The sequence below is a fragment of the Canis lupus genome, chromosome 10 (genome assembly GCF_003254725.2).
Source record: "Canis lupus dingo isolate Sandy chromosome 10, ASM325472v2, whole genome shotgun sequence".
Lineage (NCBI taxonomy): Eukaryota > Metazoa > Chordata > Mammalia > Carnivora > Canidae > Canis > Canis lupus.
Window position 1 is genome coordinate 7,501,326 of NC_064252.1, and position 121,896 is coordinate 7,623,221.

Genomic DNA, 121,896 nt, shown 5'->3' on the forward strand with positions numbered 1-121,896 from the left:
TTTTAAAGATGTTATTTATTTATTCATAGAGACACAGAGAGAGAATGAGAGGCAGAGACACAGGCAGAGGGAGAAGAAGGCTCCATGCAGAGAGCCCGACGTGGGACTTGATCCAGGGTCTCCAGGATCACGCCCCAGGCTGCAGGCGGCGCTAAACCGCTGCGCCACCAGGGCTGCCCTCATCAGCCCTTCCTAACCAGGCTTATCCCACTATAAATTCACCTATAGTCTCCTGCATAATGTATTCCATTAAAAAAAAATTTTTTTTTTGGCAGCGCGTGGGTGGCTCAATCAGTTAAGCACCTGACTCTTGATTTCGGCTCAGGTCAAGATCTCAGGGTCCTGGGATGGAGCCCTGTGATCAAGCCCCACCTCAGGCTCCCTGCTCAGTATGGGGAGTAGGCTTCTTCAACTCCCCCTGCCTCCCCTCAACCCCACACTCATGTTCTCTCTCAAATAAATAAATGAAATATAAAAATTTTTTATTTTTTAGAAAATTTTAAAAGATTTTATTTATTTATTCATGAGAGACACACAGGGAGAGGCAGAGACACAAGCAGAGGGGGAAGCAGGCTCCCTGCGGGGAGCCCAATGTGGGACTTGATCCCAAGACCCTGGGACCATGACCTGAGCCAAAGGCAAATGCTCAACCACTAAGCCACCCAGGTGGCCCTAAAACTTTTTAAATTTTTTAAAAGATTTTTATGTATTTATTCATGAGAGACAGACAGAGAGAGAGAGAGAGAGAGAGGCAGAGACACAGGCAGAGGGAGAAGCAGGCTCCATGCCGGGGACTCGATCCCAGGTCTCCAGGATCAGGCCCTGGGCTGAAGGCAGGCGCTAAACCACCAAGCCATCCAGGGATCCCCCCACAAAGTCATTCTTAAGTTGTCGTGTGTTTGTTTCCTTGGTTTAGCACTTGACATACCCAGATTTTTAATTTCTCCCCATAGAGCAGCAATTAATAGCTTTGACCCTATGAAATTGCCACCTTCATGGGTCACAGATGGCTGACCAGCAGCTAATTTCTCGGGGCTCAAACTCAAATGTGTGGAACTCCTCTTCATCACTATCGTTAATGGTAACGTTCGGTGCTGGGAACCCGGGTAGTGTGGCTTCGGCCCCACTCCTCTTGCGGGGTGCACACTGGTGGTCGGTGGGGGCCCCCGCCTGCTCTGCGGGCCACGGAGAGGGAGAGGGAGGGCAGCTATGCCAGCAGAGGGTGCTCTAGCATTGAGTGCTGTGTGTTTGCACGGTTGCCAGATTCCAATGGAAAACACTAAATATAGGATCACTGCTAGCATTTAATGTGCATTTATGGACAGAGCTAAGGTGTAGGGGGGCGTCTGGGGGGGCTCAGTGCTTGAGCGTCCCGCTTTGGCTCAGGTCATGACCCCAGGGTCCCGGGATCAAGTCCCACATGGGGCTCCCTACATGGAGCCTGCTTCTCCCTCTGCCTGTGTCTCTGCCTCTCTCTGTGTTCTCTCATGAATATATAAATAAAATCTTAAAAAAAGAGAACTAAGGTATAAACATATTGTTTTTATTGTTGACATTGATTAAACTTCCATGTGCTTACCACGCATTATTTCATTCCACACTTACCATAATTCTGTCAGCAAGATACTATTATTTTTATTTCACAGATGGGAAGGCCAAAGCTTGCAGAGGCTAAATGGTTTTACAAATGAGAAAAATAAAACAGATTTTATCTACAGGCTCAACCCTCTACTAAAGCTTTCTCTCCTTCCCTCCCTCTTTTTTCTCTTCTCCCACTGGCAAGTCAAGGAGATCTAGCCTTGCTTAAAAAGAAGGGGATCCCCGGGTGGCTCAGCAGTTTAGCACCTGCCTTAGGCCCAGGGCCTGATCCTGGAGTCCCAGGATCGAGTCCCTCATCGGGCTCCCTGCATGGAGCCTGCTTCTCCCTCTGCCTGTGTCTCTGCCTCTCTCTCTCTCTCTGTGTGTCTCATGAATAAATAAATAAAATTAAAAAAAAATAGAGCAAAAATGCTGAAGCTTATTCCATTGAGCCTGCAAACTTTCCAGCCCTGCCTGCCCGCTGCTAAAGCAGTATGGCAACCACCCCCCGCCGTGCCTGGTCCCACACATTTCTCAGGCTCCTGCTTCTATGACTCCTTTCCTCCAAGCTTGCCTGAGATGGCTTATTTGATCTTGGTTTCACCCTTATTCACATCCCAAGGGGTGGAGGGCAGACAGGAGGAAAATGTTAGGATTCTCCATAACCCCTCAAAGATGGCGGCTCTACGTATTCCCCAGCGCTTCACAGGAGGTGCCCAGACCACCTGCCCACTGTGACCCAGCAGGATCCAAGGCATACCTCCCCACTGGCTGGCCGGCCCTGGTTAAGTCATTTAACCTCATCCATCACGTTTATGCAACATGGAACTATCTCATTCTTGAGATTTTTGTGGAGATTCAATCAGCACGTGGGAGTGGTAGCGAACCCTAATTGAATAGCTCTCTGGCAGGCCCTGGATTGTACTTTTCTCTATGAATAAATAAATAAATTTTTAAAAATTTTATTTATTTATTCATGAGATACACAGAGAGAGGCAGAGACACAGGCAGAGGGAGAAGCAGGCTCCATGCAGGGAGCCCGATGTGGGACTCGATCCCAGGTCTCCAGGATCAGGCCCTGAGCTGAAGGCAGCGCTAAGCCGCTGAGCCACCCAGGCTGCCCTGGTTATACTAGGTTCAGTCACTAACTGAAGAGAAGAGGTGAAGTCATTTTGTGGAGTAAAGCTGAGCAGTAAATAGAAAGCAAACTACCATATGTCTAAGGGCTTCTGGGGTGCAGGGCTACTGCACAGTGGGGTGGGCCAGAGTGGCTGTGTGGCCCTGGCCCTCGACAGTATTTGTGAAAATTGTGCTGCTGATAAAGTGCTGCTAAGACATTTGCAATTTTTGCTAAGAATTATAATAAAGTACGTGCTTCGGGGTAATCTGCTATTTGGGGTCAAGAAACGTTTGATGCTTGAGGTGCCTGGCTGACCCGGTCAGTAGAGCATGCAACGCTTGGTCTCAGGGTCATTAGCCCTGAGACCTCAGCCCCACATTGGGTGTAGAGCTTACTTGAGAGAGAGAGAGAGAGAAAGAGAGAAAGAGACAGACAGACTGACACCTGATGGTCAGTCAAGGCCACAGAGGCACCACATCTCAGAGACAGGACCTTGGGCGTCAGTCACCTGACCTCCTTCCCAGTCAGGCTTACAACCTGAAACAGATGACCATCCGGTCTCCACGTAAACCTTTCCCCTGAAGGGGAGCTTACTAATTCAGGAAGCAGTGCCCAGCGTGGTTAGGGCTACAGATTCCTTGATACTGCGTAGAATATATGTCTCCCTGCAATTTCAGCCCAGTGGCCCAATCCCTGATCCAAGGAACAAAACTCAACCTCTTCTTCATCTCTGTTCACACACTTGACCACCTCCCTCTTCTCAGAGTCACTGTTCCTCTTAAAATATAAGGAAAACAGGGGCGCCTGGCTCGCTGGGTCAATGGAGCATGAGACTCTTGATCTCGGGGATGTAAGTTTGAGCCCTATGTTGGGTGTAGAAGTTACTTAAAAATAACATCTTAAAAAAAATAGATGGATGGAAACAGAATTTAGAGTCAGTGTTGTCAGAATTTCCACCAGAGGAATATGCTGGAAACTCTTCATAAGTGCAGAACTCCAGCAAACATGCAACAAGAAACAAGCAGGTTCCAGGAGAGATGGTGACCAAGTGAGCTTTAAGAGGAGTCAGTGAGCTGGCAATTCCTGTGGGACCACCCTTAGGAGATGCCTGGCCCGGCTTCTGGCTCAGTTCAGCCGATGGGATTCGACAAATACGTATTCCATCTGCGTCTATGGAGGGCCAGGGTGATTTCGACACAGCCCTGTCCTCAAGGAGTCATGACCCGGGGAGCGATCTTATCTAAGGTAGCCGGCTCGGTCCCTCTCTATCACGGCACCCTGCTTTACTGTCTTCAGGTGCCTCATTCTAGAAATATTCATTGAATGCCAAACCTGTGATCAGAATAGACAAAAATCCCCGCCTTTGTGGAGCTTACTTTCTGGTGGGAGAACACAGGCCGTAAACGATAAATAAAATATATCATTAAGTTACACAGCGTAGTAGCTGCTGATACGTGCTTTGGAAAAGGAAAAGAAGTAGAAAAAGAATAAGGGAATCTGGGTGGTGGTTCTCAAATGCTTTAGTGTGGTCTAGCTAGATGTCACTGAACAGGTGACATCTGGGAAAGACCTGAAGGTGAGGCCTGAGCCCTGCAGGTAGCCGGGCAGGAGTGTTCTGGAAGATGGACCGGCGGGTGCGCAGGCCCAGGCCTGGTGTGCCTGGCCTGTTGGAGGCCAGTGTGGCCGGAGCAGAGCGAGTGGGAAGGAGGAAAATAAGGGGAGAGGAATGGGGGATGGCGGGGGGATCTGTGGCCCACTAAACAGATCTTGGCTTTTATTTTGAGTGACATGGAGAACGATCACATGGTTTTGGATAGAAAATGGCATGTTCTAAGTTTTCTTTCCTTTTTTTTTAAAGATTTAAATATTTATTTGAGGTGGGGAGGGGCAGAGGGAAAGAATCTTAATCAGAATCTCTGCTGAGGGGTCCCTGGGTGGCTCAGTTGGTTAAGTGTCTGCCTTCAGCTCAGGTCATGATCCCAAGGGTCCTGGGATCGAGCCCCGAGTCGGGCACGCTGATCAGAGGGGAATCTGTTTCTTCCTCTCCGTCTCCTTCTGCCACCCCACCCCTCACTCGTGCTTTCTCTCTCTCTCTCACATGAATAAACTTTTTTTTTTTTTTAATCTTAAAGAAGTCTCCATTGTAAAGTAGCAGGGAGCCCAACTTAGGGCTCCATCCTTGAGCGGAAGGCAGACACTTAACCAGCTGAGCCACCCAGGCGCCCCTGTGCACAGCTTTTTTATATGCGAATCATGTCTCAATACAGTAGTTTAAAAAAAAAATTAAAAGGATAGAAACAAACAACAAAGTTGTTCATTACAGGAGCCAAGGTCCGGCAAGAATGGCCTGTAATGATCCCCTCCTTGCTCTCTGGTGGGCTGGGAGCAGCCTGTAGGAAGAGCGGCTTCCCTTCCAGAGTTGGGTGGACAGGGGATGTCAGCAGCGTGGCCTGACCCTGACCCTGACGCTAACCCTGACCCTGACCCTGACCCCAACCCTGACCCCAGCCCTAACCCTGACCATGACCATGACCCTGACCCTGACCCTAGCCCTTAAACCTAACCCTGACCCTAATCCTCACCCTAACCCTAACCTGGTCACGCGGGCTCCCACAGCAGGAGATGTGAAGGGCGCGTTTTCCTGGCCATCACAACCTCCTGCCAGGGCCCCGGAGGCTGCTTACATCGCTACCGTGTATATGCCTCGTGAGTCACATAAGGATCTAACCTCAGAGATGATTTCATTTAATGTCTTCATTTTAAAGATGAAGAGAGACAGACGCAGAATTTTTTTTTTAAGATTTTACTTTTTGGGCACTCCGGTGGCTCAGCGGTTTAGCGTGGCCTTTGGCCAAGGGTGTGATCCTGGAGACCCGGGATCGAATCCTACGTCGGGCTCCCTGTGTGTGTGTCTCTGTCTCTGTCTCTCTGTCTCTCATGAATAAATAAATAAAATCTTTATTTATTTATTCATGAGAGAGAGAGAGAGAGAGAAGCAGAGACACAGGCAGAGGGAGAAGCAGGCTTTATGCAGGGAGCCCGACTCAGGACTTGATCCCGGGTCTCCAGGATCACACCCTGGGCTGAAGGTGGCACTAAACCGCTGAGCCACCCGGGGTTGCCCAAATAAAATCTTTAAAAAAAAAAACAACAGATCAGAGATTTTATTTTTTTTATCTTTATTTTTTTTAGATCAGAGATTTTATTTTTTTTAATATTTTATTTATTTATTCATGAAAGACACAGAGTGAGAGAGAGAGAGAGAGGCAGAGACACAGGCAGAGGGAGAAGCAGGCTCCATGCAGGGAGTCTGATGTGGGATTCGATCCCAGGTTCTCCAGGATCATGCCCTGGACCGAAGGCAGGCCCTAAACTGCTGAGCCACTCAGGGATCCCCTAGATCAGAGATTTTTTTTAAATTTTTATTTATTTATGATAGTCACACAGAGAGAGAGAGAGAGAGAGGCAGAGACACAGGCAGAGGGAGAAGCAGGCTCCATGCAGGGAGCCCGATGTGGGATTCGATCCCGGGTCTCCAAGATCGCGCCCCGGGCCAAAGGCAGGCGCCAAACCGCTGTGCCACCCAGAGATCCCCTAGATCAGAGATTTTAAATAACTTTCCCAAGGTAGCACATTTCGCCTTCCTGGCCCTGGGATTAGAGGGGGGTCCTGGCACCCTGCATAGTGACGAGCAAAACTGCTCCTCGGAGGCAGTGAAGTCCAGGCAGGACCACTCAACAGCCCGCTGACACCGCAGCCAGAATCATATGCACGTGTGACCCTGCGGAACGCACTCGCATAACCTTGGGAGCACCTCTAACACCAGATGCCCCTCGGAGCCTCCCCCATTCCTGCTCCAGGGAGTGCTCTGCATCTTGGTAGCATTTATCTTGCTTATAGAACCTCCTTAGACATCTTGGGGAGGAGGACCATTCTAGACAATTCTATGATAGTTCAACTTCCCTTTTTTAAAAAAAAAAAATCTTTATGCCCAACATGTGGCTTAAACTCACCACCCCCAGATCAAGAGTCCCACGCTCTACGACTGAGCCAGCCAGGCGCCCCTTGCCTTCCTGGTATCGCCACGTGAGGGGACGGAAAGCACCTCAGAGGCAAACTCATCCTTTTTCATCCTTTCCCCATACTGCCCCTCCCCACCTCCGCCCCCATCCTTCCCTTCTAAAGGAATGACGGATCTCTCTCCTTAGTTCAACAACTAAGTAAAATATTTTTTAAAAATAAAATAAAAATAAATAAACAAAAATAAAATAAAATCTGGGGGTCCCTGGGTGGCTCAGCGGTTTGGCGCTTGCCTTCGGCCCAGGGCGTGATCCTGGAGACTCGGGATCGAGTCCCACGTTGGGCTCCCTGCATGGGGCCTGCTTCTCCCTCTGCCTGTGTCTTTACTTCTCTCTCTCTCTCTGTGTCTCTCATGAATAAATAAATAAAATATTTAAAAATAAAATAAAATAAAATAAAATAAAATAAAATAAAATAAAATAAAATCTACATTCTTTACCATGCCTACAAGACCCTTTATGACCTAGCCCCTGCTTACCTTGCTGACCTTGGCTCCTACCGAGGCCCTACTCAATCACCGTGCAACAGCTCTGCTGACTCCTATTCTGCCCCTTAACTCTACCAACCCCAGGGCTGAGCTCCTTTGTTGTTCACTCTGCCTGGAATATTCTCCCAGGGCTTCTCTCAACTGACTCCCGGATTCAGGTTTCAGTTCAAATGTCACCTTCTCAATGAGGCCCTCCCTGGCCATCCAAACCAAAGTAGCCCCTATCCCACCATTATCTTCTAACATATTAACCCTGTGTTATCTTTTTTTTTTTTTTCCATTTATTCTATGCAGAATGGTAAGTTTTTGTTTCTTCAGTTTCTTCTTGGATATCTTTTTCTTCTGTGCAACCTCCTCTTCTGGTTTAGGAACAATCTGCTCTTTTTCAGTAAGGATCATCTCGATGTGGCAGGGAGAGCTCATGTGTGGCTTAACCCGGCCATGAGCCCTGTAGGTTCTGCGTCGCATCTTGGGGGTTTGTTCACCTGGATGTGCTCAGTGGCCAGAGAATCCTCATCTAAACCCTTAAGTTCAGCATTACTCTCCGCATTTTTAAGCATATGCAGTAAAAATGAGCACTCTTCATGGGCCACCGACCCTGTGTCCAGCCCCACTGTTTGGCCTGCGCACACCTACCAACTCCACCACTGTAGCGACGGAATGGCACACGCTGCCTCTGCAAAGTGACATCTTTCAGATACTTGGTGGCTTTTCGGATATGCACACCCTTGATGGCCTGGGCAGTTTCACGTGTGTTCTTAAAGTGAACACGGAGATTTGAACCTCTCAACTTGCATGATTTTGTAGGGTTTTCTGGGTCCAGCGAGTAGCAAACCATCTCCGGAGGTCACCTCAGGCCGCTCGGGGGAAGAGAGCCTGTGTTACCTTTCTCATGTCGCTTGCCGTCCTCTAACTTTATTTCTTATCTCCCCCACCTAGAATGTCAGTTTCTCTCTCTCTCTACCCCCCCTTTTTTTCTCCCCCTTTTTTTTTAAGATTTTATTTTTAAGTATTCCCTACACCCAATCTGGGGCTCCAACTAACAACCCCAAGATCAAGAGTCCCATGCTCTACCCACTGAGCCAGCCAGGTGCCCCTAGAATGTCCGTTTCCTCAGAGAAGTGGCGGCATCTGGTGAGTTCAGGGCTGCGTCCCTAACACCCGTCTACCCCAGCCTGGCACAGGTTGGGTTCTCAAAAATATGTGTTGAATGAATGAACAGTACCTTCGATGTACACAGTCTGTGCACAACCAATGTTGTTGCAGATTTTGATCATTGACTTAGATGATCTTGACTTTCAATATACAGTGTCCCAAATGCTAGGGTTGTTGTCTCAAACACTGTCAATTGTCACTATAGGGGCAGCCCTGGGTGGCTCAGCGGTTTAGTGCCGCCTTCAGCCCAGGGCCTGATCCTGGAGCCCCGGGATCGAGTCCCACGTCGGGCTCCCTGCTTGGGGCCTGCTTCTCCCACTGCCTGGGTCTCTGCCTCTGTGTGTGTGTGTGTGTGTCTCTATGAATAAATAAATAAAATCTTTAAAAAAAAATTGTCACTATTGTGACATACTCTCAACTGATAGACAATATTTGCTATTTTCTGTTTGACAATGGAATATGTATAATTTCAAAAGAGAATCTTACAAGTGAACATCTGAGGGGCCTCTGCTCTCCAATGACTACTATCCTAATTTTATTGGATCAGGGGCTGATAGCTCTTTGTTAGCCTCTAAATTCAGTCAATACCTCCTCTCCCCCATCACATTTACACAAGCTGCATCTCTAACAGGGAAGCAATCATGTTCTTGGAGAAAACAATTAGTTAAGTCTCAACACTTTTACATACATTTTGAAGAACCTCAAAACTAAATTCGACATTTATAAATAATAGAATAAAATAATAATAATAATAAAATAATAGAATAAAGGGAACCTCAACTATCATGTGAGCCAGAAACAAAAGGCTGGTCTATGAGCAGCCAAAAATGTACTTCACTTTGAGGTGTGGGTTCGGAGGGTGCTGGGACATCTTTTGTACCGATCGCCAGTCCCCGAGGGACTGAAGAGTCTTGCCAATGGAACTCTATCCAGAATAAGAGTGGAGAGAAACTTTTCTAAGAATGCTCACCATCGGGGGTCCCTGGGTGGCACAGCAGTTTGGTGCCTGCCTCTGGCCCAGGGCGCGATCCTGGAGTCCCGGGATCGAATCCCACATCGGGCTCCTGGTGCATGGAGCCTGCTTCTCCCTCTGCCTGTGTCTCTGCCTCTCTCTCTCTCTGTGACTATCATAAATAAATAAAAATTAAAAAAAAATGCTCACCATCCTAGACATTTCTGCTTTTTTCTCCCAAGGAATGTGAACCATCTTGTTTTACATTTTTTATTCTATCGTTTAATCCATTTGCATGGTACTGTTGCAAAGCACATTTGCAAAACACATTCCAAAGCAGAACTCACTGGAAGGAAAACCACTGGCTTCAAACTCCCGTGCCCAGCTGGGCCCTGCACTTGTAGGTATGCTAACCAGACCCAGAAGTCCTGAAAGGGTCCGGAAAGGAGATAGAGCCCTAGGTCTCAATGGCTCCGGCATTGTTTTGAGAACTCTGAAACAAATCTGAAGTCTCCACACGTTCACAATCAAGAATTTTCCTAGGCAGAGGCCAAGAGGCCGCACGCTGTTGTCAGGAGCCCACAGCCGGGCTCAGATGCAAAGATGGAGCAGGTTTTGCTGCAGACAAACAGAGGGTTGACTTTCTTTTCCTTTCTTTTTTTAAAAGATTTTATTTGTTTATTCATGATAGACACAGAGAGAGAGAGAGAGAGAGAGGCAGAGACACAGGCAGAGGGAGAAGCAGGCTCCACGCAGGGAGCCGGACGTGGGACTCGATCCCGGGTCTCCAGGATCACGCCCTGGGTGGAGGCAGGCGCTTAAACTGCTGAGCCACCCGGGCTGCCCGAAGGTTGACTTTCTAACCGGCCCGCACACACCGCATCTGGAAAATGGAGGTTAGGGCGCGCGTCTGTCCCTGTAGGTCCCCGGGGGTAGGGATTCCAGACTCTGGAAAGGGGAGGCAGGTGGGGACCAAAGGCAAAAAGTTGTTGGAGTGATTAGGGCCAGATTCAGTCCAGCCTCCCGGGCCAGGGCTGACGGGCGGTCCTGTCCCTGGCGCCCCCAGATGCTGCGGCTTGTGGGGCCGACGACTGCCTGGCTCGCTCCTGGCTCCAGCCCGGCCGCAGGGCCCGTGGGTCCGCACCTGTCGCGCAGATCGATTTCAAAGGAGCCGGAGCCGGAGCCGGAGCCAGAGGCCTGGTGACCGCGGTGATCCCGGGGGACCTGGGTGACACGCTACCCGCACCCAAGGAGCAGGTCACACCCTGCTTCGTTCGTTCATTCTCTCTCTTCTTTCTTTTTCTTCTTTCTTTTCTTTCTTTCCCTTTCTTCTCTTTCATTTTTCTTTCTTTCTTTCTTTTCTTTTCTTTCTTTTTTTAATTTTTATTTGTTTATGATAGTCACAGAGAGAGAGAGAGAGAGAGAGGCAGAGACACAGGCAGAGGGAGAAGCAGGCTCCATGCACCGGGAGCCCGACGTGGGATTCGATCCCGGGTCTCCAGGATCACGCCCTGGGCCAAAGGCAGGCGCCAAACCGCTGCGCCACCCAGGGATCCCTCTTTCTTTCTTCTTTCTTTCCTTTTCTTTCTTTCTTTTCTTTCTTTCTTTCTCTTCTTTTCTTTCCTTCTTTTCTTTCTTTCTTTCTTTCTTTCTTTCTTTCTTTCTTTCTTTCTTTCTTTCTTTTCTTTCTTTCTTTCTTTTCTTATTTTCTTTCTCTCTCTCTCTCTCTTTCTGATTTGTTTATTTTAGAGAGATCATGAGCAGGGGGTGAGGGAGAGAGAGAGCATACAGAGAGAGCAGCAGACTCCCCGCAGAGCAGAGAGCCCAAGTGGGGCTCGATCCCAGGGAAGGCCGACCGTAACCCACTCAGCCCCCCGGGCGCCCCACACCCTGGTTCTCCAGCCTGAACGTGTCCGTCACAGGTGCAGCAGCCGCCCTCTGGCTGGAGCAAGTACAAGCACAAAGAAATGGCAGGAACCCCTCAGTGCTGGCCCCGACCCAGAACTGCCGTACACACGTGTGGGACCGCAGCTTCTAGAAACCGTGGTCTGAAAGCCCCACAAAGTCGCGCCGACGGAGGCTGGCCTGCAGGCTGGGGCTGGGAAGCCCAGTCCCCAGCTGCACCTGCTGCCAGGCCCGCTGCTCCCAGGCGGGGTGAGGCTGGCGTCTCTAACCCTGTGGGGCCCCAGGAGGCCTTGAAGAGGGCCACGCCTTTCCCTTCCCATCCTGGGGGTGGCTCTCTCTCTCTCTCTCTCTCTCTCTCTCTGTGTGTCTGTTATCTTTTAAACTCATGTGTGTCTTAAAATACATATAAAACTTGACATTTTTACCATTTCCTTGTTTTTCTTCCTTGTAGTACAGTGTAGGGCCCTAGGCCTTGGTAAGGATCACTCATCCCTGTTCAAGTTGGGTTGGAGACAATTTTTTTTTTAATTTTTTTCTTTTTATTTTTTTTTAAGATTTTATTTATTTTTTCATGAGAGACACAGACAGAGAAGCAGAGACACAGGCAGAGGGAGAAGCAGACTCCACGCAGGGAGCCTGATGTGGGACTCGATCCCGGGACTCCAGGATCACGCCCTGGGCCAAAGGTGGCACTCAACCGCTGAGCCACTCGGGCTTCCCAATTTTTTTCTTTTTAAAAAGATTTTAGGGCAGCCCGGGTGGCTCAACGGTTGAGCGCCGCCTTCGACCCAGGGCATGATCCTGGAGTCTCGGGATCGAGTCCCACGTCGGGCTCCCTGCGTGGAGCCTGCTTCTCCCTCTGCCTGGGTCTCTGCCTCCCTCTCTTTGTGTCTCTCATGAATAAATAAATAAAATATTAAAAAAAATTTTATTATTATTTGAGAGAGAAAAAGTGTTGTGACTTGGGGGAAGAGCAGAAGGAGAGGGACAAGCAGACTCGGGGCTCGCTTGATCTGAGGACCCAGAGATCATGACCTGAGCCAACATCAAGAGTCAGATGCTCCACCAATTGAGCCACCCAGGTGCCCCTTTTTCTTTGTTTTCCTTGCTTTTCTTCTCTTTTCTCTCTTTTCTTCTTGTCTCTTCCTTTCTTTTCCTCTCTTTTCTTTTCTTGTTAAACAGAAGCTCTGTACCTAACATGGGCTTGAACCCATGACCTGAGATCAAGGGTCTGGTGCTCCACCGGCTGAACCAACTGGGTGCGCCCAGAGACATTTTGCACAGCTACTTTTCCTCACCATCACCCTCCCCCCCCCAACATAGCACATGGGCGGCCATCCTTTCTTCCCCTTCTGTTTCCAGAACAGTCTCTGAACTCCACCAGTGAGGAGCTATAGATGGACACTTCTCATCTGTTTGGGGATCTCACTGTACAGAAAATTCCAAAAGGTCTCTCATTTTCATTCACCCCCTACCGCGAGCCTTAAGGTGTGATGAGCATTTTCAGAGGTAACTGGCAGGAAGTAGCTAGTCAGTTAGGAGGTCCCAAAGGGGAGCGTGAGGACAGTTGGTGAGGATTAAGTCTTGCTTCCAGAGGAGGTTTTGGTTCGGACATGTTCATACCCACTCCAGAGTTCAGTGACCCAGAAACAGCAATGTGGGTGTGGGTGGCAGCTTCCCTCTTGCTTCTCCCCACTGACAACTTCTTCTACCAAAATTACTCCCCACTTTTTTTTTTAAGATTTTTATTTTTTAAAGTAAGCCCTACACCCAACGTGGGGCTTGAACTCACAGCCCCGAGAGCAAGAGTTGCGTGCTCCACGACTGAGCCAGCCCGGCGCCCTACTCCCCACTCTTGGTACGCCCTTCTACAAAAGCCATCCTTCACTGTTGCTAGTGAAGCCTCCAGAGTTCCACCGGGGCATAGCCTTTTGGCACAAATTAGAAAAAGGCTCCTTCTCTGGCATCCACAGCCTCATCCCAGATCCCCAGCTCGCCTGGTGGAGGACAGGCTGGATTTCAGCCTCCACCTGGACCCCAACCAGGTGCTTTGTGCAGTGCACAACTTGCACACCTGAGGGGCTGGCTGAAGTCCCCACCCACCCACCCAATGTTGCCATGAGTTATCACCAGTACCTCCTTCCTCCAGATCATCCGTGTCCTCCTAGGGGCCCAGAGGCATAGGCTTGGGACTCTCAAGGGGTCTGGGGGTGGGGGTGACTTGAGTTACACTGCGCCAAATAGAATTCTATGGACTGACCTGAGAACACAAGCATCCCAACGTCAGTGTTCCTGTCTTTCGGGACAGTCTGCCCACTAAACACACGGGAGGACCTGACTACAAGGCATCCGACTTCCTTCTCGTCCTCAGCTTGTGGGTGTCTGTGGCTCACTCTGACTTTGGCCGTGGCTGGCTCAGATTTGATCTTGGCTCTCTCAGACTTGGCCCTGCAAGTTGCACAGACTTTGGAGACTAGATTTCTGGATGTGATATTTTCTTTGAAACTTGAACTCCACACAGAGGATGTATCTTTGTAAATGACTGGCTTAATTAAAAAGTGGCCGGGCACTGATTATACGCCTTCCTCCTCTTGCAGTGCTTATTTTGGTGTCTTCCTACAACTGCTGTTTTGTGGCTGGTGGGTAAGGGGAACAGATGTTTTAGCTTGGCCTTTTCTCCTTGATGTTTCTCATCTGGGCATCATAGTAATATCAAGGGACAAACGAAGCTGAACGCAACGCCATCACTTGACCTCATTTCTGATTTATGAATTCTCCTGTGACCATGCAGTTGGAGAGAAGGTCGGCTCTGAAGTGTGCTTTGAATTTTAACATCTCTTCATATTGGCCTCTTTTTTTTTTTTTTTTTAGTCAACCACCATGTGTGCATCTGCCTTAACTTGCTGACTAGAAAACTGAAACATACTTCTAGCCAGCAGCCAGGAACAAAGGGAAAAATTGTCCAAAGAGCCATTTAGCTGCCTGTGTTGCAGCCCCCACAGCCCACACCGCCTCATCTATATGAACAACCCTCCCAAGAATCTAAGCTGTTTTTGTATTAATGTGACTCGTGGCATATCTCCCAGGCCTCTGTGAGCACTGGAACAGTTGGGAGCCTGCCCTCTCAGGGTGCTGCACGGCCACCCAAGGACGTGGCCTGTTCTCCAAAGGAGGAGCTTGAGGGGGGGTCTCACCCCCATCTGGCCACATTCCACGTTAAGAAGTGTCTAGAAGGCAGCCCCAGTGGCTCAGCAGTTTAGCACTGCCTGCCTTCAGCCCAGGGTGGGGTCCTGGAGACCCAGGATCAAGTCCCGCATCAGGCTCCCTGCATGGAGCCTGCTTCTCCCTCTGCCTATGTCTCTGCCTCTCTCTCTCTCTATGTCTCTCATAAATAAATAAATAAAATCTTTAAAAAAAGAAAAAAAGAAAAAAAAAAAAAAGAAGTGTCTAGAAACCTTGCTCAGGTTAGGTCCTTCTAACTCTGTCTGCTTCCTGGCTCCTTGGAAGCCAGTCGGGATGGTTTCAAGGAATTGGCAGTGACTTCATCTGAAGGCATTTTCCTGAAACATGTAAATGTTTACACCTCAAGGGACGCTCTGACTCCAGAAAGGCCTACACCAGCGGGTGTGCTGTGGAGGAAAAGCAGAAGCCCTAGGACTCTCTCGGGAGACAAAGTCTTACCTACCTGTCAAGAGAATTTTGAATTCCAGTGACAGGAATGATCCATCAGAGCAAAGTTCTGTAGGCCTAGAGAAGCAGGCCGGTGGGAAACAGGCTTCCAGATGTTATCTGGCCGGTGCAGGAGGCACCCGGGAAATGGCCTAGGAGTGGCAGTTGTGTCTGAGTTTGTCGTGCTCTGTGCTCTATGGTGACAGGCTGCAGATGCGGGGACTTCCAGACAGAGAAGAGAGGTTGTCAGGTTGTCAGGTTTGCAGCACAAGGGCTTCAGAGGACGGCGGGGCCACTGGGCAACAGGAGAGGAGCACACCCCCCACACCCCCAGAAGCAACTGGGAAGCCTCCCTGTTACCTGGTGGGGGAGCAGAAGCCCAGGCGATGAGCCCTTTCTGGAGGCTTCCGCATTAATAAGCTTCCTGACGAGTCAGCGCTTTCTTAAGGCACCTGTGCTTTTTGGCTGCCACGAGTGGGGAAAGAAGCCAAGGTCTTGGCAGCCTGCTCTGGTCTGGCGTGAACAGCCTCACACCAGTCACTTCCAGAGATTTATGACCCTTTCTTTGTGTGGTTCCCATGCAGACTTTTTTTTCTTTTAAGATTTTATTTATTCATGAGAGACACAGAGACAGAGGGAGAAGCAGGCTCCATGCAGGGAGCCCGACGTGGGACTCGATCCCGGGTCTCCAGGATCACGTCCTGGGCTGAAGGCAGCGCTAAACCGCTGAGCCATCCAGGCTGCCCCCATGCAGACTTTATTATTTTTTTATAGGATTTTTTAAAAAGATTTATTTATTTATGACAGACATAGAGAGAGAGACAGAGACACAGGAGGAGGGAGAAGCAGGCTCCATGCCGGGAGCCTGACGCGGGACTTGATCCCGGGTCTCCAAGATCGCACCCTGAGCCAAAGGCAGGCGCCAAACCGCTGAGCCACCCAGGGATTCCCCCATACAGACTTTAAAATGTAAGGTTTTTGTTCAAATGGTCCATCTTCAGTCAATGAATGTAATTTTCCTTATAAATAGCACAAAGAAGAAAAATTGGATCACTTCAACAGATGCATAAAGTATTTGATAAAATGTTGATGATTAAAAAAAAAAAACTGGGGGGCAGCCCCGGTGGCGCAGCGGTTTAGTGCCGCCTGCGGCCTAGGGCGTGATCCTGAAGACCCTGGATCAAGTCCCAGGTCAGGCTCTCTGCATGGTGCCTGCTTCTCCCTCTGCCTGTGTCTCTGCCTCTCTCTGTCTCTGTCTCTATGAATAAATAAATAAATAATCTTAAAAATATAGATATAAATAAAATAAATTTAAAAACTGGGGATCCCTGGGTGGCTCAGTGGTTTAGTGTCTGCCTTTGGCCCAGGGTATGATCCTGGGGTCCCAGAATTGAGTCCTGTGTCGGGCTCCCTGCATGGAGCCTGCTGCTCCCTCTGCCTGTGTCTCTGCCTCTCTCTCTCTCTCTCTCTCTCTCTCTCTCTCTGTCTCATAAATAAATAAATAAATAAATAAATAAATAAATAAACAAATCTTAACAACCTAGAAATGGAAGGGGTTGTTCTTTTTTTTTTTTTTTTAAGTAGGCTCCATGCCCAGCATGGAGCCCAATGCAGATGGAACTCAGGACTCTGAGATTAAGACCCAAGCCGAGACCAAGAGTAGGATGCTCGCCTGACTGAGCACCGCCCTGGTTCCCCTGGGATTCCTCTTACTCTGATAAAGACACGTGATAGGTTGCATTAATAGCCTCGCTGTCTCACTCTCCCTGTACCACACCCTTTGCCACGTAACTTACAGGGTCCTCTCATCCTGGGCAAAGTTACTGTTGTTGACTCTGGGCTGAGTCATATTTGGCCATAATATTTGGGATATTAGCAGATGTGCTGCCAGCAAAGTAGGATTGCCTGCTGCAGTTTCCTCTTTTGTTCTTCTACCCCTTACTATGAGAAGGATCAACCCAAGCCAGCCATTGGCTCCAGAGCTCATAAAAAAAAAAGGGGGGGGGGAACAAGGAAACAAAGGTAACATTTGTAATATTATAAAAAGGAATCAAATACCTAGGAAAAAACAAACAAAAGATTTTTAACATTCTGTACAGAAAACTATTGAGAGAAACTAGAGAAGCTATATGTTCAAACAAACAAAAAAGGAGGGTTGTAGCATGTTGGTGGATTGGAAGACTCTATATTGTAAATATATCAGTTATCCCCAAATTGATCTCCCTAGTGCAATCCCAATTAAAGTCCCAAAAGGACTTTTCTGAAAATTTGCATAATTGATTCTGATATATGTTTGGAAGTGCAAAGGGCCAAGAATAGCTAAGCCAATATTGAAAAAACAATATGGAAAGATTAAATTTTCTCAAAAAAGTTAAACCAATATAATTATTATTTAATAATGTCAAATCAATATAAATAATCATAAACTAGGGTGCCTGGGTGGCTTAGCCAATGAATCATGTGACTCTTGATCTTGGGGTTATAAGTTCGAGCCTCATGTTGGGTATAGAGACTTTTTTTGTTCTTAATTGTATTTATCTATTCATGAGAGACAGAGAGAGACACAGGCAGAGGGAGAAGCAGGCTCCATGCAGGGAGCCCCACATGGGACTCGATCCTGGGTCTCCAGGATCACACCCTGGGCTGAAGGCGGCACTAAACCGCTGAGCCACCCGGGCTGCCCAAGACTAGCTAAAATTGAAATTATAAAAGGGGTGACTGGGTGCCTTAGTTGGTTAAGTATCTGACTTTTTTTTTTTTAATTTTTTAAATTTATTTATGATAGTCACACAGAGAGAGAGAGGCAGAGACACAGGCCGAGGGAGAAGCAGGCTCCATGCACCGGGAGCTCGACGTGGGACTCGATCCCGGGTCTCCAGGACCGCGCCCTGGGCCAAAGGCAGGCGCTAAACCGCTGCGCCACCCAGGGATCCCGTATCTGACTTTTTTTTTAAAGATTTTATTTATTTATTTGAGAGAGAGAATAAGCAGGAGAGAGAATCTGAAGCAGACTCCACGCTGAGCATGACACCTAATGTAAGGACTGATCTCACCATCAGGAGGTCACGACCCAGAGATCATGACCTGAATCAAAACCAAGAGTGGGGGACACCTGGGTGGCCCAGTGGCTGAGCGTCTGCCCCTGACTCAGGGTGTAATCCTGGAGACCCGGGATCAGGTCCCACGTCGGGCTCCCTGCATGGAGCCTGCTTCTCCCTCTGCCTGTGTCTCCGCCTCTCTCTCTCTGTGTCTCTCATGAATAAATAAATAAAGTATTAAAAAAAAAAACATCTGACTCTTGACTTGGGGGTCATGAGTTCAAGCCCCATGTCGGGCAAAGATTTTACTTAAAATACATAAAATCAATAGAGAGATGTAGTACACATTCCCAAGAATATTTGAAATTACAAAGGCTGAAAATATCAAGTGAAGACAAGACTATGGAACAACTGAAACTCCAAAAGCTGCTGGTGGGAGTATAAATTACCACAACTATTTTGAAAAACTATTTGGTATTATCTGCTAAAGATGGACGTATGTATGAGCTATAACCCATTATCTCCATTTCTACGTATATCCTGAATGAGTCACACATATGTTCACAAAAAGTCATGATAACTATTTTTAATAGCCAAAATTTGCACCAATCCAAATGTCTATCAGTAGTCAAATAAATTGTGGTAGTCATACAACAGAATATTACACAAAAACATATATATTATATAATTCCATTTATATTAAATTGAAAATCAGGTCAAATGAATCTGTTTTGTCAAAAGTCCATAAAGTAGTTCCCTTTGAGGAAGGGGAAGGGGATCATGATTAGGAAGAGCCTGAGAGGGATCCCTGGGTGGCGCAGCGGTTTGGCGCCTGCCTTTGGCCCAGGGTGCAATCCTGGAGACCCGGGATCGAATCCCACGTCGGGCTCCCGGTGCATGGAGCCTGCTTCTCCCTCCTCCTGTGTCTCTGCCTCTCTCTCTCTCTGTGACTATCATAAAAAAAAAAAAAAAAAAAAAAAAAAAAAAAAAAAAAAAAAAAAAGCCTAACATGTTAAAAAAAAAAAAAAAAAAAGGAAGAGCCTGAGAAGCTTAACGCTGCCCGAGTTGTAGTTTTTAATCCAAATGGTGTTTATGTGGGTGTATTTATTTTGTGATGATTCATTGAGCTGTACTCCTAAGAGTTACGCACTTTTACGCATGTAAATTATACTTTAATCATACATCTTCAACAGTTGTGAGTTGCTGGGCTGAGTGCCCGGGGAAGGCCAAGGTCTGATTGGCTAAAGACTGGACACGTCAGGGATACTTGGGGGGCTCAGTGGTTGAGCGTCTGCCTTCAGTTCAGGTCCTGGGATCGAGTCCCGCATCGGACTCCCTGCATGGAGCCTGCTTCTCCCTCTGCTGTGTCTATGCCTCTCTCTCTGCGTGTCTCTCCTAAACAAATAAATTAAAAAAAAAAAAAAAAAAAAGACTGGACATGTCAACCGATCACTGTGGCAAGGGTGATGAGACATCTTGACTGATTGTACACAAGTATTTTTCAACAGAGGTGTGTGGTTGGCATCTTGAGAAGATAGTTCTTTATGGTGCAAGACTGCTCCACAGCATGCCTGGCTCCCCAAACACCAAATGCCACTAGACACCTCACCCCCCACACACCATTTCCCAATTTGGGGAGGTTAAGGGGGCACATTCTACTTTGTTTGAAAACAATCCTTTTACACTAAATCAGGACTGACTTTTGGAACTAAAGGAAAATCCCACCAAAGCCACAAGGCTGATACATAATAAAGGAGCGTGCCATGGCTTTAGGGAGAAAAACCACAAAGGCCACCAGATACTGATGAAAAATGGGACTAAAGATACATTCATCACCCCCTTTCTATCTGCTCCATCGTCTTTCATTTCTTTAAGGGGGAAATTCAGTCTTTCCTGGGAAGCATTGTGTTCAGTTAGTGAAAATATTTAATTGCTTTGTTTTTTGTTTTTTTTGTTTATTTTTTATTTTATTTTATTTTATTTATTTTAATTGCTTTGATTGTGAGAAACAGGGAAATGAAAATAGGTGATGAGCTAAATGGCTTTTCTTTATTTGCAAGTTAGTCTAGTATCTTAAATGTCTGTAAACTTGCTTCTGCTCAGAGAGGAGTTGATTTGACACATGCTGCCGTGCAGGTACACTTAGCCTCTGAGAACTAATTTAAGTGACAAAAAAAATAGTGGCATTTGGCTGACTAAACCAGTAAGGCATGTAGCTCTTGATCTTGGGGGTCGTGAATTCAAACCCTCCATTGGGCATGGAACCTATGTGAAAGAAAAAAATTTTTGAATATTTTATTTATTTGAGAGGGAGAAAGCACCAGCAGGGTAGGAGAGGCAGAGGGAGAAGCAGAACCCTGCTGAGCAGGAAACTGCATGTGGGGCTGGATCCCCGGACCCTGAGATCATGACCTGAGCCTTGTGTAGCCACTTAACTGACTGAGCCACCCAGGTGCCCTGAAAAAAATTTTTATTTAAATAAAATGATCTTTTTGGGGTGCCTGGGTGTCTCAGTCGGTTGGGCACCTGACTCTTGATTTCCGCTGAGGTTGTGATCTCAGGGTGCTGGGATGGAGCCCCACATCAGGTTTGGTGCTCAGTGGGGAGATGGCTTTGAGAGTCTCTCTCTCCCTCTCCCTCTGCTCCTCCCCCTCTCGCACTCTTTCTCTCTAAAATAAACACATAAATCTTTTTAAAAATTATCTTTTTGGAGCATTTGGGTGGCTCAGTCCTTAAGCATCTGCCTTCGGCTCAGGTCATGATCCTGGGGTCCTGGGATGGAGCCCTGCACTGGGCTCCCTCCTCACAAGGAGCCTGCTTCTCCCTCCCCTCCCCACCCAAGCTCTCTCTCACTATCTGTCTCTCAAATACATACATACATACATAAAATCTTTTAAAAAATGATCTTTTTGATGAAATGTGGGAACATGGAAAAAGATCGATGCTGTTGTGCAAAGTAAAAGGACGCAGGATGCAGAGAGGCACGTACCCTATGATGGCAGATATGTCAAACATGGGTGCCTCTGGCCAAGGATGGAAAGATATTTTGTAAGAACAAAGAGTGGGTAGTGACCATGATATTCTTTTCTCAAAATGATCCCTAAAACTGTCACATGGCCTTCTAGGAATGACAACCTAAAGAAAGAAAGGAAAGCCTTTCTTTCTTGCAAGAATCCCATTTCCCCCAGAAAGTTCCCTAGTTTAAGCTCTACTCTGAGGAGGTCCTAGAAAAGGCACCAGCTCACCTCATGGAGGCCGTGCTGCTGGGAAGTCTGGCTTCTGGGCCCAGCCCTGCCCTGACTGATGCTAGACCTCACGCGCGTCCTTGAAGCTTTTCCCACGTCTGAAGCTGAGAACGGTTCCACCTGCTGCTGCCATTTAAGTCAGCGGGGTCCATTTCATGCCCATGAAGTTCACTGTGGCATTTCAGATTATAGTCTTCGAGAAATTGGTGTTTATGAAGGAGAAAGAAGCGGGAGGGCTGCTGGCATGTTGTTAGAAGGGAATTCCTACAGCCGACTTGACCGTGCAGCCTCCAGATACAGGGCACGGGTTTTGGACTTCAAGGTATATAAAGATGCCTAAATTATGGTTTCTGCCTTCAGGGAGCTTATCATCTTATAATGATAAAAACATCTAGGGGATCCCTGGGTGGCTCAGCGGTTTAGCGCTGCCTTCGGCCCAGGGCCTGATCCTGGAGACCGCGGATCCAGTCCCACGTCGGATTCCCTGCCTGGGGCCTGCTCCTCCCTCTGCCTGTGTCTCTGCCTCTCTCTGTGTCTCTCATGAATAAATAAATAAAATCTTAAAAAAAAAAATCTAATATTTACCAGTGGTTTACAATGTGAAAGGCACTATGCTTTATGTACATTCATTCTGTACAAATTATGTATTATTTATCATTAATATGTATTAATTAATATGTAATGAATTTATTTAATCCCAACAACATCCTAGGGAGGTGAGGACTATTCGCATCATTTTATTTTAAGTAAACTCTAAACCCAGTGTGGGGTGTGGGGCCTGAACTCACAACCCACACATGCCCTACCAACTGAGCCGGCCAGATACCCCTATTAGCATCATTCTAATAAATAAGCAAATTAGGAGGCACCAAATGTCATTAATCAACAGCCTTTTCTTACTGTTATAACTTTGTGTGGTCAGTTTTTTTTAAGATTACTATCTTTGAGAGACTAAGAGGGAGAGAGTGCACCAAGAGGCAGAGGGGCAGAGGGAGAGAGAATCCTCGAGCAGACTCCCCCCCCCACCTGGTCTCACCACCTGAGCCAAAACCAAGAGCTGGCTGCTTAGCCCACTGAGCCGCCCAGGCGCCCCTGTGTTGTCAGTTATTAAAATATTTCTCTCTTTCCAGAATCTAGAAGGGATTCTAGGCGAAAGATCCGCTAAAAGGGGAATAGGATATAAAACTAGGTCTTTTTTGTGTTCTGGTTCTTCTGATTTATACCCCATGTATTTGTCTCTCTCTCTCTCTCTCTTTTTTTTCTTTTTAAGATTTTATGTATTTAGGGATCCCTGGGTGGCGCAGCGGTTTGGCGCCTGCCTTTGGCCCAGGGCGCGATCCTGGAGACCCGGGATCGAATCCCACATCGGGCTCCCGGTGCATGGAGCCTGCTTCTCCCTCTGCCTATGTCTCTGCCTCTCTCTCTCTCTGTGACTATCATAAATAAAAAAAAATTAAAAAAAAAAGATTTTATGTATTTATTCATGAGAGACAGAGAGAGAGAGGCAGAGACACAGGCAGAGAGAGAAGCAGGCCCCATGCAAGGAGCCCGACGTGGGACTCGATCCTGGGACCCCAGGGTCACAACCTGAGCCACAGGCAGCCCCTCAACCCCTGAGCCATCCAGGTGCCCCTCCATTTATTTTTTTCAACTCTCACATGAGGGGGCTGAAAGTGTAGAAGGAGCTTTGCAGGAAGCTTTGCAGAAGCCCTGGGCCTCTGAGGACCCATTTTCAAAATTTCGAGCCTTCTTCTACCTTTTGCTGGCTTGAGCCACCACAGCGCAGACCGCCCCCCGCGGAGATCTCTCCTTCACCCCAGCTGCACCCTCCTCTCGCCGCCAGGCAACGGAGCTGCTTGGGGAAGGACACGGGGCACCCGGTGGGTAGTGAGGCTTTGTCCCCAGGTTGGATCACAGCGGTCTCTGCGCCCTGGCGCAGTCGATGCAGCTGATGTGTTTGAGCATTTTCTGAAATTAGAAAGGACGATTCCTGTTTTTTTTTTTTTTTGAACTCCCTGTGAATGGGGTGCAAAGCTCAGGTGTCCCATGGCAGGTAGGGGGAGTCAGAGCTGTGTTTCGGGGGTGCACACGGTTTCTGCAGACACCCAGGGCGCCTCTCCATGCGCCTCCCTCCGGGCCGGCCTTCCCCTCGCCCACTGACCTCGCCCAGAGGCCCGGGCTCCTGCTGGGGACTTGCCCTGACTCCCTTCCTCCATCCTGTCCTCTTCCTGCTTCCAGCCCCAGCTCCCAGCGAGGGGTTGTTTTGCATGGAAAATCCAGTGGGCTTGCGGGTGCTCAGTTTCTTTTCTTTTTTAAAAGATTTTATTGATTCATTCATGAGAGACCCAGAGAGAGAGGCAGAGACCCAGGCAGAGGGAGCAGCAGGCTCCATGCAGGGACCCCGACTCGGAACTCGATCCCGGGACCCCGGGGTCACTCCCTGGGCCCACGGCAGGTGCCCAACCGCTGAGCCACCCGGGCGTCCCCAGGGCGCTCGGTTCTGGATGAATTTCTGCGGCTGCCTCTGCCCAGGCCCGACCTTGGCCCAGTGCGGCCCGGGCAGCCCGAGCCCAAGCGGACACCCGCTGACCTTGAGCTGTCGCCGCGTCCCAGGCCACGCCCCCAGCCACTGGCTCGGCCGCAGTCACAGCCTTCAGATGGCCCAGGCCTTTCCTTCCTCTGATTATGACTGAGAGGCCGCAGCCAGCTTCGCTCCTGCAGGGCCGGTCCAAACACAGAAATCTCCACTTTCTGTCTCCTCTTTTCTCAGCTAAAATGCAGGTGCTAAAAAAATTAAAATAAATATAAAATAAAATAAAATAAAATAAAATAATAAAAAATATAAAATAAAAAAAATGCAGGTACTTTGCACCTACCCAATGTCGCACAGTTACTTGGGGTGCTTGCCTGCCCTTTCCGACCAGAGGGGAAAAGGGGGGGCCTTTATTCATGGAGCCTGTGTCAGGCAAAATTATGAGGTAGTTTGTCCTGCAGAGCTCCTATTCTCCCTGTTCCCACATCCCCCTTTTGGCTTCTCTGTCACCTGCTCTTCACCCCTCAGAGGTCTTGTTGCCAGCCACCAGAAGCATCCAAATAGGGGAGCCTGGGTGGCTCAGTCGGCCTCCGTGCAGGGTGTGATCCTGGGGTCCTGGGATCAAGTCCTGCATGGGGCTCCCTGCGTGGGGCCTGCTTCTCCCTCTACTCGTGTCTCTGCCTCTCTCTCTCTCTCTCTCTCTCTCTCTGTGTGTGTGTGTGTGTGTGTGTTCTCATGAATAAATAAATAAAATCTAAACAAAAAAAAAAAAATTAGAGGAGTGCCTGAGTGGCTCAGTCGGTGGAGCATGTGACTTAATCTCAGAGCTGTGAGTTTGAGCCCCACATTGGGTTAGAGATTACTTAAATATGAAATCTTTAAGGGGCATCTGGATGGCTCCGGTGGGTAAGCATCTATCCCTTAATTTCCGCTCAGGTGCCAGGGCTCCACGCTCAGCAGGGAGTCTGCTTGGGAGTCTCCCTCTACCCGTCTCCCCACTCTCACTCATGTATGTGCCCTCTCTCTCCCTCTATCCCTCCAAAAATAAATACATAAATCTTTTTAATAGATTTTTATTTATTTATTCATGAGAGACACAGAGGGAGAGAGAAGCAAAGGGAGAAGCAGGCTCCATGCAGGGAGTCCAATGTGGGACTCAATCCTGGGACCCCAGGATCACAACCTGAGCCAAAGACAGATGTTTAACCATTGAGCCACCCAGGTGTCCCTACATGAATCTTTTAATAAATAAATAAAACCTTTTAAAAAATTAGAAAGTGGGGATCCCTGGGTGGCTCAGTGGTTGGGCGTATGCCTTTGGCTGGGGGCGTGATCCTGGGGTCCCAGGATCGAGTCCCATTTCGGCCTCCCTACGTGGAGCCTGCTTCTTCCTCTGCCTGTGTCTCTGCCTCTCTCTCTCTCTCTCTCTGTGTGTGTGTGTCTCTCATGAATAGATAAATAAAACCTTTAAAAAAAATTAGTGAAAATACTCCATGAAGTCATTCTCCAGAGATAATCAGTGATACATATATAATACATAGTATTATTATTATCATCCTCATTTTTTCAGATGAGAAAACCAAGATTCAATCAAAGTAAAATAGGGCCACCTGAGTGGCTCAGTCAGTTAAACGTCCTTCTGCTCAGGTCGTGATCCCGAAATCCCGGGATCGAGCCCCACATGAGGCTCCAATGCTTATCGGGGAGTCTTAAGTCTCCCTCTCCCTCTGCCCTCACCCCCTGCCTCTCACTTACTGTCTCTCTCTCTCAAATAAATAAATAGAATCTCTTTTAAAAAGTAAAGTAGGGACACCTGGATGGCTCAGTGGTTGAGCATCTGCTTTCAGCTCAGGGCATGATCCTGGGGTCCTGGGATCAAGTCCCGCATTGGGCTCCTTGCACAGAGCCTACTTTTCCCTCTGCCTGTGTCTCTGCCTCTCTCTGTGTCTCTCTCATGAATAAATAAATAAAAATCTTTTTTTTAAAAAAAGTAAAGTAAAATAATTCACCCAAAGCCAAATGCTTTATCTCTAAAGTCACATACTCTTTTAAGTCTGTCTTTGATGTCCCCTCCCCTTCCTTTTTATGGAGTGGTAGCAGTTGTGGGTGTGGGTGTGGGTGTGTGGGTGTGTATGACTTTTATTTTTAATTTTTCCCCAAGGGAAATAGCTAATAGTTTGAGAACAATCTAATATGGCTATTTTATCTGTAAGACATGCTGCCTTTCCGGGTAGTAGACAAGTGCAATGTAAATGCATGATTTTTTTTAGGTAGTCTCTGTGCCTAATCTGGGACTTGAATGGAGAACCTGATATTAAGAGTCTCATGCTCTATGGACTGAGCCACCAGGCACCCCTAAAATACATAATTTAATTTAAAAGGCCTGGGTTTTAGGAGACGCCAGGGTGGCTTAGTGGTTGAGCGTCCGCCTTCGGCCCAGGGCATGATCCTGGGTCCAGGGATTGAGTCCCACATTGGACTCTCTGCAGGGAGCCTGCTTCTCCCTCTGCCTGTGTCTCTGCCTCTCTCTGTGTGTCTCTATTGAATAAATAAATAAAATCTTAAAATTAAAATAAAAGGCCTGGGTTTTGTTAGTGGATTAAGGTGTCTGAAGCCTGGTGGTGTCACAGTCCCCCCTCCCTTTCACTTGCAGGGTTAGGGACAGATGGTTCTAGTGCAGAGAGTGGTATTCTGTTGGTATTTGCCAGGCGGGCAGCTCAGTTTCCACAGTTGTGGCTTCTATACTAAGATGTGAGGTCCTGGTTGGTTTTTATCATTCCGACCACTTACAACATGTAACTGTTGGAAGAATATGGAAACTGTAACAGTTCTATTTTTGTTCCAGTTAAAAATACTTCAACATAGACAATGGTATCTCAACCCAGTAGAGATTATAGTACTTGGTTGTTCCATGGTGTTAACTAAATGAACACCATCCGCTGGCTGCATCTTTAGACTTCTATATTTATCAAAATCCATTTGTTAAAGGAGTACATCAGGAAAGAGCAAGTTATTCCACGTTTCACTCACATGGTTACTGGGAATATACAGAGGGAATAAAAGGAAAATGTCACAGGGGAGTATTTCTTTGCGTTCGGGCTTTTGTTTGCTGTGATGGATGGAAGGATGGAAAAGTGAATTGTTGGGGCGTCTGGGCGGCTCAGTTGGTTAGTGCCTGCCTTTGGCTCAGGTCATGATGCCGGGGTCCTGGGATGGAGCCCCCAGTAGGGCAGGCTCCCTGCTCAGCGGGGAGCCTGCTTCTCCCTCCCCCTCGCCTGGGTGGCTCGGTGGGTTGAACATCTGACTCCTGACTTCGGCTCAGCTCATGGTCTCATGAGTCCTGGGATTGAGCCCTGAGGAAGACTCTGAATTCAGCGGGGACTCTGCTTGAGATTCTCTCTCTCCCTCTCCCTCTGCCCTTCTCCCTGCTGTGCTCTCTCTCTCTCTCTCTCAAATAAATAACTCTTTTAAATTTCTGATTATTGGGCAGCCCTGGTGGCACAGCAGTTTAGTGCTGCCTGCAGCCTGGGGTTTGATCCTGGGGACCCTGGATCGAGTCCCACATCGGGCTCCCTGCATGGAGCCTGCTTCTCCCTCTGCCTGTGCCTCTGCACCCCCCCCCCCCCGCCTATGTGTCTCTAGGAAAAAAGAAATAAAATCTTAAAAATAAATAAAAATAAATTTCTGATTATTGTAGATTAAAATCTGGCATAAGGGCACCTGGATGGCTCAGTCAGTGGACCATGTGACTCTTGATCTTGGGGTCATGACTTTAAGCCATATGTTGGGCATGGAGATGACTTAAATAAATATTAAGGGGCACCTGTGGGGGGGGGGCTTAGTTTGTTAAGAGTCCAAATCTTGGGCAGCCCGGGTGGCTCAGCAGTTTAGCGCCGCCTTCAGCCCAGGGCCTGATCCTGGAGTCCTGGGATCAAGTCCCACATCGGGCTCCCTGCATGGAGCCTGCTTCTCCATCTGCCTGTGTCTCTGACTGTCTCTCTCTCTCTTTCTCTCTCTCTCTCTCTGTGTCTCGTGAATAAATAAATAAAATCTTAAAAAAAAAAAAAAGATCTTGATTTTGGCTCAGGTTATGATCTCAGGACTGTGAGATTGAGCCCTGCCTTGGGTTCTGTGTTGGACATGGAGTGTCTTTAGGATTCTGTCTCTCCCTCTTCCTATGCCCCCTCAACTCCTCCCCACTTATTGTTCACATGCTCTCTCTCTCTCTGAAAAAAATAAATATTTATTTTATTTTAAAGATTTTATTTATTTATTCATGAGAGACATGCAGAGAGAGACACAGAGACACAGGCAGAGGGAGAAGCAGGCTCCACGCAGGCTCCTGACATGGGACTCGATCCCGGGACCCTGGGATCACACGCTGGGCTGAAGGCAGATGCTCAACTGCTGAGCCCCTCCAGGCGTCCCCCTATTTTATTTTATTTATTTTTTTAATTTTTTATTTATTTATGATAGTCACAGAGAGAGAGAGAGAGAGAGGCAGAGACATAGGCAGAGGGAGAAGCAGGCTCCATGCACCGGGAGCCTGATGTGGGATTCAATCCCGGGTCTCCAGGATCGCGCCCTGGGCCAAAGGCAGGCGCCAAACCGCTGCGCCACCCAGGGATCCCTATTTTATTTTTTTAAGATTTATTTATTTATGTTAGAGACAGAGAAGGAGCCTGCACATGCATATGCCACGAGGCAGAGAGAGAGAGAGAGAGGGAACAAAGCAGACTCCTCACTGAGCATGCAGCCCACCACAGGGCTTGATACCAGGACCCTGAGATCATGACCTGAGCTGAAACCAAGAGTTGAATGCTCAACGGACTGAGCCACCCAGGTGCCCTCCAAAATCTATTTTTTTTTTTTTTTTTTTTTTTCTTTTTTCCAAAATCTATTTTAATGTAACTTTCAATGTGGGACTCCATCCCAGGTCTCCAGAATCACACCCTAGACTGAAGGGGATGCTAAGCCGCTGAGCCACCTGGGCTGCCTGGTTGCATATATTTAATGGGATCAAAGTGCACATCTTTTATTTCCTATATTTTTTACATGTCTTCTTTTTAGTTTTCAATTTGCAAAAAGCTGCTTTGACCCAAATTATAAGAAAAGCTGAAGGAAAAATAAGAAACCATTATAATGCCTTCTGAAATGTAATAAAGTATTCAAATAATACCAAATGTGTTACATGAATCAAACAATGAGGGCAATGTGGGAATTTTGGTTGAAAATTAATTCTCTTTTTTTGCATAGAAGTGTCAGAGTAATCAAATAGTTAAAGATGACACTCCATAATTAAAGACTAAAGATAGCAGTCCCATAGTTAGGCCCTTCCCACATGCCAGTATTGCTTCAACAAACATGAGCATACTTTTAAAACATTTAAGGATACTGTTTCAAATTAACTTTTTTTTCCCCTCATAAAGAAAAAATGTTCAAGGCTCACCTTGTAACAGTGCATTCCGTGACGACTTGATGAACATGAGCTTATTAGCTTAATTCTTCTCTGTAGGAAGGAATGAGGCCAAGATAGCAAAACATTCTCAATAACCACTATGTGCTGTTATGATTATTTTGTAGACATAGCCCATAAACTTTTCTTTTATTTTTTTTAAGATTTTATTTATTTATTTATTTATTTATTTATTTATTTATTTATTAAATTTTTTTGATTTATTTATGATAGTCACAGAGAGAGAGAGGCAGAGACATAGGCCGAGGGAGAAGCAGGCTCCATGCACCGGGAGCCCGACGTGGGACTCGATCCCGGGTCTCCAGGATCGCACCCTGGGCCAAAGGCAGGCGCTAAACCGCTGCGCCACCCAGGGATCCCTATTTATTTATTCATGAGAGACACACACAGACAGAAAGAGAGAGAGAGGCAGAGACACAGGCAGGGAGCCCGACGTGGGTCTCGATCTGGGGTCTCCAGGATCGCACCCTGGGCTGAAGGTGGCACTAAACTGCTGAGCCACCTGGACTGCCCATAAACTTGATTTTCAAATAAAGTAGAAGGGGCATCCTTGATTTCCTAGTAATGAAAGGGGACACACATACACACCCAAGTGCCTAAATGCATAGTAAGTTTTTTTTTTTAATGGTTATGCAAGTTCTTTTTTTTTTTTTTTAAAGATTCCATTTATTTATTCATGAGAGACACACAGAGAGAGAGAGAGAGGCAGAGACACAGGCAGAGGGAGAAGCAGGCTCCATGCAGGGAGCCCAACCTGGGACTTGATCCAGGGTCTCCAGGATCACGCCCTGGGCCGAAGGCAGGCACTAAACCCCTGAGCCACCCGCGGATCCCCTGCATAGTAAGGTTTTTAAGTAGTTCTAGGTGATCCATTACATGAAAAATTGAGAGTTTTAGGTTGATCAAATATGGGAGCACCTGGCTGGCTCCGGCAGTAGAGCATGTAACTCTTTTTTTTTTTTTTTTTTTTTTTTGAGCATGTAACTCTTGATTTTGGGGTTGTAAAGCTTGAGTCCCATGTTGGGTGTAGACATTACTTAAAAATAAAATCTTTTTTTTATAAGATGTTATTTATTTATTCATGAGAGACACAGACAGAGAGAGAAGAAGGATCCTAGGACCCCGGGATCATGACCTGAGCCAAAGGCAGATACTCAACCACCGAGCCATCCAGGTGTCCCTTAGAAATAAAATCTTAAAAGGAAAAAAAACAAAAACCAAAAAACGTTGAACTAATATGTGTACTATTTAACCACAGTGCTATAGTAAGAGCTAAAATGCTATGAATTCCACTCTCATCTCTTGATATTGATTTCCTCTGTAATCTGTAGAAAATATTTGAACTGGCTGATAGGAAACCTGAGTCCCCGTATCAGTTCAACTGCGATCATAGACACATTGCTTAACTTCTCCCAGACTCAGTTTCCCATCTGTGAAGTGTCAGTAATTACAGAGCCTCCAGGTGATGCTGAGATAACTACGTGAGAAAGTGCCCTAAGCATTTAAAAAAGCATGGCCCGAGATGCATCAAGCTATTATTATTATACTCCTGTTATTTAGAAATGCAGCTATTAACTGAAAACCACTCAATAACACAAGGAAGCTTTATCTTTGAGATTTTTAAATAGCTTTGAAGATGAAAGGATGCTGGGAGGCTTCTTCATAGGAGCTCAGATCCCAACTGAATTCGTTTTTAAATAGCGTAAGGGGTTGATAATTCTATTCCAGTGGAAATACTAAAAATAGAGATCTTACGCTTCTTTTAAAAACTTTTATTTTGGGACGCCTGGGTGGCTCAGCAGTAGAGCATCTGCCTTCGGCTCAGGATATGATCCCGGGGTCCAGGGATCGAGTCCTGCATCAGGCTCCTTGTGAGGAGTCTGCTTCTCCCTCTGCCTGTGTCTCTGCCTCTCTCTCTCTCTCTCTCTCTGTGTGTGTGTGTGTGTCTCTCATGAATAAATAAATAAAAATCTTAAAAAAAAATAATGCCAACAAACAAACAAACAAAAATAAAAAAATAAAAAAAATAATGCCATTGGGGCGCCTGAGTGGCTCCGTCAGTTAAGTGTCTGCCTTCGGCTCAGGTCACGATCCCAGGCTCCTGGGATCCAGCAGGCCAAGGCCTCCCTGCTCACTGGGGAGTCTGCTTCTCCTGTTTCCTTTGCCCCTTCCCCTCCTCTTTCTCTCTCTCTCCCAAATAAGTAAATAAAATCTTTTTTTAAAAAACCAATGCCATCATTATCACTTACTTTATTGTAAAAATATACCTATAATCATTTAAAAATAACAATACCAATGTAACACTATTAGAGTTTAAGATTACAACACTTGGAATTTATCACACTCAGGAATATATAGTAATATACTATTTTAAAGACATTCAGAGCAATTATTTTCCTTGTGTGTGTGATACTAAATATTTAGTTAGTTTCAGGGACGCCAGCATGGCTCAGTCCTTTAATCATCTACCTTTAGCCCAGGTCATGATCCCAACGTCCTGGGATCCAGCAGGTGAGAGTTCTCTGCTCATGGGGAGTCTGCTTCTCCCTCTCCCCGCCCCCTCCTCTGCTCATGCTCACTTTCCCTCTCTCTTAAATAAATAAATAAATAAATAAATAAATAAATAAATAAATAAAAGCTTTAAAATGTATATTGTTAGTTTCACTTATTTTAAGGTGTTTTTTTTTTTAATATTTTATTTATTTATTCGAGAGATAGAGAGGCAGAGACACAGGCAGAGGGAGAAGCAGGCTCCATGCACCAGGAGCCCGACGTGGGATTCGATCCCGGGTCTCCAGGATCGCGCCCTGGGCCAAAGGCAGGCGCCAAACCACTGCGCCACCCAGGGATCCCGATATTTGCTGTTTGTGACAACATTTGCAAAGACATTTTCTTGGTTTGTTAATTGCCTCTCCCCTCATTTAAAAAATTAGGGCATAATCTATACACAGTAGAACTCACCCTTTTTAGAGCATAGTTCAAGGAGTTTTGACAAATGTATGTGATTGTAGAACCCACCGTGACCACAATCAAGATTTAGAACACTTCCTGTTATTTGCTTTTGACTCTGCCTATTATATTCTGTTTTGCCATGATTTTGTACTATTTCTTAGCTGTTGTAAACACTTTCTTTCAACAAATATTTCATAATTCCCTTCTGGGGTTTAAACAAACATAGAGCCTAAATGTATATTCCACCTGGGGAGGTGAAGACACATATAACTAATAAAAAATGCATTTTTTTCTGTAAGGGAACTTCTACTTAAAAGTTAAGTTTCTTTCTCTCTCTCTTTTTAGAAAGGTTTTGTTTGAGAAAGAAAGACACAGAGAGAGAGGGAGAAGCAGACTCCCCCTGAGCAGGGAGCCCGACTGACCGGGGCTCCATCCTAGGACCCTGAGATCATGACCTGGGCTGAAAGGCAGATGCTTAACCCACTGAGCCACCCAGGTGCCTCCCAAAAGTTATAAGTTTCTTAGCAAAGTTGAATAGGATTGCTTTTTTCTATTTGAGGGATTATGGGGCAAGTAGTAGGTTGAGGAAGCAAAAAGAATTATGGCAGCCTCTAAAAGAATTTTGGTAGTTTTGGTACTTCCAGCAGGGTAGTGAAGGGGATCGGGATATGCTACTCCAAAATATGCCACTTTGACCTAAGGATTTTTGGGGTTGAAGGCACCTGAGCACCAAGCCAACTGGGGGTGGGGTGGGCAACTCTAAAAGCAGAGTATAAATTCCCCTTTTGTAAAGGTTGTTTACATTTATAAAGGCAATTTTCATTTGTAAAGGTGTCTTCCTCTCCCTTTCTAGAAAGAGAATCGCTGCCTAGATAGCCTTTATCACCGGAGACAACTTGAATCTGCTTAACAAACCTCACTGATGAGCCCTCATTTACCATACATTTCCTAGGAACTTCCCTAAAACCCACTCCCCCAAGGTCCAAATCTATCTCCACCCTGATCTGAGGCTATACTAGCTCCTGGTCAATCTGCCTTTTTGGGGCTCTCCTCCTTTTCTGTGAAGCTTCCATAGGCCTGTGCAACAATAGACTCTCTCCTCCTGTTAACCTTTTTGTCAATTCAGTGTGTAGGGCTCCAGATCCTGGACCTTAAGAGGGTGGAGGAAAAAAGGCCTTGCTTTCTCGTCAAGGCCCATATTCCTTGAATGTTAGGAGTTTAGCGGAAATTGAATTTCGCTTCATTGTTTTCAACAGCAGTGACAGCAAAGTTCAAGGATTTGGAGTCGTTTCCCAACACCCCACCAGCCCTCAACCTCTGTGCTGTGCGAGTCCCTCAGAAAACCACAGGAAGTTTCACAAGAGATGGGCAAGCTTGTTTGTCTGCTGCTCCGGGGGTGGGTTACAACACAGCTCCCCCCACCCGGCCCCCTGCCCCAGCTCCCTCTTCTCCAGGTCACCTCACTGGTAGTTCCCCAATTCCTTGCAGATAAAGTCTTAACTCCTCAGCTTCTCTTTCAACACCTTGGCCCTCACCTCTCTGGTCAGATTTTCTCTGACCCGTGTTTGCTTCAGCCCGAGAACTGGCTGTGCCTACTAAGTTTTTGCCGGAGGCCTTACCTCTCATCTCCGAACTTCATAGTCTCTTCCTGTCGGCCCGTCTTTTTCACGACTCCCCAAATCTCTTCACACTTTCTCATCTCTGGTTTGCATTTTGATGCATTTTTCATCAATGTATTGATTGCCTGATTCCAGCGTGTAATTTTTTTTTTTAAGATTTTATTTATTTATTCATGAGAGACACAGAGAGGGAGGCAGAAGGAGAAGCAGGCCCCATGCAGGGAGCCCGATGTGGGACTCGATCCTGGGGCCCCGGGGTCACGCCCTGAGCAGAAGGCAGATGCTCAACCTCTGAGCCATCCCTAGAGTGGGTACTTAAAGTAGTAGGAAGGACTGATCAAAATAAATATTGGAAATTCCGTGTCCTGGTCAATTGAATAAAACCAATCATGTTTCATTTCAAAGCTTCAAGTAGCAAGTATCTCTCACACAAAGACGCTATTAAAATTAATTCACTGCTAAGTATTTTTGACTGACAGAAAGCTGGTTTTTCTCCGGGATGGTCTGACGCTACTCCCCTTCTAGACTGGTTGAGCTTCACAGGCAGTGTTGGCCAAGGGTTGGGTGGGCGAATTTAGGAGCTAAGGCAGCTTCGTAATGTGGTCGCGGTAAGGGGTACTCTCTTTCATCAAGGGAAAATGAAAGCTGTCGTGAGGTCAGTTAATACTTCAATACTTTAATACCAAGCACTCAGAATCTAGCACACAGCAAGGGCTCAGTAAATGTTCAATAGATGTATGAATTTTTTCTTTATGGAGAGATCCTCTTTCAGAATAATGTCTTCGAAATGAAAAACCACAACACCATTCGCTTCCGTTTTTGGCCTATAGGATTTCTTTCATTGGACACGAACAAACTAGAACTTTAACAGACGCCAACAAAGTGTGTTTACTCAGTAAAATTCCCAATTATTTGAGGAAGAGCCCACTAAATTAAGTTTCAGTTTCAAATGCTCTTTGAAAGTCCTGTATGTTTGCCAAAATGATTCAATGTTAGTGTTTTCTTTGGGAGGGGGGGTTGTTATTCTATTGTTTTTGCTCATTTGAGGAAAGCTAGAATTCTCCACAGTGTACATTCAACGTGTGTGCATCCGTCCTGTTAGCCTGGCTGTGACGCACCCCTAACCGACCTACGTGGAGTTAATAGTAAGTGCAAATTGCCAATGAACATCTGAGACCCAAGTGCTTTTGTGTGGTTCTTTCTGGATTTTCTTAAAATTATGAAGCCATAACTTGGAGAAGTTTTATTGCTAGTATATTTGGTTTCTCAATTTTTATTTTTATTTATTTATTTTTTAAAAGCATCAGCACTTTATTTTTTTTTATTATTTATTTATGATAGTCATACAGAGGGAGAGAGAGGCAGAGACATAGGCAGAGGAGAAGCAGGCTCCATGCACCGGGAGCCTGACGTGGGATTCGATCCCGGGTCTCCAGGATCGCGCCCTGGGCCAAAGGCAGGCGCCAAACCGCTGCGCCACCCAGGGATCCCTGGTTTCTCAATTTTTAAAAACCTTTTTTAAAAAAATTTTTATTTATTTATTTGAGAGAGAGCAAGTGCACTTGTGAGAGAGCATGAGTAGGAGAAAGTCAGAGGGAGAAGGAGAAGCAGACTCCCCGCCAAGCAGGAACCGGATGTGGGGCTCAATCTCAGGACCCTGAGATCATGACCGGAGCTGAAGTCAGATGCTTAACCAACTGAGCCACCTGGCACCCCTAAGATTTTATTTTTTACTAACCTCTACATCCAGCCTGGAGCCTGAACATACAACCCCAAGATCAGGTCGCATGCTCCACTGACTGGGCCACCAGGCACCCCTTCTTCTTTTAACACCACTGCAAACCCTCACGGTGCCTATAACGAGGACCATATTAGATTTTTACCCATCTAGGCCTTATTAAAACTATTCTAGTAGTTATTGTGATTTTGAAATAAGATAATTTTCATGGTGCCTATTTGGCTTAGTCAGTTGAACATGCTACTCTTGATCTAGTGGTGGTGAGTTCAAGCCACATGTTGGGGAGAGAGATCACTTAAAAAAAATAGTTTCTTGGGATCCCTGGGTGGCGCAGCGGTTTGGCGCCTGCCTTTGGCCCAGGGCGCGATCCTGGAGACCCGGGATCGAATCCCACGTCGGGCTCCCGGTGCATGGAGCCTGCTTCTCCCTCTGCCTGTGTCTCTGCCTCTCTGTCTCTCTCTCTCTGTGTGACTATCATAAATAAATAAAGAAAAAAATTTAAAAAAAATTGTTTCTTTTCACAAAATGTAAGAGAATCTTATGTTTTCAGATGTTTTAGGACTGAGGCCCCTACTTTGTTTCCATGATCTATGTGTGAAATTCCATGAAGCGGTAAAATGTAATTATTATTATTTTTAAAGATTTTGTTCCTTTATTTTAGAGAGAGAGAGAGAGAGAGAGCATGATTGAGGGGAGGGATAGAGGGAGAAGAAAAGAGAGAATCCCAAGCCAACTCTCTGCTGAGCTCAGAGCCTGGTCCTGGACCAATCCAGGACCCTGAGATCATGACCTGGGCTGAGATCATGACCTGAGCCAAAATCAAGAATTAGTTGCCTTTTTTTTTTTTTTTTTTTAAAGGAATTAGTTGCTTAACTGACTGAGCCACCCAAGCACCTCAAAATATAATTATTCTAAAAATGTAATTGTTTAGAAAACTGGTATTTTGGGTATCTGGGTGGTTCAGTGATTGAGCATCTGCCTTCGGTTCAGGTCAGGATCCCAGGGTCCTGGGATGGAGTCCTGCATTGGGCTCCCTGCAGGGAGCCTGCTTCTCCCTCTGCCTGTGTCTCTGCCTCTCTCTCTGGGTCTCTCATGAATGAGTAAATGAAATCTTAAAAAAAATAATAAAGGATGAAAAGAAGTATAGCAAAATGTTAATGTGTATTTTATTTTATTTTATTTTATTTTATTTTATTTATTTTTTGTTAATGTGTATTTTATTTTATATGGGCACTGGAAACATTTTTTTTTTTTTTTTTTGCAGTGTTGTTGGTATTTTCTATATGCTTCAGATGTTCCTTCATTTTGTAATAGTAAAAGGAAACCAAAGGACACATAAAAATTGCAATTTTCAGGCAGCCCGGGTGGCTCAGCGGTTTAGTGCCACCTTCAGCCCGGGGTGTCATCCTGGATACCTGGGATCAAGTCCCACATCGGGCTCCCTGCATGGGGCCTGCTTCTCCCTCTGCCTGTGTCTCTGCCTCTCTCTCTATGTCTCTCATGAATAAATGAATAAAATCTTTAAAAAAAATTGCAATTTTCTTTTTTAGACTTTACTTATTTATTTATAAATAAGGGAGCCCGATGCTTGATCCCAGAACCTGGGATCACGCCCTGGGCCCAAGGCAGGCACTCAGCTGCTGAGCCACCCAGGCGTCCCTCATCCTTTGTTTTTTTTTTTTTTTTTTTTTCAGATTAAAAAAAAAATAAAATAAAATAAAAGATTTTATTTATTTGACAGAAAGCACACAAGTACGAGGAGGGGCAGAGGGACAAGCAGGCTTTTCGCTGAGCAGGGAGCCCTATGCAGGGCTCCATCCCAGGACCCTGAGATCATGACCAGAGCTAAAGGCAGACACTTGACTGAGCCACCCGGGCTCCCCCAATCTTTTTTTTTTTTTTTTTTTTTAAGATTTTATTCATTTATTCATGAGAGATACAGAGAGAGAGAGAGGCACAGACACAGGCAGAGGGAGAAGTAGGCTCCATGCAGGGAGCCTGACGTGGGACTTGATCCCGGGTCTCCAGGATCACACCCTGGACTGAAGAAGGCACTAAACCTCTGAGCCACTGGGGCTGCCCACCTTTTTTTTTCTTTTCTTTTTTTCCTTTTTCTTTTTAACAAAATAAAATGCCACAGCTCCAATTAGCAGTTGCTCCCCATTCTTCTTCCCGGTCTCTCCTAAATTTGAGGTGTGGTCTTCCCATCTTTGTCTTTTATCTTTGAATGGAAACAGGCAATTATCATTTAATGATAAGATCAAGGGCTTTGAGGGTCTGAGATAGAAGGAAACATGATTAAGTATCAGAAGGATGAAGGACTTTTTCACCAGGTAGGTGCTTTCTCTTGGCCAGTTCTTATCAGAGTAATGAGGGGATGCAGAAGCCTGAGATGAAATCTTCTTGGACACAGACATCAAACGTGTGGTTACCCCTCACTCTCTAAATGTGGAACTGAGGCTCAAGCAGGTTAGACAATTTGCTGTGGGTCACACTGTGTTAGTCTGCATTTCATCATAGGGGTCTGATATTTATTTATTTATTTATTTATTTATTTATTTATTTATTTATTTATTTATTTATTTGAGAGAGAGCGCATGAGCAAGGGGAGGGGCAGAGGCAGAAGGAGATGTGGATCCCCACTAAGCAGGGAGCCCTACCTGGGGTCCCAGGATCGAGTCCCCTGTCGGGCTCCCTGCAGGGAGCCTGCTTGTCTCTCTGCCTGTGTCTCTGCCTCTCTGTCTGTCATGAATAAATGAATAAAATCTTAAAAATAAATAAATAAATAAATAAATAAATAAATAAACCCCTTTAAAGACCGACCTTTTGCAATGGGTTTGTTGGTTGAAATGTTGAGAGAATGAACTTTCTAAATTATTTTCAGGCGAATAATTTAGCTATAATTTCAAAATCTTTTTTTTCCATTTTGAAAAATCTTATTTCTGATTCTCTCTGTGCCTCCATTGATTCTACCCAGTGTTGATAGAGAAGAATAGAACTTGGCTGGTGTATGATGAGAGGGACATTTCCAGCAGTAAAAATAAAGAAATGATAGGAACATAAAAGAATGACATAGGCTGACAATAAAGAAAATTCATTATAACAAGGAGTCCTGGGATGCCTGGGTGTCTCCTGTTAAAAACAAATCTTAAAAAATCTTAATTTTTAAAAATTTATTATTTATGATAGTCACAGAGAGAGAGAGAGAGAGGCAGAGACACAGGCTCCATGCACCGGGAGCCGGATGTGGGATTCGATCCCGGGTCTCCAGGATCACGCCCTGGGCCAAAGGCAGACGCCAAACCAATGCGCCACCAGAGATCCCAAAAAAAATCTTAAAAAACAAAAACAAAAAACCCCAAGGAGTCCTAATTAGGGGAGCTTCAGGGTTGAGTAATTCAAGGACCCATGTCAGGTGACTCCATCATCCTGCATTGAACCTGTCAGTTTTGTCCATAAAATCGCTACAGAATTCCCAGGTACCACATTTAGGCATGACATCGTCTCGTGCAAGAAGAGAAAGTGTTTGGGTTGGGTTTTTTTTTTTTTGGTGGTTGTTATTTATTTATTTTTTTTTTGGGTCTTTCTTTTTTTTTTATTTATTTTTTATTTTTTTTTATTTATTTATGATAGGCACACAGTGAGAGAGAGAGAGGCAGAGACACAGGCAGAGGGAGAAGCAGGCTCCATGCACCGGGAGCCCGACCGGGTCTCCAGGATCGCGCCCTGGGCCAAAGGCAGGCGCCAAACCGCTGCGCCACCCAGGGATCCCCTCTTTTTTTTTTTTTTTAGATTTTATTTATTCATTCATTCATGAGAGACACACAGAGAAGAGGCACAGGTGTCCTTGTTTTTGTTTTTTTTTTTTTTTGTCTCTTTTCAAGGTGAGGAAACTTTTTCCAAAAGCCACCAGCCACCTTTGCATCAGAGCTCAATGTCCCAACAGCTGTGAGACCTCCTCACACCTAAAGCAATCCCCAGCAGGTGTCATGGGACCACTGGGACTGAGTGAACTCCGGCCTTACTCCTGAGCTGGGATTGGACCTCCTTCCCTGAGAGGAGAGGATTTCTGACCCTGGGGTCCCAAGATCTAGTCCCACATAGGGCTCCCTGCAGGGAGCCTGCTTCTCCCTCTGCCTGTGTCTCTGCCTCTCTGTGTGTGTCTCTCATGATTTAAATCCTTAAACTAACAGCATAAAATGGAAATTGTTATTCTCATTAACTCATGATGAACCTGAGGCCCAGATAAGCTAATTAAATTGTTAAAGGTCAAACAAGGGATCCCTGGGTGGCGCAGCGGTTTAGCGTCTGCCTTTGGCCCAGGGCGCGATCCTGGAGACCCAGGATCGAATCCCACGTCGGGCTCCCGGTGCATGGAGCCTGCTTCTCCCTCTGCCTGTGTCTCTGCCTCTCTCTCTCTCTGTGACTATCATAAATAAAAAAAAAAAAAATTAAAGGTCAAACAAGACTTACGTTACAGTGTTATCATTCACATTCAGGTTGGCCTGACCTCCAAGGCCTCCATGGTCACACTTTTCCAGATGATATAAGTATCAAAGTGACAGTTATCTGTCACTGAGAACTTTGTGATAAATCTCCCTGAAAAATTAGTTCTTCTTCCCAGCACATCTTAAGAATATTATCTACAATTACAGTTATACAAATGTAATCATTACACATGTTGTTTCATGATCTGCTTTATTTTTTTATTTTTTATTTTTTATTTTTCATGATCTGCTTTAAAAATCACTTGCTGGGACACCTGGGTGGCTCAGTTTGGTTAAGTGTCTCTGACTTCAGGGTGGGTCATGAATTTGGGGTCCTGGGACTGAGCTCTGCATTGGGCTCCTGCTCAATGGGGAGTCTGCTTTTCCCTCTCCCTTTGTCCCTCGTGCTTGCTCATTCTCTCTTCTCCTTTTAAGAATAAATAAAATCCTTTAAAAAAAACCTGCCAATTTCAGGGGCACCTGGCTGGCTCAGTGGGCAGAACAAGTGACTCTTGATCTCAGGGTCCTGAGTCATGAATTCAAGCACCACATGGGGCATAGATCTTACTTAAAATAGAAAATGAAAAATACCAAAAAACCCCAAACCTTACCAATTTCATGGGTGGAAAATGTACTTTGTTGTTTTCATTTGCTTGAGTTATCATAAGTTTTTTTTTTTTTTAAGATTTTATTTATTCATGAGAGAGAGAGAGCATGAGCAGGGGGAGGGGCAGAGGGAGAAGCAGACTCCTTCCTCCCTGAACAGGAAGCCAGACATGGGGCTTGATCCCAGGACCCTGGGATCATGACCTGAGCTGAAGGCAGGCACTTAATGGACTGAACCACCCAGGTGTCCCGAGTTTTCATAAGTCTTAGTAGTCTATTTTCAACCCAGCAACCAAAGGAGTCCTTTAGAAAAGTAAGTCAAGGGGCACCTGGGTGGCTCAGTCGGTTAAGGGTGGCTCAGTGGGTTAAGCATCTGCCTCAGGCTTGGGTTGTGATCCCAGGGTCCTGGGGTGGAGCCTCGCATGGGGCTCCCTGCTCAATGGAGAGTCTCCCTCTCCCTCTCCCTTTACTACCCCTGCCCTTATTCTCTCTCTGTCAAATAAATAAATAAATAAATAAATAAATAAATAAATAAATAAATAAATGTTTTTTGGGGGCAGCCCAGGTGGCTCAGTGGTTTAGCACCAGCCCAGGTGGCTCAGTGGTTTAGCGCCACTCTCTCATGAATAAATAAATAAAATATTTTTAAAAATGGTTTTTTAAAAAATAAAATAATATAAAATAATTAAAAAGTAAGTCAAATCATGCTGTTTGTTTGCTCAGAATCTCCAGTGGTTATTCACCTCAAAGTAGAAACAAAAGCAAAACCCCTGTAAGTGTTCTCATGGCATTATAGAAACAGTAAGCTTTCTATCCCTGTTGCCTTTTTTTTTTAAAGATTTTATTTTATTTATTTATTTATGAGAGACAGAGAGAGAGAGAGAGAGAGAGAGAGAGAGAGAGGCAGAGACACAGACAGAGGGAGAAGCAGGCTCCATGCAGGGAGCCTGATGTGGGACTCCATCCGGATCTCCAGGATCAGGCCCTGGGCTGAAGGCGGCGCTAAACCACTGAGCCACCGGGGCTGCCCCCTGTTGCCTTTTGTACCGAAATTCCTATGACTTTATCCTCCAATCACTCACCCAGACACACTGGCTTCTTTGCTCTTATTCAAATATGCCAGCACACTCCTTCTCAGTGCCTTTGCACTTGCAGTTCTCTCTGCATGAAATACTTTCCCCAAGGATATCTGCATGGCCAGCTCCCTTAACTCCCATATGGCTTTGCTGAAAGGTGACTTTCTCAGCGAGAGCTTAGACAACAAGTCTCTATAAAACATTCTTTATCTTTTGTCCATGATTTATGCAAGACTACTTATTACCTTTGAACATACTATGTAATTGTCTTCTTTTGTTTTGCCAGTCTCCTAACCCACGCTAAAGCATATGCACTACTAGGACAAAAATTTTTGTCTGTTTTATCCAGTGATGTATAGCCTTTGTGTTGAGGTCAGTGTTTAGTAGATAGTATGTGCTCATTAAATATTTGTTGACTGAGTGAAAATTTTATTATGATTATTATTTAAAGATTTTACAGGGATCCCTGGGTGGCGCAGTGGTTTGGGGCCTGCCTTTGGCCCAGGGTGCAATCCTGGAGACCCGGGATGGAGTCCCACGTCGGGCTCCCGGTGCATGGAGCCTGCTTCTCCCTCTGCCTGTGTCTCTGCCCCCCTCTCTCTCTCTGTGTGACTATCATAAATAAATAAAAATTAAAAAAAAGGAAGGTCTTCCTTTTAAAAAAAAAAGATTTTATTTATTTAGGGGGTACCTGGGTGGCTCAGTCAGTTGGGCATCTGCTTTGGGGTCAGATCATGATCCCAGGGTCACTTGTGCTCTTTCTCTCTTTCTCTCTCTCAAATAAACAAAATCGAGGCCCACGCAGAGGGAGAGCGAGCGAGCGAGCATGATTGTGGTCGGGGGGAGTAGGGGGAGAGGGAGAAGCAGACTCCCTACCAAGCAGTTTACACAAATCTAGAAATCTTTTCCTTTATGATCTTGTGTTTTATTAGGACAAGTTAACAAAAGAAGAGTTTTACTTTTAAATATATTTTAGTTAAAGGGTGAGCAGTGCCAAAAACTTTTTTTTCTACATTGATTATATGTATTTGAGTTTCTACTATTTGTGGATATACAGTGCTTAAAGAATCTGAATAATGATTTGAACTTATTTAATCACTTTTATAGGATTATTTTTCACCTGTTTCTTGTTTTTTTTTTTTTTTTTGTTAAGTTCTAACCCAAGTGTGGGGCTTAAACTCACAACCCTTGAGATCAAGAGTCACATGCTCTTCCTCTCCTGGAGGGATTTACTGCGTGAACAAGAAGGGTTAAACCGTTACTAAAGCCTCTCCTTTTACGTTGATTGAAGGAAAATGATTTGATGTACAGGATGATTAAAATTGCAAAGCATTTGTGTATTTTTTGCATATACTTATTCTGTTTAAAATATATTCCCCCATTGAACATGGAAATAAAAGGTTACTAGTCTATAAATTTAAATCATCAGGCTCTCATAATATTACTGGAACATTTATGATAATGGAGTCCCCTTAGAAGTCCTGTTGTGTTTGACAGTAACTTCTTTCAAAACTGAACTTGGTTGTATACATTTTATTTATTCCACCCCCTTCCTTGAATTCTAAATGGTAAAAATGTCTAGTTGTTTAATGTGACATTTTGAATTTTTACAAATTCTAATTTTATGAACCAAATTTCAATAAATTCTTTAATCAAGAATACCATCAGAAATATTTAGAAATATGGGATCCCTGGGTGGCGCAGCGGTTTGGCGCCTGCCTTTGGCCTAGGGCGCGATCCTGGAGACCCGGGATCGAATTCCACGTCGGGCTCCCGGTGCATGGAGCCTGCTTCTCCTTCTGCCTGTGTCTCTGCCTCTCTCTCTCTCTCTGTGTGACTATCATAAATAAATAAAAATTAAAAAAAAAAGAAATATTTAGAAATATGATTATTATGCTTTTGGGAATCAGAATGCCAATTCTTTCTTCCTTCCTTCGTTTTTTACTTTTTGTTGCCTGAAAGTAGGGCTTCTACTTCATTATTCAGTTATGCCTCTTTGTTATAACTGATACTGATGGTGTGCTGACAGATCTAGTCCTTTGGGACTTAAAAATGACACCATGAAAAAAATCCTTTTTATGGTATTGTGGATCAGAAAACACTTCATTTTTAAAAAGATTTTATTTATTTATTTGAGAGAGAGAGCGCAAGCAGGGAGAGTTGCAGATGGAGAGGAAGAAGCATGCTCCTCTCTGAGCAGGGAGTCTGATGCTGGGCTGTCCCAGGACCTTGGGCTCATGACCTGAGCTGAAGGCAGCCGCTTAACCCACTGAGCCATCCACGTGCCCCAATCTTAAAACACTTTAACGCATTTTTCCTTTTAATACTTTTCTGCCAAGTATTCAGAAACTTTAATTAGCCCAGGTTGGGTTATTTCCCTGTCCCCATCCACCATAAAATAAGTGACTTAAAATCTTTAACCTACACATTAGTCTTATATTGGAGGTATTTATTTATTTTATTATTTTTTTAAATTGGAGGTATTTAATAAAGATTATGTGAATGTAGTAACAAAAACCAAAAATCTATCATAAAGTAATTAAAACATTGGGTTATGTGCATGGCACCAGGAATCAGTTTAGACTGGGTAAGAAGATACGGAGTTAGAATTCCTGGTCTCTAATTATTCAGTAGCTGTGTGGCTGGGAAGAAGGCATTAAGGTTGCAGCATCTTCAAAATGGGCGGTAACTCCGAGGCCAGCCTCTCGCAGCAGCCGTGAATCACTCGGGGGTAGTGCACAGCTTTGCTAGCTGGGTGTGTAAGCCTGAAGGTGAGCAGGTTTGCAAGGCTTAGTTCCGCCTGCGGTAGGTTGACTCAGGAGCCAGCTCTCCCGTCACTGGTGCATCAACAGGCACAGCCCACTGGAGGCCACGCTGAGGACCTGGAAGGGGCGCTGCAGACTTCAGACAAACAGCAAATCAGGGTGGCCCTCAGCCCTACCACCTGCAGCTGCTTTCCTCTTTATTTTTTTTTTTTTAAGATTTTATTTATTTATTCATGAGAGACACAGAGAGAGGAGAAGCAGGTTCCATGCAGGGAGGCCCACGCGGGACTCGATCTGGGGACCCCGGGATCACGCCCTGAGCCAAAGGCAAATGCCCCAGCCGCTGAGCCACCTCGGCGTCCCTACTTTCCTCTTAAAAACCTCAGCTGCTCTGGGTGTAAAATGAGCAGAAATTAGTCCTACTTTTTTTTTTTTTTTTAGTTCTATTTTATTTTTTTAAAGATTTTATTTATTTATTCATGAGAGAGAGAGGCAGAGATACAGACGGAGGGAGAAGCAGGAAGCCCGACGCAGGACTCGATCCCAGGACCCCAGGGTCACGCCCTGGGCCTAAGGCAGGCGCTCAACTGCCGAGCCACCCAGGGATCCCTAGTCCTAATTACTTTAGAGTTGTTTTGAGGACGAAAGGAAATATGCATAGAAAGTTCCAGGATAATGGCCGAATATTCTCTTTGGCAGCCCTTCTCTTCCTCTTTTAATGACACTTCTAAAAAAGTAAAAAATAAAAAAGAAAGAAGCTTCTAAATTTAGGCAGCTCACCGCAGCAGCGGTGGTGAAACTTCAAGACCGCCTCCTTTCGGGCAGGATCTCCGCTAGGAAACTAGCAGGATTGAAATCAGTTCAATAACCCCAAGGTGTAGATGGTCCCCACAGGTGGCTAGGAAGAAAATGTTGCATTCTAAAAGAGGATTTAAAAAAATAAAAGGATTAACCTCCCGGTAGGATTTCAGAAAATATGGCTTTTTTTGGGAATAGAGTGCCCTGAACCCATCACCCCATCACAGCAACCCTGACACTGAAAACGCACATTTACTTAATAGATACCGGAACCGTAGGACGAACCCCCGCCCCCCGCCGCCTCCACCGGGGGCCGCCGAGATCCCGGCGACCTGGGGCGTCCGTTCTCTGACCCGGGGCCGCGGCGGGGGAGGCCGCAGGAGCCGCCCCTCCGCCCGGCGCCCAGAAAGGAAGTTTTCTTTTGAATAAAGTCTACCGGGTGTCACCTCGCCGAGGCTGCGGCCCGGGCGCGGCGGGGCGGGGCGGGGCTCCCCAAGGCGCCCCAAGGCTCCCCAGACCCGGGGGTCACCGCGGACTGCGCGGGAGGTTGGGGGCGACCCGGGGCACGGCCCGGCCACACGCGGGCGTCCCGAGTGCGCGTTCCGGCTGCGCCCCCACACCTGCGGCCGCGTGGTGGGAGGGGACGGGCACCCCGGGGGGCAGGGGGGCACCGGGGGGAGAAGGGGTGCCTGGGGGGAGGGGCACCCGGGGAGCGGAGGGGGCACCCGGGGGGAGAAGTGGGCACCGGGGGGAGAAGGGGCACCCGGGGAGGGGAGGGGCACCCGGGGGGGAGAAGGGGGTGCCTGGGGGGAGAAGGGGCACTCGGGGAGGAGAGGGGCACCCCAGGGGCAGAGGAGCGCCCCCGGGGGAGGGGCCCCCGCGGAGGGGAGGGGCGCAGCGGCGGGGGCGGGCCCCGGGGCGGGGCCGGGGCGGGTGGCCGGGGCCGGTGCCGGGGCGGGCGGCGGAGTGAGCGGCGGCCGCAGCTGCAGCGGGACGGCGGCCCGGGGGTGGCGGCGGGCGGGCGGGCGCGGCACCCCCTGCCTTGGCCGCCTGCGCCCCGGGGCGGCGGGCGGCGCGCGGCGGCGGCAGCAGCATGAGCAGCGGCTACAGCAGCCTGGAGGAGGACGCCGAGGACTTCTTCTTCACCGCCAGGACCTCCTTCTTCCGCAGGGCGCCCCAGGGCAAGCCCCGCGCCGGCCAGCAAGTGAGTGGCCCGCGCGGCGGGGACCGCGCTCCCGGGGGCCGCCGGGGCTGCCGCGGGCAGGGCGGGGCGGGGCGGGGCGGGGCGGGGGCGGCCGCCGGGGGCCCGGGGTCGCGCCCGGAGGCCGCGCACGTGGGGGGCCGGGGCGGGGGCCGGGCCGGGGGTCGGGGCCGGGGCCGGGCCGGGGGCCACCGGCGGCGGGAGCGCGGCGCGAGGCCGGCGTCTTCCTTTTTTGGAGGCAGCGCGGCTCGGAGGGGCCGGGGCGGGAGGCTGGCGGCGGCGGCCCCGCCGGGCCCGGAGCCTCCCCCGGGCGCCCCCACGCGCGCCCCAGCCCTGCCCGCGGACGTGCTCCCGGGACCGGAGCGGGGGCCTGGGGCCGCGGGGCGGAGTAGCGCCGGGGCTTCCTCGCCACTCCTTTGAACCCTAGCCGCTTTCTTGCTTTTTAAAAAATATTTTATTTATTTATTCATGAGAGACACCGAGAGAGAGAAGCAGGCCCCTGCACGGAGCCCGGCGGGGGACTCCATCCCGCGTCTGCAGGGTCACGCCCTGGGCCGGGGGCAGACGCTCAACCGCTGAGCCCCCCGGGCGTTCCCAAGTTGGGAGACTTCAGAAAGTTTTTTTTTTTTAAGATTTCTTTTTATTTATTCATTCATGAGAGACGCAGAAAGAGTGAAGCAGGCCCCCTGCAGGGAGCCCGGCGTGGGACTCGATGCCGGGACCCCAGGATCCTGCCCTGGGCCGGGGGCAGACGCTCAACCGCTGAGCCACCCCGGGATTCCCCGCCCGCCACCCCCCAACCGCTTTCTGAGGTCAAGTTTCTTTTCTTAGGATTCGGAAATGCTAGTCTTTTCACCCTCTTCAGTCCCAAAGCCGGAGGCGGGGGCGCGGCCCAGGGCGCGGGTGCTGTGGCCCTGGTCCCGGGGCGCTGGGGCGCTGGGCCGCCGGCCGCCCCCTGCGGTCGCTACGTTAGGGCTGCGGGCCCGTAGCCGGGCGCTGTGACCCGCCGCAGGCCCGGGGGCTGCAGCACTGGCCCTGGCGGCTGCAGATGGATCCGGGGGCCCGGCCGGCTGCTGGGGTCTGGGCGAGGGCCCCTTCCTGCCTGGGCTTCCTGCTTGGAGGCGGCTGCTGCTGGCGGTGAAGCAAGGGCTGGCCCGTGGGGAGAGAGCCAGCCTCTTCCTCTTAGAAGGACGCCGATAGGGACGCCCGGGTGGCTCCGAGGTCGAGCCCCTGCCTTTGGCCCAGGGCCTGATCCTGGAGTCCAGGGATCGAGTCCCACGTCGGGCTCCCTCTAGGGAGCCTGCTTCTCCCTCTGCCTGTGTCTCTGCCTCTCTCTCTTTCTCTGGGTCTCTCTTGAATAAATAAAAAACAAAATCTTAAAAAGAATGCCTGAAAATTAAAAAAAAAAACAAAAAACAAAACACTGATCCCATCGTGGGAGGCCACCCTCGTGGCCTTTTATTCTGCCCAAAGGTGCCGCTTCCAAGTCCTTTTGCTTTTAGGGTTTCATCATTTGAATTTTACAAGGAGGATCTGCAAACATTCGGTTCATAGCTGATTCTTGATTTTTCAGTAGGGCGTCTTTTAACAGCGTGAGTTCGCTCTGAGGCTTAGAAGGCAGAAATACTGTTTCGTGTCTGTTGGTTAGGGAAGAATTGCTTTTCCTTGTGTGTCTTTCACTTGGCTTTTTCTTTCTTGGCCTCCTCCCCTGTCTTGCTCTCCTCTCCTTTTTTTTTTTTTTTTTTCCCCTCTCCTCTCCTTTGTATTTTCTCCTGCCGGTTACACTACTGTCACCTTTTGACTAGAACTTGACCGAGGTGGTTGTGCTAGTTTGAAGTGGATTCCAGAGGTGGCTCTCCTCCAGAAAACTTGCTAGTTCTCAGATTCTCCAGGTATGGGGTGTTCCATAAAAAAAAAAAAAAAAATTGAGAATGTTGTAGTGCTTTGAAAAGTAAAAACATCTCTTTTTTTGCATTTACATATACAGTGTTTCTGCTCACTAATCTAGCATCTTTATTAAATAATGTTACCTGTTTAGCTTTTAGAATAGGTCTAACAGTAATAATATTTTCTCAAGGGTTGTGGTGAAAATCAGGACAGCAAGACCTAGTTCTTGGCTTAAAGGGCTTGTTCCGTATATTCCAAAGCTTTATGGCCTGTGTATTACCCCTCCTAACATAACAACGCAAAGTACTGAGTTACAGGACTTAATTGCCAGGTGGCAGAAGTATTTGAAACTGAATTTTTGTGGGCTCTTTGGTTAAAGTGACTGAATGAGCGCATTAAATTCTTGGTAAGATTTGTGAGTTAAAGAAGTATAAAACTTGCAAATTTAAAAGCAGGCATTCTAAGTATAGAACACTTCTCTTACCTAAGCTAATAGATATGCCTGTTTTATTTCTTTTTATGATTATTTTAAGTAATCTCTACCCCCAGTGGGGCTTGAACTTGTGACCCTTAGATCATGAGCCAGCCAGGTGCCCTGCCTTATTCATTTTATTATGCTGGTGATTATAAGAATAAGATAAGCATTTCTGACAGCATAAGGTGAAATTTATCCTTTCTCTCTTTTTTTTTTTTTTTTTTTAAAGATTTTACTTATGCATTCACGATAGAGAGAGAGAGAGAGGCAGAAGCAGTCTCCATGCAGGGAGCCTGACACGGGACTCGATCCTGGGACTCCAGGATCACGCCCCGGGCCAAAGGCAGGCGCTAAACTGCTGAGCCACCCAAGGGATCCCCTCTCCTTTCTCTAGAGAGGTGGAGATGTCATAAGGTCTATTATTGATCATAGTAATTTTTTTGGGGGGTGCTTACCACCTGGTGAAAAAGCCAGGAAGGGATCCCTGGGTGGCGCAGCGGTTTGGCGCCTGCCTTTGGCCCAGGGCGCGATCCTGGAGACCCGGGATCGAATCCCACATCGGGCTCCCGGTGCATGGAGCCTGCTTTTCCCTCTGCCTGTGTCTCTGCCTCTCTCTCTCTCACTGTGTGCCTATCATAAATAAGTAAAAAAAAAAAAAAAAAAAAAAAAAGCCAGGAAAATTCAGTTTCTAGGACTTCTGAAAGTATCCAGAGAAAGCAAGATGTTTGTGGTAAATGTAGGATAGAGAAAAAAGGGGTGGGGGATGAGGAATTTCTTTTCTTCTCTTGCCAGGCAAAGGAACTTAGCCCAATTTTTGTCTCCAACAAAAACAAAAATCATGAATATAAAGAAAATGTTATTGTTATCTCCCTTATGTTGGTACCCTCTTAAAAAAAAAAAAAAAGGAAAAGGCCTAAAAACCTGTCTGGAGGATATAAACAGGAATGAGAGGTGGTCTTTTTGTGGCAGTTTGGAAGTCCTGTTTATTGCTGTACCTTGGGCCTCCACTGGTACCAGACACACAGTGACTGCTCAGTGATTATTAGTTGTATGAATGCATGCTTTCCTGGTTTGATAATAATTGGCACATTACAGGTTTTCAGATGCACCCTGTCTTGTGATTCTTCCAAGAACCCCCTGGAAAATTAACTTACTGAAAGGTGAGGCCTTGTTAAGTGATTCACCAAAGGGCCCACACACTTTTCCTTTTTAATTCTCAGCCACGTGTTTTTTTTTTTTTTTTGAGAGAAAACACGTGTGTGTGTGTGTGCACGCGCGCCCATGTGTGCAGATGTGTGTGCAAACAGAGGGGGGCTGAGGGATAGAGAGAATCTTAAGCAGGCTCCTTGCCCAGAGGGGAGGCCCCCAGGGACTCTATCTCCCAGCCCTGAGCCCAAATCAAGGAGTCAGACGCTTAACCAACTGAGCTACCCAGGCAGCCCCCCACCCCCAAATTTTAAAATTTGATTTTCTCTTTGCAAATATGGACATTTCTAATTCAGGAGTTCCTTAAAATGCTGACCCCCCCTAATCTGCACATATATTCTTTTTTTTTTTGCATATATATTCATTACAGTGTCCATAATTCACGCTTGTGAATTCACTGCTGCTGTTTTATGCGGGACCAAGAATGTGTGTGGTTCTGTAACTCATAATTCTCCTTTTCTACACATTCAGACTTCCAAGAGTAGAAATGGGCCAAAATTATTTAATGTCGTCTATTGGGGCATAATCTTACCCCAAAGCTATGGTAAACACTTTTCTTCCTGAGTCTTGGGTAGTTAAGTAATGGCACCATGAGTTAATAGGAATAAGGAAATGAGACACTTTTTGCTTTAGCAGAATAGTCAAGAAGTCTTAAAATTGTCTCTGAGCCACTCACACTTCTAACAAAGTTATACTGAAGAATTGTTTAATAAGGCAGGCCTGTGAGACTTCACATAGCAGGTCTCCAGTTTGCCCTGTGATTACTCTCCTTATAATTTAAATATTTTTCTAACTTGCTGTTTGGTTCTGCTAGAATCAACAGTAATGAGTTGCACTGTTTTATTCCGTGTGTCCATTAGAGGCTTTGGTGATAAGTCACAGGTGTGGGTTTGTGTGTGTAGAAGAATAATGGTTTACAACCTCAAAGATTTTTGGCTGTACTAACTCTTGCACTAATTTTTAATCCCTATATTGTCAAATACAAACATTCCCACCAGTCCTTTTGCTTGGTGCCCAGTGATCTGCCCATTTCATCTCCATGTCTGATAAATTCTGTTCTTACACGGTACATATTAATCCACTGGAATTTTGTGTTTGCGCAGGACTCACAAAGACATTCCTTTAACTCAATTTCAAGAGAAAATTAGTCCCTTCTTCTATGAACAATACATGCTCTACCCCATTTCTTCTTCTGGCCAACTTGCAAGATTTGGAATTATTTAGAAAGCAGTGACACAAAACATTTATGAAAAGAAAAGCTAAAAATATCCAATAATGTGCTTATTCTTTTTAGACTTCCTTTGGCAGACAGTGCATGTCATACTTGTAAACATTCATTTTCTGGGAGAAAAAAACCGAGGCAGACTGAGTGCTTTGTACTGTGGCGTGGTCCCCAACTCAGCCCTGCGCACCAGCTCTTGCCTACCCCCAGCCGCCCACATAGGTAGCTGTCTTTTGGTGATAAAGTCCCTGGTTTTTGTTTTTAAAGATTTTATTTATTTACGAGTGACATTGAGAGATTGGCAGAGACACAGGCAGAGGGAGAAGCAGGCTCCCTGTGGGGTGGGACTTGATCCCAAAACCCTGGGATCATGCTCTGGGCCCAAGGCAGATGCTCAACCACTGAGCCACCCAGGAGCTCCTGCTCTCTCTTTTCATAGTAAAAATTATAATATGTTTGGTTCAATGGGGACAGAGACTGCCATATTCACTGAGCTCATAAAAGAAATGTTCGATGTAAGCATCGAGGTAGGTGCCTGAAGGAATGAAGGCCTGCTGATTTTGGTTGGAAGTCACAGTACTTGGTACCATGAGTTTTCCTTTATACACAAATGTACACAATTTTTCCCTCTCTCCCAACTAGACCATAGCTTCCACAGTATCTTACACATTAGTAGTCCTTTAAAAAAACAGATGCTATTGTTAATAAATGTTATTAATTTAGGCAAAATGCACTTCATATATTTTCCCCCTTATTTTAAGAAAGCCTATCATTCATTCAATAATTTATTGAATATATTTTACAAACATTTTTGCTATGGAGGGAAAGTGCAATTTATTTTTTAAGATTTTATTTATTTTTAAAGATTTTTATTTATTTGAGAAAGCGAGCACATAAGTCGGGGGTGGGGGAAGGAGGTAGCAGAGAGAGAGGAAGAGGCAGACTGGATCCTGGGACCTTGAGATCAGGACCTGAGCTGAAGGCAGGCATTTAACCTACTGAGCCACCCGGGTGCCCCAAGAACAGAGGGTTTTAGGAGGGGAGGGATGCCTACTTTATTTTTTTTTAAGATTTTATTTTTAAGTAATAAAAAATACTATACTGTAGTATACTATACCCAACTAATACTACACCCAATGTGGGGCTCGAATTCAAAATCCTTTTTTTTTTTTTTTAATATTTTATTTATTCATCCCAAATCATCGAGAGACACACAGAGAGAGAGTTGGGGCAGAGACACAGGCAGGGGGAGAAGCAGGCTCCACGCAGGGAGCCCGATATAGGACTCGATCCCAGGTCCCCAGGACCGTGCCCCTGGCCAAAGGCAGGAGCTAAACTGCTGAGCCACCCAGGGATCCCCTCGAACTCAAAATCCTGAGATCAAGAGTCGCATGCTCCACCGACTGAGCCAGCCAGGTGCCCCCAATTTAGTAATATTTTTAAAAAGCTAGCAAATAGAATATCTCCTTTTTTTTCCCCACAGAGCTGCTCCTTTAGTGCAAAGGAAACTCTTGCTGTTGACAGTTTTTCAGGGAACACCTCTATTGTGTAAAATGTGGTAAAGCTGTACATCTGTTTAGATGGAAAGGTTTACTGAGAAGTGTATCCCTGTAAAACAAGTCACATTTTCCTGTTGACAACTGTCCAGAAACTATAGATGATTGTGTTCCAACAGAAACCTCGTCATCCATGAGGATATGAAGTGCATTAAAGAGAGTTAATATGAATACCACTAACCAGGGTTTACCAAACTTTCTCAAATGAGGTTTATTTTCCAGGTTTTTCTTAATACTTCTGGTTTGGCTATCAGTGGCTAGTCAAATGGTTTTTGGTTACTTGGTAATTTTTTTTTTTTTTTTTTTAATGGAGAGGGCCAGATATGCAGTAGGAAAGATGCCTGAGCTCATAAAAAATGATTGACATGTGATAGCGTGTAAAAATATTAGGAATAGAAGAGCCCACCATTCTAGATTTATTTATTTATTTTAGAGAGCGGTGTGTGAGAGCCCATGTGCAAGTGGGTGAGGGGTAGGGGAGAGGATCTTCAAGCAGACTCCCTGCTGAGAATGCGGCTGGATCTCAGGACCCATGAAATCATGACCTGAGCTGAAAGCAAGAGTAGGATGCTTAACTGCGCCGCTCGCGCAGCCCTAGAAGTGACCATCATTCCCAAACTGGACTGTCCAGTATGGTAGTAACTGGCCTCCTGCGGCTGTTGAGCACTTAAAATGTGGCTGCCCGAATTGAGAGGTGCTGTAAGTATGAACTACACTGGATTTCCAAGAGAAAGAAAAAGAGAATATAAATATATCACAGTGAGGGCCCTGGAATCAGGCTCCCCGCTCTGCTGTGGGGTGAGGCGGGGGGAAGCGGGGTGGATCCTGCTTCTCTCTCTCCACCTGTCTGCCACTACCCCTGCTTGTGTTCTCTCTGTCTCTGCAAATAGATAAAATCTTAAAAGAAAAATCATAGTGATTGTTTAATATTGCTTACGTGTTGAAGTAATATTTGGGATATTCTGAGTTAAATAAAATTAATTTTTACCTGTTTGTTTTTTAACATGGCTACTGGAAAATTTAAACTTTATCTCTGTGGCCCACTTTCTGTTTTCTGCTGGACAGTGCTTTTTGCTAAAGCGGAGCAGCTAATTCTTGCCAGGGGTTTCGATCTCCATCCTCCAGTGGCTGCAGATGGGTTTGCACTCTGGGAAGATTTCTCTGCATGAAGGGGAACTTGCCCTTTACTGTTGGGAATAGTTTTTCACCCTATCTTGGGTCATGCGTACCAGCATTTTGAGGTTGTGAAACCTGTGTGTGGGGAAGTTCCCTTTTTTCTGATACATGAGCTGATAGGATAAAACTGTCCTAATGGTATTTCAGACTGCAACTCTGCCTTGAGTTTACGGAGGGTGGGGGTCATTACTTCATAGAATATTAAAACAGCAAGAGTGATCCACATTTTATGGACTGTAATTGCTAACTGCTGCTACATGATTCAGTGAGCTAAGAATAATTTACTAATTATATATTGCAGCGCTCAGTTCTTTTCCCAGATGCTGAACAGTGCGATAATTAGAGGAGGAAAGATGAATTTGGGAATTGGAGACTAGAAGGATAGATTGAGAAGATCTGGGTTTGAGAGGTTGAGAAAGCAATCAGCAAGGTGTTTTTCATGAAATTAATGTGGGTTAGGCAAAGTGTGTGTTAAAATCGCGAAGGTGGTTTTTCTAAATTCATTTCCATGTATATGGTATATTCTCAATATGCTAGGCTGGTGCTGGGGTTTTGGTGAACAAAACAGAAACCTGCTGTTTACTTTGTAAGTCTCGGGGCACCTGGTGGGCTATGTCAGTGGAGCATGTGACTCTTGATCCTTGGGGTTGTAAGTTTGAGCCCCATGTTAGGTGTAGAGGTTACTAAAAATTAAATCTTTAAAAAAGATTTAGGGGCACTGGATGGCTCAGTCAGGTTAGTGTCTGCCTTCAGCTCAGGTCATGATCCCAGGTGCTGGGATTGAGTCCCTGCTCAGCAGGGAGTTTGCTTCTGCCTCTGCCCCTCCCATTGCTCATTCTCTCTCTCTCTCTCTCTCTCTCTCTCTCTCTCTCTCTCTCTCTCTCGTAGTCTGTATAGGTCATTTCTCATCCATGTAAAGAACAAGATCTTAGTCCAAAATTTGGCTCCCATCTTTGTTTTGTATATGCCAAAACAAGGAAAAATGGGACACTCGGTGGCTCAGCAGTTGAGCATCTGCCTTTGGCCCAGGACGTGAACCCGGGGTCTGGGGATCGTGTCCCACGTCGGGCTCCCTGCATGGAGCCTGCTTCTCCCTCTGCCTGTGTCTCTGCCTCTCTCTCTTTGTCTCTCATGAATAAATAAAATTCTTTTTTAAAAATAATTTTTCATAAGCATGTCATTTTTGCTGGAAATGTGTTAAGATTTTATGGGTCCCTAGAGCAGTATGCTTGTTTTTTTGATAATAAGAGTACTATAAAAATTGCATCATATAATTTTGAGGAAAATGGTCCAATATCTTACTGTCCTATTCCAAATACTATTTTGTAGAATTGTTTCCTAGTTTTTTCATTTGTCTTTTTTTTTTTAAGATTCTATTTATTTACTCATGAGAGACACAGAGAGAGGCAGAGACACAGGCGGAGGGAGAAGCAGGCTCCATGCAGGGAGCCTGACGTGGGACTCAGTCCCGGGTCCCCAGGATCACGCCCTGGGCTGAAGGCAGGCGCTAAACCACTGAGCCACCAGGGCTGCCCTATTTGTCTATTTTTTAGAGTAATTTCTACACCCAATGTGGGGCTTAGACTCACGACCCCAAGATAAGGAGTCGCATGCTATATAGATGGAGCCAGCCAGGTGCCCCTCTCTTGTCTTTTTATGTGCATATAATCATACTGAGTTTTTAAATCCCACTTGAAAAATTGTGTTAAAATACACCTAACCTAAAATTTGTCATTAAACAGTTTTTGTTGACAATTTTAAGCGTTCAGTAGTGTTAAGTACCTTTACATTGTTATGTCTCCAATTGCCAGAACTTTTTCATCTTGGAAACTGAAACTGTCTCCAGTAAACTGGGATCCCCTCCCCTGCAAATACTCTTGGAAATCAGCATTTTGTTTTCTGTTTCTATGCTTATGATTATTCTAGATCTCTCATATAAGGGAAATCATACAGTGTATTGATCTTTTTGTGACCGGCTACTTCACTTAGTGCAAGATCCTTAAGGTTCATGCTGTAGCATGTGATAGATACTTCCCTGAGTAGAATATTCCACTGTATGCGTGTATATGCCACATTTTGCTCATCCATTCATCAGTCAGCAGATATTTGGGTGCGTCCACCTCCTGGCTGTTGTGAATAAAGCTGCGATGAACATGGGTATGCAGGTAACTCTTAAAGACCCTGCTTTCAGCTCTTCCAGGTATAAACCCACAGGTGGCATTGCTGAATCATATGGTAATTATATTTTTAGTTTTTTAAGAAATTCAGCCCCAGCAAATTTGAATCTTGCTATTTAAACTTAGAATTATGAGCTCTTGGGACGCCTGGGTGGCTCAGCGGTTGAGTGTCACCCTTCAGCTAAGGGCATGATCCTGGGGTTCTGGGATCAAGTCCCCACGTTGGGCTCCCTGTGTGGAGCCTGCTTTTCCCACTGCCTGTGTCTCTGCCTCTCTCTCTCTCTCTCTCTGTGTCTCTCATGAATAAATAAGTGAAATCTTTAAAAAAAATTATGAGCTCTTGCTGAATGATTTCAGCTAGCACAGCTATCCTTTTCATGCCTGCCTTGTATTTTATCAAACGGGCATTATTTTCCAAATATTGGAAAACTGAAATGTTGCTGGTTTTTTTTTGTTGTTTTTTTTTTTTTTTTTTTTTGCTCCTATACATAACAATTTGGTGAACATTATGAACGAGAAACCTTTTCCATCCTTTCCTGAAATTTTAGCTTTTCAGGATAGATGTACAAAATGGAATTTTGCTTGGCAGTGATGGCATGGCCATTTTTTTTTAAGATTTTTTTTTAAGATTTTATTTATTTATTCATGACAGAGAGAGAGAGGCAGAGGGAGAAGCAGGCTCCAGGCAGGGAGCCCGACGTGGGACACAATCCTGGGTCTCCGGGATCACGTCCTGCTGAAGGCAGCATAACTAGTTTTGTTGTGCCCTTAGCTCCACTGAGTATAGTCATTAAAATAGAGGGAACGCTGGGGCGCCTGGCCGGCTCAGTCCAGAGAGCATGCCACTCTTGGTTCATGAGTTCAAGCCTCACAGTGGGCCTACAGTATACTTAAAACATAGAGGAAAAATTTTGTAAAGGCACCTTATTTTTATTTAATTTGTATTCCTTTAACAGTAAATTTAATGTCTTTCTGTACTTCTGAGTGGCTCTTCCTCTTGCTCTGAGCATTGTTCATGGCCTTTGACCACTCGAGGTGGGCAGGAAGTCTCCAGAGAACACAGTTCTTGAGCCCTGTGCATATTTAGCTGGGTAGCTGGTTCTCCTTTTTTTGCGGTCAGCTAAACTTCAGGTTATTTTTGACTTGCCCTGTTTGTTCCAAAGGGACATTACATATTCTGGCATTTTGAAATACTTTAGAGTGTGTCTCAGGCTGACATCACTGAAACTTGGAGCAAAGAAAACTTGCCTTACTCCTGTAATTATGACACAGGAAAGGCATTACTAAGAAAGCATCAGTGTCCTAAGAATACACCGTGGAATACAGAGGGTGGGAGCTGGATGATATGTTTTGTTACTAACCATGTTAAAAAAAAAAAAAAAAGTGCCGGAACATGCCTGCTTATCTTTGAATTTCAGTAAATTTAGTGCCAGTTTTCCAGCCACTCGATAGAATTCAGAGGAACCTGTTTTATAAACAGACTAGGTATTGAAAAAAGGGTTGTAGGACAAACTAAAAACTCCACCTACAAAGAGGATTTTTATACTGTTTACTTACAAGCTTACTGTCTTTTGTTGAAACCTTGCAATTAGATGGAATCTGGCATTGCTGTCTACTTTAAGCCTTGCCTGTGTTGAAAATTTTTTGTTTAATCTTTTATAATCTGATTAACTCCTGGTTTGCCCTCATTTAATTTTTTCTCTTGTTAATATTTTATTTTTTTAAATTTTTATTTATTTTTTTGAGAGGGAGGGAAGGGGAGAGGAGCAGACTCCCTGCTGAGGACTGCGGCTCCACTCCAGGACCCTGGATCACTACCTGAGCCTAAGGCAGCCAGTAACCACTTAATGGACTGAGCCACCCAGATGCCCCTTGTTCAGAATATTTTAATTAAATTAATCTTTTAAAGAGATGTAAAGCATTATTTCTGACTTTAGATTATGAGCCATCCTTAATCCTCATATTCTTTTTTTTTTTTTTTTTTTTTTTTTTTTTTTTTTTTTTTTTAAATTTTTTTATTTATTTATGATAGTTACAGAGAGAGAGAGAGAGGCAGAGACACAGGCAGAGGGAGAAGCAGGCTCCATGCACCAGGAGCCCGATGTGGGATTCGATCCCGGGTCTCCAGGATCGCGCCCTGGGCCAAAGGCAGGCGCCAAACCGCTGCGCCACTCAGGGATCCCCTCTTTTTTTTTGTTTTAAAGATTTAGATTTATTTATTTAAGACACCACAAGCAGTGGGGGGTGGGGAGCAAAGGGTAAAGCAGGCTCCTCACTGAGCAGGGAGCCCATAGGGAGGGGGCTCCATCCCAGGACCCCGAGATCATGACCTGAGCCAAAGGTAGATGCTTAACCCACTGAGAGCCACCCAGGGGCCCCAGTCCTCATATTTGTAGGCAACTCAAACAAATACACTCAAATTTCTTATACATTTTTGTTTCAAGGAATATTTTTTGATATTTTGCCAGTGAAGTCCTAGAAATTTATGTGTATCTGATCACAGTTCTCAAGCAGCAAACCAAAACCCAAAAAAGTTGTATGAAAATAGAAAACAGAATAGCTGTATGCATTTCATAGGAGGAAACAAATACCAATACTAAAAATGAAGTTTAGCATTCCACGGTATTTTACAGTTGATGGAGCTTTCCAAGGAAGGGAATTAAAATGCAGTTGGTTTATTTGAATTCTAATTTTTTTTTTTTAAGATTTTATTTATTCATGAGAGACACACAGAGAGGAAGAGACACAGGCAGGGGGAGAAGCAGGCTCCATGCAGGGGGCCGATGTGGAACTTGATCCCCAGACCCCCGGGGTCATGCCCTGGGCCACATGCAGATGCTCAACCACTGAGCCACCCGGGGATCCCCTATTTGGATTCTAATCTCAGAATTTGGAGAGGAGAAATTAAACCAATTACAGTTTTATTGGTTTAGACCTTCAGATTTCAGGTTTTAATGGCATTGCAGAGGTGAATTCAGGGATCCTTGACTAGTCAGTGACTTCCCAGCTATGGGAAAATGTACATATTATGTAGGTGGTTTAAAGCAACAGTGATATTTTTGTCCATTTAAGGTCTGTTTCTGTTTGTTTAAACAGGCTTGTGGATAGCTTTTTCTTGCCAGTTTTCCTTTGGGGGCAAGTTACTGCCCTTTCAGATCTTTCTGAAGTTTGAAAATTGCTTTCTCTAATGACCAGCATTGGCCCCGTGGTGCAGGCCTTTGGAGGGAGTGTGGTGGTGGGGCTGCTGCTGCTGCTGCGCTCCGATGGGGTTTGATCCTTGGCTGTCCTGTTGGTCTCTGTCTGGCAGGGGAAATGTGTTCTAGGAACTGTACTCAAAGCATAATTATTCCTGCTATTTGGTACAGAGGAGTGGAGGTAGGTCATGTAGGGCAAAGTAGTACCTTTCAAAAAGGCAAACATAGCGCCAGTATCAGCAAATCAACTTAAAATTCATTTTCCCTGGAGGTGGTTCTGTAGCATTTTAATTAACAGTGGATCTTGGTCTTTTGAGGCGAGGCCTATTGAAAACAAAAAGGGGAACTGGATTTTGTTACGGGCTACAAGGGGGTGTGTTCTTGATTGATGACAAGCAGCTGTGTAAGGCAGCCTGGGTTTAAATCCGGGCAGGCTGGTGTTCTGGGCAAGTCCAGCAATGCCTGGCACATAATCTGTGATAAATATTAGCAAATTAAAAAAAAAATTAGCTATTTATTTTTAAAAGGTTCTTTCCTATGTGGTCACAGACTTCATTTGAGTTTTGATCCGAGTGGAGAACTGAATGACCATGGATGGGAGATGTGAAGCCAAAGAATGACCGGTAGCGCGAAGTTAGGTGTGTCTCTGGTTTTATTGACCACAGTGTCCTCTTCAGGAAGAAGCTTCATTCCTGGAGGCTGCATCCCCCGCCCCCCCCTTTTTTAAAAGCCGCTTTGATTCTCTCTGTAGTTCCTTTGTTTTCTAGTAAAGGGGTAGTTGTCTCCTGACCAAGCCTGAGGCCACCTATCAACATCTTAACCAACTTCTTTTTCCCCTTAAAGCAGGCCAGCCCAGCAGGAAGAGGATGATCCGGCCTGTGCAAGTGCTGCCCTTTTACTTAAAAGAGTTTATGTACAGGTTAAGAAACTAGTGAAGTGTTTGCTGTTTTTAAATTTTTATTTTTATTTTTAAAATATTTTATTTATTTATTCATAGAAAGAGGCAGAAAGAAAAGCAGGCTCCATGCAGGGAGCCCGACGTGGGACTCGATCCTGGGTCTCCAGGATCAGACCCCGGGCTGCAGGCGGCATTAAGCTGCTGCGCCACCGGGGCTGCCCTTAGATTTTTATTTTTTTAAAAATATTTTATTTATTTATTCATTAGAGACAGAGAGAGAGAGGAGAGACACAGGCAGAGGGAGAAGTAGGCTCCTTAAGGGGAGCCTGATGGGGGACTTGATCCTGGGACCTCAGGACCACGCCCTGAGCCAAAGGCAGCCGCTCAACCAACTGAGCCACTCAGGCGTCTCTTATTTTTTAATTTTTTAAAAATAAGATTTTATTTGAGAGAGTGAGAGGGAGAGTCAGAGAGAGAAGTAGGCTCCCCGCTGAGCTTGGAGCCTAATGTGGGCTGGATCCTAGGAACCCCGGGATCATGACCTGAGCAGAAGGCAGATGCTCAACCACTGAGCCACCCAGGTGTCCAAATTGTTGGTTTTTTTTTTTTTTCTTTTTCTTTTTCTTTTTTTCTTTTTCTTTGAACTTCCTCTGTTCTCCCCTCTTACCTGCCTGCAGGACTGGCTGCTGGCTTGGCCTGGTGACAATTTTGCTTCTTCCTGGGGGCTTTTCCTTTTTCCTCCAGAAAGTGTAAATCGCCCTGTGCTCATTGTTTAGGGACTTAGTCACTGTTTTGTTTCTGGTTTTGATGAGATCAGATCAAATGAGGTAATGCGTGTGAACTGTGTCACTCACTGCGAGGGAGGGCTGTCTGGCTGTCCACTGCAGTGGCTGGGGTCCCAGCGCCCCAGTACCCCCCACCCGGACCCCGTGTCAGCACTGCTGCCAAGGCCACAATTTGGAAACAAGCCCACTTCTGTACAGTGTGAGCACAGGCATTGTCATGTGATCTGTTTGGCCAACTCTTCAGAGATCATGTATGCTCTATAAAACTGGCATGAGTGTTGGAATCTGGTGGGAAACCTCTTCCTTCGGACCACGTGAGCCTCTTGGGGTTTGCTGTTCCCTCTCTGTCCCCAGTCTCCCCTTCCTTTTGGTTGTGTTTCTTACAATAAATTGATTGTCTAAAACTGGCTTTATATTCTGAACGCTGCTGTATTTTTAATCGCTTGAATTGTAAATTAGCTGAACTGTAAATTTTACTGATACACTTTATGTAAATATCCTCACTCGTATAAAAAACTTGGGACTTTAATCCCACATGTGAGTGCATGCTCAATAAATGTTAACTATGGCTTCTAATAGTCTTCCCCTGCATTATTAATTAAAAACAATTTGGCAGGAGCTTTTACTAAGATAGTGTGGATTGGGAAATCATCTTGGATTCGAATCTGTCATTTGCCAGATCTGGGAGCTTTGGACAGGTTCCTTGAGTATCAGCTTGTTAATCTTTAAAACAGTTATTCTAGAGGAGTTAAGTAAAATAATGTGTGTGGAAATATTCCTAGATTATAATTGCAAATATGACTACATCACCAGTGTGTTTAAAGAGTACTATAAAATTGTTTTCTTAATATATATTGTCTTATAAATTCTCAACCTATGGTATTGGAGATGACACTTGATAGTTACTGAAAAATGAATGTATTCCCCTGGCTCATTCCACATAGGTCTATTTTTAGTTGCGAGGTAGTGATTTGTATTTGGGGACCTGAACATTTTACATCTAAGCAGCAAGTTTAAGTTACCTTATGAATGGTGTTTATGAAGCACTCTGATGCTTTGGAGAAGGATGATTTTCTAGCTCATTATGGAACAAATGCGTTGGGGGCTTCAAGTAAATGTGGTCCTTAAGCCTTCCTGTTATCCTGTGAGCTTCACAAGCGCAGACGTGTCTCTCTTGTTCACCACTATACGTTCATTGTAGAGTGGTACTTGTCACAGGGCATAGAGTGAGGTCTGTTCTGTAAAAAAAAAATTAGTTTTTTAAAAGATTTCATTAGAATGAGCAGGGCAGAGGGAGAGGGAGAGGGAGAAGCAGACTAAGCAGGGAGTCTGGTGTGGGCTCAGTCTCTTTGATCTTGGGGCTGCAGGATCATGACCTGAGCCACCCAGGGAGGGGCCCCATTTGATTTTTTTTTTTTTAAGTTTTTATTTTTAAGTAATTTCTGCACCCACTGTGGGACTCGAATTCACAACTCCCCATGCTCCAGAGTCACATGCTCCGCCAACTGAGCCAGCCAGGCACTCCTGGTTGGTTGTTTGTTTTAAAGTAGGTTCCATGTCTGATGTGGGGCTCTGACTCAGGGCCCAGAGATCCAAGAGTCACATGCTCCCCTGAGCCAGCCAGGTGCCCTGTCGTCGTTGTTAATTGATCACCTAGTTTTCATTTGATCAGATGTGTATCAGAATCCTAATCAAGAAAAAGAAGTTGGGTGAAGGCAATGGAACATGTTTATTTCAGGGGATATAATTATAATTATAATTATAAACCAATGGTAATAAATTCTGTGTCATGTGAAATGGAAAATACACTGGGCTGGGGATGGGGAGACCTGGGTCCTAGGCCTGTACTTTGTTCCAAAGGAAGTAACTCTGGAAGTTAATGGTTAATGGATTCTAGAGCTGAATTCCTGATTGGAGGAAAAGTAAGTCTTAAAAGGGATAAAAGTCTTGAAAGGGATTCCATGAAATGTATTGAGATGCCAAATGAATGAGTTTGGAAACGGCTGCATTAGGTCATATCTGGTTGGGTGGGGTTGAACTTAAGTGAATTGGTTAGTCATGGGTGTTTGAGAAATGAGTGGAATATGTAGAATTTTTTTTTTAAAGGAGTATTTTTATTCATTTGAGAGCGAGTGAACAAGAGTATGAGCAGCCTGGATGGTTAGAGGGAGAGGGAGCAGCTGACTCCCCACTTTGTAGGGGGTCTGCCCTACTTGGGGCTCAATCCCAGGACCCTGGGATCATGACCTGAGCCAAAAACAGATGCTTAACCGACTGAGCCACCCAGGCGCCTCAAGATAAAATCTTTTTTAAGATTTTATTTATTTATTCATGAGAGGCACAGAGAGAGAGGCAGAGACACAGGCAGAGGGAGAAGCAGGCTCCATGCAGGGAGCCCGACGTGGGACTCGATCCCGGGACTCCAGGATCACACCCCTGGCGGAACCAAGGCAGGTGCTAAACCGCTGAGCCACCCAGGGATCCCCAGAATTATTTCTTTTCCTAAAGAGGGAAAATGTCTTGGGAAAGAAATCAAGGGAGTCCTGGCTGGTTTATCAAATCCGTCCCTGTATAGTGCCAGCCAAGAATGGGTTTCATGTAAGCCAAAGGAAACACTTAAATGTTCTGAACTTCTAGATTGCAGGAGCTTTAAACAGTGTCAAGAACTATTTAAGAAAGCCCACCAGCAATGCCACATTCCTCAAAATAGGACAGGATGAATTTGTGAGAGTCCTGTTCTGAGGGAGAATGCTAGGGCAGTGGGGGCAGTTTCCTGAAGAATGAGTGCTTGTGGGCAGGTGTGCATTCCTACTTGGGGGTGAGGAAGTATATTCATTTCCTTTGGAAGATTAAATTTTGTCTTTTGTTTCCAGTGTCTCTTTTATTCCAGTTGGTCTGCATTACTGTTGCTAGGTAAATGTTCCAGATTTCTTTTAGCAAGTTAAATTCTATTACAAAACATCAGAGTTGGGCAGCCCGGGGGTGGCTCGGCGGTTTAGCACCGCCTTCAGCCCAGGGCCTGGTCCTGGAGACCCGGGATCGAGTCCCACATCATCAGGTCTCCTGCATGGAGCCTGCTTCTCCCTCTGCCTGTGTCTCTGCATCTCTCTCTCTCTCTCTCTCTCTCTCTCTTTCTCTCATAAATAAATAAAATCTTTAAAAAACAAAACAAAAAAACATCAGAGTCTCTTGTCTAATACAATACATCCAAATGTGAGGCTTCCAGAGGCTTCTGTCCCCTTGCCCGCACCCTGTATAGAGTGCCTCGCTCAGCCTCTCCATTCATCGATCCATGGATGGCCAGTTCAAGGCTCATTTCTTTCCTACAGTGTCTTGTCCTCTGATTGCTACAGGTAATCTTGAAGTATCACCTTCCTGACAAGAATGAAAACTCCTGAGGGTTAGGGGTCTTTGCTTTAGAGAGGCCGTATGGAATGATTTGTGAGTGGGATGGTTAACTGGATTCATTATTGTCTTTACTGAGAAGAGTTATTTTTAATCTGAGCAATTCATTTAGAACATTCATCTGTTTCTAATTTCATACAGACTTTAGGAGATACTTCAGCAAGACCCTATAGGGAAAGATATTCTTTTAACATTGGACTTTTATTTTTTTATTTTTTTTAAAGATTTTATTTATTTATTCATGATAGAGAGGGGCAGAGACACAGGCAGAGGGAGAAGCAGGCTCCATGCAGGGAGCCTGATGTGGGACTCGATCCCAGGTCTCCAGGATCCTGCCCTGGGCCAACGGCAGGGGCTAAACCGCTGAGCCACCCAGGGAACCCCTTATTTTTTTTATTTTTTAAAAAGATTTTATTCATTCATGAGAGAGAGAGAGGGAGAGCGAGAGACATGGGGACACAGGCAGAGGGAGGAGCAGGCTCCATGCAGGGAGCCCGACGTGGGACTCGATCCCGGGTCTGCAGGATCATGCGCTGGGCCGAAGGCAGGCACTAAACCGCTGAGCCACCCAAGGACCCCTAAAATTGGACTTTTAAATACTTGAGGGATTTCTGATAATTTAGGAAGACTCACTGTAACTCTAAAGGTATGTACTGGGTGGAATGGTTCCTTTTAATGTGAAGAGTGAGGTTTTCTGCTATTAGTTAGAAGGATCATGCTTCAGTGTGCAATTTTAGGAAGTTTTGTTTTGTTTTTTAAATTTCTTTTTTTTTTTTTTTTAAGATTTTATTTATTTATTCATGAGAGACAGAGAGAGAGAGAGAGGGGCAGAGATACAGGCAGAGGGAGAAGCAGGCTCCATGCAGGGAGCCCGATGTGGGACTCCATCCTGGGACTCCAGGATCACACCCTGGGCCGAAGGCAGGCACCAAACCACTGAGCCACCCAGGGATCCCCCGGAAGTTTTGTTTTTTTAAAAAAAGTATTTTTCTAGTGACTCCTGTTCTTTTCATTAAGCACGTCCTCATGTCCCTGAAATTCTGTGGTGCGTTTTAGATTTGGAAAATGTGTGATGTGATAATACACATGGCAGGGTTAATTTATTTTTTAAGATTTTATTTATTTATTCATGATAGACACAGAGAGAGAGAGAGAGAGAGAGGGGCAGAGACACAGGCAGAGGGAGGAGCAGGCTCCATGCAGGGAGCCTGATGCTTGACTCAATCCTGGGACTCCAGGATCACCCCCTGGCCGGAAGGCAGGCGCTTAAACCACTGAGCCACCCAGGCTGCCCACATGGCAGGTTTAGTAGCTGCTCACATTTTGTGTTCATTTTATTTTTTTGTTTTATTTTATTTTATTTTTTTTGTGTGTGTTCATTTTAATTTGAAATGCTGGCTGTATGAAAAGGAGTATTGTATTAGAATGGCTTATATGAACTAAAATGTTATATTAGCATTTTGTGGCATAGTAGGATACCAAGACTCGTTAATGTTATGTTTTTAAACATTATTTGAAGTATCTCTGAATTTATATATAGGCCTTACATTCATTTAGGCACTGATTTTTTTTTCTTTCTTTTTTTTTTTTAATAAAGTTTTATTTATTTATGATAGTCTCACAGAGAGAGAGAGAGAGAGAGGCAGAGACACAGGCAGAGGGAGAAGCAGGCTCCATGCACTGGGAGCCCGATGTGGGATTCGATCCCGGGTCTCCAGGATCGCGCCCTGGGCCAAAGGCAGGCGCCAAACCGCTGCGCCACCCAGGGATCCCTGATTTTTTTTTTCTTAACGATTTTAGTGATCAAAAGGGAAAATGTGGGCTGAACTATAAAGTAGTAGATTCCCCCCAGCTGTATAATGTATGTCACCGAAAAAGGTTAACACGTGGAGTTAAAAAGCTGCTTCAAAATACTGACCTGTGCTTTGTGGCCATCAGGGCTCGCGGAAGCGAGTTCTGGCCAGGCTCAGCAGCTGTCCAGTTACTGAGGTGGGATAAAGTGAAGAGGCCCAGGCTGCAGATACTGGTGAACTGTGGGGGGGGCTTTGGTAGCTCTGGATGTGTGGGTGTTGGGGTGGTGAGAAAGGACACGGATGAGTCGTGGGTTTCTTTTTTTTTTTTTTTTTTTTAAGATTTTATTTATTCATTTGTGAGAGACACAGAGAGAGGCAGAGACACAGGCAGAGGGAGAAGCAGGCTCCATGCAGGGAGCCCAACGTGGGACTCGATCCCAGGACCCGAGGATCACACCCTGGGCCGAAGGCAGGTGCTAAACCCCTGAGCCACCCAGGGATCCCCCGAGTCCTGGGTTTCTTGGCTTGGGTGACTCAGGAGGTGATAGAGAAGGGAAGAAAGGGAATAGAGAAGAAAGGGAACAGAAGAAAACTCCGATCTGGGAGTGCGATGCGTTCAGTGTGCCGACTCCAGCGGCCAATGAATGAGCGAGGGGACCGGGTGTAGTGCTCTGAGCTGCCCGTGGGGCATCGGAGTTTGTTGTGAGGAGAGGAGAGGAGGAGGGCCCGATCTGGGGAGACGGCTGCGGCCTGTGCTGGAGGGGGGGGGACCAGGCGAGGGGCCACCCCGGCAGTGCCGGTAGGCCGCGCAGGGTGTGCCCCAGAGATAACCTTGAGCCGGGCTGGAGGGTTGGGCGGGCGGGGCAGTGCCTTCGGGGAGCCCAGGGACGGCCCGTCCTGAGCTGGGCCTTGGTCAGTAGGACGAGTGCAGCGTGCACAGAAGCCAGGCACTGAAGGGGAGCCAGGGGGCCCTGGGGGCGCCTCTCGGGTGGGGGACACGGGCTGCCTCGCTTCGGAGCCTCCGATGAGGGAGGCGGTGGCTCGCTGGCATCCTTTTTAGATGAGACCCTTGAGTAGAAGGAAAGTGGCTGGGGACTGGAGGACACGGGAGGTGGGGGTCCTTGAAGCAGTCGGCTGCCTCGGCAGCAGCGGAAGGGATGATGCTGTGATGCGTGGACCCAGGAGGACAGGGGACTGCTTGGAAAGGAGGTGGCTGGTGGGGGGGGAGGGTCAGGCTGGAATGATGTGGGACTCCCTGGGCCAACGGCAGGGGCTAAACCGCTGAGCCACCCAGGGATCCCCTTATTTTTTTTATTTTTTAAAAAGATTTTATTTATTCATTCATGAGAGAGAGAGAGAGGGAGAGAGAGGCAGAGACATGGGGACACAGGCAGAGGGAGGAGCAGGCTTGATACAGGTGGTGGTGACGAGCAGCTTGAGTCGAGGCAGGTGTGTGCAGAGAAGGCGGGGGCGCGGAGGCAGAGGCGGGGCGCACAGCTCCCCAGGGCCGGGTCGCGCCCAGGGTGGAGCAGGGGGAAGGGCTCCTGAGGGTGTGGTGCGAGGCAGGAGGGAGGCGGGCTCTAGAGGCCTTGCTTGCCGGCCCAGGACTCTGGACTTTCTTTTCTGGATAAGGAGGAAGCATTTAGGGAGAAGTAGTGAGGTGCGACCCACGATCCCGCCGATAGCTGCGGGCAGGGCCACCGTCTGGGGGGCTGTCATGGGGGGGGCCGTCGCGGTAACCCGGGGAAGGTCAGTAGGGCTTGATGGGCCAGTTGCAGTGGGAGGGCTCTGAGGGTCCCGACGGCGGCAGGTGGGTTGGCACCTGGTGGAGCAGGTGGGGAGGGAGGGGAGGGGGAAGGCCTGTGTGGGGCGGCGAGGCTGGGACTGCCCTCGTGGGACCGGGGGCCAGAGGCCAGGCCGGGCAGGTGGTGGGCAGCTCCGATCCAGGCACGTTCTCAGAACACTGGTGTAGCGTCCCGCTGGCAGCTAGAGTCCCGGCCGGAAGCTCAGGGTGGAGGTCTCTGCAAGAAACGGATTTGTTGACGGATTTGTTTTTTTTTTTTTTAAAGATTTTATTTATTTGAGACACAGACAGCTGCAGAGACACAGGCAGAGGAGGAGCAGGCTCCAGGCAGGGAGCCCGATGTGGGACTCGATCCCAGGTCTCCAGGATCAGGCCCTGGGCTGAAGGCAGGCACCAAACCGCTAAGCCACGCAGGGATCCCCTAAGAGACGGATTTGGAAGCATGAGATCATTGTCCTTGGATTGGAAGTGGTTGAGATTTATTTGAAGGAACAAGAGGAAGATAAATCTTGATGTGGATATAGACTGTAAAACGTCAACTTCTCAGGCCGTTTCAGTATATTATTCGCTTTCTTAGAATAAAATCTTTGACGACCACAATGTGGATGTGTTCCCCAAATAGCTCAAAATTAATGAACCAAAAGATGTCAGGAAATAAATTCAAGAAGGTTTTGATAGGAAAAACAATTTTTTAAAAAATATTTCATTCATTCATTCATTCATTCATTCATTCATTCATTCATTCATGAGAGACCCAGAGAGAAAGAGAGGCAGAGACACAGGCAGATGGAGCAGGCTCCATGCGGGGGACCCCGACGTGGGACTAGATCCCGGGACCCCAGGATCAGGCCCTGGGCTGAAGGCGGCGCTAAACTGCTGGGCCACCCAGGGATCCCTATAGAAATGTTTTAATCTATCTATCTATCTATCTATATATTTTTTTCTATTAGGTTGAAATCCCTTTGTTAATATATATATACATATATATATATTTTTTTATGAGAGATTTGAGAAAACTGGGGACTAGTTGTATTTTAAAAATATCTTTGAAGGGACGCCTAAGGGGCTCAGTGGTTGAGCATCTGCCTTCCAGTCATGGTTGTGATCCCGGGGTCCCGGCTGCATCAGGTTTCCCGCAGGGAGCCTGCTTCTCCCTCTGCCTATGTCTGCCTCTCTGTGTCTCTCATGAATAAATAAATGAAATCTTTAAAAAAAATCTTTGAAGATGAAATACACTGTCTTGAGTTGTGGTATCACCATGTTTTATTGCCCAGGTTTGGCAGCAGTGGATACCTAATAATTAGATATTCTAATGCAATGTCCAGAGATGGATTATATATATATATATATATTTTTTTTTTTTACTTATATGTATAAACAATATATTTATATATATATATATTTTAAGATTTTGCTGACAGAGCACAAGCAGGTGGAGTGGCAGACAGACGGAGAGGGAGAAGCAGGCTCCCTGCTGGGGAGAGAGACCCCAAGGTGGGACTCAATCCCAGGTCCTGGAATCGTGACCTGAGCTGAAGGCAGATGCTTAGCTGACTGAGCCACCCAGGTGTACCCCCAGAGATAGATTAAAAAAATAACAATAACATACTAAAGTGGTTTTCAGGAAATAGACTGATTATAGTTTGTATTTAGCTAAATACTGGTTTGCAGACCCTTACTTTGGATCTGCCATAAAATAGGCATTTTTCTGTTTGTCTTCCCAAAATGTAGAAGCAAGTAATATTGCTGATCTGTGGAAATGTTAACAACTAAACAGAAGTTAAGGGCAGCCCGGGTGGCGCAGCGGTTTAGCGCCGCCTTCAGCCCTGGGCATGATCCTGGAGCGCTGGGATCGAGTCCCACGTCGGGCTTCCGGCATGGAGCCTGCTTCTCCCTCTGCCTGTGTCTCTGCCTCTGTTTCTCAAATAAATAAATAAAATCTTAAAAAAATAAACAGAAGTTAAGTCTTTATTATTATTTTTAAGTTTTATTAATTTTTTAAGTTACATTTTTTTTTAAATTTTTATTTATTTATGATAGTCACACACACAGAGAGAGAGAGAGGCAGAGACATAGGCAGAGGGAGAAGCAGGCTCCATGCACCGGGAGCCCGACGTGGGATTCGATCCCGGGTCTCCAGGATCGTGCCCTGGGCCAAAGGCAGGCGCTAAACCGCTGCGCCACCCAGGGATCCCTTAAGTTACATTTTTATTTAATCTCTATACCCATCTTGAGGTGCAAAGTCATGACCTGGAAGTCAAGAGTCACTATCTCTTCCAACTGAGCCAGCCAGGCACCACCCACCCCCTTGGTCCCTCCCCCGTTTGGGGGGAAATCAGTCTTAGGATCCTTTGGAAGTTCCAGCAGTGTGGTGGGTGCTCTAGAATTTGTATAGACATGTGGGTGATTGAGGTTATTCTTACCCCCAGCCTCTAGACTCTTCTGAACTGTCTGTACTACTTTTTGATTTAATGCTATAGAAGAGAGAAATCCTGCTTTTATGGTATCAACAGGCATTTATTTTTTCATAGATTTTATTTTTTTTTAAAGATTGGATTTATTCATTTGAGAGAGACCGAGATAGTGACAGAGAGAGAGGAGTGGGAGGAGAGGGAGAGAAGCAGATTCCCTGCTGAGCAGGGAGCCAGACACTGGGTTTGATCCCAGGACCCCGGAATGGGATCCAGGCCCCGGGGATCGTGACCTGAGCCCAAGGCAGATGTTTAACTGAGACACCCAGGCGCCAGGGGAAGGGGCAGAGGGCCAGGGAGAGAAACCCAAGTGGCCTCCAGGCTGAGTACTCAGCCTGACACATATGCAGTGAATTGGTGACACAGTAATGATGTAAAAGCAGCATGAATATCTTTATAGCTGTCATCCAGCTTTATTTATTTTTTAGATTTTATTTGAGAATGAGTGGGCGGGTTTGCACCTGCACATGTATAGGGGGTGGGGCGGGGTGGGGGAGAGGAGAGAGAAAAGCCCAAGCAGGCTCTGCACTGAGTGCCCAGTTTGTCTGGAGGCTCAGTCTCCTCACATTGAGCTCGTGACTTGAGGGGAAACCAAGAGTGGGACACAACCCAACAGAGCCACCCAGGCGCCCCGAGCACCCAGCGTTAGAGAACACCTTGAAGACGGAGTTAAAGCCCCTGGGTCTTCCTGGCCCCATGTTCTCTCCCCTTTCTCTCTCCAGTTCTTTTCTTACCATTGCTGTCCGTGTCTTTAATACTTTGATTACTGGTGTCTATGTAAATATTAATCATCAGAGTTAGTGTTCCTTTGCTTTTTTTTTTTTTTTTTTGTGGCTGTGGTGTCATATTCCATGTTTTCTTCTGTGGCTCACTTCCATTGTTCAACTTTGTTTTTGAGATTCTTGCCACTCCAGTTCATTCTTTTGACTTGCTGAACACGATAGTGTGTCCATTTTTCTGTTGATGGACATTTAATTATTATTTCCTCCCATTTTTCTCTATTATAAATGACCTTGCAATACGTTACGTGTCTCCTTTCACGTGGGCGCGAGACTTTCTGTAGGTTATAATCCCAGGAGTGGACTTGCTTTAGTCATGGGGAAGGGAGTGTGTGTCTTCATGAGTTTGTTGGGTAGGTTCTTCGGTTCCGTCTTTGCATTGGGAAGCTCGAGGACTTAATTATTTCTTTTTAATTTGTATGTTAATATTTTCTTGAAACTGTCATGGACCTATGGAAATACGTGTTTTGAGGAAATTTTGCAATACAGAATAGGTAATATTTATTATGTGCTAATGATATCTAATGTTGGTGATTTGCATAAAGTTCCATTTAATTGGATACTGTGTGGGCAGCCCTGGTGGCCCAGCAGTTTAGAGCCTGCCTGCAGCCCAGGGACACCCGGGATCGAGTCCCGTGTCGGGCTCCCTGTGTGGAGCCTGCTTCTCCCTCTGCCTCTGTGTGTTTCTCATGAATAAATAAAATCTTAAAAAAAAAATGGATACTGTGTGATTGCATATATTCACCTAGGATTACAATGAAAGACTATAAAGAAATTCCTAAGCTGTATTTCTTTGGTTATCTGTGCTCACCTGAAGTGACATGGCGTGTGGCTTGGTGGGGCAAGAGAGACTTTGGATTAGATAATATTTTCTGTGGTGTTTAAATTTTCTTTTTTTTTTTTTATTTTATTTTATTTTTATTTTTTTTAATTTTTTATTTTTTATTTTTTGTGTTTAAATTTTCTATAATTTATTTGAAATTGTCTTTTTTTTTAAAGATTTATTTTTTTTTATTCATGATAGACAGAGAGAGGCAGAGACACAGGCAGAGGGAGAAGCAGGCTCCATGCAGGGAGCCCGACGCGGGACTCGATCCCGGGTCTCCAGGATCGTGCCCCGGGCCAAAGGCAGGCGCAAAACCGCTGAGCCACCCAGGGATCCCCTGCCCCCCCCCCCTTTTTTTTTTAAAGATTTTTATATATCCATTCATGAGAGACAGAGAGAGACAGAGACACAGGCAGAGGGAGAAGCAGGCCCCCTGCAGAGAGCCCCATGTGGGATTCCATCCTGGGTCTCCAGGATCACGCCCTGGGCTGCAGGCAGCGCCAAACCCACTGAGCCACCGGGGCTGCCCCTCTTTCTTTTCTTTTTTAAAGGCTTTATTTATTTAACATAGGGAACAAGTGTGGAGGGAGGCAGAGGGAGAGGGAGAAGCAGGCTCTCCACCGAGCAGGGGGCCCAGCAGGGGGCCCAGCAGGGGACCCAGCAGGGGACCCAGCAGGGGACTCAATCCCAGGACCCTGGAATCATGTCCCAAGCCAAAGGCAGACGCTCAACCCCTGAGCCACCCAGGTGTCCCTGAGATGGTCTTTTAAATTAAACAGTTTATATTGGGGCGCCTGGTGGCTCAGTCGGGTAAGCATCTACTTTCAGCTCAGTTCATGATCCTGGGGTCCTGGGATGGAGGGGCTCTGCGTCCTGCTCCCTGCTCAGTGGAGAGCCTGCTTCTCCTCTCCCTCTGTGTGTTCACACATACTCTCCATCTCGCTCTCTATCTCTCCCTCTCCCTCTCTCTCTCTCTCTCTCTCTCTCTCTTTGTAATAAATAAATACTAAAACATTTTTATTGAGGTATAATTGACATGTATTTGTTTCAGGTGTAGACCTAATGATGCAGTGTCTGTACATGTTACAAAATGATCATCAAATCACTTTACCTTGTTACAGAATGATTTTTCTTGACCTGAGAACCTAAGGGCTTAAGTACCTTGGCTGCTACTCTCTGAGCCACTTTCAAACATGTGCCACAGTGTTAGTGACTTCAGTGTCCAAGCTGTACTGCAAATCTCTTCTGTCCTCCTCCTATCTCTGATCAAGCAGAATGGAATGAATCCTGATGGGATCTTTTTGAAGTAACCTAGCACGCTCCCTTTGGGTGAAAGAGGGTTCTCTTTTCTTATCATAGTCTTCCTCAGGCTGCCTAGGTTTAGTTTGTGGTTTCCAGGAGACCTGTTGGACTGGCTTTAGGCTGATTCTAATCAGTTCTTTGATATTTCCGCCAAGACTTTTTTTTTTTTTTTTTTAAATAGAGGTACAGGGAAGGGTAGAGGCAGAGAGAGAGAATCCCAAGTGGGCTCCATGCCCAATGTGGAGCCCGACACGGGCTCAGTCTCATAACCCTGAGGTCATGACCTGAGCTGAAATCAGGAGTTGGACACTTAACCAACTAAGCTTCCCAGGCACTCCTTCCCCCACAACTATTTATTTATTTATTAAATTTTATTTATTTATTCATGAGAGAGAGAGAAAGAGAGAGAGAGACCCAGAGAGAGAGGCAGAGACATAGGCAGGGGGAGAAGCAGGCTTCCTGCAGGGAGCCTGATGTGGGACTGATCCCAGGACCCCAGGATCACGCCCTGAGCTGACAGCAGACGCTCAACCACTGAGCCACCCAGGCGTTTCCTTCCCCCCGCCCCCCACAACTTTTTAAAGAACTTCTATGCAGCTCTCTTTTCAGTCACATCCAAAAACCATTTGCTATTATGGTTTAGTGGTTTCTCCAAACCTTTATTTCCTTCTGGCAGGAATCAGAGAGCTACTTCTCATGAATCCTGTCATGACAAGACAAGACCTTGGCTACAAGTCCTGCAGTGAATCTTGTCATTGTTGACAGAGGCTTTGTGCAGGAATACAGAATGAAGGGTCTCCTTGCCATTGTATGAGGAGATGAGGGGTGAGCTTTGCGTTCCTGCGGATTTAATGTCGGTCACTGACTGATCATCTGAGGCTTCGTGGGCCTCTTACAGATTCTCCACTCTCCTGCTAGTTTATACTACAAACTTTAAAGCAGGTGATGGTCAAAATAGAGAACAAATGGGAAATCCTGTGGATGTGGGGTCCAACGAGTGCACAGTTGTCAAGACTGGGCTTGAGAAGTGATATATTTTTTTTAAATAAAATTTTTATGGATCCCTGGGTGGCGCAGCGGTTTAGCGCCTGCCTTTGGCCCAGGGCACGATCCTGGAGACCCGGGATCAAATCCCATGTTGGGTTCCCGGTGCATGGAACCTGCTTCTCCTTCTCCCTGTGTTTCTGCCTCTCTCTCTCTCTCTCTCTCTCTGTGTGACTATCATAAATAAATAAAAATTAAAAAAAAATCTTAAAAAAATAGAATATTTATTTATTTATTTATTCATATGAGAGAGAGAGAGGGAGAAGCAGGCTCCATGCAGGGAGCCCTACGTGGGACTCGATCCCGGGTCTCCAGGATCACACCCTGGGCTGAAGGCGGCCCGGCTGCCCGACACAAGGGGATTTAATGGGCAGGTAATGTGTTGTGAACAGCATTTCCTTCATCCTCTTTAGCCTCCTTTGATTCCCTGAAGTACATAGTGACTTTTAGTCCAATACTTGGAGCCATCAAATTGCAGTTATTTGTTGCAAATGATCTTTTCTCTACTGTATTAGGCTTCCTGTAAGCTGGTAAAATAAGCTCAGGTTGATAAATCACCTGCTTATATATTTATTTTTTAAATTTTTACTTGAAGTAGGTTCTGTGCCCAGCATGGGGCTTGACCTGACAGTGCTGAGATGAAGTCCCATGCTTTACCCAGTGGGGCAGGCAGGCACCCCTTACCTGGTTTCTTAAGTGGTTTGCTTTCTCCTCTGACCTAGCAATTCTACTTCTCAAAATTTATCCTTCAATTAAAAGAAAAAACAACAAAACCCACCAAAACCCATGGATATATGAAAAGATTTGTCATATAAAGGCTCATCAAGCATTTTTTTAAAAAGATTAAACAACTCTTATTTTTATTTATTTATTTTTTTAAATTTTTTTAAAATTTTTATTTATTTATGATAGTTACAGAGAGAAAGAGAGGCAGAGACACAGGCAGAGGGAGAAGCAGGCTCCATGCACCGGGAGCCCGATGTGGGATTCGATCCCGGGTCTCCAGGATCGCGCCCTGGGCCAAAGGCAGGCGCCAAACCGCTGCGCCACCCAGGGATCCCTAAACAACTCTTTTAAAAGATTTTATTTATTCATGAGAGAGACACAGAGAGAGGCAGAGACACAGGCAGAGGGAAAAGCAGGCTCCCTGCAGGGAACGGAACGAGGGACTGGATCCCTGGTCTCCAGGATTAGGCCCTGGCCTGAAGGCAGGTGCTAAACCGTTGAGCCACCCAGGATCCCCATGTGGGCAAGTTTCTTAATGGCTCTGATAATTGTAATCACAGCTTTCTTTAGGTCATTTTGAATGTGACCAAAGTTAATGAATGTAAAAAACAGACAGGGCCTCGTCCAAAATAACATTCACATATTATCTATTACATTTTTTTTTTTTTAAGATTTTATTTATTTATGAGAGACACAGGCAGAGGGAGCAGCAGGCTCCATGCAGGTAGCCGGATGTGGGACTCGATCCCAGGTCTCCAGGATCACACCCTTGGCTGAAGGTGGCACTAAACCACTGAGCCATCAGGGCTGCCCTATTACATGTTTTTTTATTTTAATAAAAATTTTATGGGGCACTTGGGTGGCTTGGTCAGTTAAGCATCTGCCTTCAACTCAGGCCATGATCCCAGGTCCTGGGATGGAGCCCCGCATCAGCCTCCCTGGTCAGGGGGGAGCCTGCTTCCCCCTGCTTGTACTCACTCTCTTGCTCTCTCTCTCTCAAATCCTTAAAAATCAACAAATAAAAATTTTATATATTTAAGATCTACAACATGACTAGGTATCCACAGTGTACGGATTATTACAGTCAGGCTAATTCTTATTTATTTATTTATTTATTTATTTATTTATTTATTTAACAGGCTAATTAACGTGTCATCTCACATTGACCTTTTTTTTTGTGGGATGAGAGCAACCGTGGTAACATGTTTCCTGTGTGCAGTAGAACATTAACTATAGTTATCCTGCCTGGACATTCTCTAGACTCCCTCATTCTACAGAATAGAAACTCTGTACCCTTTCACCAACAGACATTAGAGATTGTTAAAGTATTCAGTACACAGATACTACAAAACTTTTTAACCGGAAAAGATTTTAAAAACAGCATGTATAATTTAAATACAAGACTAGGGAAAATAAAAAAACCCCAAAAATTTTACCTCTTCGGATGATAGGTTAATCTCATTTGGCTTCTGTTTTTTTTTTTTTTTTTTTCCTCCTGTAATTGTCTTGTTTTTCTTTTGTAATAGAAAAAATTTGCATATGATTTTATTTTGGTGCCTGTGGGTAAAAATTACCCAGAGGTTCCTGGCAGTTTAGTCCTAAACAAGGACTATTTAATTTTTTCACTTTATCAGAGTTTCATTTGTTCCCCTTGATTGACTAATCATTTAAATGAAGTTAAGATTCATTGTGGCATGCAAACAGTTGTGTCCAAAATATGCTTTCACACAAAGGCAACTTCCTAAAGGTGTCCTTAAAATTGCATATAGTTTGTTAATCTTATTGTGGTATTTTGTTTTTCTTAACTGTAGTTTCCTGTTCTTTGGATTTTTTGCATGTCGACATTACTGAATATAAATATTTTGCTTTGCAGGGTCAGTAAGCCATAGAGAGTGGTGTTGATAATTCAAGGAAATAGCCTAAACCATCATCAGTTAAAATTGCCTACAAAGCCATGAGTACCTTGATAAGAGCTTTCTAAGGTAGAGAGCCAGGAATATTCTAAATTCCTGGTGCTCATGCTATTAAAACTGTTCTAGAAATGAAGGTGGGGAGAGCAAGAGTACAAGAGTGGGTCTGGAGGAGTGAGGGCCAGTGAACCACACTCGCAGTGCCTGCAGCTGGGAGCTTACGACTTCTCAGCAGTGCTGTGTGTTAGCAAACGTAGTCTTAAGGTCAGCTTAAATATAAATGGGTTTTCTTCTGAGTTGTAAGTAAGCCTGCCTCAGGTTTATATGCCAGCTTTATCCCAACGACCTCTGGTACACCTGGGCGTGCCCAGAGGATTTTATAGACCCAGGTATGATAAGTGTGGCCTAGACAGCTTGGGTATCCTGGAATCAGGTGGGGATTGTTTATGGCTTGCATGGTTTCAGAGAGCTTCTGAGTTTATTCTCCCCCTATCAGATGCCTGCTAGGCTGAGAACTTTTGAGGGCTGGGCTGAAAGAGATTGAAGGACATGGACAGATGATTCCTGCAAGCTGATAAAGTGATGAGTAGATACTGTACTGACCAGTAGGCACTGTATTCAGTGCTTTATTATGTTATCTCTGTTGATTAGCATCACAGCAACCCTGTGAGAATTGGCATTGTTACCCACTGTCCTTTACAGGACAGGACGTTACAGATGAAGTTATCCTTTCTGTACAAATATTTTCATTTTGAACGACACCCCGTGGCTTAGCGGTTGAGCGTCTGCCTTTGGCTCAGGGTGTGATCCCTGGGTCCTGAGATCGAGACCCGCTTTGGGGTGGAGCCTGCTTCTCCCTCTGCCTGTGTCTCTCCCTTTCTCCCTGTGTCTCTCATGAATAAGTAAATTAAAAAAATCTTAAATTTATTTTTATTTTTTATTTTTTTTAATTTATTAAAATTTTTTTTTTAATTTTTAAAGTTTTTGGGTGCTTTTAGGTATAGGTTTTATAAAGTAAAACTCTATACTAGCCTTCTAGCCTGCCTTCTCTTACCAAAAAAAGAAAAAAGAGAAGAAAAAAAACCCCACGTTGTTTCTGAGGTTAAGAATGGAGCTTGTTTTATCTTCAGACACAGAATCTTCATTTATGTATTTGAATTTTGAAATTTGAGGTATAACTAATATAAAGTAAAATGTGCAAATCTCCACAGCTTCATGAGGGTCTCTTTCTCTCCACCTTCCCCTACCAACTACCCCCCAGCTCAAAATACAGTACATTTCTGACACCCCAGAAGGTTCTTTTGTGTCCATTCCTTTTTTTAAATTTATTTATTTTTAAAAGTTTATGTGCTTCTGAAGCAAACACTTTCATGTCTATTCCTAATCAGTAATCCTTTCACCCCTTGGCTAGAACCACTATTCTGACTTCTGTTACTATGAGTTAACTTTGCTTCATCCCAAACTTTTTATATAAATGAAATAATTCAGTATTCTTTCTGCAGCTGCCGTCTTTTGCCCAGTGCTATGTCATGTGATCTATTATTCATCAAAAGTAAATGAGGCCTATATTTGTTTTATTCACAGGGTTGTTCTTTTTCTGGGGAGGGGGGGTCCTTCTAGGAGTATAAAACAGAGTAATTGGGAAATAGGTCCAGTTTTCAAGAGTGCTGTATGAGGTACCCAAAAAAAGAAATGCACTTGGCTGACCATGACACAGGAAGTGTGGAGGAAAGGGCCTGATGGTGTGCTGTGCTGTCCTGGTACCAGGCTCTGTATAGAAGGAGGAATGAGGCCTGTACTTTGAAAGGCAGCTGGACCTCAGACATGGGGGCACTAGAGGTTGGGCTAGGGGGTGGGGTCTGTGCTCCCAACGGATTCTTGTGTTTGATGCACACATGAGATATGTGGCAGGTGTAAACCTGGCCCCCAGTCCTGGACTAGGTCCTGGAGGTGCTTTCTTGATTCTGTGGCCACGAAGCCTTTGAGATATTTCCCTCTTCAGAAAGATGCATGGGGCAGTGGTAAGGACATTGCAGTAGAGCTGAAGGTCAGAAGGGTTGTGGCCAGCCACTGGCTGTGGCTGTGAGAGTGGACCAGGGCTCCTGGCTAGAGCTCTGGAGAAGTAGAGTTCACCAAGGGTGGGCGTCTGAATTGCTCCTAAAAGCTCTTGGAAGTGTACTGGGTGGGTCTGCCCAGGAGCTTTGATTGGTGGCTCTGGGGCCCAGGAGCCTCTTGGATTTTTAAAAATGCCTCCGTTGGGGATCCCTGGGTGGCTCAGTGGTTTAGCGCCTGCCTTTGGTCCAGGGCGCGATCCTGGAGTCCCGGGATCGAGTCCCACGTTGGGCTCCCGGCATGGAGCCTGCTTCTCCCTCCTCCTGTGTCTCTGCCTCCCTCTCTCTCTCTCTATGTCCAACATAAATAAATAAATAAATCTTTAAAAAAAAAAAAATGCCTCCGTTGATTCTAACGTACTTGTTCTCCCCCTGCTGTAGGTTGGAGTCAGTGAGGAAAGTGGGTCTTGTGACCTCTAGGACACACTCACATCCTACGGGCAGGAGAGTGAGAAGACAGGAAATTTTTTTTTTTTTAAAGATTTGTTTTTACTCATTCATGAGAGACAGAGAGGCAGAGACACAGGCAGAGGGAGAAGTAGGCTCCCTGCGGGGAACCCAGTGCAGGACTCGATCCCAGAACCCTGGAACCATGACCCTGAGCTAAAAGGCAGACAGACGCTCAACCACTGAACAAACCCATGTGCCCCAACGTGTTTTTTAAAATATTTTAAAGGTTTTAGTTTTTTTTTTAAGATTTTATTTATTTATTCATGATAGACATAGAGAGAGGAGCAGAGACACAGGCAGAGGGAGAAGCAGGCTCCATGCAGGGGGTCCGACGTGGGACTCGATCCCGGGACCCCAGGATCACGCCCAGGGCCAAAGGCAGGCGCTAAACCGCTGAGCCACCCAGGGATTCCCCCTAAAGGTTTTAGTTTTAAGTAACCTCTACACACCCAATGTGGGGCTCAAACTCACAACCCTGAGACCAAGAGTCACATGTGTCACCCCCTGTGCCAGCCCTGCGCCCCCAGACAGTCTTTTTGAATTACTGGAAGTGCTAAGGCAGCGGCTTGAAATGTACAGTAGACCAGTTGGTGATAACCGTGCTTTTCGGTGTATCAGCAATTTCCTTTGTGCAGAGGGATGGAGGAGGGTGGAATAGAAGCTACAAGGTAAAGAGCTGAGGTGCTAATCACAAATAAACGTGGTCATCTGAAGGTTTCTTGAGTAGTGTAGCTTTCTGAGAAGACGACATACGGAAATATGACCATATGTTTTGCTTTGTAGACCCAGATCTGTGACTCCTTCCAAGGCATTGTTTTTAAACCTTCTGTATTGTTCAGTGTACACTGTGGTACGGTGCTCGCTTCATGCCAGGCCTCAGGCTTTTTTTTTTTTTTTTAAAGATTTTATTTATTGATTCATGAGAGACGCAGAGAGAGGCAGAGACCCAGGCAGAGGGAGAAGCAGGGTCCCTGCGGGAGCCCAACGTGGGACTCGATCCGGGACCTCAGGATCCCTCCCTGGGCCAAAGGTAGATGCCCAACCGCTGAGCCACCCAGGGGCCCATGTTTTTGTTTTTAACACACTTTAGGACCAGGGCTTTATGGGCACTAAGTCTTTTGTAGAAGAAAGATGATTTTCCCAGCCAGCACTTGCACAGCCCCCAGACTTGGGGACTTCTTTTGACTTACGGAGGATTGTCTTTTGCTTCCTCTTAACTCCAGGAGAGTTTATGAATATGTGGTCACCTTATGTCAGGTTTACCACAGAAATCACATACTTATTGCTTCATGATTTCGTTACTTAGAAAGCTGATTGTTTCAGTATATAATTCTCAGCATAATTCTCCTTAAAGTCTCGGGATCGTCAGGAACCAATCAGCAGCATGTCTATGGAAGGATGTCTAAGGGTGATGACCATGGATTCCCAGCTCAGGTTTACCCTCAGGCATCACCAGGTTGGTAGCGGGCAGTTGTTAGTGGAGCTTCTCTAAGTCAAGAGCAAATTTATTTCGGAAAGTGGTGTTGTTATTGTTCACTGTCAGAATGCCAGTTCTCCCTCTGTTTTCTCCATTCTAAAACCCAATAAAATCAATTTAGCAGCAGTGGGAGGAGTAATTTCTAGCTTGGCACAATAATCTGGCCACTAGTCTGACTAATATATATTTTTAGTTTTATTTAGAGCTAGAGAGAGAGAGAGGGAGAAAATGCATGCACATGTGGGGGGAGAGGGAGAGAGAGGGTGAATCTCCAAGCAGACTCTGCTGAGCATGGAGCCTGATATAGGGCTCAATCCCACCGCCCTGAGATTATGATCCGAGTTGAAGCCATGAGTCGGATGCCCAACCGTCTCAGCCACCCGGGTGCCCCAAGATTTCAAAGTAATCTCAACACCCGGTGTGGGGCTTGAACCCACAACCCCAAGATCAAGAGTCACTGTGCTCTACTCACATAGCCAGCCTGGTGTTCCTGGAATGTAAGACTATTAGATAGAAACTCTGGAGTGGCATAATGGGAAGGAGTGGGGTCCACGTACTAATGGGGACAGGGTTTCTTTTTTTAAAAAATTATTATTCATGAGAGACACACACAGAGAGAGGCAGAGACACAGGCAGAGGGAGAAGCAGGCTCCGTGCAGGGAGCCCGATGTGGGACTCGATTCTAGGACCCCAGGATCAGGCCCTGGGCCAAAGGCAGACGCTCAACTGCTTAGCCACCCAGGCTGCCCCTGGGGACAGGGTTTCTTTCTGGGTCTGAGAATATTGTGAACTTAGATCTTGGGGGTGTTGGTACATATTGTGAGAATACTAAAACTACTGACTTGTATGCTTCACATGGGTGAATTTTATGGTGTGGGACTTTTTTTTTTTTTTAAAAAGATTTTATTTATTCATGAGAGACACAGAGAGAGAGAGAGAGACAGAGACATAGACATAGACATAGACGGAGGGAGAAGCAGGCTCCCTGCAGGGAGCCCTATGTGGGACTTGATCTCAGATCCCGGGATCACGACCTGAGCCAAACAAAGGCAGATGGTCAACCGCTGAGCCACCCAGGTGCCCCTGGTATGGGACTCTTATCTAAGTAACTCTAAGAAAGAGATCTTATTAATGAATTTTTAGTGCAAAGAAGAGTGCAGAATTGCTTGTGCTTTCCTGCTTTCCTTTTTCTATGCCCCAGACCTTCCAAAGTAGTTGAAATGAAAGATAAAGAACATTAAACACTCTTATCTACTGGTGGTGGGGAAATGCTGAATGGGGGTGAATTTGTGCAGTGAAAGCTGTTTACACAAGCCTGCGTCTGTAAGCCCGGTGATAAGAAAAATCAGGCTGAAGGCTCATTCAGGCAAGAAGTGATCAGAGAATCGGGCCTGTCTGCCCCATGGAAAATCTGGGATTTCCTGATACTGGTCCTTTTAATTTATGGACCATTCATTGCAGGCTGTCAACAAAGTAATTGTCTAAAGTAAAATTCTGACACTTGCCTCATTGTGGAGGAACCTTAGACATTAAGCTTAGTCAGAAGAAGACTGCGATTCCACTGACTTGCGCTGCCTCGAGTAGTCAGATTCCACGAGTAGTCAGATTCCACGTGGTAAAGTAGGATGGTGGTTGTCAGGCTGAGGGAGAGGAAGAGGGGGAGATAAGAAAACATTCTGGAGGTGGGTGTTGGTGATCACATTAAGTAGGGTTTACAACTGTGAACCGTGCTCAAGGCCACTGAACTTAAAAATGGGTAGCGTGTGGGACACCTGGCAGGTTCAGAGCGTGCGACCCTTGATCTCGGGGTCATGAGATTGAGCCCCACGTCGGGCTCCATACTCAGCGAGGTGTCTGCTTGAGATTCTCTTCTTTTCCTCTGCCCCTCCCACTCATGCTCTCTCTCTCTCTCAAATACATACATCTTGAAAGAATTTAAAAATGGGTAAAAGGTTAAATTCTATGTCATGTGTATTTGACCACACATAAAAGGAACTCAAGAGTACGATCACTTGAGGGGGTTCTGGGTGGCTCAGTTGGTTGTGCCTCCATCTTTTGATTTCTACTCTGGTTTTGATCTCAGGGTCCTGAGTTCAAGCCCAGTGTTGGGCTCCACGCTGGGGCATAGAGCTTACTTTTTTTTAATATTTATTTATTCATGAGAGACACAGAGAAAGGCAGAGACCCAGGCAGAGGGAGAAGCAGGCTTCCTGCAAGGAGCCTGACATGGGACTCGATCCCGGGACTCCAGGATCAGGAGCTGGGCTGAAGGCAGGTGCTTAACCACTGAGCCACTCGGGCGTCCCAAGAGCTTACTTTTTTTTTTTTTTTAAATTAATTAATTTATTTATGATAGTCACAGAGACAGAGAGAGAGAGGCAGAGACACAGGCAGAGGGAGAAGCAGGCTCCATGCACCGGGAGCCCGATGTGGGACTCGATCCCGGGTCTCCAGGATCGTGCCCTGGGCCAAAGGCAGGCGCCAAACCGCTGCGCCACCCAGGGATCCCCCCCCCCCTTTTTTTTTAAAGTAAATTCACTTTAGGAGCAGAGAGGGTGGGACATGGTGTCCAGGTTCCCTACCGGACTGGGCACCGGTTCCAGTGGCTCAGCCTCCGCTCCTGCCCTGAGTGTGTGTGAGGGACCAGCCAGATGCTCAGTGAGGCCTCCACCTGCTGTAATCTTGCTTTTGATCCTTCCACCTGTCATTTGTGGAGCGTCTCCCGTGTCCCCGAAATTGAGCTCTGCACTGGAGAAAGATGAAAGTGTGCTCCAAGGCATTGATAATCCTAAGGGAGCTTGGGAGAGATGCATTTGCTTTTTAAAAAGTGTCACGTTGCATAGTGCTCATCTGTGGTGCAAGTGTGGGTGGCACTATTTATTTAGGTAGTATTTGGGGGCTGACTGCGAAGTGTCTGGAAATCTAATTTAAAGTAGTAAAATCAATACATGGCTGAAATTTGATACCCACAGATGCACTCTTTAAAAAGACCGTGTCTATAAAAGAATAAGAGTTTGCAGCCTGAAAATTCTTAGGGGGGGTAAAAATCCTCTGGTGCCAGAAGAGCAATGAATTTTTTTGTGGGAGTCCCCAGGATGAGGACGAGGCGAGCTATCTGGTGGCTCCTATTCCTGAGGCAGCAGGAGGCAAACCCAGGCAGCTCCTTGAGGAACTGATGGGCCGGGCAGTGGAGGGCAGCGAAATGCCCACCTGAGGCAGCACATGCTTACAGAGGGTCCTGTAACCATGGGCAAGGTGGCATGTAACCACAGGAGCTTATTTCTCACAGTTCTAGAGTCTTGGAAGTCGGAGACCAGGGGCCTGGCAGATGGGGTGTCTGGGGGGGCGGGTGTTGCTTCTGGCTCACAGCTTGCTGTGTCCTCACTGGGTGGTTGGGGGCGAGGGAACTCTCTGGAGTCTCTTCTCTGAGGGTTCTATCCCTTTAGGCCCTATCACCTCCCAAAGGCCTCACCCCCTAATGCCATCTCCCTGGGGATTAGCACTTCAACGTACACATTTTGGGGAGGATGCGAACAACCCCGTCTGTAGCACAGAGCAAAATAGAATTATTTGAAAATTGATAAGAACAAATTATGGGAGGGAGGCATGAGGGGCCGATGGGTCAGCGACCATGAGCTTGGACAGTCTAGTTTCAAAACACATTTTTTATGCCGTTAATGTTTTTAGGGAGAGCTCATTCTCAGAGGCAGTCCATCTGTTAAATAAATTCTTCTCCCCAGGGAGGAGGAGGTGAGGGAGGTGGCAGAGAGGTGAAGCGAGGCAGGGGTGAGATATTTTTGGAACAGTTTGAAATACAAAGCAATTTCCTGATAAGATTAGTTCCTCCTAAATTAAACCCCAACTGGTGGTTGCTCTCTGAGTAATGAAGAAGTCAAAGCACAGTGGCCAAGCCTAGAGAGACCGGGTCCCTAGCTCTTGGGCTGAATGCCAAGGCTGTCCTAAGCCCCCGTGCAGTTCACTTTAGGATCCGGGAGGGATCGGTTTTTGTGGAGTACTTTATCCTGATTTGATCTGTTTGCGAATTTTATAATAAAAGTAAATGAGTCTGTTTCCCTGTCACTTTTCCAAGGGGTGGGGGGAGATGGGGGGTGTACCTTTTCAACATACAGCAAATCTTGCTTGTCTTTTAAAGATTTATTCAGTTATTTACTTGACGGAGACAGAGCACCAGCTGGTGGAGCTGCAGGCCAGGGGAGAGGAAGAAGCAGGCCCCCTGCTGAGCAAGGAGCCCAATATGGGGCTCGATCCCAGGACCCCGAGATCGTGACCGGAGCCGAAGGCAGATGCCTAACAGACTGAGCCACCCAGCGCCCCTTGTGTTTTTAATATAGCAAAATTTGAAAGAAAGTATAGATAAATCAAATGCTAAGGGTTAAGAATTATTAGCAATGTTTCTTTTTTAAATTTTTTAAATTTTTTAGTTTTTAAAATTAAAAAAAAATTTTTTTAAAATTTTTTTAAATTTATTTATGAGAGTCATACACACAGAGAGAGAGAGAGAGGCAGAGACATAGGCAGAGGGAGAAGCAGGCTCCATGCACCAGGAGCCTGACGGGGGACTCGATTCCGGGTCTCCAGGATCGCACCCTGGGCCAAAGGCAGGCGCTAAACCGCTGCGCCACCCAGGGATCCCCAGTTTTTAAAATTTTATTAGCAATGTTTCTGGAAGCAAATCCTGTCCTCCGCCCCAAGGGACACTAGAAAATAATTCCACGGGCAGCCCAGGTGGCTCAGCGGTTTAGCGCCGCCCAGGTTCCCTGCATGGAGCCTGCTTCTCCCTCTGCCTGTGTCTCTGCCCCCCGCCCTATCTCTCATGAATAAATAAATTATTTAAAAAAGGAAAATAATTCCACTAAAAGCAATACCTCTCTTTGCTAATTCCATTATCCTTCACCAGTGACCTTACGAGCTGTTGTAATAGGCATTTAAAAGGAAATTATTTTAAAGAACTAGCTCATTGTGTTTAAGGGTATGAATCCTGAGAGGTTTATGTTGGCTTGTCTTGTAAGACAACTGCTGCCCAAACCTGGAGAGGTGCTATTAGGGACAAGCGCAGCTTCGTATTTCCTGAGTAAAGTTACCAGTAGGTCATTAATCTGATTTCTTGACCTTTAAGGAGGAGGCCAACATCAGATCTTAATTTTAAGTAGGTGATGGTGCTGTCATTTGTTTTATCTTTGAAACGCAGGGAAATTTCTTTTTTTAAAATTGATGCAGTGACTAAGATAACACATACTCAATGCACAATACTTGGAAGTTAGAAAAAAAAAGCTGGAGAAGTTTCTGGAAACTCTCTTCCTTTCAGGCAGTCTGTTTCAGGATAACTGTTGGTTGTGTTTTGAGGAAGCATCGTCCCTGCTGGTCTGCTTTAATCCAGACTAGCCGTCCTTTCTGCTTCGGATGATGCATTTGCGCGGAGGGCCCGTCAGGGACACCACTGTCCTTTCCCTGCCTGCTCTCTGGCCTCTTGAATGCGGAGGATTTGGGAGGCAGTCCCGGAGCCTCACCCCATCTCCCCCCTGTCTCCATGGATGCACAAGAAGCTTTACTTTGCATTTGTTAAACATTAAAGTCAGCGGGCACCTGGGTGGCTCAGTGGGTGGAACATGCGACTCTTGGTCCGGGCGGGGCGGGGGGGGGGGAGGTGGGGTGGGCGAGGGGGTGGGGTGAGGTGGGCGGGGGGGGGGGTTGTGAGTTTGAGCCCCACTCTGGGGGTAGAGGTTACTTAAAATAAAATGTCAACTAAAGAAGTCAGCAGAACCTACTGCCCCAGCCCTGTACTTGGGAAGGTCTGTTCTCAGGGTTTGTCTCTGGGGCTTTCTGTACAGGGGAAGAGCCCTCCGGTGGGAGGCTTTGGGTTCAGATTCTGCTCCTGCCAAGTGGAGCTGTGTCTGTGACCCACAGGTTGGCCTTGGCTTCTCGTGTGGAAGGGCACTAATGTTTCTTAGGTAAAGTTCTAGCGTTTGCTCGATGCATAGCAGGCTTTCAGAAAGTGTTCTCTCCTTTGAGGTTATGCCCAGCAAAACCTGTTCGTTTCTTTCGTTCAGAAATGCGTATGGAGGGGCGCTTGGGCGGCTCAGTGGTTGAGCATCTGCCTTCAGCTCAGGGCGTGATCCTGGGGTGCCGAGATCGGGTCTCCCATCGACTCCTGCCTTGAGCTCCCCCTGGGCAGCCTGCTTCTCCCTCTGCTTCTGTCTCTGCCTCTCTCTGTGTGTCTCTCATGAATCAATTAATCTTTTTTTTTTTTTTTAAATGTGTATTGAGCACCATCTGTATGCCAGGCTTTGCTCTAGGTCTTGGACACCAAAACCGGGACAAAAAATACCTGTGTCCCCCAGAAACTCAGATGCTTGTGGGGAAGCCTGTAATAAGATAAATGCCTAAATTATATATTAAATAGTGGTAGTGGTAAGGAGAAGAGAGTAAAACAGCATGGAGCGTGTGTATGTGTGTTGGGGTGGGGGAAGGAGGAAATACTGAGTTATTTAACCCGTAATGTAGCTGCCTGGTGTTGCCCTGTGTAATGGGTCTTTATGCTTCGGTTGGAGGCCAAAACTTGCCTCTTTGTTGAAGCGGAACTCTGCTGTCCTGGATGTTTCTGGGAGGGCGTGGGCCTGGTGCTGGCAGGCTGGGAATGCAGGCTCCAGGAACAAAGGGTTTGAGAGGTACATGTTTGTGGTGTCTTTGGGTATACCCTGGAAAGTTCAAGCATTTAGTAAGTTTTAGCTATTCTAGGTTAAAGCTGCGTAGCTAATTCTGTGTCTTCTGTGGGAAAACTCAAAAGTTTTAAATAGAAACCACAGGGGCTGCTTTCTTGGAGGAGTTGCCCAGTGCTGGAAGCAGGAATGACCTAAGTGTGAGATTTGGAGCCCAGACATAACTGTGGACCCTCCTCCCGCCAGTTCCCCGCACTGGTCACTTCTTTCCCTAAATCTCTCCTCTCCCCTTTCTTCCCTTTTGAAATGACCCTGTGGGCATCTGGAGGAATAGATTTTGAGGCGGGAACCATGTACATAACGAAGACCATCTTGTGTTGCTCTCTGTTGAGTCCGCAGGCAGAAGGAAGAAACACGTTTTCAGAGCCGTCAGGTTTCTAACAAAATGTGCTTGGATAAAGAGAAGAGGATAACAGCCCTAGGGAAGGTGTGGTGCCTGCTGATTGGTGGAACAGCAAAAGCAGTGCTTTCCCTCGACTTGAGCCCTACCTTACGACACAGCTACATGCGAGTTTTGGGAATTAGCAGGAATCCATTCGGGGATGGGAGCTTGCTCTGTGCGATTTACACCTTCAGTTTCTCATTATTCCTCAGTGGTGGTTTTCTTAGTTCAAGGAATATGGGTTCTATTACTGGTATTAAAAAAAAAAAAAAAAACTGGGCAGCCTGGGTGGCTCAGCGGTTTTAGCGCTACCTTCAGCCCAGGGTGTGATCCTGGGGTCCCGGGATCGAGTCCCACGTCGGGCTCTCTGCACGGAGCCTGCTTCTCCCTCTGCCTGTGTCTCTGCCTCTCTCTCTCTGTCTCTCTGCCTCTCTCATAAATAAATAAAATCTTTTTAAAAAATTAAACTTTATTGAAGGCCACTGCTAATTTTTTCAGTTCTCTATACATTATGTCTGCCCCAGTTTAATAGTTGTCACTAAGTCAGTTTTTGTTTTTTGCTTTTTAAAGAATTTATTGTAGAACATGCGTGAGCTGGACGGGCAGAGGGAGAGGAAGAGCTCAAGCAGATTCCCTGCTGAGCTCAGAGACCCGGGCAGGGCTGCATCCCAGGCCCCTGAGATCAGGACCAGAGCTGAGACCGACAGTCCCGATGCTTATACCAACTGTGCCCCCAGGTGCGCTGTCAGTAAGTTAGACTGATTGATTGATTGATTTATCTATTTTTTAAAGATTTTGTTTATTCATGAGAGACATGAGTGGAGCACACAGCTCTTGATGTTGGGGTTGTAAATTCAATCCCCGCGTTAGGTGCAGAGATTGCTTAAAGAAGTAATATAATTTTTTTAAAAAAGGTGCCAGTAGCAGTGGTAAGGATGACGGTAGGCCCTGACACTGGAAAGGGCTTCATGTGTGTTACCTCCCTTACTCTCAACAAGGACCCTCTGAGGGCAGGTATTTTTATGATGATCCTTTTTGCTGACAAGCAGGTGAAGAGACTTAGAAGGTAATGAAAGAGGAATGTTAAGCGATCACTTTTTGTTGGTCAAGAGTACGTGAGTTAAAAAGTCACGGGAGGTTGCTGATAATAGTCGGCAGCGGGAACTTTCTTCTGGAAGCATTTCAGTGTTTTGCAGGACAGAAGCCGGGCCTTGCTCTGCCCGCCACGTGGACACCCATGGTATTGGGGTCTTTGAAGGCCGATTGAATGGCATCCCGAAGGTCTGGTGTGGTTGCAGAGTCTCGCTGAAGGTTCCCAGAAAGTGTCTAATTTTGCTTTCTTCACAGCTGATCTGTCCACCTGGGAAATCACTGGCTTTACCACTGGTTATTATTAGTTCCCACAGGGTTGAGAGGCCAGCCTGTAATCTCTGCGCAGGGAAGGGAGTAGGCCGGAACAGCGCAGCAGACAGTTGGGTCGCCAGATGCTCTGGGCAGGCCGGAGACGCTCATGGTGCGGATGGTCCTTCGGGATGCCTGACGTTCGCTCGGGTTCTCTGGGCTGCTGGGGGCTTGGGGTGCATCGGCAATTGGCTGTCCTTACACTTAGCAATCTAGAACTTTTGATACACCTGATACCCTGGTTACCTGGGAATGAAAATTCTGAGTTCTAGAATGCAGCAGTATTTTTTCTCTTTATGTTTGTGCCTATTTCATCTTTGAACGCTGACATTTTAGTGAAAACAGAAGTGGATTGAACCGTGGTTTAAAATAAGACCAAAGAGACCTAACAGATCAATAGGAGCACCTTGATTGGATCAAACACAGCTATAAAAGGTATTTCTGGAACAGATGGGGAACTTTTAATACGGAATGGAGATTAAGCTCTTCCCAGTTTTCTCAGGTATGATAAAGGGGTTTTTTTTTTTTTTTTAAAGATTTTATTTATTTATTCATGATAGTCACAGAGAGAGAGAGAGAGAGAGAGAGAGAGGCAGAGACACAGGCAGAGGGAAAAGCAGGCTCCATGCACCGGGAGCCCGATGTGGGATTCGATCCCGGGTCTCCAGGATCGCGCCCTGGGCCAAAGGCAGGCGCCAAACCGCTGCGCCACCCAGGGATCCCTGATAAAGGGGTTTTGATGATGTAGGAGAACAGCTTTATTCAGAGATTCATGCTTAAGGATGTGGAGTGTCATCATGTCGTCAGTTTGGAAAAGGTTCTACAAAAATAAATGGATGAGGCCCCCCCCACCTCCCCCATGCAGGGGGTGCACTTCAGTGCACTGGGGCCAGGACGGTGTCTGCACTAGTACCTGACACGTGGCAGCGTGCACAGTATTTGCTGAGAGGGAAGCCGTTCCCAAGAAACCACCTGCTTCTCTCCCTTCCCTGAGCTCCTCAAGGGCAGGGTCTATATCTGGGAAGTGCCCTGGCACAGGGCTGGGCACTCGTTAACCTGTTGAATGAATGGGACTAATATGAATAGCACAACCATTTGAGGGTCTTAGCAGCGAGCATTTCAGAGTGAGCTTGTTGTGTTTTCCTTGCAGGCTTCCTGGCTGGCAGGAATCCAAGACCCAGGGGCAGTCTGCTTGGTGCCTCATGGGTATTTTCAGGAAATTAGGCTGAGATTGTAACATCTGAAAAAGGAGTGGCAGGGCCTTGGGTGGTCCAGTCCAAATCTCCAAGACTGATGTATTTTTTGCAGAAAATAAGCAGGTGCCACTGTGCGCAGTGGAAGCTGAACTTTCTGGAACTTCTTATCCTAAACTTCAGAGTTTGATTTGTTCTCAGGCTGAGCCAGTAGTCAGGTTTTAAGAGCCTAGTGGATAGGCTTGGCGTTGCTCTCTGCTTATGAAGTGTTGTTTAAACTGTGTTTGGGTGGTTTGGGAAGGGAGGGAAAACTTAGCATTTTGTGCTAATTTATTGCCTGTTGCTCATATGTGCTTCATCGTTCAGTGTTTCCTTTTTTTTTTTTTTAAGATTTTTATTTATTTATTTATGAGAGAGAGACAGAAGGAGAAGAGGGCTCCATGCAGGGAGCCCCAGTGCAGGACTCGATCCCAGGACCCCAGGATCAGGCCCTGGGCCAAAGGCAGACGCCACACCGCTGAGCCACCCAGGGATCCCCTGTTCAGTGTTTCCTTAAGAAATACAGTAAGAAAGAACAGCTAGAGTCAACTTTGTTCCCTAAGTGCTTAGCAGGTACTTAGAGTGTTTAGGCATAGAATGGAATTAGTTGCAGAATGCCGATTGTTTATTTTCTGTTTAGGATGAAAGCCATGAGGCACAAAGGAAGCCGTTAACTTGCTTTGTAAATTTGAAATTTTGTTTTTTTTTTTTTTTCCTGATGAGATGTTCAGAGTGGTTAACTGAAACAGCCTTCTAAAAATACCCTGTAGCAGCACAGAAAGTATTTTCTCTTTGTCTAAAATTAGCTGATTTGAGGTCTGTCGTCTGGTTTTCTAAATCCTTCCATTAGGAGCTCTGGCCGCTTCTCTCTCTAGTTTTATGGGCTCTGGGTAACTTGTTTGATGGGGAAGCAAACCAGGAATGACTTTTATCTTTGACAGAAGAATTTATAAACACCTGAGGCTGGATCCAGTTAAGATCTCACCTCTCCCAGGAAGCCTTCCCAAGCTGTTTCTCTCCTTTGCTTTCCTTTCTGTCCCCCGTCTTCCCCGATGATACCTCTTTCCATGTCCCACCCCGACCCCCAAGCACATAGAACCTGTGCTCTGCTCCCTGCTCCACCCCAGGCCTCGCGCGGCTATTTGCTAAATATTAGGCGCTTGGCAAATATTTGTCAACTGTCAGAATTGATGCATTTACCGAGCAGAAAGGGAAAAACATGATTTGGTGGTGGTGTTGACAGAGACCTGCAAATTCAGGAAGTGGGAACTGAAGAAAAAGCTAGAGAGAGAGAGAGAGAGAAATACTAGTTGAGGTTGGGAGCGGCTCCCAGGTGGTGGGAGGTCAGGGTGCGGGGCTCGAGGCAGAGGCCTGTGCCTGGGGGCTGAGCACACGCCCCGAGCTCCCTTTCCTCCGCCAGCCCTAGATGGTACTGGACATTTTTTTTTTCTAAGATTTTATTTATTTATTCATGAGAGACACACAGAGAGAGACAGAGACAGGGAGAGGGAGAAGCAGGCTCCACGCAGGGAGCCCCACGTGGGACTCGATCCCGGGACCCCAGGATCACGCCCTGGGCCGAAGGTGGTGCTAAACCGAAGGTGGTGCTAAACCGCTGAGCCACCTGGGCTGCCCAGCACTGGACACTTCTAAGGTGTGTTTATGTTTTGAAAATACCACGAGGTTTTGAAAAATGTGGCTTATCTGCCTCAGGTGGGAAACCACAGTGATTTTGTGAAAGGCGCACCCAGGTTACGGTTTGTATTTGTCAGTTTCTGAAACCGTTTTTTCAGTTGCTTGGAGTGTGTGTGCTTTCTCTTCAAATCCCTTGACAGAAGGGGGGGTCCTAGGGGCACCCGGGGGGCTCAGGGGTTGAGCATCTGCCTTTGGCCTGGGGCGTGACCCCAGGGTCCTGGGATCGAGTCCTGCGTCGGGCTCCCTGTGTGGAGCCTGCTTCTCCCTCTGCCTGTGTCCCTGCCTCTCTTTGGGTCTCTGATGAATAAATAAATAAGATCTTGAAAGAAAGAAAGAGAGAGAGAGAGAGAGAGAGAGAGAAAGAAAGAAGAAAAGAAAAAAAAGAAAAAGAAAAGAAAAAGAAAGAAAAGGGCAGCCCAGGTGGCTCAGTGGCTTAGCACCACCTTTGGTCCAGGGCAAGATCCTGGAGACCCGGGATCAAGTCCCACGTCGTGCTCCCTGCATGGAGCCTGCTTCTCCCTCTGCCTGTGTCTCTGATGAATAAATAAATAAAATCTTAAAAAAAAAGAAAAAAAAAGGGGTCTTTCATTGTCTGAGACTAACAGAATTTCTCTATCTTAGAAATAGTCCCATTTCGTACCAGCTGGGATAGTCCGGGAGGATCCCCTGTCATCCCGGTGCCCCCCCTGAGTTCTGGATCCGGTGGTGGGGAAGGAAGATGGGGACCAAAGTTTGCTTTAACTTTCTTTGCCAACAGCGGAGGAGGCTGACAGGGAGCTGGTGGCCTGTGTCTGTGGGCAGGTCCCTTCCCGGGGTGACCTCCCGGGCTGGGCTGAGGTGGCCCCCCTCCGCATTCAGAGCAGAGTGGTGGCTCTGAGTGAGGGCGGAGGGAGGGGCAGAGGTCTGCGCACCCGATTTCCCCTCCAGCCCCGCCCACAGGTGGCCCTCGGGTGGCCCATGGGTGGCCCACGGGTGGACGGACGAAGCCTCCTTTCTTAAGTCGCACACAAAGCTGGTTGGCAACTGATTTTCCTCCCAGGCCCTGGAGGAGCATGCTGCCCCGGTGACCTTTGCATTGGCCTCTGCATCCTCATCAGGGGTCAACAGCCTTCCCAGGTCAGGGCCCTCTGGGGAGGGCGACACATGTAACCCACGTTTGGACCTGGCCCAGAACTCCGTGTCCTAAGGAGCAGTGCAGAGCTTACCCAGCATGTACCAGTCCCTGTGTCCTTTCTTCTTAATCCTGCCTCAGGGCCTTAGGAGACCCGGTGATCGGAAGGGGGTTCCCGGCAGAGTGGGACTTGGAAATGGAGTATTTCAATTTTGATATTTTTGGGAAGGGAAACCGTTCCTAAGGAAGGAAAGTGCTAAATTGGAAGACTCTCACATGTCACACGCACCATAGGACTGGCCTGGAATTGGTCGTGTAGTCGGGCCTGGACAGTGTGGCCCTTGGGGATCAGATGCTGTTCAACACCAAGTGTTCTTTTCTAGAGCATTCTGGAAGTGGTGGTTTTAAAAGGTGTGTTAGACATGTTAGAGGACTGTGAAAACCTTCCCTGGTTTTCCTCCCTGAGAGGAGTGGAGTGGTGGCTGGGAGAAAGGACGAGAGAGGGAACCTTGACATCTGTGTGCTGGGGACCTGGGGTCCACCGTGCAAGATGAAGCCCCACATCTGCGTTTCTCAGGAGGTCCCTTTCCCGGCCCCCAGGGACCCCGCAGCGTGCATTGCTGCGTGTGCTGACCTCCCCCTGCAGGTCTTCAGGTTAGAGACGCGCGGCTGGAGGATTGCCCCAAACCCTAATGCTAATAAGCCTCCTTTGGCCTCTCTTCTTTCCACTTCAAGGCTGCCTGGGGCTCTCTGCGCCTGTGTGCATCTCCCCCTTGCAGGCAGCTCCCCCTGCACCGCCCTGGGCTGGTGTGGGGGGGTAGGCAGTGTGGGGGTAGGCGATCTCCAGCCTTGAGGAAAGGTGGGGCAGGAAGGCACTTCCTCGCAGCCTGGGACTTCCTGTGCAGGCCCGAGAGGGTGTGCAAATCCTCAGGGTTGCACCAGCAGCGCCCTGCCCCCCTCCTGCTGCCCCCCCCCCCCCCATGCTGGCAGCTGGATTTCCGGGCCAGTTTTTGGGAGGGTAGCTTGTTTTTTGGGGATGGGGAGGGGAGGGGAGGGGAGCTTTTTGATTTTATAAATTGAAATTGGTTGCCTTGATGGGGTGATGTTAAAGACCTGGCTTTTCCCTTTGACAGCCTTTGGCAACAGTTTGGCTTTTGTTTTTTACGCAGAGAGGCTCCCTCACTCCCCGGCCCTCCGAGGGCCTGTTCTCACCTGGCACCTCTGGGTGCCGACCCTGGCAGCCTCCCAGGCGGGGGTGTGGGTGCGGCGGGCTGTGCATGGGTCACGGGGAGCCTCGCGGTGCTGTGCTGCAGCCTCTGCACCTCCTCTTGAACTTGTTTCTCTCTCTCTCTCTCTCTCTCTCTCTTTTAAAGTAATTTATTCACTTGTTCATGAGAGACACACAGTGAGGCCAGGACACAGGTGGAGGGAGAGGCAGGCTCCCTGCAGGAGCCGATGGGGGCCTCGATCCTGGACCCCGGGATCACGCCCTGAGCCCCCCAGGGGCCCCCGAATATCTCGAGGTGGCCCCTCCGCCGAGGAGCAGAGTGTCCATTTATGCTGACATACGTGCTGAATTGCTTGTTTGTTTTTACTCGTTTTTAAGGATCTAATTTTTTAATGCGTGGAAGTCTTTTTATTTTCCCGATCAACAGTCCTACAGACTTCCAGAGAAGCTCTTGAAAATTTTGTGGGAAGTTTTGTGTAGAAAGAAAACCCACCTCCAATCTCAGCAGACTGGCGTAAGCACGGTTCTAACATCTTGGCTTGTTTCTCTCTTGTCCGTGGGCACGTTGACACCTTAAAAGACAAAATTCAGCCGAGTCAATCTTCCATGATCTCACTGGCTCTGGTCCGTGATTCAGGAATTGAGTGAGCTGCATCCCATCTGGCCCATCGGAACTCTGAAGAGCTGTAACAAGAGGAAAAGATTTTGGGGTGGTGGGCACAGTGGCGGTGGCACTTGCAGGGAGAGGCACATGGAACTGTGGCGAGAGAGAAAAAGCAAAAGGGGCAGATTGTGGCAAGGTCACCCTCCTTTAGGGGACAGCAGGGATCTCTCAGGCTGATGACCTCACTAGTGCTGACCCGGTGTAATCGGGTCGACTGGTGTAAGGTTCCACTCCTGGGGGGAGGCTGCAACTGTAAGTTCGGTATTTGATCTTAGTTTGGGGACTTGGGCTTAGCACAAGTGACTCCACTTTGGGCTTGGTGTCCAGCTAGGCACGTAGTTTGTCTTACGGTTTCTCTTCCAATTTTTTTTTTTCTCCTCCCATTAAAAAGTCTTCTGTAGGGTTCCCATTAACAGCTCCTGTATGGCCCCTCTTGAGATTTGGAAGTATTATTTAGCTATTTCCTTAATGCGGGGAAACAATTTCTGATTTTTTTCTTTTTTCAGTTTCTGATTTTTAATTCTCTGTGGTCCTGGCCAGATTACTAAGTCTCTCTCTCTCTCTCTTCCTCTTTCCAACACAGGGGCTTGAACTAATGACCCTGAGATCAAGAGTTGAGCTGGCGGGGGGGGGGGGGGGGGGGAAGAGTTAAGCTGAGGTCAAGAGTCTGATGGTGACCTGACCAAGCTACCCAGGTGCTCTCATATGACTCTCTAATAAACTGCTAGTTGTATTAGGTTTTCACTCTTCCAAATTTTAGGTTGGACACAGTGTTATCAGAACAGCCTTTGGAAGCCAGCAGTGCATAGACCCGAGGGTCTCTCCTCTTATTTTCATCATCTGAAGTTCATGGTTGGTTCTTTCCTCCTCCTGCTTTCTTGGCTTCATGGGCTTTGAATCGGACGGACCCACTATGAACCTTACTTGCTAGTTTCTGCACTAACTGCACGTCCTTGTAAGCCTCCATTTCCTTATCTGCAAAATAGGGCTAATAGTGGCGTACCCAGTTATAGGGTTATTAGAAGACTTCAGAGTCTGGTTGTGAAGGGGGTGGCACAGAGTCTGGAGTTTGGTGATCAGATTCACTAAGGGCAGCTCTCAGAGGGGAGGCAGTAGGTCTGGGCTGGGGGTGGGTGGGCGCGGTGGGCGCCGTGCACCAGGCCCTTGGGCATCCTTCTGGCAGGGGCTTCTCCCAGCTTCTCTCCTTCTGATCATCTCTGGGTGTCACCTAATTCACCCAAGCCTCTGACTGTGGCCAGCCTTGTATCCCTGACACACTGCTGGTGACTTAAAAAAAATTTCTTTTTTAAGATTTTATTTATTCACGAGAGACCCATGGAGAGAGGCAAAGAAAGACCTAGGCAGAGGGAGAAGCAGGCTCCCTGCGGGGACTGGATCCCAGGATCACAGCCCCTCTTCTGGTGACTTCTGTATTTCTCACCCCCTCTGCAACTAAGCAGGAGGGCAGGGGAGGATTTCTGTAGAAAAAACGGTCTCTACCGACTGCTTATGTCAAACGCTTTTAAGGTGATAATTCGCCTGAGTCGTTATTTGAATTGATCTAACCTTTTAGTGACTCCAGAGTACTTTTAACTCCTTGGTCGGAAGACAAAAGGTGACTCCTCACCTGGGGCAGCATTTGTAAAAATGGGGGGCTCTCTCTTTGTCCTTCATCCCGAGTTGCCTGTGGTGTAGAAGAACCAGTCCTCAAACACTTCAGTGGAGCCTTTTAAGAGCTCTGAACAGACTTACTCAAAAGAGCAGCCTGGAGTGGTGGGGAGGCTGCTGGGAGAGGGAGTGGATGGGAACTGGAGGGATAGAAAGCAGCTTTAACCCTTGCGGCCCCCTTCGGACTTTCAAGTTTGTCTAATTAAAATCTTTCTTCATCCGGACATCTGGCCTGAAAGGACTGACGATTCTCTCCCTTCCTCTCGTGGTGCCAGTTGCTTTCACATCTTTTTATGGGGTGTTAACCTAGACTCCAGACTATAATTGGCAAGGAAGATCGCCAGGTATCTTTTGGAGAAGCTTGCTGCTGATAATTTTTCTTGGAGTGCTGACCTATAGACATTTCTAATTTTTTTAAATTACATAATTAAAAAAAAAGACCATTTATTTGAGAGCACAAGCAGTGGGAGGGGCAGGCAGAGGGAGACTGGGAAGCAGGCTCCCCAGTTGGCCAGGGAGCGTGACCTGGGGCTGGATCCCAGGACCCTGGGATCATGACCTGAGCCAAAGGCACACATTTAACCGGCTGAGCCACCCAGGCGCCCACATTTCTGGTTTACTTGAGACACTCCGTTCTCCATCCAAATTAGGTGATGGCTCCTATTTGCTGGGAAGCCACTGCCCTGGATTTTCAGATTCCTGCTGTTGGTGGAGCTGGAGCAACCCGGCGCCTGCGCAGCTTCCCTGGGGTCCACCTGCCTCCCCCTGGTTGTTGCAGCCTTCGGTCCCTCACGCTTCCTGTCTGGCTCCCCTCCAAATGAGCCTGCTCATTTCCTTTCTCTGGAACCTCCCTCCCCTTGTAGCCAAGGTTCAAAGGTTCCATAACCAATCAAAGGATGTGAAGGTCACAGACCTGACTGGCAAACTCTGACCTTTGTAAGAGCCTCTAGTGTCCCTGGGCTAAGCTGAACTAGGACTGTGGCTCTGGAGCTAGTTTTTTTTTTAAAGATTTTATTTATTTATTCATGAGAGACAGAGAGGCAGAGACACAGGCAGAGGGAGAAGCAGGCTCCATGCAGGAGGCCGACAAGGGACTCAATTCCAGGACCTCGGGATCAGGCCCTGAGCCGAAGGCAGGCGCTCAACCACTGAGCCACCCAGGCATCTCCGGAGCTACAGTTTTAATTGCTCTTAGCCAAAGGCAGTGCCCAGATGACCCTCGGATCCTTGAGCAGTGAGCTGTTTTATTTTATTTTATTTTTAAAAAATTAATTAGTTTATTTATTCACGAGCAACACAGAGAGACAGAGACACAGGCAGAGGGAGAAGCAGGCTCCATGCAGGGAGCCCGACGTGGGACTCAATCCTGGGTCTCCTGGATCATGCCCCGGGCTGCAGGCGGCGCCAAATCGCTGCGCCACCGGGGCTCCCCCAGTGAGCTGTTTTAATCTAGAACTTAGTGTCACTTAGGGTCGACACCGTGTCACCACTTACCAATGTGGTGCCTTTGCCTTTCTCACTTCCTTCCTGGCTTCTCAGTGATTCCTTATATTACTTTTCCAGTTAATTTTCCTAATACCCTTACTTTGTAGGTACTTGATTAGGGCAGTGGTGTATATAATATAGAACATTAGAAAACTGGGGTGCCGGGCTGGCTCAGTCAGAAGAGCATGTGTGGGTCTTGGTCTTGGGCTCATGAGTTTGAGCCCCACAGTAGGTGTGCAGATTTCTTAAATAAATTAAAAAATATATATTAGAGAACTCAGTGCGGAAAAGGACAGGAACCATAGTCCAATGGTGTTTTAATAATCAGGGAAGCTGTCCTTCGAGGAGGATGCACCTTTCTTTGGAAACCCCCAAGAGTCCACTGCGTCTCCCATTCTGCCCCAAACCTCAGGGGGGTGCTGACTCCCCAGGGGCCTCATTCTAATGATCTAATGATCACAGCTGAGTGGCTGGATTTGGATGTGCTTATCTCTGAGGCTGCTAATACTCTGTCACCGAGCTCACCCAGAATTTGAGAGCCCTAAAACCAGTTGTGAAAGTGTATCCCCTCTGAGCCTGGGGTTTCTGAGTCCGAGTGCGGTCGGGCATGCCTGGAGGTTGGGCTCTCCAGCTGGGGCACTCCGAGGAGACTGGTCCACCTCCAAGTTTGTTTTCTGGCTCCAGACAAACGAGTGGCTGTTTGACGATTGGCACACGACCCGGTTTTGAAAGTACAACCATATAGGGTATTGCGGACTGGTAACCAGGGGGGTTTAAGAAGTGAGGTCATGGGAGGCCCAGATGGGACGCTTCGGGTGGCTCACAACTGCAGTTAATCTTATTAACACCCTGGGCCCGTGCTTGCTCTCCTGCCCCGAGCGTGTGGGGGTGGCCAGGGGCTCCCCCTTCGGTGGTGCAGACAGGGAACAGAAGCATAGAAGACTTTCTGTCTGGTGTCATAAAGGCCTTTTGTGTGCCCTTGCAGATCCGTTTAGTTTTGAGAAGCCAACAAAAAACCTCATGCAGATTGATAAGAATGTATACAAGCGGGGTTGGATTGCAAATGCAGTCTTGTAGATGTGGGCTCCGGACCCGCTGGATTCCGGTTGAAAAGGAATGTGTGGCAGCCACTTTGGGGCATCGAGCCCGTCCCAGGACAGGATCCCCGAGTGCAAAATTCAAAGATGCTGTCGGGTTCCTTGGAGGCAGGAGGGAGCACCGCAAGCAGCCCACCCACCGCGGAGGGCCCGGGATGCATGGATGGGGTTGCCTGGGGGCTCCCGGGATAGAGCAGTGGGGGCTCCTGTGGTTAGGACAGCTTCCTAGTGGGGTGGACCCCGAGAAGGGGGGTCCCAGGGGAGGCGCGGGGTGGTGCAGTGCTCTTGGACAAGTGGAAGGGGCGAGGCTGGGGGGGGGCGGCTGGGAGACTTGAAAGGCAGTAGATGGCACACGTGCGTGCAAGAGAGGCCTACTACACTGTTCCATCCTTATAAGGTTGCTGCCTGCTTCTATTTTCAAAGTCCCTTTGAAAGAAAAAAAAAAGTCCTCTAAAACACCCACCTAGACTCCCTTCTGCTGTTCTCTTTGTTATTTCACAAGTAGCCTTGAGACAAAGGTGGTTTAAAGCGGTCAAGTTCAACAGGTGCGGGTCGGGTGCGCTAATATCCCCGAACGGATACAGAATCCGCTCACGAGGTGAATAATTGATAAGAGAAATGTCCGTTGTTATGTAATGTTCCATCTGCTCATAATTAATGAGCTCACACCTCCAACAGTGGCGCCGGTCTGTTTTCTTAGTTTCCTGCCGGGTGCTGATACCGGTTGGTTTTAACCTGCTGGTCTTCCCGGATCCTATAGCATCCTAATGTGCTTTGGGGCCTCTGAGGGCGGAGGCAGAGGAGGAGGAAGGCGCCCTTCTGGCTTGGGGAGCAGTGTCCCCTCAGCCACCCCCCTCCTCTTCCCTCTGCCTTTCCTTGCCCTGAGCTAGCAGTGGTGCAGGTCTCCCGACCCCGAGGCCGAGTGGGGGGAGAATCGTTCCCTTTTTCTTGCTGTTGGAGACGTGAACGGCCTACGTCCTTCCTGGCTGCGCAGAGGCTACAAGCTGAAGTCGGGCAGGATGGTTCCTGAGCCCTCAGCCCCAGCCCTATAGCCAATATTTATAAAAGATCTTCCCAACTGGCAGGGGGAGCAACTGGACTGGCCAGAGTGAATCCGCGTGCCATGGCCGTGCCCCAAGATAAGCGTGAGCTTCTGGACGTGGCATCTGGCCGACTGTCCGCGCTGGTGCCCTGAGACCATGGCAGCAAGCAGCACCCTGTACTTTTAAGGTCAAGAACAGCAGCACCGAGCACCCCAGAAAAAGTGTTCCTATTCTTTTTTCAGGAATAGAATTCCGTTTGCTCCAGAATGGTTCTTTTTTACATTGACCTATTATTTTACATTGCTGTCTTTTAGGGTTTCCCTGTCTTGCTCTTCGTTGGCAGCCGTGCACGTTATAGTCCAGATTCACATTGTCCAGTCGAGTCCCCCAGGCCACACATCAGTATTTACATTTAGATTATTTAAAAATAATAAAAATGGGAGAAGGGGTCCAGGGGACTCTGGGGTAAGCATCTGCCTTCAGCTCAGGTCACGGTCGTGGGGTCTGGGGATGGATCGAGCCCCGCATGGGGTTCCGTGCTCCGCAGTTTAGCGCCACCTTCAGCCCAGAGCCTGATCCTGGAGTCCCGGGATCGAGTCCCACGTCGGGCTCCCTGCATGGAGCCTGCTTCTCCCTCTGCCTGTGTCTCTGCCTCTCTCTCTGTCTCTGTGTCTCTCATGAATTAAAAAAAAAAAAAAAGTCATTAATCAAGACTCCATTCCACTCGAGCTGTCTGTGCATCCTGTTTGCAGCAGGGGCCCATTGCTCCGAGACCGGGCACGGGTCGGATGCCGGGTGCCTGATTTCTGTTCTGTACCCAAGACTGGCACCTGTTCCGTAGCTGGTGCCCCTGGGTATCCCAGTCCGTTTGGGACCACAGTAGGTGACTGCCCTGTTTCCACATCTGGAGGGTGACATTCAAAGTAGGGATTTGTGAATTTGGAATCTCACCTCACTTGGAGTGAGCACCTGTTGGCCAGGTAAATACACACTTTTCCACTGGCACGGGCTGAGCTGCAGCCCGGCCAGGAGCCCGAGCGGCCCCACACGGAGCTGTAGGACCAGCGACAGAGAGGTGGTGACAGAGAGGTTTACCTGGCGTCTGTCCGTCCGTTGTCAGGTGCTGTGCCTCTGTTGTTCCCCACCCAGTCAGAGACACTATGCTAGTGGTGGTTTATAAAGGGTCAGTGGTTTTTTATTTTTTTATTTTAAAGAAAACAGGGGGGGTGGGGCAGGAGTAAGACCAACTGCATCAGGCTGTCCGGAAAGGAGGGAGAGGCCGCGGCCCCAAGACTGTGCTGTAGCTTTAGGCGCTTGGCCCAGAGCCGGGCGCCAGGGGCACTCAGTAGAATTGTTGAATAATGAGTTGTGTTATATTTTCTTTTTCTTTATTTTTTCTTTTTTTTAAAATGATTTTATTTATTTATTCATGAGAAATCCAGAGAGAGGCAGAGACGTAGGCAGAGGGGGCCCGATGCGGGACTCGATCCCGGGGCTCCTGGATCGCGCTCTGGGCCAAAGGCAGGTGCCAAACCGCTGAGTCCCTGGGCGTCCTGGTGTTCTCTGTGCTGTTGCAGCTCTGGCCTGCTCGTCGTACGGGGGGTGGAACAGAGGGGTTGAAAGGCCTGCCTTCGGTCACACAGCAAGGACGGGGCCAAGAGGTGATAGGACCTAGCTCATCCCAGGCGGCGGCAGCGCAGCGGGTCCTCCGGGTGCTTTAGCTTCTGGTTGTTGTTAGCTCTTTAGCTCAAACCTGTAAGTTGAGCTAAAATTTCGAGTTACAGAGGAGTTAGCAGGAAGGGCATTAACAGCCCTCAGACCCTGGGCCCAGGCTGTAGGAGGGGTAGGTTCTGGGGCGGTGTGTGGCTCTAACCCGGGGATAGGGACGCAGGCAGGGCGCGGCCCTGGGGAAGTCCATGGGGGAGCCCAGCTCTGTGACCCCCAGGAGCCAGCAAACCCCAGAGCGGCCCCCGGGCTTGCTGGAGGCAAACACTAGCGAGGCTGGGGTTTATGCCCCCCTCCCCGCCCCCCCCCCCCCCCCCCCCCGCCGCCGGGGGGGCGGGGAATGGGTGTACCGGAGGGTATAGTGGGGAGACTGGGAAAGCAAAGCAGCTGGGAAAAGAGAGGACCCGGGCAGCCCGTGCAGCCCCAGTGGCTCAGCGGTTTGGCGCCACCTTTGGCCCAGGGTGTGACCCTGGAGACCCGGGATCGAGTCCCTCGTCGGGCTCCCTGCATGGAAACTGCTTCTCTCTCTGCCTATGTCTCTGCCTCTCTCTCTGTGTGTGTCTCATGAATAAAAAAGGACCCGTGGCTGCTGGAGCACCTGGGCGTGGCCGGGACAACAATAGGGACGCTGCCCGGGCGTTTCCTGCCCTCCCAGGTCAAGGTCAGTGTCTGTACTGTTTTATCTCTTCTGCACTCCCATTTTTTTAAATTTTTTTAAAATGTTTTTAAATTTTTTATTTATGATAATCACACAGAGAGAGAGAGAGAGGCAGAGAGAGAAGCAGGCTTCATGCACCGGGAGCCCGACGTGGGATTCGATCCCGGGTCTTCAGGATCGCGCCCTGGGCCAAAGGCAGGCGCCAAACCGCTGCGCCACCCAGGGATCCCCCCATGCAGGTTTTTAAAGACCCCCTCCTCCTTTGCACCTTTGCACCCTTGTGCCCAGCTCTGGTCTCCTGGGCTGCTGCATGCCGCTTCCCAAAGGCATTGTGCCCGCAGGAGGAGGGGCAGGAGGCTTCTTCCTGGTGTGTGTGGGGGGTGCAGTCTCTTTTAAAGGGGTAAAGATTTGGAAGTTCTCCAGCTCTAGAGACTTCCTTCAGTCCTGACACTGAAAGAAACCAGTGTTCTCCACTCCAGGGCCTGAGCTTGGGACTCATGTGCCTGTCCCTCCGCTTCCAGAAGCTTCCGCCCCACCTTTCCTCCCTCCCCTTGTACTCCACTGTGCTGGACCCACTGTGCTGGACGGTAAGCACCGTGCAGGTGGACGTGCCGTGCCTGACATCCCCACGCTTGGGCGAGGGCCTGGCGCCCAGCAGAAGCTCAGCAAATATTTGCTCAGGGCAGCAGGCCTTGCTCTGTGGCCGTGCTGGGCGACATCAGTGGACTTGAACAGTGCAGGGTCCCAGCAGACGGTGGATCTTGAACATTCTCATGGCAGGGATAAAGAATTGTAATCACGTGAGGCGAGGATGCCTGTTACTTGTGGCAGTCGCTGCAGTACATACGCCTGTCCGGTCCTTTCGCAGGGCACCTAAAACACGTGCAGTGTCCTATGTCAGTTCTGTCTTCATAATAAAAAAAAAAAATCAGGGTCGCAGCCTTTTAGGTGTCAGCTGCTTCTCTGGGATCTGCTTTCCAGCTGACCCTTTAACGAGAGGGGTCTGCCTTGAAAGGCTCTAGGAGGTCCCTTGGGTCACCTCTTTCCTGGCCTTTTGATCTCTGAGAGGGAAGGAGAGTTGGGGCACCAGCGTGTCTCATTCACGCCTGTGTGGGTGATCCAGGGGGAGTTTCTCTTTCCCAGCCAGCTCGCTCCTTCAGTCTTCCTCAGGCTCCTGGGAGGCCTGGGTGCTGAGCTCAGCACCTGCAGTTAAAAACTCCCCAGGGTGGTGGCGCAGCGGTTTGGTGCCTGCCTTTGGCCCAGGGCACAATCCTGGAGACCCGGGATCGAATCCCACATCGGGTTCCCTGCAGGGAGCCTGCTTCTCCCTCTGCCTGTGTCTCTGCCTCTCTCTCTCTCTGTGTGACTATCATAAATAAATAAAAATAAAAAATAAAAAAGAACTCCCCAGGGATGCCTGGCTGGCTCCTTGGCCAGTAGAGCACACTGCCCTTGATCTTGGGGTTGTGAGTTTGAGCCCACACTGGGTGTAGAAATTGCTTTAGAAAAAAAAAATCTTAAAAACAAAACAAAGAAACAATTTACTGAATTGTCTTGACCCTGCCTCTTCACTCTTAACCACTCTTCTCCCTCCTCTTCATTCTTTTTTTTTCTTTTTTTTTTGAGTTTATTTATTCATGAGAGACACAGAGAGACAGAGACACAGGCAGAGGGAGAAGCAGGCTCCACGCAGGGAGCCTGATGTGGGACTTGATCCGGGTCTCCAGGATCACGCCCTGTGCGGAAGGCAGGTGCTAAACCCCTGAGCCACCCAGAGATCCCCCCCTTCCTTTTCATTTTTAGGATCATCTCTTATTTAGGCAGCAAGCCTCGAGACTGGACATATGCTCCAGTATTTGTGCAGTTAGCTATTTTGTTCATTTTTATTTATTTGTTTAAAAAATTTTTGGGGGGGGAGGTGGAGTGAAGGGAGAAGGGTGAGAGAGAATCACAAGCAGGCTCCATGCTCGATCCCCTGACCCTGAGATCATGACCTGAGCCGATACCAGGAGTCGGATGTTTAACTGACTGAGCCACCCAGGTGCCCTTATTTTCATACCTTTTTTTTTTTTAAGATTTTATTTATTTATTTATTTATGAGAGAGGCACAGAGAGAAGCAGAGACACAGGAGGAGGGAGAAGCAGGCTCCCTGCAGGGAGCCCGATGTGGGATTCCATCCAGGACCCCAGGATCACGCCCTGGGCGGAGGGCAGATGCTAAACCGCCAAGCCACCCAGGAGTCCCTATTTTCGTACATTAAAAAAATTTTTTTATACATCTTTAATGATGGGCCTTTGGTTGCCTTGATTCCTTAAATGGCACCATCCTGCTCTACAGGTCACACATGAGTGAGAGCAGCCTCAGATCTCTGCAAAATTCTCCTGTTAGGCCAGGAAGCACTTTCGAGATGATTCACTCTGGTACCTTTATTTGAACGGAAATGAGGGAGTGGACTCAGGTCACTGAGCTGAGGGCATGGGATTAGTTGGCGACAGACTTGGGATCGGAGCCCTGGCCTTGCTGGTATTGGGCATACTTTTCATAACACCCTCGTGCCCCATCTCACTGTCTACTTTTTAGTATTGGCTTTGAAGAGTCTTTGGACTGTCTGGACTGAAAAATAAATGTCGGAACAAAGCCTCATTATTTTTTTCAGCTATGGCTCGTGGCCTGCTAATTGTGGATTGGAAAAAGCCGGACAAGCAGAAAGGTGCAATATTTTTGAATTTCTTTAGAAATAGTCATTGAAGGGACACCTGAGTGGCTCAGTGGTTGAGTGCCTGCCTTCGGCCCAGGACATGACCCCGGGGTCCGGATCAAGTCCCACATCGGGTTCCCAGCACGGAGCCTGCTTCTCCGTCTGCCTGTGTCTCTCTGCCTCTCTCCCTGTGTCTCTCAGGAATAAATAAATAAAAGGGGATCCCTGGGTGGCGCAGCGGTTTGGCGCCTGCCTTTGGCCCAGGGCGCGATCCTGGAGACCCGGGATCGAATCCCACATCGGGCTCCCGCTGCATGGAGCCTGCTTCTCCCTCTGCCTGTGTCTCTGCCTCATTCTCTCTCTCTCTGTGACTATCACAAATAAATAAAAATTAAAAAAAAAAAAAAGGAATAAATAAATAAAATCTTAAAAAAAAATCATTGAAGCTTCTGAAAAATGCAATCTATAGCTTTTTTTTTTTTCTTTCCTAATAACCCTTGACACCAAAAATAGGATTGCTTTGGGGTTTTATGTTGGCAGACAGAATGGTCCCCAAGGGATTTGGGGCTCACTCCTCATGCTAGGGAACGAGCAGGTGTCTCGTGCTAGTTCCCCAGCATTGTCACCACTGACCCCTGGGACACCTGGACTTGGATGCCACTGAACTTGAGAAGTTACCGACATACTTTATAGTCCGCACACCTCAGCCAGTTCAGGGTGTGAATTCAAGAAACTCACGACCTGAATGGTCAAGAGCCATTTTATGTTCTTTTTTCTCTTTTATTTTTTAAAGATTTTATTTATTTATGAGACAGAGAGAGGCAGAGACACAGGCAGAGGGAGAAGCAGGCTCCATGCAGGGAGTCCGATGTGGGACTCGATCCCGGGACCCCAGGATCACGCCATGGGCCCAAGGCAGGCACTCAACCCCTGAGCCACCCAGGGATCCTCCCCCCACCCTTTTTTTTCTTTTTTCCTTTTAAAGATTGTATGTATTTGAGAGTGAGCACGCGCATGTGCACCTGCAAGCAGGGGGCATGGGCAGAGCGAGAGGGATGAGGAGCTCCATCCCATGACGTGAGATCATGACCTGAGCTGGGATCCAGAGCCAGACAGCTAACCCATGGAGCCACCCCGGCGCCCCTAGAGTCATTTTAGGTTCTTTTGTAACGTGTTCCTACAGGTTCCTTGGTAGCCACTCCGTGGGGCCTGTGGCACCAGCTCCTGGGGACGGTGGGCACAGACTGGCGTGGATAGCTTCCGGCTGTGAGGATGATCCAAAAAGAGACACCTGCCTGGGGGTTTTGTGGGCGATATATCAGTCCATATTAGTTACTCTTCCTCTTCTTGCCTTGAAGGTTGTTAGGATGCTTCGTCCTTTGGGTGCTACTCAGGGTTGAGTATGATCCATAGCCTTTTTGCAGGTTTTCAGACACCCATGGGGGAACAGTGGGGACCTATTCGTGTTCGTGGAAACAGCCCCTAGAGGACCTGGATTAAAATTGGATTTGGTGTGTTAACTAGTGGGGTTGGCCCCGGCAAGCCACGTCACCTCAGGAACGGGAGTGACTGAGGGTTGGTGGGCTTTGGGACCAGGCTTCAGGTAAGTTCCATCACTGCCACAGAACAGCTAAGTTTCTCTTAGCAGGTGAATTCACTTAGGACTTGATCTCCTTTGGAAACTGGAACAATGTCGTCTTGGTTAGGTTGGTGGGAGACTTAAATGCAGTACACGCCAGGTGTCTTGTCCACCTGGCTCCGGGGGGGTTGTAGCACACAAGCTTGGGCCCTGTGACTGCATATTAGCCATTGCACAACGTCCCACACCGGTTGAGCTCTTGAGACCGTACACCACTGGCGAATCCTTCAGTGGTAAGAGGGTTCAACCAATACCGTCCTGCCCGCAGTGTAGAGAGAGGTTGGGGCCTGTGAGAATGGGCGGTTAGGGGAAATCCGGACACGAGGATTTGTTTGGAACGGAAGTGACCCTCTGGTGGGTGTCCTTAACCAGGTCCTTGCTTCGTGCCAGGTCACGTCATTAAGTCCCATACTGGGGGACGGTAGGTCCCCTTCTGCTTTGTAATGGGACTTGTGCTTTGTTTTGCTTTGTAAATGGGATGAAGCTGTAAAGAACATAAAGTTGGTAGAATGTGCTAGAGAAGCTTTCGGTAGGTGTCCTTAAATGTCGTTTCAAATGAAAATAGCCAGTCTTGCAGGTGCTCGCAGCGAATGGTGCTTGTGCAGAAGGGAAATTCAGCAAAGACGGTCTGACCAAAGGACCACGTTGAGGGAAGTGTTGCTTTTAGCTGCTGACAGATTAGTTTTATTGGCTCTACAGCCCTCGGGGAGACTTGGCCTGAGGAATGAAAGCTGTATTTGGTGTGTGACCCTGAGAGTTGAAGGGGGGGGGGGGGGCATGTGTGTTAGTGTCTGTGGATTTCAAGGTCAAGTGCTCCGAGCCCTTGTGTGGGATGAGAAAAGAATCCCGGCTTATCTGCATCTCTTTCTGTGCCTGTTCATGTGCAGCATGGCCTATTTTTCTTCTAGGATGTGGAGAAAGAGAAGGAGACGCACAATTACCTCAGCAAAGAGGAAATCCAAGAGAAAGTTCACAAATACAACCTAGCAGTCACAGACAAGTTGAAGATGACCTTGGTAAGCACCCATAGTATTCTTTACGCTGACACATGTCAAAAGACAAACCTCAGTCGTCGGTGTTCCCATCTGTATGTTTTAAAAATATCTGAATGGGGCAGCCCGGGTAGCTAAGTGGTTTAGCGCCGCCTTTGGCCCGGGGCGTGATCCTGGGGCCCTGGGATCGAGTCCCACGTCGGGCTCCTTGGGTGGAGCCTGCTTCTCCCGCTGCTTGTATCTCTGTGCTTCTCTCTTTCTCTCTCTCTGTCTCTCTGTCTCTGTCTCTCATGAATAAATCTTAAAAAATCTATGAACAGCATCTGCAGAAGTTTAATGGTCAAGGCACGCGGGACAGTAACGTGGGAGTATCTCTGCAGCGCTCAGATTAAAACTGTTCTTGAAGTAGCTTTCTCTCTACATCAGTTAACACTGGCAAGATTTATTGTAAAAGTTGTGTGACCCCTCCAGAGGATTTTTGGCGTTGAGTATAGCCGTTGCCCGTTGACCACACAGGAGGTAACTCCTTCTGGTAAGGCTTAGATAAGTTTTATCTTGGGCAAATACATTTGCAAGTGGCGGCAAGAGGACTTCATGGCCCTGGATTAGAATACAGTTGAGCTAAGACTCCTCGGGGCTGGTTGTCCTGGAAGATGGCAGAGGTAACCCTCAGCTGCTACCCACCGTTGTTCCGAGGGCCGTGGGGAGTGAGGGTACGGGGGAAGAAGGCCCAGGCCTTAGTGCCCTGGACGGAGAGCCCGCAGCGAGGCCGGAGTATCCCGGGCCTCCCCCTGGCCTGGCGTCTGCCTCGGCCTCTGGCTGCACCTGCCAGCCCTCGGTGCGTCCCCGGGGCCCTTGGGCTCCTGCCTCTCAGGCCGTTGACTGTGAACTGACCGTTCAGCAGAGGACCGGGCGACTCGCTTAGACAGGCCTTTGGGAAGGAGCATGACCTATAAAGCCTCGTGAGAAAGCATCCCTCCCCAGGGGGACTCCCCCGAAAGCGGGGAGCCGGACACACGATCCCAAGATTAGTCTTCATTACTCTGGCAGTGATGCTTCTCTGGTTTCAAATGCATTTTGCATCGAAGGAGACCTATTCTGCTTGCCACGGGTTCTTCTTCCCTCCCCCGTGGAGATTAAAACACGCAAGGTCGCATCTCATTACAAACCTAGAAGACTGGGTTTTTTTTAGATTTTATTTATGTATTCATGAAAGAGAGAGGCAGAGACACAGGGAGAGGGAGAAGTAGGGTTCCCTGCAGGGAGCCTGAAGCGGGACTGGATCCCGGGACCCCAGGATCGCACCCTGGGCCAAAGGCAGGTGCTAAACCACTGGGCCACCCAGGGATCCCCAAACCTAGAAGTTTTAAGTGTTGTGTGATACTTTGCACAAGAACGAGCAAGTCAATCAGTGTTGTAAATTGATCTTGTGGAAAGGAAGAAAAATAAATGGGCTTAAAAGGAGGTTTTTTAAAGTTTTAGTTTAACTGTCCCATTTCTATATGACACCTGATGATTTGTTTTAATAAAAAAAAATAAAACATTAGAATACTTTTTCCCCCCTAAATACACTGGATGTGTATTTAGAAATAGTTTTAGAAAAAAGTGAAGACTAGGCCATCGTTATTATTTTTGGCAACTAAGAGACCGTAAGTCTACCATCATTTAGGACAAATACTAATAAACTCAGCAAGTCGTGTATATTAAATATGTGCAGTTTTCCTGTATAAAAAGCATCCCTCAATAAAACAGAAAATAGTATCCAGAAGGGAGGTATAAATACAGGGTAAGACAAAAAGGACAAGGGCTTAGAATATCCACAGGTCACACTAGCTTCTACTTGTTTTACACTTGCTGCTGGAGGCACCCGAGATGCATCATCCCGCGCCCCACGCTGTAGGGGACAAATGCTGTGCCTGGACATTTCAGTGAAATTGATTTAGGACACCCATTATTGCCACCAGGAATGACACCGTGTGCGGTGCCTGGGGGGCTCAGCGGTTGAGCGCCTGCCTTCAGCTCAGGGCGTGATCCTGGGGGCCAGGGATCGAGTCCCACATCGGGCTCCCCAAGGGAGCCTGCTTCTCCCTCTGCCTGGGTCTCTGTCTCTGTCTCTGTCTCTGTGTCTCTGTGTCTCTCATGAATAAATAAATAAAATCTTAAAAAAAAGGAGGGGGGATGAGCTAGCTTGTTTGCATATTGTCCCCTCCAGCTTTGCTTGGCTGTTTCCAGGTACCCTAGCGACCTTCTCTTCTTTCTCTTTTCCCTTTCCCCTTCTTTTCTTTTTCCTTTTCTTTTCTAGAGAGCTGAGCAGGGGGAGAGAGAGAAGCAGGCTCCCCACTGAGCAAGGACACCCCCGCCCCCAGCCATGAGGGGCTCCATCCAGGACCCCGGGATCGGGACCTGAGCCTAAGGCAGGTGCTTAGCTGACCGAGCCAGCCAGGCGCCCCGTGACCTTCCTTTTCTGGGTGATAGCTGGCCCCCAGCTGCAGATGTTTGCTCTAAGCAGCTTGCCCCGACGTGTCCCCCACGCACAAGTGCCCCTTGGGAGTCTCTGGCCCCTGCTCCAGGCCCCTGCTCTGGGGGACGGGAACCCTTCCGGCCACCCCCACCTTCCACCGGTGGCCGCAGAGGCGTCAGTCTCTGCTTGGTCCCCGCAGCACCAGGAAGCGTCTGTCGCCGCATCTGTCCTGCAGACCCCTTCCGTCCGTCCCTGGAAGCACTGCCTGCTGCCCGGTGGTGCTGACCTCCCGCCCAGATCCTGCCCTTAGGGGCAATCTTTAGTGAAGCTCTGCGGCTGTAGGAGCTCAGATTGAGAGGAAGGGGGTCTCCTAGTCTTCCGTCCTGCTAGGCTCCTTCTCTAGAAGGCCACGGGCGGCCCAACCAACGTGCGCTTTTTCTTCCTGCTTCAGAATTCAAATGGGATTTACACTGGCTTCATTAAAGTCCAGATGGAGCTCTGCAGCCCCCCCCAGACTTCTGGAAAGCTCGCTCCCAGCAGCAACGGCTGCATGAACACGCTTCACATCAGCAGCACGAACACCGTCGGGGAAGTGATCGAGGCCCTGCTCAAGAAGTTTCTCGTGACCGAGAGCCCTGCCAAGTTTGCACTTTATAAGCGTTGTCATAGGGAAGACCAAGGTACGCTGCCAGGCCTGGGATGAAGTGGCCTCTGCTTTCAGGTCTTTGTCCTCCTCAGCAGAGGGAACACGGCTGGGTGTGTGGATCCCAGAGCCCAGGGACAGATTCGGGAAGCCACGGTGACTGGGGCGTACCCTGGCAGTGCTTCCCGGCCTTCCGTAGTCTCGAGCCGGGCAGTTGTGGCTCCGGGGAGCTCCGAGGTGTCCACACATGATGGGCATTTGCGGCGGGTTTTGTGATGTGTTCACGGGGTGGGGGGCATAGCTTAGAGTTTTTTTAAGCCTTAACTTTAATGCCCTTCAGGACAAAAAAAGAATGCCTCTGTGCTTGGAGGTTGCACGAGCGCACTCCAGCAGGAGTGGCTTGGGGCCTTGCCCCGGGGGCCTCCAGGATGGGGAGGCGCACGCGCGTCCCCGCAGGCCTCAGACTTGCTGCGCAGAGGCAGCCGCGTTCTCTCTCCCGGGCTGGGCAGCGGCATCGGGCTCCCCAGGGGCACGTCCGGGGGATGCAGGACGCTCGGCTGCCGTCGGCCTCTGACCTCATACCGCGCTCAGCGGGCAGGCCGAGACGGTTAAGCGAACCAACACTGGAAGAGGCGCTGAGCGGCGGCTGTCCCCCGCGGTGGAGGCCCGGTCCGCTGGTCACCAGGGGCTCCCTTGAGTGTGTCCGTGTGTGCGGCGGTCAGCTACCTGGGCTGTTGCGGGAGGAAGAGCTGCTGGGGTGACACGCTCGAGGTGTCCTCCATTTGCCCGGGGACGAGCGCAGCTGGATGCCGAGCGTGCACCTCGCCCCAGCTGCGGCCTGGGCCCTGCAGCACGCAAAGAGCCACAGGCCCAGGCTTCAAGCGAGGGGATTTACACCTGCAGGGAAGCCCGCAGCTCTGAGGCCCTTCCCTCCAGGAGCGCTGGACTAACGTGCACGAGCTCGGGTGGCATCGCGTCCTGCTGGCTGTGCTGCCTGCCCGCCTGGACTTGAGCTGCACAGACGGACAGCAGGAGCATCCTGTGGAAATACTGCCCTCCTGGACGGCAGCTTCTTTCAGCAGTGCAGGCGGTGCTGGGTCCCTCGTGTGTGTGTGTCTGTCTCTCTCACAGGAGACACGCACAGCTGTGCCTAAAGCCATCAGAGCTTGCGTTCTGACTGCTTGGTTTGTTTGCAGCTGCTAATAATTCTAAATTAATCTACAGAGAGAGTTGCTCTGATTTTGTGTTCTTTGGATGGTATATTTTTACTGTTTTATTTATTTATTATTTATTTTTCTATCTATTTATTTATTACTGTTTCTTAAAGGGGTTGCAGGTGCTTGCGTAAAGCGTATTGCTTTCTAAATGGAGCAGCAGAATGCGTTCTGAGCCCATCTTGGGACTAACTAATACCTGTTTGAATTCACTCCTGAGAATCATTTCCTTTCTAATTAAGACATAGCATATACTGTGCAGCTGGAACGTAAATAGCATAGATTTCATTCCACTGCCGGCCGTTCAAGGGGATAAGATGAGGAGGAGGGCGACCTGGGGGCTGGGTGTCGTGCGCTGTGGCCTGGGTCGGGAGGAGGGGATAGAGAGCTGGGTGTGGGGTCCAGGGAAGGGCGCGATGCTGTGTAACGGGCTGCTTGCTTCCTTACGCAGTCTATGCCTGCAAGCTCTCAGACCGGGAACATCCGCTCTACCTGCGTTTGGTAGCTGGGCCCAGGACAGACACACTGAGTTTCGTTCTTCGTGAACATGAAATCGGAGAGGTAAGTGATTGTTCGTTCTTCCTTTAAACCACATAGAGCAGCTGGCTCTGTTTTACTGCTGTATTCCCAGTGGGGGGTGGGGATGAGGGGGAACAGGAGGAGAGAGAATGTGCACGCACGTCTGGCCGTCTGTCTGTATCTCTTGGGATGGGGAGAGCTGGTCTGCAGAGGACCATTTTCTGTGTGTTTTTGAATTGCCAGAAATGAACCCAAAGTTAGCCTACAATGTATCTACAAAATACAGATATCTAGGTCTGTACGTTTTTTGCAATATCTATTGTCTTGGTTTGTAATTCTCAGAAGTGGGAAGAGAGCGAGTAAGAAACTTTCCTCCCACCCAAAGAGCCCTTTTCACTCTTTCTACCTCCAAATTAGCCTAATCCAGCTAAACCATGAAAGTTGATACTCTCCATATGTTTGCTACTAACAGACCTCTCCAGGCTCCTTCGTTTGAAGGGAAATGAAAGGAAATGTAATCAAAAAGTACAATGTCCTACGCACAAAAAGGAAATGCAGCCTTTTTTTTTTTTTTTAAACCATGAAGGACATAAAACTTTGTAGAATCTTTTTTTTTTTCTCTTGCCAAAATGATTTTTATTTTTTTGCCAAAGGGATTTAGAAATTACGTTTGTATGTGCATCATTTGCCATTTTCTCTCCAGGGAGGATTGAATTTAGGCCAGTTCAGTTGGAGGAAGAAAAGCCCTTCATACAGTCCTTCTCTAGATCAAATGCCAGCTTTAAGACGACACTTGAGTCAATCTTGTAAGCCCTGGGTGTCTGTCTGCTGTCTGAACAGGAAATGGTATGAATTGTCCGTGTGCAACATTGTGTGATGCAGTGAGAATAGTTTCCAGGGTAAAAGCTAGGAAACCGGGCCTCTGCTTCCTACTGTTCCTCTTGTTAGTTGAGGAGCATGACCTCGGGTAGAATTTCTCATCTTTTCAGTCCTCGGGTTTGAAATCTGTGAAGTGGGACTAAAGACTTTAAAAGGTGGTTTTGAGTCACAAATTAAAAATATATGTGAACATGCCTTGTAAATTATGGTCCTAGATCTGTAAGTTGCAACCTGATTTGGGGAGTTTTAGGAAGACTGCTACTTTAATTAATAGAAAGTAGAAAGTTCTTTCCTCCTACTCCATGTTTCTTTGATAACCAGGTCAGAATTCTTCTCCAGGAAGCCTTCTGCCATTGTGCCTACTTGGTGGTTTCATTCTTTCTGTTGCATCTGTCCCATTTGTATTAGGCTGTCTCCTGTCTTTTCCCTCCCCACGCCCCTGGGAGTTCCCATCAGAAGTTGTTCCCGGGGCACCTGGGTGACTCAGTCAGTTGAGCATCCAACCCTTGGTTTCAGCTTGGGTCATGGTTTTGGGGTTGTGAGATCAAGCCTGGCATGGGATGGGGTCTGTGCTCTCTGCTCAGTGGTAGTCAGGCTTGGGATTCTCGCCCCCTGCCCCTCCCCCTGTTCATGTGCGTATACTCACTCACGCTCTCTCTCTCAAATAAATAAATAAATCTTAAAAAAGGAGAGAGAGAAAAATTGTTCCTGGTTAAGGCAGTGATTCTCAGCGGAGGTCCCAGGGAGGATGTGGTGGTTGGAAAACAAACAAAAAACCAAAATCTTCCCCAGTGATGGCAAGCACCTTTCTTGACTTTTACTGATCAATCAAGAAAATTTTTATTTATTTTTTATTTTTATTTATTTATTTATGATAGAGAGAGAGAGAGGCAGAGACACAGGCAGAGGGAGAAGCAGGCTCCATGCAGGGAGCCTGACGTGGGACTCAGTCCTGGGACTCCAGGATCGCGCCCTGGGCCAAAGGCAGGCACTAAACCACTGAGCCACCCAGGGATCCCAATCAAGAAAAATTTTAAACCCCACAGTGTTTATTTTGTGCCTTCTGTGTACCCGGTGCTATTGTGGAAACAAGTCAGAGACTCGGGCAAGAGGCTCAGCCTGGATAGTGAGAAGCTCCACAGCTGCAGCGTGGGTAAAGTGTAGGTGAGGGAGATACTAAGCAAATAATCATCATAATTTTTAAATCTCTTGTGATCAGGGCTGTCATTGCTCAGTGCAGGCTTCTAGTAGACCACGTCCTGGGTGGGAAGGGAAGGAGGAAGGAAATCGTGGAAAACTTCTTTTGAGGAAGTGGCATCTAAGCTGAGACGTGAAGGTTGAGTAGGAGTTCGCCAGGCAGCGTGGAGAGCGTGGGCAGAGCTACTGAGGGAAATGTGAGTAGGACAGCGTGAGAGAGGGGAGCCGAGAGGTTAGAGTCTTGCAGACTTATCAGGAACAACCAGGGGAAGCCATCGAACAACTATAGCAGGGGCCGGGCATGCCTGGATTTGCGTGTTCCAGAGAGTAGTCCGGCTGGCTGTTGGAGGAACAGATTGGGGAATGGAAGAGTGGAGTCGGGGTCATGGGGCGGGTTCTTCCGGGGCCTGGAGAAGAGGGCAGTGACCGAGGAGGCAGCAGAGGTAGCAGAGAAAAGCAGGCCAATTGGAGAGCCACTTAGGAGCTGGTGAGATGGGGGGAGTGGGGAGGCAGCAGTGACCGTGGGGGCTGCAGGGAGAGGGCGGGGGGAGTGGCTCCTGTTGCTTCTGGGCTCAGGTGGAGGGGGGCCAGGTCAGAGGCCAAAGTGTCTAGTGTACCTGGGGCCCTGAGGCCTGTCCTCGGCCCCAGTGAGAGCTGGTGTGGAGAGCTGTGGGAGGCCTGAGTTGGCCTGGGTGCCCTCCCGGGGGCCCGGGGCTGTGTGGGTGCCCTCCCGGGGGCTGGGGCTGGGGCTGGGCCTACATGTTTTTCCAGGGGTCCATCCTGGGTGCCCTTCCTGGGGGCCGGGCCTGGGCGCCATCCTGGGTGCCCTCCCCGGGGCAGGGCCGGAGCGGGAGGGGTGGCCGCCCCCCACGCGCTCAGGCCGCCCCCTCCGTCCCCGCCTTGTGTCCCCGCAGTGGGAAGCCTTCAGCCTCCCGGAGCTGCAGAATTTCTTGCGCATCCTGGACAAGGAGGAAGCCGAGCAGCTGCAGAGCGTGCGGCGGCGCTACGCGGCCTACAGACACAAGCTGGAGGAAGCCCTGGGCGAGGTGTGGAAGCCCGACTAGGACGCGGGGCCTGTGTCCGAAGCGGCCGCCGCGGGGCTGTCGTCGGGGCTGTCGTCACGGCTGTCATCGCGGCTGTCGCCTGGGCCCCTCGGCGGCCCGCTGCCGGGCAGCTTCTCGGTGGTTCTGCGGCACCGACCCCCCGGCAAGCTGTGAATCTGCTCGTGTGGCCCGGAGCCGCCCAGGCTGCTTGGAAGCAGGGACTCTGGGGTTTTTGTTTTTGGGTTTTATTTCCTTACTCTGTTTTAGTTAATTCTGTGATGAGGACGTTCAGCTTCAGGATATGCAGGTGATTTTTTCCAGGCTTCACAAGGAATCTATCCGAATACTTGTCCCGTGTTGAAGTTACCTGTCCGGGTGACGTTTTTCTTCTTGTTTTTAGATGTCAGGGGATGCGATCTGTGGGAGTGGAGAGGCCAGGACCAGGGACCCTGAGGAGGTTGTGAAGGGAGACTAGGAGCTCGACCGAGAAGGTGCCGAGCAGGTGTGGAGGCAGTGGCCTCGGCAGGGCAGGTGCACAGGGCAGGTGCATGTAGGTGACGCGAAGGCTTATGGTTTTGAGGTTAAGCTTGCTGTAGGATAGCTGGATTTGCTGGTAAGTGAAATGTGGGAGCAGAGCCAAAGAAAGTAGGAGCTGGACCCAGAGGAGGAATGGGAAGTCTGCAGCTGACCGGAGACTCGAACCTTCTGGCAGGTGGAGCTCGTGGGCCCAGATGGAGGGGGAGCCCTGCAGCCGGGTCGCCCCCTGAGGACCGGCCTGGGGGGGGTGCAGTGATCACCTGCTAACTTCTGTCCTGTGATGCGCCCCTCCCCCCCAGCTGTTTTCTGAGTTGAAGAGGATTCTGGGTCCGGGGGCAGGGGTGGTGGCAGTTTTCTTGCTAGCTGGGAGATGGAGGTAGAGAGCTCTTAGCATCCATGTGTGACAGTCACTCCCTTCCTTTCCCTATTTTTCCTTCTTCCTCGCACTTTCCCCTCTTCCTGCTCCACTCCCACCTCTTTCCCCCTCCCCCTCCTCAGCGACTGCCCTCTGCTTACCTGAGGATATAGTTATAGACTCAGGGCCTTCAGATCCTCCTGCCAGGAGTCCTGGTCTGTAAAGAGGAGGGTGGCCAGGGACGGAGGACTCCCCCCGCCCCCAAAAGCCAAGCACACAAGAGGGGTTCTTTGCGGAAATGCTTTAACAAAAGTGCATGTTCCTACCCACCAAAGAAAGGCATGTGCAATGGAAGCCTTCCTTTAAAGCACAGTAAATAACCTCATTTTCTTTGCAGCAATCTGAAGACAATGGGAAAGATGTGCTGTGGTTCTAAAGGGGCCTTATAATCTACTTTTCAGTCTAGATATATTTTGTTTTATAAATTCCCAAGGAATTGTCAACACTCTGGTGACACCTAATGGATTCTTTTTGAAATTCCAAGGTGCTTCATTTCTTTGCCTCTTAAGTGAACTGTGCCTTTTATTGCATTTCTGTTCCCCTCTTGGTGGCGCTTCTGACTTTTCAGAGACCGCCCGTCCTGGTGGAGGCAGGTGTAAGCCGTGGTTCTGCGGCGCCACATGAGTTACTGAGACAATCATATCTTCCTAAGCATTTTAAGGAGAGTTGGAAAAAAAAATAAAGTAGAACTAGCTATAAAATATGTATGGCACATCTTGTTTAATTTTGCATGGAACTTCTTTTTAGTGCATTGATGAGGTTTTAGTGACATCGTCATCCGACACTTTACCTTTATTGTTCAGGGAATGCCTTCATGATTTTTATACTGGTTTTACTGTTCAGACTGTGGCTTGGGTTTGCGTATACTGTTATCAGCCAGCTGGTCTTTCAGTTGTCCACTCTGTAAGCTTATATTTTGTGAAGCATTTGTTTCTCAGATTAAGACACTGTTAGAACCTAAAGTAGTAGCTGATGGTTATCTGTGAATTTTTTTTTTTTTTTTTTACTTGAAATAGATTGTCTAAAATAGGCATCCTCCTCCGTAGTATCCAGAACCTCGCTCGTTGCCGTGTGCACTACAAGTTGCAGTTTGGAGAACTTGCCGTATTGAAAAATCTGTCAGTGAATATAGTTCGATACTGATGTTCTCTGCCAAACACTGGTTCCTGCAACAGCATTTTTCATGCATAAAAGAAGAAAGGCCACGATGGCCAGAGATTTAAAAAAAAAAATCATTGTACAAATTGTTATGTTAAATTAAACTAAGCTTTGCTGTAATACTGTTTTCTCTTCAATAAGTGATGGTACCGGAATGTTGTCTAAGTGAAGGGGGGGTAGTATTGCAGGGGAGCAATCTAAATCGCAGAAGTAAAAAAAAAAAAAAAAAAAAAAAAAAAAAAAAAAAAAAAAGGTATATTTATAATTTTGATGAGTTTATTTTTATAGGGAAGATTTTTCTTCCCTATAGTTGTTCCTGGAATGGCAAATTGTTTCCATTTATTAAAAGTCGAAGTTGTTCGTTGATGTTTGTTCGTGTGTTTTTATTTACGATAATAACGTGCCAAGGTAAACGGAGGCCACGGGAGTGGGACGAGCTGCAGGAGGGTGTCCTGGGCATGGGGGCCCGCGCGCCCTCCAGGTGCTGCCTCTCCTGTTTTCTTACCCCTCGGGGGGATCCCTGGCGGCGGCTCTGCTCCCAGACGCGGCCTGAACAGTTGCATCGTGAGGTCTCCGTCTGTCGGGGTGAACCAAGAATCGGTGGCGGGAGGGCACCTGCGGGTTCCTGAGAAGGCCTCGCCCTGTGCCCTCCGTTCCCGCCTTCAGGCCTCCCGTCCTTGACGCACAGCCACCTGGGTTCACCCTGTGTGTGTCCGCGTGAGTGTCCCTGGTGGTGGCATGGGGGGCATGTGGTGGTCAGCAAGGGGCACCGGGTGCTGACATGGGGGGTGACCTGGGCACCTGCTCCAGGCCGGCGTGTGTCCGGCTGCACGGCCCCTGGAGGCGGGGGGTTGGGGGCAGGAGCGAGGCTGTGGCCCTGGGCAAGGGGAAAGCATTTCGGGTCCGTAGCTGCTTTATTGATGTATTTATAAAGATTTTTATTATTTATTTGAGAGCGAGCCAGAGCATGAGCAGCGGGGGAGGGAGAAGCAGACCCTGACCCCCAGCGGGGAGCCCGATTCAGGGCTTGATCCCAGGACCCTGGGATCACCACCAGAGCTGAAGGCAGATGCTTAAGTGACTATGCCACCCAGGTGCCCCCCCACAAAGCTGTTTTATTTATTTTATTTATTTATTTATTTATTTTTTTTAATTTTTTTTTTAACTTATGATAGTCAGAGAGAGAGATGCAGAGACATAGGCAGAGGGAGAAGCAGGCTCCATGCACCGGGAGCCTGATGTGGGATTCGATCCTGGGTCTCCAGGATCGTGCCCTGGGCCAAAGGCAGGCGCCAAACCACTGCACCACCCAGGGATCCCTATTTATTTTATTTTTAAATTTATCTTTTAAAATATTTTATTTATTCTTGAGACACAGAGAGAGGCAGAGACACAGGCATAGGGAGAAGCAGGCTCCACGCAGGGAGCCCGATGCGGGGCTCGATCCCGGGACCCCAGGATCACACCCTGGGCTGAAGGCAGGGGCTACACCGCTGAGCCACCGGGGTGTCCCCCAAAACTGTTGTAGAAGTGAAAATATCAGGCTAGCAAGGACGGCTTGGTATAGGTCTCTGGTGAATTAGCCAAGGGAACCTAGTTTGGGAGTTGGGCCTGGGTTACTACCCAAGGACACGGTGGGTTTTTAGGAATTTTTATCTTTTAAAGGGAGTTGGTTAGCTTCTTGCTCTAGGCTTTTTGTCAGAATTTGTCACCAGTTGGTAACTTGTTTAAATTTCCTTGTTTTGCAGAATCCTCGTGAATGGCAATCCTGTGCGTGCGTGTGAAGGGAAGGGGAAGGTCCCTTTACTGTGGCACGAATTCAAACCAAGTGTTGACGGTGTGCCGGGCGTTAGTCTAAAAACCTTAATAACACGTATTCATTCATTTTCTCCCCCGTGAGGTAGGTGTCCACCTGCCTGGTCCTGCCCCGCTGCTCCCCCGTCCTGGGGGCTCTGATCCAGTTTTCCAGGTCACCTGCCAATTAAAAGCCCAGAACGAGCAGTTCGTCTGGAAGCCAGCCTCTCAGTCGGTGCAGTGGGGATTTGGGGACATGAAAGGACAACCGTCCTCCCCTGTGGTTGTGCATTTAGCATCCCGTCCAAGGGATTACAGGTCACACGGTATTGAACCATCCACGTGCATTTTCATTCCACAGGTTCTGTTGTGTGGGATGGGCTGACGGGGCAGGGAGCTGGGCCAGTGTGCCCCACCCCCCATGCACTCCGTACCCCCGAAGCACTAGAAGCCTGGCTGGGGGGGTGCAGGGTTCCCACGGTGCAGGGTTCCCATGGCGGAGGCGGGAGCTCCACTCCCTGGTGCAGGATGAGCCTCTCCAGAGGAGCACAGGAAACCAAGTACTCAGGGTCCTCAAAGTGCACACTTGTCTGGTGTGACTGACCACATGCCTAACTGGGTGTGCAGAAGAGCAGCCTTGTGCACAGATTAGGGATGGGGATGGGAGCGGGTTGCATTAAATCACTTCCAGGTGAAGCGTCATCGGTGGGGTTGTGTTGGTTTTGCTTGCGTTTTTTGGTTGGTGCCTTTTGGTTTCATTTTGGTTTGGGGCAGCCCTTGCCCTGGAGTTCTGCAAGGTGAGGGTGGCAGGGTGGAGGACAGACCCTTTTGATCTCAAATAGCAGTCTCCAAGGACACTTGTGACTCATGTGCGGCTCACGTAGGACTTGGCAGCAGCTGGACCCCAGAAGCGCCTCTCTCCTTCCCCTCTTGGAAATGTGAATATTGGAATTTTTAAATGTTTATACACAAACAGTGGAGCGCCGGAGCTCTTTGTACACTTCAAAGGAAGTTGGGGTTTTTGGCTTTGCTTCTGGAAGGGCGTTACTGCAACCAGAGTAGTTCCTTTACATCTTTCTACGTGAGTCTTAGTTTTTTAATGCATCTGGGTCTTGGGTGGGGGGGTGTCTGGGGGCCCCCCTTGTTTCTGGCAGCCTTTATTAGCAGGAGGGATTAATGAAATCCTGTGTAGTTCCTTCTCTGAAGTGGAGCCCCAGGCGGCTTTGCTCTCCTGCTCTCTGATTTTCTTCTCTCACGCCCCGCGCCTTTAGAGAGAGACAGAATGTCAAGCAGTGGACTTCCCACTGAGCGCAGAGCCTGATGCAGGGGTCAGCCCCCCCACTCCCCCAGACCATGACCTGAGCTGAAACCAAGACTAGGAAGCTTAACTGACTAAGCCACCTGGGCATCCCGAGGGCTTTCTGGT

General features: G+C 47.6%; 1 protein-coding gene and 1 pseudogene across 8 annotated transcripts; one reads left to right on the forward strand and one right to left on the reverse strand.

The window, feature by feature from the left end:
- Nucleotides 1-7,508: 7,508 nt before the first annotated feature.
- On the reverse strand, nt 7,509-8,136 carry LOC118350151 (60S ribosomal protein L17-like; annotated as a pseudogene).
- A 38,088-nt stretch (nt 8,137-46,224) lies between these two features.
- RASSF3 (Ras association domain family member 3) lies at nt 46,225-119,040 on the forward strand. 8 transcript variants are annotated; one of them, XM_049115739.1, is made up of 8 exons: nt 46,346-46,483; nt 88,844-89,010; nt 108,527-108,634; nt 110,913-111,024; nt 111,523-111,751; nt 113,380-113,489; nt 114,151-114,253; nt 116,438-119,040. In XM_049115739.1, the coding sequence occupies exons 5-8, from the start codon at nt 111,562-111,564 to the stop codon at nt 116,875-116,877; spliced, it is 843 nt and encodes a 280-aa protein (XP_048971696.1). In that variant the 5' UTR covers nt 46,346-46,483; nt 88,844-89,010; nt 108,527-108,634; nt 110,913-111,024; nt 111,523-111,561; the 3' UTR covers nt 116,878-119,040. The 8 variants fall into 8 exon arrangements, with proteins under 8 accessions (XP_035552491.1, XP_025332505.1, XP_048971696.1 ...); XM_049115737.1 differs by lacking the exon at nt 110,913-111,024 and having other exon boundaries at nt 88,844-89,021; XM_049115738.1 differs by lacking the exon at nt 110,913-111,024.
- The last annotated feature ends 2,856 nt before the right edge of the window (nt 119,041-121,896 follow it).

What these genes read in the sequence shown, in the direction of transcription:
- RASSF3 (XM_035696598.2), top strand. Translation starts at nt 46,373, where the DNA reads ATGAGCAGCGGCTACAGCAGCCTGGAGGAGGACGCCGAGGACTTCTTC. An exon ending in AGCCCCGCGCCGGCCAGCAA is followed by an intron (nt 46,484 to 108,526) that starts GTGAGTGGCCCG and finishes TTTTTCTTCTAG; the next exon opens with GATGTGGAGAAAGAGAAGGA. An exon ending in ACAAGTTGAAGATGACCTTG is followed by an intron (nt 108,635 to 111,522) that starts GTAAGCACCCAT and finishes TTCCTGCTTCAG; the next exon opens with AATTCAAATGGGATTTACAC.